Source organism: Muscardinus avellanarius (assembly GCF_963383645.1).
Source record: "Muscardinus avellanarius genome assembly, chromosome: 9".
Classification (NCBI taxonomy): Eukaryota; Metazoa; Chordata; class Mammalia; order Rodentia; family Gliridae; genus Muscardinus; species Muscardinus avellanarius.
In genome coordinates this window covers 95,069,673-95,213,851 of record NC_137795.1, presented here as the reverse complement: position 1 = coordinate 95,213,851, position 144,179 = coordinate 95,069,673, and the positions used below count along the sequence as shown (strand labels likewise).

The following is a 144,179-nucleotide window of genomic DNA, read 5'->3' as shown; positions in this document are numbered from 1 at the left end:
AATGTCCCTGGGTTTCATCCCCAGTACCACAAAAAAAAAAAAAAAAGTAGAAAAGAAAATGTTGCTAATGGTAAAGTTCTCATCTTGGCAATACACCTTCACGAATCTTATGTCTTCAAATAGCACAGACAAGCTGGGTGTGGTGGTGCACACCTGTAATCCCAGTACTTGGGAGGCTGAGATGGGAGGATCGAGGTTTGCCGACGGCCTCAGCTATTTAGTGAGGCCCTCTGCAACTCAGTGAGACCCAGTTTCAAAATAAAGAATAAAAAATAGGGCAAGGGGTGTACCTCGGAGGTCAAATGCCCCTGGGTTCCATCCCCAGACCCGCAAAAAAAAAAAAAAAAAAAAGAATATAAATAGGGCTGGGGGTGTAGCTCAGCGGTAGAATGCCCCTGGGTCCCATCCTCAGTGTCATACACACACACACACACACACACACACACACACACACACACACACAAGCATAGAGAGTAGATGTCAGTCATTGATGGGATTTGAACCTAAAACAGGTTGAGGCTGAATGAGTGCGCCATAGGCCAGTGAGGAGGCACTTTCCCTATCAAATGGAGCTTGACTTCTCGTCCTTCTCTCCTCATTACTTCTGTGAAGCTTCCAGTGTTCAGCCCTGCTCCCTCCACCCCTCCAACCACACACACACACACACACACACACACACACACACACACACACACACACACAGTTCCTATCCAAAGAGGATGGTAGTTTTTCCCATTTCTTAGGTGCTACAAGAAATGGGTTTCAGCCAGGCGTGGTGGCATGCGCTTGTAATCCCAGCATTCTGGAGGCTGAGACAGGAGGATCACCATTGGCGGACAGTCTCAGCTACTTAGCGAGGCCCTTTGCAACTCAGTGAGACCCTGTTTCAAAATAAAGAATAAAAATAGGGCTGGGGTAGCTCAGAGGTAGAATGCCCCCTGGGTTCCATCCCCAATACCACGAAAGAAAAGAAAGAAAGAAAGAAAGAAAGAAAGAAAGAAAGAAAGAAAGAAAGAAAGAAGGAAGGAAGGAAGGAAGGAAGGAAGGAAGGAAGGAAGGAAAGAAAGAAAGAAAGAGAGGCAGGGAGGCAGGCAGGCTTCAAAAGCAGCAAAAAGAATTCCAGTTGGCACACTGTGTAAAGGGCCTCCAGTCAATGCCCAGCAAGGGTGTCAGAAGCAGGAAAAGAGTGAGATTATGTCCAGGGGCTAAAGTTGAGGGGTCAGATCTCTAGCCTTTGCCCAGACTAACATCCTGAAAAGCACCAGGGCCTGGGGGGTGGATGGCTCTACATCCCCTGTGATCATCTTCTATATACTCATCTAATTATCACATCAGGACTACATCGGGCTCCATGCAGGCTGCAGACAGATCGGATGCGCCCTGGCAGTCCCTTCCGGCCAGCATCCCCGACCCCTGAGGTCCCAGACCTCCATCCGCCATGCACTCCCCTCCTTTCTTCTCACCGCCACCTCTCCTCCTGCAGAGCTCGGGCCTCTCCACCTGGATCGGGCACCAGATGCTGTGCCTGAGCAGCCTCCCGCCCTGGGCCGTCACGCTGCTGGCGTGCATCCTGGTGTCCGTCGTCACCGAGTTTGTGAGCAACCCAGCCACCATCACCATCTTCCTGCCCATCCTGTGCAGCCTGGTGCGTAGGGGCCGGTGCCTGTGGCGATGGGCCTGGCTGCAGGGAGCAGCGTCTGTGGCACCTCTGGCCACTGCCCTCTGCCTTTGCTTGATTGGTATTCAAACCATCATTTTAAAAATAGCAATAGTTGAAGTTTTAAAAATAGTAATTGATAAGTACAAAAAGAGTTCTAGGAACCCTTTTCCAGACAATGCTTGGCTTAGGGGCAGCTCCTAATAGAAACAAAAAAATAGGCACAGTGGTACATGCCTGTAATCCCAGTGCTTGGGAGGCTGAGACAGGAGGATCACAGTTCACGGACAGCCTCAGCTACTTAGGCCCTTCGCAACTCAGTGAGACCCTGTTTCAAAAATAAGTCTACAAAATAGGACAGGAGGGGTAGCTTGGAGGTACACTGCCCCTGGGTTCCATCCCCAGTACCACAAAAAAATGTAATAAATAAATAAACAATATAAAAAGGGCTGGGGTAAAATGCCTCTGGGTTCAGTCCCCAGTACCACAACGGGGTTGAGGATATATCCTGGAGGTAGAATGCCCCTAGGTTCAATCCCCAAAAATGAACAGAAAAATAGTTGGGCTCACTGGTGACTATAATCTCAGCTTCTCAGGGAGGCTGAGGCAGAGGGACTGCAATATTAGTAAAATGGTCTCCAAATAAAATTAAAAAGACTGGGGGTGTAGCTCAATGGTAGAGCGCTTACCTAGCACTCATGGGGGCTCTGGGTCTAAACCCCAACATCACACAAAACAAAAGCTGGGTACAGTAGGTAGCTCAGAGAGAGAACCCTCCTAGGTTCAATCCGCAATAACACACATGAGCACATGCACCCACACAGCAAATAGCCTGAAAATTCTAGGATTCCAGTTCCCAACGATTATCAACCTTTCTCTCCTGAAATAAAACCTAACAGTAGAGCCAAAGAGGTAACACAGAAAGGGCGGGGACAGAGCTGCAAACACAAGCCCCAGATCTAACAGCCATCCCCTCCACCCAAGTCCCCCAGAGGCTCCGGACTCTGGAGCAAGGTCCGCCTCACTCCACAGTCTCAGGCCAATTTGTTAGGCATGGAGGGGGCAGGGGCTGCCCACAGGTCTTGGGTGGCAAAGTAGCCCCAAAGGGGATGCACTTGCCCCAAGCCGCATCTGTACCATTCTGGGAGGTAAAACTTAGGAAATGAAGACCCCTCCCCACCCCCAGTAAAACAGCCCCTTTGAAACCCCAAGCTCCCGCCAGGGCAGCCCCTTCGGCCATTGCTCAGATGTCTCCAGGTTCTCCTTTCTATCTTCTTGAAAGCACAGGAGTGCACCTATGCAACAAGCCGGCTCACGCTTGTACTTGGGAGGCTGAGACAGGAGGACCGCACAGGTTCGAAGCCAGCCTCCGCTACTTAGTGAGGCTCTCGGCAACTTAGTGAGACCCTGTTTCCAAATAAAATATAAATTAGATCTGGGAGTATATCCCGGAGGTAGAAAGCCCCTGGGTTCTGTCCTCAGTTCCACAAAACATGGCATTATTGAGACCAATACCACGGATTCAAATCTCAAATAAAGCAATTCTCTTCCCTAGGAGAAAAAAAAAAAAAAAAACAGTGCTGTACCCCAAAGGTGAAGAATCTCTGTTTCAATCAAAGCAGCTTATTCACGAGATATTTTGTTTGAAAAACAAATTTCTTGGCGGAAGAATAAAGCTTAAGAACCATTTACTTAGAATAGCACCAAAAATAAATAAATAAACATCAAGCATCGTCCTAGGGAGTCCTAAAGCTCTGGGCTGACAAGGGACCTGGCCTGCGGTCCAGCTGTGGTTACACATCCGTTAAAGCACGCCCCTGCCAGGGAAATGCAGGCCTGGAGTCAACGGGAACGTTTCTGCGAATTCTCTCTTCTAGTCGGAAACGCTGCACATTAACCCGCTCTACACCCTCATCCCGGTCACCATGTGCATCTCCTTTGCGGTGATGCTGCCTGTGGGCAATCCCCCAAACGCCATTGTCTTCAGCTACGGGCACTGCCAGATCAAAGACATGGTGAGTTGCAGGCTGGTTCCTTCTGCCAGGCCAGGGGCTGCACAGACTACTCCTTCTTCTCCTTCTCCTTCTCTTTCTCCTCCTTCTCCTCCTCCTCCTTCTTCTTCCCTCCTCCTCCTCCCCTCCTCCTCCTTCTTCCTCCTCCTCCTTCTCCCTTCTTCCCTCCTCCTCCTCCTCCTTCCTTCTTCTTCCTCCTCCTCCTCCTTCTTCCTTCTTCCTTCTTCTCTCCTCCTCCTCCTCCTTCTTCCTTCTTCCTTTCCTCCTCCTCCTCCTCCTCGTCCTCCTCCTCGTCCTCCTCCTCCTTCTTTCGCGGTACTGGGGATAGAACCCAGGGGCACTCTACCTCCAAGAAACACCCCCAGGCCTACTTATTTTATTCTTTATTTTTTGAAACAGGGTCTCACTAAGTAGCTGAGGCTGGTTGCGAGCCGCGATGCTCCTGTCTCAGCCTCCCAAATACTGAGATTATGCACAGACTAGTAACATCGACTGGCCTGCCGCTGCTTGATCTAGTGTGGTAGAAAGAACAGTAGTTATGAAAAGGTTCTCTGTTGGTTCCTAAGCACCAAGAATAGCAATGATGTGCCGGAGGTGGGTGCCCGGTTAGATAAGGCTGGGACAGCCTGAGGGTGTGAGCCAGGCACGAGGTACAGTGTTTGCCTCCCCTGGATGAGTGGAACCAGTCATTCAAACAGATGCCGGCCCATTCACCGAAGATGGAGTAGGAATCGTGGTTTGAACCTAGGTTAAAAGGTACTGCATAAGAACAGGATCCTTCCGCTCAATTCTCCCCCTGGCCAAAGAAATCCCCGAGGCAACAGTGGAAAAATGAAACACCCACTGTTGATTTTGAGTTTTCAAGCGGGGCCCTTGCCGCTGACTTTAGCGCTAGTCAAAGCGCCCGGCTCTTCAGCCTGTGGTCGCTGCCAGGCTCCTGAGAGCCAGGGCCGTGGTCAACACTGAGACCTGTGGCTGCGGCCTGGACGCCCAGCAGGGCCCAGTCACCTTTGAAGGTGGAAACGTGTTTTCACCGCCCAAACTTCTTTCCCCAGCCCTGTAAAACAGCAAATGGAAGCCGGGCGTGGTGGCGCGTGCCTGTCATCACACAGGGACTTGGGAGGCTGAGACAGGAGGATCGCAGGGTTGAGATCAGCCTTGGCGATTTGGCGAGAATCTCAGAAACCTAGGGAGACCCTGTTTCAAAATTAAAAATAAAAAGGGCTGGGGAAGTAGCTTGAAAGTAGAATGGCCCTGGGTTCAGTCCCCAGTACTAAGCAGTATTAAAATAAAAATAGAGGAAAAGAAGAAAGTTTGAGGCTGGCAGTAGGTGCTCAGATTCTTTTCACCACTCCAACTGCTCAGCTGTGTAATCTGTTTCTTCAGGGAGGAGGTCATCCCTCTCCCCCTCCCTCTTCCCCTCCCCCTTCCCATCCCTCTCCCCCTCCCTTTTCCCCTCCTCCTCCCTGTCTCCTTCCCATCCCTTTCCCCCTCCCTCTTCCCCACCCCCTCCCCATCTCCTTCCCATCCCTTTCCCTCTCCCCCTCCCCTTCCCTCTCCCTCTCCCTCTCCCCATCCCGCCTCCCCTTTCCCTCCCCCTCCCTCTCCCCCTCCCCGCCCCTCCCCCATCCCTCTCCCTCTCCCCATCCCGCCTCCCCTTTCCCTCCCCCTCCCTCTCCCCCTCCCCTCTCCTCTTACTGTGTGAGCCTCCCCTGCTCACATGGAGCTCTGCCTACTCCCCTGCCTTCTGCGTCCTCTCACCACTCACCCCTAGTTCTTCACACTGGAATCCAACGATTAAGATAGCACCTGCCAAAAGCAAGCGGCCCTGGGTTCCAGTCCCAGCTCAGATGCTAACCTGAGGCTCCAATTTCCTCACCGCCTAAATGAGGAGGTTCCAGCTAGATTCTTGTCAAGAGACCTTAGGGACCTCAACTTAGCTCCTTAGAAGCTGCTAAGAGCTGGGCATGGTGGCACACACTTGTAATCCCAGCATTTGGGAGGCTGAGACAGGAGGATCGAGGTTCGAAGACAGCCTCCCTACTTAGTGAGGCCCTTTGCAACTCAGTGAGATCCTATTTCAAAATAAGGATAAAAAATAGAGCCGGGCGTGGTGGCGCACGCTTGTAATCCCAGCATTCGGGAGACTGAGACTGGAGGATCGCGGTTTGTGGCCAGCCTCAGCTACTTAGTGAGGCTCTTTGCAACTCAGTGAGACCCTGTTTCAAAATAAAGAATAAAAAATAGGTCTTGGGGTGTAGCTTGGAGGTCGAATGCCCTGCGTTCTACCCCTGGTATGGCCAAAAAAAAAAAAAAAAAAAAAAAATAGGGATAGAGTGTAGCTCAGAGGCGGAATGCCTCTGGGTTCCAACCCCAGTACCACAAAAAAGGGGGGCTAGGGGTGTAGCTCGGAGGTGGTATGCCCCTGGGTTCCATCCCCAGTACTGAAAAAAAAAGAACCTGCTAAGAAGCACGGGATGTTCTCCATGCCAAAAGGCCCAGAAGCCAGGGTCCTCCCAGAAGGCAGGAGGCAGAAGACACTAGGTCCAGTCATTTGTTTGGGACAATTCCCCAGTACCCGGTTTTCCCCTTGCAATGTCCTAACTTACTGGCAGCTAGTGCGCATGCTTTGGCTACCTGCTGTGTGCCTGGTTACACCCTGGAAGGATCAGGGCAGGGGGTATAGCTTGGAGGTCGAATACCCCTGGGTTCCATCCCCAGACCCTAAAATAAAATAAAATTAAAACAAAAAAGGGAAGCCGGGCATGGTGGTGCACGCTTGTAATCCCAGCATTCAGGAGGCTAAGATAGGAAGATCGGGGTTCACTGCTAGCCTCAGCTAATTAGTGAGGCCCTTTGCAACTCAGTGAGACCCTGTTTCAAAATAAAGGATAAAAACTAGAGCTGAGGGTGTAGCTCAGAGGTAGAATGCACTTGGGTTCCATCCCTACTACTGCAAAAAAGGGGGGGCTGGGAGTATAGTTTGGAGGTAGACTGCCCCTATGATTCAATCCCCTGTACCAAGAAAAAAAAAGAAAAAAGAGATGTTTAATTAGTTTAATACATTTACTTATCATATCACTGCAGAAATAACTCTAAACATCCCACAAACCTGTTGTCCCAAATAACAGACTTCCTGGGCTTGCACTTACTAGTGAGAGCGCTGCAGGCTGAGTGGAGATGATCCTCGGTACACCCAACCCCTCCCTGTTTGTCTGGTCCTTCCGTCCTGTATCACCTTTTGAAGCAACAGTAGAGGATCCTAGACAGTCCCTGGACCCACCAGGGCCTCGCGGGTAGAGCCAGGCTCAGGCCCAGGGCCTGCAGAGGGCTCACCTGCGACCTGTGCTGCCCGGTCCAGGTGACAGTTGTGTCTGGCTCACATCCTGCAGGTGAAAGCCGGCCTGGGAGTCAACGTCATTGGCCTGGTGATCGTGATGGTGGCCATCAACACCTGGGGAGTTAGCCTGTTCCACCTGGACACTTTTCCAGCCTGGGCTAAGGTCAGTAACATCACTGATCAGGCCTAACACAAGTGGACAAAGCTCACCCGCCAAGGAGCTGCACTCAGCGGAAGCCGAACCACTGGAGAAGAAAGCCCCCTGGAGCCACACTGAGGGCACGCCGGCCAGAGGACCCGCCACCGCCCACCTCAGGGCGTCCAGCACCGGCTGGGCTACTCCACGACTCTTCCCCACCTGCCTGCCTGGTGTAGCATCGTAGCTCGAGAAAACCCAAAACAGTTCTCTTTTCCTTGGGTCTAGTCTTTCCAAACTTTCTGAAGACAGGAACATTTTAAAAAAGCACATCTTAGTAGCCCCAGAGACACGAAGCCTCACAAACTGGACAGCCTCGCCACGTCTTATGTTATTCCTGATACCTTCTCCGGAGTTGAAGGAGATCTCCAATTCGCCCTACCTATGCAGACAGCGAGCGGAGCCAGTGGCGTCTCCCCCGGGGTGGGGGCGGGGGCCTTACCCAGAACTGGAGCCCTCCCAAGTATCTCTGCCCTAAGTTCTCTTCACTGAAAGGCAATTCTTAGTGGGTCCTCTTTGTGGAAATCAATACTCATTTGTCACTCCGTTGATTTCCATCTTAAACCTCTCCTTTCAGTGGCTCCCCTTCACTTTGGCACCGATATCCTGTAAAGAAAGAGTGTCCGCCTTCAGTAAGAGGCTGGTATTATTCTCTCTGTGAAAGGAAAAGTAAACAGAGAAAAGAGGCATGGAGATCAGCATCTCTCTTTACACTGAGGCTAGCTAGCCGGAAATACCAGTGCCTCGGCTAAGGGGGAAGAGGGAGGGAAAAGGCTCATATCTGCTTTATTGGGGAGACCCAAACCACAGTCAGGTCCACAGCGCTATCACTGGTATTATGCTGGCTGGCTGTGGATTTAATGAGTGGTTCATTCCTGAGAAGACCAAGTACTGAGAGGTACTTACAGGTCCAACTTGCCAGTTGCTCCGGACAGGTCAGTGAGCCCCTCGAGGGGAGGCAGAGGCCAAGACTCTTGCATTCCCCTGGCAACTTCTACAATGTTTTAAGCTGTAACTGATCAATAAATGTGCCTGATGAGAACCCAGTCTGCAAAGCAAGGCCTCCTTCTTCCTCCTGTAGACCAGAATATTTTCTCCATGGATGTCCTTGCTAGGTAGCTGGATAGAGCTCTGTCCCTCCAGCTGCTGCCCTGACATAGCTCTGATTTCTACCGAGTTGCTTGCTTAAATTTTATTGGGAAAGGAGAGAGAGAGAGAGAGAGAGAGAGAGAGAGAGAGAGAGAGAGAGAGAGAGAGAGAAAGAAAGAGGGAGAGAGAGAGAGAGAGAAGGTGTTTTACTGGGGATGGAACCCAGGGGCATTGTGCCTCTGAACTATACCCTCTGCCTTATTTTTTATTCTTTATTTTGAAACAGGCTCTCACTAAGTTGTGGAGGGCCTCCCTAGGAAGCAGAAGCTGGCTGCGAACCTGCGGTCCTCTTGTCTCAGCCTCCCAAATACTGGGATTACAAGTGTGAGTCACTATGCCCAGCCCCCATAGTTACTGGCTTTAGGTTATTGTCGATGGCATGTGCAGATTTCCCACACTAACTTATCTATAAAATGGCTCCTGTAGTTTATCGAGTATCTGTGAGTTGTAAAGTTTCTTTTGTGTGGGTCGACACTCACACGCTCCAGCCACAGAGGGTGACTGGCCGGGTCGAACGTCACCACCTCTGCCGTGTCTGTTAGCTTAGCCACTATGGGGCCAGCTCTCATAGTGAAGCTCTCAGGAGCCCAAATGAAATACCAGTGTTAACTACGCCACAGCCGCTTGATCCGCCCGGATCCCTGCAGCTAATTTATTAAAAAATGTTCAAGAGTCGGGGTGTCCTTCCTATTGTCAGAGCAGCCAAATCATTGCGTTTCTGAACCATTAGAGATTATAGACCCTAAGTCAGAAGATAATACAAAATTACAAAAAATCAGTAAGATTCTGGGAGTATAATAAGAAAAAATTCCCTTGGAATGAAGTAGGCAACCCAGGTGTGGTGGCACATGCCTGTAATCCCAGTACTTGGGAGGCTGAGACAGAAGGATTGCGGGTTCAAGGACAGCCTGTGGTAATTGCGCAAAATTCTGCTTCAGCACAGGACGATGGGCCTGGTGGTGCACGCTTGTAATCCCCGCCTCTGGGGGGCTGAGACGAGGATCGCAGTTCGCAGACAACCTCGGCTAATACTTAGTGAGGCCCTTTGCAACTCAGTTTCAAAATAAAGAATAAAAAATAGGGCTGAGGGTGTAGCTCAGAGGTAGAATGCCCCTGGGTTCTGTCCCCAGACAGTACCGTTAAAAATAATAATAATAAAAATCTGCTTCAAAGTAAAACAAAAAGGGGTGGGCATGTAGCTCAGAGGTAGAATGCCACTCAAATGCCAGTACAAAAAAAAGAGAGAGAGGAAGAAGAAGAAGGAGGAGGAGGAGGAGGAGAAGGAGGAGGAGGAGGAGGAGGAGGAGGAGGAGGAGGAGGAGGAGGAGGAGGAGAAGAGAGAAAGAGTGGGAGGGAGAGAAAATAAGTGGATGGAGACTTATTGGCCACTGTCCAGCGTCGGAGCCCCTCCCTCCTAGAGAAGCAGCGCCAAGTCCCCAGCGCAGCCGCCACCGCTCCCTTAGCAGCCGCATTCAACCAGCTGGTTTAGAAGGCACCTTTGTTACAAATCTGGTCTACTGGCTGCTCTCAAGAACAGCGCTGTTCTTTCCCAAATCCAGATTCGGGCCAGACCAGACCAGCCCATTCCAGTGACAGGAGATGGCAGATACAGTAACTCCTGGTCATCTAAAATTACTCCGCTGTTGGATAATTTCTAGCTCTTCTTAGTAGCTGTCTCTCTTGATGTTATGATTTTGACCTCCGTGTGTGTGTGTGTGTGTGTGTGTGTGTGTGTGTGTGTGTGTGTGTGTGCTGGAATGAACCCAGAGCATTCTACCTCCGAGCTATGCCCCCAGCCCTATTTCATTTTTATTTGGAAACAGGGTCTCACTAGGTTACTGAGAGTCTCACTACTTGCTGATATTTTCCTGAAACCTGTGATCCTCCTGTCTCAGCCTCCCAAGTACTGGGATTACAGGTGTGTGCTACCACACCTGTAATTGATTTTTAGAGACTTGATTTAATCTTCTAATCTAGTATATGGAGCTGGGTGTGGTGGCACACAGGAGGCTAAAACAGGAGTATCACAGTACTTGGGAGGCTGAAATAGGAGGCTTACAGGTTTGAGGCCAGCCTCAGCAATTTAGCAAGGCCTCTCTAGTGAGACCTTGTTTTAAAATAAACAGTCAAATAGAAGCCGGGCATGGTGGTGCATGCTTGTAACCCCAGCATTCGGAGGCTGAGATGAGAGGATCGCGGTTCGCAGACAGCCTCAGCTACTTACTGAGGTCCTTTGCAACTCAGTGAGACCCGGTTTCAAAATAAAGAATAAAAAATAGGGCAAGGGGTGTAGCTTGGAGGTCAAATGCCCCTAGGTTCCATCCCCAAGCCCTCAAAAAAAAAAAAAAAGAAAAAAAGAAAAGAAAAGAAAAAGAAATCGTAAAATAGGACTAGGGTATAGCTCAGAGATAGAATGCCCCTGGGTTCAATACCCAGTGTAATAATAATAATAATAATAATAATAACTATTATTATTATTATATCACCCTATATAAATAGAAAAACAAATAATCATCTTAAGGCAGCTCATTTTCTAGAAGTGAGAGCAAAAGCCATTAAGAGTAGTTGTATTTTATTCTCAAGCCAACTATCTATGGTTTACTTAGTCAAAGGTGACTTTGCAATTCTTTTTTTTTTTTTTTTTTTTTGTGGTACTGGGGGGTGGAACCCAGGGGCTTTCTACTTCCGGGCTATACTCCCAGACCTATTTTATATTTTATTTGGAAACAGGGTCTCACTAAGTTGCTGAGAGCCTAAGTAGCTGAGGCTGGCTTCGAACCTGCGCAACCCTCCTGTCTCAGCCTCCCAAGTGCGGGGATTACAAGCGTGCGCCACCATGCCTGGCTTGAAATTTTTTTGAGCTTCCCATGAAGTATGTGGTTCACAATCATTTATAACGAAACGTATGTGTCAAAGACTCAGATGTCACCATCTTTTAATTAAAAAAAAAAAAGCTTTCCCTCCAGTGTCAGAATAGATCTATTTCTTCAGCCGAACATCGATAGAAGGACAGCCAGCCCCCCATATCCACAGGTTCTGCATTAGAGGGTGCAACTAACCTCTGTTGAAAACATTTGGGGGGGAAATTATTGCACTAACACTGAATTCATATACTTTTTCCTTGTCCTTCTTTACATAGCTGCACTGGCTTAAGTAATCTAGAGATGATCTAAACACACAGGAGGATGTTATTTACACCGCTGCATATAATGGACTTCAGCAACTGCAGATCTTGGTACCCATGGGGGGAGACCGATCCCCTACCGATCCCAGAGATGGATGCAGCTGGCAGTTGGATGCGAGTGCACACCTTCCACGGCCCTCCGCCGAGGCAGCGACTGTGGCAGGCCCGGCCCGGGCTTGCAGTGACCCGCCCTGGCACTTCCCACGCTCCCTCTTCTCAGTGCCTTTTTTCTTTTCCGATGTCTTGCAGAACACGTCTTCTATTAGGTCTTCAGTACTGGACCGAATGGATGTGTTGCAACCAGACTGAGGAAATATATAAACTGAAACATGTGAAATTTTAAGAGTCACAGCTCCCTATGAAGACAGGGCAGGAAAGTGCTCACAATATTTTCCCTTCGACACCCTGTTCCTTTCCACTAGGCAAGGCCCTACTAGGGAAAAAAGAACCCATTCATCTGCACAAGGAATGGAAATGCTACGTGCGAGACCTGAGACTGGAAGTTTAAGAAATGCCTCATTTGCTCCAGTGCGGTATACAGTGTTCCTTTAGGGGGACTGGCTCAGGAGGAGCATGTACAGTGTGGGTGATCTCAGCAGAAAAACAAACAGTGCAGTATCTAGGGAGGGAACTGCTTATTGGAAATGAAAACATTGCCCGTGTGTACACATGCTCCGTGAACCAGTATGAACACACCACTAGGAAAGGCGGCCTTACTTTTCACTGTAGTCACATGGAAGGAGTTGGGAAAAAGAAAATAAAATCGCTCCTTTAAGTCAGAAGCAAACAACTGCTTAAGTGTGTAGACCATCAAATAAGAAAATCACCGAGAGATGTCAATGACTACGTCTAACTCATAAAACTCTGCCCCCTCTGACGATTTTAAGTAGGTGTTTTTTCCTCCCCCTTTGTGTTGTTTGGGAGGGTTCTAGTTTAAGTGTTTCAAGTTTAATGTATTTATTGGCCCCAACATCAATCCTGAAGTGTTCCATTTCACGCGTCACAGTAATTTGCAGTACTATTTTGAGTAACACTCTCTTCATGGTCAGGTGTGGCAAAAATTTTCTTAAATCACATCAATGGGAGTTTCCAAATGATTTTTGTTTTGTTTTTGATAATGGGGATTAAAACCCAGAGGCATTCTACTTCCGAGCTATACCCCCAGCCCGATTTTATTTCTTATTTGAAAAAAGGGTCTCACTAGGTTGCTGAGAGCCTCGCTAAGTTGCCAAGGTTGGCTTTGAACTTGTGATCCTCCTCTCTGTCTCCCAAGTACTGGGATTACAAGCGTGCCACCTTGCCTGGCTTCAAATGTTTTTTAAAAGAAAAGAAAAAGGGCATGTGTTGGTGGTACTTCTTCCTATCACCCTTGCTGTGTGAAGGTGCCTACGAAACCCCTAGAGAGGGTAACTGTGGAGTCACATCAGCCGCCACACGCCTCCACTTCTGATTTCCAGTGACACCTAACATCCATGATGGTCCTGATTTCCTGCAGTGTGCACCCAGGGGAGTGCATCTGAATGGTGACCATGAAGTCAGCCTGTGTCCGCTGTGTAGTTTATGTGGTAACTTGCTGGTTGGCTTGCTCCCCCACCCCAGCCCCCATAAAAACAATTCTATCAGCCAGGCTAAGTGTCACTTAGGACACGTGTCAATCCTGAAGGATGCCCTAAATTATAAGATGTAGTGTAAAAAGACAAAACCTTCTAATATCAGTGACCACCCCTGGGAGACCACATACACATAATAACCATGCTATCACATAATAACCAAAAGTGGATTCCCCCTGCAGAGCCAGCTTTTTAAATAGCCACTAGCATTTTTAATATCCTTAAGGGTGGTAAACCTTCATTCTAACAACTTTGCCACTCAGTATAAAATTTTGTGAGCCAGGTGGTCTGATTAAGGTGGATACTCTAAATTTATACCAATCTTAGGGACTAGCCACAGAATAATGCCATTTTGGATGGCTCACACTGGTTCCAGAAGTGACTCGAGGAATAAAGGACTCTGACACCAACAGCGTGTTTGGACTAGAATCTACTATTTATTGGACACTCTGCAAAGCACGATGTAACGCATCACCTCAGTTATTTCTCATGAAAACGCCGTGAGGTAGATATTACAAGCACATCTTACAGGTAGCGCAGGGTTTCCGAAAGAATAAACCACTTGTCCATTTCCTGCTGCGAGGGTGAAGCCAAACCATCATCTGATCCCACTCCATGTCACACGTGAGGCTGGTCTTCATAGGGATGAGTGATCTCCAGGGTGACACTTAGGTACCGCTCTCCATCGAAGAGAGAGAGGTTTCATCCCTGTAAACATCGTATCTTTGAAAACAATGAAGAGTTTATACAAAATCACTTTTGTATCTTGACCTATGGGAAAAGTTACCTCTTGAAATATTTTTTAACTAAAATATGAAAGCCGGGTGTGGTGATACACACATGTAATCCCAGTACTTGGGAGACTAAGAAAGAAGGATTGCAGGTTCATGGCCAGCCTCAGCTTAGCGAGGCCCTAGTGAGGCCCTCCGAAACTTAGTGAGACCCTGTTTCAAAATAAAGAATAAAAACAGGGCTGGGAGCCTGGCGTGGTGGCGCACGCTTGTCATCCCAGCATTCGGGAGGCTGAGACTGGAGGGTCGCGGTTCGCGGACAGCCTCAGCTACTTAATGAGGCCCTCTGCAACTCAGTGAGACCCGGTTTCAAAATAGAGAATAAAAAATAGGGCTGAAGGTATAGCTCAGAGGTAGAATGCTCCCGGGTTCCATCCCCAGGTACTGCAGAAAATAAAATAAAATGAAACAAAAAATTTAAAAAATTAAGCTGGTTTGGTGGTGAATACCAGCAATACTAATATAATACTTGGAAGGCTGTGACAGGAGGGTTGCAGGTTTGAAGTCAGCTTCAGCGACTCAGAAAGACACTGTTTCAAAATTTAAAATTAAAAAAAAATGTGCTGGGAGTATGGCTTAGAGGTAGAAAGCCCCTAAATTCAATCTCCAGTACTAAAATAAAAACAAAAACCCCAAATATGACTTGGCACCAGGAATGGTGACACATGCCTGTAATCCCAACCACTCACAAGGCTAAGGCAGGAGAATCCAAAGACCAGCTTGGAAAATTTAACAAGGCCCCGTCTTAAAATTAAAAATGAGGAAAACATAGAGGAATGGAGATGGAGTTCAGTGGTCAAGCACTTGCCTAGCTTATACCAAGCCCTGGGGTCAATCCCTAGTACCACAAGAAAGAAATAATACTGGATTAGCCAGGTGCGCTGGAGTGAGTCTGTTGCTCAGCACCCAGGAGGCTGAGGCAGGGAGACTTGAGGCCAAGAGTTCGGGGCCAGCCTGGGCGACACAGTGAGGGCCCATCTCTACACACAGAACTGAGTACACATTTGGCAAACTACAAGAATCACTTCTGGATTTCAGAAAAATCAAAGCACTGATTAGAGAAGAGCAGCAGAAGCTCTGCTCGATGGCTCCTGTTTTCTATGTGTGTGGAAACTTTGTAAATAAGAGAACCACTATGAAGTTACATATAAACACTTCTTTGCTTTTTAGGTCCCCCCAAGACCAAGGATGAACCCAGGGCCCCGCGCACGCTTGGCCAACGCTCTGCCCCTGGGCAAGCCCAGCTCCGTACATGTCGTTAGTAAGAAAAGTCGTAGCGTTTCCTTTATCAACAACTTCTCACTCATCATCACTCAAGGTCAATGCACCTGTGATTCTCAAGAACGATTCTTCTAAGAGAAAGGGATCAGATCAAATAATCACTAAGGAAAAATATGTATATTAGACTATGGATTCAATTGGGATAAAAATGTTACTGTGCATACTTTTAAATTCCCTACTTATTTAGAATATAGTTTACTTAACGAGATTCTTAGAATACAGTTTGTGTGTGTGTGTGTGTGTGTGTGTGTGTAGTATTGATTGAACCCAGGGCATTCGACCTCCAAGCTATACTCCCAGCCCTATTTTATTCCTTATTATAAAACATGGTCTCACCAAGTTACAGAGGACCTCATTAAGTAGCTGAGGCTGGCCTTGAACCTGCGATCCTCCAGTCTCAGCCTCCCAAGTACTAAGATTACAAGTGTGTGCCACCATGCCCAGCTAGAAGATAGTTTCTTACAAAATAGCAAACTGATTAGTTGAATTGTCAACGACAGAACTGCCTGACAACAGTATAAAATAAATGGATAATTCACCACAAACTGGCTTCTAGATATTAATTTTAATTACTTGGAAACAACAAAATTTAATAACAAAAGTTTAACAAGCACCCATTATAATTGTTAAACTGTGAAATCAGCATTATTTTGTATCTGAACAGCTACACAAAACTCATCAATTTTTTTGGACAAAAGGTAGTAGAAATCCCAAAGAATAGGGGAGAAACTACTAGTAAAGGTCATGTCTGCTCATCTAGCACCGTAATCCCAGCAGCTGGAGCAAGGCAGGGCAAGAGGTGGGGCTGCTGGGAGACGAGGGGTTCTCAGCCTGTGGCCCGTCTTGGCTCGGAGGCACCACAGGGTCTAGCAATGCAGGTGGAAACAACGCTCTGGGAGCCGGTGTGTAGGAGGCCCAGGAGGGGACCATCGGGACGGTCGGTGTGCAGGGTGCAGGTGTGCAGGGCCTCAGGAGCTCGGGGGCTTCTTCTTGGCTTCCAAGTCCTTTTTAATCTCTTCAATTTTTTTAGCCAGGTTTGGTATCTTTAAAAAGAAAAAGGATTACTACAATTTTGGTTCTATCTAGACAATATTCTTTTACTTCTCTTCCTCCATGGATAAATTACTTTAAGTTTTTATTTTCATATTACGGAGACCTGCTCAATAGTGGTACTTATCTTCATAACTACATATAAAAGATATCAAGTTTTAAGTCAATATTCCCTTTCCGAAAGCCAGACCCTGACTCTTGATCTTGAGTATCCACTTTGACCATAAGTCCAGTGTCAAGTAAAAGTTGTACATATAATATAATACAAAAGTAATGAAGCCCCTGCCTAGAAACCGGATGACTCAGGAAAGCCGACAAAGGGAAACGCTTTACTACAAAGCAAATCTGAAGCTGTTGTGTTTCCCTTGCTTGTCTGGCATCCCCATCCTCGGTGGTGGTACCACCTGGTTTTCCCATCTGTAAAGTAAGGTTTATATGATTCCCCATTTCACCAAACTGTCCTCCTTCAAACATGTTCCACTACGTGGATCTCCAAAACTCGCCAGCCACTGCTATTACTGGGTATGGGGACGGAAAGATTATCCAATTAATCTTTACTCACTCATCACATGATTTTCCACAGATTTAACTTAACCCTGTTCTAGACTACTGAACAGCTTAGGATCATCCAGAAAACGCCCAACCTGATGGGATTTTGCCCTCTTGTGGTGACATGAAGGACAGCTCTTTCCATGAGTTAGACTTTTTTGAAACAGTAGAAAAGCTTCCTACAAAAATCAGGACTCCTCAGATTTTTGGATCTCATTTATGCTGGAAGGCACACTTCACCTCAACAACAACAACAACACCATGAAGCAGGTGGAATCAAGGCAGATGTGAATATGCCACTTACGTCATAGTTCTGAGCCAGATACATTCCAACCACGTTGCCAAGAGTAAATCCAAGCTGAAAGAATAGAACAGGAAAAGTTAAGGCCAGTTGTGCTAGTCCTCTCTACATCAAATAAAAACCAATTAAAAATACTTAGCTGAAGATGGATGTGGTGGTGCAAACCTGTAATCGCAGTATTTGGGAGACTGAGACAGGAGGATCACAGGTTTGAGGCCAGTCTCGGCAATTCAATGAGACTGTTTCAAAATAAAAATGGGTTGGGGGTGTAGCTCAGGAAGAAAATACCCTATATTAAATGCACACACACACACCCCAACTCGGTGGAATCATACGATCTTAGAGAATGGAGAGTCTCTCACAATTTAATCTCTTCATATTTCAAGAGAGGAACTTGAGGCCCGGGACTGTAAAGTGACTTGTCTACAGACATTCAGAACAAGGAGCACAGGACAACCTAAATTACACACGCTCAAAAAGTAAAATATACAACAAGAGGAGGACAGGAAGCTCTGGCATGCCCCGAGCTTAGCACCCTCTGGGCGCAGGGTCTAATGGCAGGACACTTAGCATCCATGGGGAACAGGCTCCAATGAAGAGGCAGCGAAAGCACCTCTGCCTCGAACACTATGTGACTGTTTAGTCTTTGCCGCACTTTATTTATTATTTTTTTGGTGGTACTGGGGTTCCTGGAAGCCCTTCTACCTCCGGACTACACTCCCAGACCTATTTTTACATTTTCATTTGGAAACAGGGTCTCCTAAGCCAGCGCACGCGGCTGGCTTCGAACCTGCGCGATCCTCCTGTCTCTGCCTCCCAAGCGCGGGGATTACAAGCGTGCGCCACCACGCCCGGCAGTCTTTGCCGCACTTGAGCGTGAATAATCATTTTCGCTATAGAAATAGAAATCCTTAAATACAGGATCCTGCCCTCAACCCCACTGGAGAGTATGTTTAAAAGCAGAAACTTTAATGTAGTTGATTACAAAGTGCTATCCCAGGCTCTACTGGGTTGTTAAGTATCAAGTTATATGCAGCTTAGTACCCTTCTAAAAACTGAGAGAAATTCAACTTCCAAGATGTATCTGGCCCCAAATATTTTAAGAGATTGTTGACTCTCACATACTAAAATTAACTTCATATTCGGCCCTGTGAGAGAATTAAAATGGTCACTGCTCTTAGGGAACACACGTGCTATACATACAGGAAGAGAAGCTACGCAGAAGCAGGCGCGCAGCAACGGCACGGGGCCGCTGGGGACGCTCCCACCACAGCAGGGTCGGGCACTGGGTGGCAGCGTGCCGAGGGCCTCTGAAGAAACCACCCGGAGAGACGCCTGCACCAAGCTGTGCCTTTAACACAGCTCGAAAATGCTGAGAAGCAGTCAATTTAAACTGCCCCAAGAGGGAGGAGTGGAACTGACAGGAGAAGCAAGGCAGAGGAGGATGAGGGCGTGGCGGCTGGAGTAGAGACAGGCCTGGTTGGGAAGAGGACTTGAGAGCTGGGCAGGGCCGCCGGCGGGCGCCTGGGAAGCAGTCACCTCGGCAGCAGGCGGAGGCCGGCAGCTCTGCTCGGGGCCCACCTGGCGGCTGCATTCAGAAAGCGCTGCGTGCAGACGCCAGGCAGCCACAGCAGTGTGGAGGCACCGGGCAGCAAGCAAACAGGAGTGGATTTTCTTCTTGAGTATCAACAGTGATGGACGGAACAGAATGGAGAACACGGGAATACATCACAGTTGAGTGGTTAGACTGCAGCAAGTGTGTTAAGGCATCCAAGGAGGAAAGAACACTCTTCTCAAGGAATGGTTCTCGACAACAGAACAAAACTGGCTCGTTACGTCACATCATATGCAAAATCAACTCAAAATGAATCAAAGGCCTAAAGGCAAGCACTAAAGCTGGAACTTAGGGGGAAAACACAGAAAGCCGGGCGCAGTGGCCCGTGCTGGGAATCCCAGCTACTCGGGAGGCTGAGGCAAGATCTCAAATTCCTGGCCAGCCCTGGCAACTTAGCAAACCCTGTCTTAAAATAAAAGATAAAAGGGTTGGGAGTGTAACTCGGTGGTAGAGAGCTCCTAGGTTCAATCCTCAGGACCACAAAAAAGAAAAGAAAAAAAAAAAGGAAGGAAGCAGGATAAAATCTTCATGGCCTGGACAATGTTTTTCTTAATTATGACATCAAAAGCACAAATAATGATGCATAGCTGGTGCATGCCTGTAATCCCAGTACCTGGGAGGCTGAGACAGAAGGATCACAGGTTCAAGAACAGCTTCAACAACTTAGCAAGACTCAGCAACCTAGCAAGACCCTGCTTCAAAACAAAAAATAAAAAAGGCTGGGGGTGTAGCTCAGAGGTAGAATGCTCTTGGGTTCAATCCTTAGTACTACCACTAAAACAACAACAGAAAGGAAAGAAAGAAAAAGAGAAAAACAAACAAACAAACCCCAGTTTGGTGACTCACCCTTGTAATCCTAGCATTCAGGAGGCTGAGACCAGAGAATCGGGGTTGGTGGCCAGCCTCAGCTACTTAGTGAGGCCCTTTGCAACTCAGTGAGACATGGCTTCAAAATAAAGAATAAAAAATAGGGTTGGGGGTGTAGCTCAGAGGTAGAATGCCCCTGGGTTCCATCCCCAGTGCTGCAGAAGGAAGGAAGGAAGGAAGGAAGGGAGGGAGGGAGGGAGGGTAGGTCAGTAAATCATATATGATATTGCACTTGTATCCAGAATAAAAAAACTCTTTACAACTAAATGATTAAAAAGACAACCCAATTTAAGAATGGACAACATTTGAAAGGGTCTCTCCAAAGAAAATGCAAATGGTCAACAAGCAAATGAAAAGATGTTTAACATCATTTGTCCTTAGAGAAACCAGCCCCATGCCACACCCAGAAGGATGGCTTTGATTAAAAAATGAACAGCAAATGTCGGTGAGGGTGTATGAAACTGGAGGCACTACACTGCCCTAAGATGGTGCAGCCTCTGCGGGAACACATCAGCTATTCCTCAGAAAGGTGAGCACAGGGTCACTACATGACGCAGCAACCCCACTGAGAGGGGCCTGCCTACGAGGGCCGAAGCACCCACAGAACCTGACACCTACACAGGAACACTGCTAGCAAGACGCTCCCAAGAGCCAAGGGCTGAGAACGACTAACACGTGCATGGTAAAATGATTAACAAAATGTGGTATGTTTACATGAGGTAGTATTATTTAGCCATGCAAAGGAACGAAGCGCCGATTCGTGCCACCACGTAGACGAACCCTGTGAACACTGAAAAGCCGGGCGTGGTGGTGCTTGCCATCTCAGTTGTGGGAAACTGAGACAAGAGAATCGCAGGTTCAGGAACAGCCTCAGGAAGCACCAAGACTCTCATCAACCCAGCAAGACCCTGTTTCAAAAATAAGAATAAAAAATAGGGCTGGGGTATAGCTCTGAGGTAGAATATCTCTAAGTTCAATCCAGGAAGGAATTGTGAAAGGCAAGCAGAAAAGACCACAGAGTAGCCAGGTTTGGTGGCAAACATCTGTAATCTCAGTATGTGGGAGGCTGGGACAGGAGAGTCAAGGTCTGAGGCCAGCCTCAGCAATTTACCAAGGCCCTCCACAGCTTAGTGAGACCTTGTTTCAAAATAAAAAGTAAGGTAGGAGCCAGGCATGGTGTCACACGCTTGTAATCCCAGCATTTGGGAGGCTGAGACAGGAGGATCGCGGTTTGAGGACAGCCTCAGCTACTTAGTGAGGCCCTCTGCAACTCAGTGAGACCCTGTCTCAAAATAAAGAATGGAAAATAGGGCTGGGGGTGTAGCTTGGAGGTAAAATGCCCCTGGGTTCCATCTCCAGTACTGCAAAAAAAAAAAAAAAAAAAAAAAGTAAGGGTACAGCTCAGAGGTTCAATCCACAGAACCTTCCCCCCAGAGACCATCCTGTGTATAATTCCACTGAAAGGAAATATCTATAACAGACAATTCCATATAGACCCCAAATAAATTGGTGGTTGCCCAGGTTCCAGGTTTGGGGAGTGGAATTGAGAAATGAATGTGAGACAATAGATATAAAGTGAGATAGCAGGAATAGCTGTACAATTGTAAACATATAAAAAACCACTGGGTTAGCTGGGCGTGGTGGCGCACGCTTGTAATCCCAGCATTCGGGAGGCTGAGACAGGAGGATCGCGGTTCACAGACAGCCTCAGCTACTTAGTGAGGCCCTTTGCAACTCAGTGAGACCCTGTTTCAAAATAAATAATTAAAAAAAAATTGGGCTGGGAGTGTAGCTCAGAGGTAGAATGCCTGAGTTCCATCCTCAGTACTGAAAAAAATAATAATTTAAAAAAACCCCACTGAGTTAGACATTTTAAAGGGGTGAGTTATCAATCTCAAAACTGTAATAATCACTAAAATTTGGTTAAATTTAATTTGGTTAAACAGTTAAAATGCTGTTAGCTATCTGGGATGAAACTGAGGAAATCGAAGACAACGTCAAGGCTTCCCTCCTGACTGGGCAAATATTTAAGAAAGAATAAGATGTGAGAAGTGAAAAAGGAAGACGGCTGGCCCCGAGTGAGAGCCCCAGGAGAATGCTCCTGGTCAGGCCAATCTCTCTAACACACGGACAGGTCAAAACCCCTTACCTGTCAACACAGAGAAGCTCGTATCTTAAAAGGAACAAAGCCAACTCCAAAGCCAGCTGGCTCTTGTCAGCATTTGTACAAGTCGTGTCTGCAGAAGAGCAAATCAAGCCACTGTGTCTATCTGGAGAAGGCTCCTGGCCTTCGCTCAGAGTTGTGAGAAAGAGCCAAAGTATCTGACAAGTCTCAACTATGACTCATCAACCTGCACTTTCAAAAAACGACACACCCAAGCCCGAGCACCGACAAGGGCTTAAGAAATCTAAAAACTCATTCTATTTAGTAAATACAGCTGCAACTAGCATTCAAAAGGATATATAAAAATAATTTATGAGTCAGGCGTGGTGGCGCACGCTTGTAATCCCCGTGCTTGGGAAGCAGAGACAGGAGGATCGCACAGGTTCGAAGCCAGCCTCAGCAACTTAGTGAGACCCTGTTTCCAAATAAAGTATAAAAAATAGGTCTGAGAGTATAGAAAGGCCCCTGGGTTCCACCCCTAATACCACTAATAATAATAATAATAATAATAATAATAATAATAATAATAATGATACTTTATGGTCTGAGATGAGAAAATCACCCCACTGACAAGAAGACCATAAACACATTATCTAACATTTTAAAAAGTGGCCACTTTATTCCTCAATTTTAGACTCAGCTGAAGAAACAATCAGAAGACCTCTAATTCCAAGGAGGTATGAAAACAAATCACCGTATTTTGCATCTTAGTAAACTTGAGTAGAAAACATTATCAATGTGTTTAACAACGGCTTCAAATTCTCTACATTATAACGAAAATCTGCTGATATAACCCATATTCCTTCTACTACTACTAGAGAAAAACACATTTTTAAGAAGCTAGATTATATATTCAATACTCTTAGAGAATGAATGAAAAAGGAAGGGGAGGCTATTAATTCCTTAATTGCACTAGTAAATTAAATCGAAACATTCATGAAAACCCAGCAACAACCTGGAGAAGGTAACCAGCAGAACTGGTTTGCCTGTTCTCAAGGAAGTTGATACAGACATTCAAATTATCATATGGCTGAGAGTAGCAATGAGGCAAAAGAGGAAGACCTGAAATCAAACAGTCATCAAACTCACGGGGGGGGGGGTTCGGGGGCCCCCAAGTTGACCAAACTCTGCAGATGCTCAAGTCCCTTCCTATACACATCCTCCAGTAAACTTTAAATTATCTCTGGATGTTATCATACCTAACAAAATGTAAGCTGCCCTTCCATTCTATTATTTAGGAATAAGAAAAATACATATATGCTCAATACACATGTGATTCTTAAAAAATATTTTTGATCCACAGTTGGCTGAATCTGCGGGCGTGGCCTACCAACATGAATGGCTGACTCTCAATGAAATGTCTCAAAGTACTGACTAAGTGCCTTGTAGGTCCCCAAATAAGGCTCCTAATAGTGGACTTAACTCAAATTCGACACCAGCGAGCTGGTACAGCTAGCCTGAGAGTGGAGTGAGAACCACCTGCTTGGAGAAGGTGGCGACTTTCATAGAGTCAGCAGAGAACACTTACTGGTTTTCAAAGTAACATGTCTGCTTACCACAGGCAATGCAACACTCCCTGCGAATGAACCATGCTCTTCACAACCTTACACAGCAAGTATCGTTACTGCCCGGTTTGATGTTTGGGGAAACCGAGGCACGGAGCAACTGAAGAACTTGTGCGAGATCACACCGCAGGTAAGTGTACATGCCAGGCCAACAGCAGGTCAACGAGAAGGGAAGAAATCAATTTCAAATTGAGAAGATTCAGGGCAGAGGATGAAGAAAAGAGTTAGGGAAAATGATGGGTCTAGACGTGGAGTCTTCTGAGACAGAGGCAGACGAGATGCTGACATTCGATATCAGGAAACGGACAGAGAAGACGACTCCAGGCAGTTCTGGAAGCTGTCTGCAGAGGTGAAACACTCCCTACAGGTGGGTCTAGAGAGAAGCACAGGGGGCCGAGGACTGAGCTGCGGGCAACAGCGACCAGGGCCAGGGGAGCAGCCAGCACAAACAGGAGAGATTAGACAGAGCTGCTTCCCGACTGCTGCACCCAGATATGACCCCCTGAGCCCCGAGAAAGCCAACGCCCAGGGCAAATCACCCTCACTCTGGTTTTCCAATAAAATTCTGGAATGTTATAAAGAATATTGGGAGCTGGGCGTGGTGGTGCACGCTTGTAATCCCAGAGCTTGGGAGGCTGAGACAGGAGGATCGCACAGGTTCGAAACCAGCCTCAGCTACTTAGTGAGGCTCTCAGCAACTTAGTGAGACTCTGTTTCCAAATAAAGTATAAAAATAGGTCTGGGAGTATAGCCCGGAGGTAGAAAAGCCCCTGGGTTCCACCCCCAGTAACACACAAACACAAGAAAAAGAATTTTGGGAAGTACTGAGATATGGGATCTGAAAGGCCAAAGGAGGGCTAAAGATGAGGTGATTTGAGTTATCAAGTCCTGGGGACCTCAAGAGGGAAGATGAGCAACCCACGACAACCGTAACAATACCACAGGCGGGGTGCATGGAGCCACAGCACAGTCACGTGTTAGGTTTCCCTTTGAAAGCTTCCTTATAATAACCATAGGTGAGCCAGGAACAGATTGTAGAAGCAGGGATGACAGAGGATTATTTTAATTCCAGGACAAAGGGACAATGAAAGGAATATAAATGCCACAATCCAGCGTGGTGGTTTTCCAGTGGCGCTCCAGGAAACAACAGGAGGACACATCTCCAAGGGCTCCAAAGGGTGCGGTGACAGGACACATGTTTAACTTGTGACTGTTCCATCAGTTCCAAACCTCCCCTGTTACCTACTCTCCCGGGGGAAGCTAGCCCCCATAGCAAAGAAACAAAATCAGAGTTCAACTGAAAACTTACCAAAGAGAAAGTGAAAACATCTGAGCCCTCAATAAGTTCCAACGTTTTTCAATACCTAATATACTAACTCCTTTTCAATCCTCACCACAAAACCATGGCGTGAGGTCCCATTTCCCAGTGTGGAAACGAAAGCACTTACAATGTAAAGAAACGCCCGACTACCAGAGTTTGACAGAGGGAAGGGCCCACACTCAGGAGCCCATTCTGGAGTTTAACCTCTTAAGCACTAGGTTACAAAGTGCAGTGTTTTTATAAGTGACAAAACTGAAAACAAAGAGATTGGCCTAAGTTAGCAGAGTAAGTGAATAATTTGCGAAGTGGAATCACTGTGAAAAGTAATGCCATCCACTCCTCTCAACAAAAGCAAGCTAGAGAACGGGGGGGGGGGGGGGGGGGGCGATGAGAGAACACCGGTCAGGAGTCTCGCAAAGACTGAGTTTACAGAAACATTACACAATGCTCCACCATGCCCTGCTAGGAAACACATTTTCAACTCCAATAAGGAGCCATGGGAAATAACCTGCTTACTCATAGTAATTACTCATAGTAAATTTTTAAAATAATTTTGGGAAAGACTACCTGAAAACCACTGTCTGACTCACTCCTCAAAGTCTGAAAACTATAAAAGGTCTGATGAGGGTTCCCTAGGCTTCCCACTCTGACCTAATGACGTGGCTTTCCTAATGTAAGTTTTGTTGCTAACCCTCTGATATTTTCAAAAGTGCCAACCAAGCCGAACTTGGTGGTGCACGCCTATAATCCCAGTACTTGGGAGGCTGAGACAGGGGGATCGCCGATTGGAGGCCAGCCTCAACAACTGAGAGTGCCACTCTGCAACCTACCGAGCCGATGTTTCAAAATAAAAAAAAATAGGGCTGAGGGTGTAGCTCTGGGGGAGAACGCCCCTGCCCAATCCCCAGGACCACAGGGGTGGGAGTGAAGAGCTCCAACCAGCAGTGTCTAAGTCAAGGATGGGGTCTGCGCCTAGGTCCGGGGGCGGGAGCCCTGGGGGGGGGGCATGAAAAGCCCGAAGGACCTGTAATGACCACGGTTAAGGCGAACATTACACAATGGGCACAGAACAGGTGGCCGAGATGCACGCGCCTCCCGACGCCTCGAAGTTTCAGGAACTTGGATGCCTGCAGATAAACAGGGGCGACGGGACTTGGCAGGAGGAAGGAGACCGCAGGCCCCGGCCACGGCAGGAGGAGCCGGGCCAAGGCCGGCCGCGCCCCGCTCCTCGGCAGCGCCACTCACCAGGAACTGGAGCATGGCGGCGGCGGGGAGGGCGAGGAGGGCCTGAAGGGCGGCTGCAGCTCCGCGGGCCGGTGCGAGCCTGCCTGCCCCGCGCGAGGGCGGAAGCCGCCGTCGACTTCCGGGTCACGCCCCGCCCCCGGAAGCGGCTCTCGGCGCCCCTAGCGGACGCGCCACGCTCACCGCCTGCACCCGGCCAGGGAGGTGCCAGATCCCAGCCTGGCCTGGCAGGGAGGCGGGAACATCCCGATCTGGGGACCTAGGCGGTGATCCAGAAATCTGTTTGTTTGCCCAGGCCCGCCAACTACTCTGATGCACAGCTAGAATAAGGATCCCCGGCTTAAAGACCAGATGAGGCAGCGTGTCTCCCTGGGTGTGCAGCTGCACTGCCCCGAGCTACCCTAACCCCATATGGGCTCTGGGAGGGAGGGTGTGCTTTTGGAAAGGCCCACGAGTGTTGCTATACAGCCTCCTTGAGGACCAATGATAGAGGGGAGGTGCCTAAGGAGTTAGGATGGAGGCCTTTGGCGTCCGGCACAGCTGGGTCCAAGTTACCACCTGGTAGCCAGGAACAACTACCTAAGTCCTCTATGTTCGTGTCCGGTCTGTAAATGTGCACCAGCTACCTTGTTGAACTTGGGAACCAATTAAGATGATATGCGGCATCAGTGTGGACAGAGCTCTCGGAGGTCTCTTCCAGGTCCTTCTTTCCATTGAGATGAGTGTTGACTATTACCTTGACCAAGTAAGTGACCAGACAATATCATGGATCACATTGTTATATACCTCCTGATACTTAGGACACAACATCACCTGCACAATTGATTCTGACCGAAATATTTAACCTGAATAATCAAAAGAAAATAGTAATGGAAGCTTTCCAAAACAACAAAAATTGTTGCCACCTACTTCCCCCAAAAGGGTAAGGAACTGTTTAATAAAGATAACTAAATATAATTCTTTATTGGATCTTAAAGTTCTAAGGTACATTTTTGAGACCATTGAAATTTGGATATGGATAGAACATTAGAAAACTGTTAAATATCTTAAATGTGGTCTTTTTTTGTGGTTAGGAAGAAAAATATGTTCTTGCCACAATATTTAGGGGGTAGTGTCATGATGATGATAGCTTACAGAAGAAAGCCAATATACATATATATGAAAGAGATCAAATAAATTGTTTATAACTGGTGATTCTAGGTGAAAGGTATATGGTTTCATTGTATTTTTTTCTTTTGATGCTTCTGAAAATTAAGAATTTTTCAAAAGAAGTCATGAAAACACAAATATTTAGAAGAGGCTAGATTGTATAGTCACAGCTTGTACAGTTTAGAGAATAAAAAATTTTATTATCAATTTATCAAAACTATAGTAAGCCGAACATGGTGGTACACACTTTAATACCAGCATTTGGGAGTGAGACAGGAGGATCGAGGTTCTCAGACAGCCTCAGCTACTTAGTGAGGCCCTTTGCAACTTGGTGAGACCCTGTTTCAAAATAAAGAATTAAAAAAATTGGGGCTAGGGAGATAGCTCGGAGGTAGAATGCCCCTAGGTTCCACCTCCATTACGGCAAAAATTGACTAAGAAGAAGTTACATACCGCCTGATTTCTCAATTCCCAATAAGTTAATTAACTTAAAAAATTAAAATAATAAATTTATTATGTTTTGCCACGTTTTTTTTTTAAACAAAGTATCTAAACCTGGTTTCCTCCCTGCGTTCCAGCTGGTGTTGTGCAGGAGTTGGACCCAACACCCTGTCTCCGTGCCCCAGGTAACAAAGCCCATAGGCTATCCTCTCTGGAGTGTTAGCCCCTGCCGGGTATCAAACAGCAGCAGGGTGTCTGGTCAGCAGCACAGTGCAGCTGAAGTCTTTCCTGCACCTCCTCTCACACACTTCTCCGCTGCCCCAGCTTCGGCTCCGGAGGCTGCACTTCTAGAAGAAATGATGAGAAAAAGAGATTTTGGTATTTAACAGATCCAAAATTTTAACTCCAATTTTATCTCCTGTGGGAGAGCTCATACTAAAGGTTTATAAAATAGGTTCCATGCCTTGGACTTTGCTGATACTGCTGGGCGGGGCCTAAGTTCTACATAATAAAGATTATCTTCTGTGGCCTGGGGATGTAGCTTAGGGACTAAGCATTTGCCTAGCATGTGTGAGGCCCTGGGTTCATCCCAGCACCAATGGAAAAAATTCAGCAGTGGAGCAGCCGGCTCCAGGACCGCATCTTGGATCCTGTTACTCATTCACCTTCCTTTAAGACTTCTGCATACTAGGCCGGGCATGGCGGTACATGCTCATAATCCCGGTAGTTGGGAGGCTGAGGCAGGATCGCAGGTTTATAGCTAGCCTCAGCTACTTAGTGAAGCCCTCTGCAACTTAGTGAGACCCTGTTTCAAAATAAAGTATAAAAATCAGGGCTAGAGGTGTACCTTGGGCAGAATGTCACTGGGTTCAATCCCCAGTATTGCCTCCCCCCCAAAAAAGACTTCTTCGCCAGGTATGGTGGCGCACGCTTGTAATCCCAGCATTCGGGAGGCTGAGACGGGAGGATCAAGGTTCATGGATAGTCTCAGCTACTTAGTGAGGCCCTCTGCAACTCAGTGAGACCTTGTTTCAAAATAAAGAATAAAAAATAGGTCTAGGAGTATAGCTAGGAAGGAGGATGTCCCTGGGTTCCATCCCCAGTACTAAAAAAAAAAAAAAAAAAAAAAAAAAGACTTCTTCATACTAACAAGATGTTTTCCAGCCAAAGACTAAAGTTTATAACTGGTGGGCAGTAAATCAATTTCAAAATAAAATGCTAACTGAGCATGGTGGTGTAGGACTGGGAAACTAAGATACAGGACAGCAGATTCGCAGCCAGCCTCAGAAACTTAGCAAAATCCTCACCAACTTATTGAGCCCTTGTTTCAAAATAAAACATAAGGCTGAGGGTACAGTTTGAAGGTAGAACATCACTGGGTTCAATCCCCAGTATCACAAAAAACCACAAAAGCAACGAACTTTTTAATGACCCCAATTTTTTTTTTTTTTTTTTTGGTGGTACTAGGGTTCCTGGAAGCCCTTCTACCTCTGGGCTACACTCCCAGACCTATTTTATGCTTTTTTTTGGGAGGGGGGGAACAGGGTCTCTTAAGCCAGCTGCTGGCTTCGAACCTGCACAATCCTCCTGTCTCCGCCTCCTATGCACGGGGATTACAAGCGTGCGCCACCACGCCCTACTAATGACCAAACTTTTTAAAAGATCTTTAAAAGTCATGGAAATATTATTGTAAGAAGAAAAAAAAGGGGGGTGGGGCACCAATACAACACCGAGGAACTAAGTATGAATTTTCTGCTTCTACAGGACTCAAGACGTTTCCCCTCAGCCATCTCTTCTATGTGTTAGGTTAAATTAATCACTAGCTAGAAAAGGGAAAATGCACTATCAGATGACAGTCACTTGAATATAAATGTAACTGGACAAGAAATATAGTCATATTCATGAGAAATACAGACAGGTGATTATTTTGAGAAATTTCACTAACATCTGTAAGGAACAAATGCAAATTATCATATTGTCCTTTTACATGCAAAAAAGAAAAAAGGCAAAAGCTAATTTTAGGAAAGAGCCTGACTTCTGGAGACATTTCTCCAATACTTTTTCACAGTATTGAATACACTATTCAGTGACAAAACCTGGTTATAGTTTACTATCCAGTCTACCTTATAGAGTAACTGCTTATCCTAAAAGTGAAATGTATGTACAAAGGGTGAAAAAAACGAAAATTTCAGACTTACCTTTTATTTACACCTCTGTGTAAGGTTTATTTAGTAGATTTCCAATAATGTCGATCACTTCCTAGGTAAAATTTCAAGTCACTGACCATAGATTTGCTTTGTTTTTTTAAAAAGTATTTATTTCTTTTACTAAGGAGGATGAATCAGGTAAAGAAGTTTACAGAAAAGATGTCCATATATAAAGAAAAATAGCAAAATATTTTTGGTCATAATTTAGAAACAAAGTAACCTATAAAAAGGAGACAGTTCCCCACTTCATCTCTTCCCTTGAAGAGTGTGAGTAAACGCTCTCAGTTCCTTGATATCCTCAGCAGGCCACGGATACGTCTGACAAGGGCCTGGATGAAACTATAGCGAGACCGGACTTTTGAATATAAACCTTCAATATCCAGGAGCTTCTTTTGTAGTGATTCTCCGAAGGCGTTGATGGCATCAGCCTGAAGCTAGAGGTAACACAACATTGTTAAAGTTGCTGATCACAGATTTCTTTCAGTCCGTGTCTTCCCATTTAAAACATCTTTCCATTTTTGTAATCCCGTCTTTCCAGTGTAAGATATTTTTAGATTTTTGTAATGTGGCACCAAATTAACCAAGTATTCATTTTCTACCTTAGAAATTTTTGGTAGGAATACTAGTGTATTTTCTTCTTTCTGTTTTAAATAGTGACAGCTTTTGACCTGGAATGTCTCTGCGAGGTGTGGTGGCACTCACATGGCATGTTGGTATTTGTGAAGCTGAGAGAGGAGGATCACAGGTTCAAGGCCAGCCTCAGGAACTTAGCGAAACCTTGTTTTAAAATAAACAAATAAAAAGGGCTGGTGGTATAGTTCAAAGGTTGGGTTTGACCAAATATGTTGGGTTTGATCTCCAGTACTCAAACAAACAACAATAACAAAAAAAAAAAAAAACAGGGTATCATTAAGTTACTGTCCACTGGCCTTGAACCTAAGATCTTCTGTCTCAGCCTCCCAAGTACTGGGATTACAGGTGTATGCCACCAAGCCTGGCTACAGTAGATATTTTAATGGCTGCTTTCAATCTCGCCATTAAGTTATTTCCTAAAAAATTAAATGTTGAAAGATACTTTGTGCCTAAAAAGTCTACAAAGCTAATCAAAAGATAACAGCAATTTCCAGATTGCTACAATTTCCATGACCAATGTCCCCCAAAAGTCTACATGCTAAATGTTAAGGGTCTGGTCAGCACGGTGCACCTGTGGGAGGTTCACAGGTCATGAAGGTGTGCCCTTGCAGTGTGCGGGATCACTGCCTCTTCCTTTCTCTCTTGCTCCTGGCCACGAGATGAGCAGATGACTCCGTGTGCCATCTGGCATGGCTACCAGAGGCCCAAAGCAACAGGTATTCCAGTGTTGGGCTAGAACCTCCAAAACTGTGAGCCCAAGTAAACCTTTTCTCTTCTTTAGTTAGTTATTTCAGGAATTCTGTTATAGTGGCAGAAAGATGACTCACAGATCATAATGCCTACTCATTACAGAACACCTAACCACCTAAGTAAGAGGCGCTACTGGGAGCTTCACATATACAAAACCTCATTTAACTCTGACATGGCCTTTTTTCCCTGTTTGTTTTTGTTATTAGAGATTGAATCTATGGGCATTCTACCTCTAAGTTACATCCCCCAGACCTTTTGATGCTTTACTTTGAAACAGGGTCTCACTAAGTTGTTCAGTCTTGCTATATTGCTGAGGTTGAAGTTGTCCGTGTGTGTGTGTGTGTGTGTGTGTGTGTGTGTGTGTGTGTGTGTGTTACTGGGGAATGAAACCAGGGGCATTCATTCTACCTCCGAGCTACATCCCCACCTCAATTTTTATCATTTATTTATTTATTTATTTATTTATTTATTTATTTATTTTGTGTGTGCGTGTGTGTGGTACTGGGGGTGGAAACCAGAGACTTTCTACCTCCGGGCTATACTCCCAGACCTATTTTTGGAAACAGGGTCTCACTAAGTTACTGAGAGCCTGACTAAGTAGCTGAGGCTGGCTTCGAACCTGTGCGATCCTCCTGTCTCAGCCTCCCAGGCACAGGGATTACAAGCGTGTGCCACCACGCCCGGCTTATCCTTTATTTTAAAAACAGGATCTCACTAAGTTGTGGAGGGCCTCACTAAGTGACTGAGGCTGGCCACGAACCTGTGATCCTGTCTCAGCCTCCAAGTCCTGGGATTACAAGCATGTGCCACACCACACCTGGCTTCTGAGGCTGTCCTTGAACCTGTAATCCTCTTGTTTCATCCTCCAGTGTACTGGGACTACCGTGCGTAACACCATGCCCAGCTTGGCAAGACCTTCTGAAGTTCAATTATCATTCCCAGTTCTTAAATGAAGAAACAGAGGCTCAGAAGGTAAGCTGTTCCCAGCTACACAGCTAGCCAGAATTCAGGTCAGGTCTGTGTATGCAACCCTGAATACTACGATCTTTATTAACATGCCAGGCTTTCCTTTTTACTTTAATAGAGAGAAAAGTGATTATGAGAGTAAGACCTTACCTGGTCTATATCATGTTGGCTTACTACGGCTAGTGCACTTCTAAAATCCAGATTGGTGTCCGAGGAGTAGGAATCTAGAGATAAGAGACATAGTCACATCAGCTTTGCAGCTGGGTATCTACTACAAAGTGGAAGAATCTGCCAAAAATGCACAACAGCATCATGAACAACACAGGTCCAGACTGGGATACAGCTCTTAACTTCAAGCCGTGGAGGCCTCTGGGGATGACTTCACTGGTCCATGCCAGAGTCCTAAGATTCCCTTCTGTTTCCTCCTGCCCAGGGGATCCAACACATGCTCCCGGGGCACAGACGCTCACTCTCGCAGTAAGAACCACAGGCAAGTGGCTGCCCACTTCTACTCTTCTGGACCAGCGGACCCTAGGGCCGTGGCAGCCCTTAACTGTAAGGTGCTAGAGAATGGTTGATGAGCAGGCCATACAGTACTCTTACGCTCAGCATAATTTTCCATGAACCGAAAGTAAAATAAAAAATAGCTATGTCTACTGACTGTGTAGTTCTTGCTTACCTAATTCACTTAGTAACCTGAAACATAAAAAATAAAAGTAGCTGAGTGTGGTGGCCCTAAGATACAGTTTCAGCTCCTTGGGAGGCTGAGGAAAGAGAATCACCTGAGCCCAGGAGTTTGTTCAGATTAGACAACAAAAAGAGATCTTGTATCAAAAGAAAAGTAACACTTTAAGGCACTGAAATAAACCATTTTCAAAATATTACCTTGTAGTCTTCTGTTTTTAAATAAGGTTCTGGAGGCAAACAAGGAATCTTGGGAATCCGTGGGTGTGCAATGTAGCAAGTAGTACTCCAGATGGCGCCAAAGTATAAATAGGCAGGTCTCTATGATAACTGAGCGCAGGTTAAAGGACATAACCTCATCGCGTATTTTTAAGTAACCAGTTTCTGAGAAGGAGAAAAAGGAGCACTGCACTCACATAACAGAGCCCCTACAACCTTAGTGTACCAGGTAGGGCTGAGGCTCCTCTGGAGGTGCCTTCAGAGAAAGCGTCAAGGTCTGTGGAGAGGGAGGTGGGGACCCCAGGGTGCTGTGCCCAGTCTTGAGACCTTAACTCCTGCCCAGACACAAAGTGTCTGTATTAGCCATGTGTGGTGGCGCATGCTTCTAATCCCAGTACTTGAGAGGCTGAGGCAGGGGGATCACAGCCAGCCCCGGCAACTTAGTGAAGTTGTTAGTAACTTAGTGAGACCTTGTTTCCAAATAATATAATAAAAAGGGTTGGGGGTGCAGAGCTCGAAGGTAGAATGCCCCTGGGTTCAATCCCCAATACCAAACAAAAATAGTGTTTGAATTATGGTATTACTCTCTACTCTAAAAGCTGAAAGGAAACTTAAATTGTAATTTGGAAACATATCAGGCATTTATGGAAAGAAAATTCACAGTAGTCCCATCTCCTTCCCTCTGGTTTTGGTGGCCCAACAACGTGAGATTAAGTAAACAGCTCCCACACTGAGGTCTCAAACGTCACAGGATACACGAACAAAGGGAAAGCAGCTTAGCTCGATTGTTGATCAACTTGACCAAGCGCCGTCTCGCTAAAACATACTTCTGGGCAGTGGAAATTTTATCAACACCAGCAGGCATCACAGACTGACACAACTAAAAGAAGGAAAGAGAGGAAATCTTAGAGCGATATTAATCACAACAAACTTAACAAAGTTCACTCTATGCAGGTGGCTATGAGTGCTGTGGAGAACACTTAATAAAGTTAAAATTCCTCATGGACAACAGTTCATCACCTAAAGATGAGAGCCAAGGAAGCAGCTGAATTCACAAGAGGAATGTTCACCTGCTGCCTTTTGAGAACTCTGTCCCAGAAACAGACATTTCCAACCCGCTAACGGGCCCACCAACCCTGAATTTCCTGTCACATTAAAACAAAACAAGTTTTTCAAGTAGAAGATGAAACAATGAGATGGAGAATCCCTGCGATGGCTGTCAGGCATCTTCTGAAGGAAATGAACACAGACTATGGTATAACAAACGTGCAATCGTCAACCAAAGCCCCCCCGAACACACTTCAATTTGGCAAACACCTAAGCGCCCAGTAGTTTAATTGAGGGGTGGTGGTGGTACTGGGGGTGGAACCAGTGGCTTCCTACCTCCGGGCTATATTCCCAGACCTATTTTATATTTTATTTGGAAACAGGGTCTCACTAAGTAGCTGAGGCTGGCTTCCAACCTGTACATTCCTCCTGTCTCAGCCTCCCAAGCGTGGGGATTACAATCATGTGCCACCACGCCTGGCTTAATTTAGTATTTGGACACTGGGTTTGACACAGGTGTACTGAAGTGGGGCTTCACGGGATGCCCCGGCTTTAATATGATGATGCAGGTCGTCATACAACAGACATGGCCCTCCATATCCCAGGCTCTGCGTGTGCAGAATCAACCAACCACATGTCAAAATTATTTTTTTTTAAATTGTATCTAGCCGGACGTGGTGGTGCACACTTGTAATCCCAGCATTCGGGAGGCTGAGACCTGGAGGATCGCGGTTCGCAGACAGCCTCAGCTACTTAGTGAGGCCCTCTGCAACTCAGTGAGACCCGGTTTCAAAATAAAGAATAAAAAATAGAGCAGGGGGTGTAGCTCGGAGGGCAAATGCCCCTGGGTTCCATCCCCAGACCCGAAAAAAAAAATTGTATCTAGCCGGACGTGGTGGTGCACACTTATAATCCCAGCGCTTGGGAGGCTGAGACAGAAGGATCACACAGGTTCAAAACCAGCCTCAGCTACTTAGTGAGGCTCTCAGCAACTTAGTGAGACCCTGTTTCAAAATAAAATGTAAAAAAGGTTGTAGCCCGGAGGTAGAGGCCCCTGGGTTCCATCCTCAGCACCACAAACAAACAAACAAACAAAAAACCCTGTATATAGCCAGGCGTGGTGCATGCCTGTAATCCCAGTACTTGGGAGGCTGAGACAGGAGGGTCGCAGGTTCAAGGACAGCATCAGCAAGTAGTGAAACTCTCATCAACTGAGTGAGACCCTATCTCCAAATAAGAAAATCGGTCTGGGGTGTAGTTCAATGGTAGAGGCCTGTGGGTTCAATTCCCAGTACCACAAAAAGATAAAAAAAGAAAAACCTGCGTCTATGCTGAATGCATTTGGACTTTTTCCATTATCACTATTCCCTAAAAATACAGTATAACAATTTGCATGGCATTTACATTGTATTAGGTATTATACGTAATTTAGAGATGATTTAAAGTGTAAAGGATAGTGAGCATTATATACAAATGCCGCACCCTTTGTATAATGGACCCAAGCAGGCTGATTATGATATGCACCAGGGTAGGAGCAAGGGTGCCTGGAATCAATAACCTGTGTATACTGAGGAACTCAACAAACCACACACAGGGAGGAAGGGCTGCCAGACGTAAACCTTCCAAAGCTAGTCAGGAACCCTCGTCACCCTGCTCCTCCTAGTCAGGAACCCTCGTCACCCTGCTCCTCCTAGTCAGGAACCCTCGTCACCCTGCTCCTCTTAGTCAGGAACCCTCGTCACCCTGCTCCTCCTAGTCAGGAACCCTTGTCACCCTGCTCCTCCTAGTCAGGAACCCTTGTCACCCTGCTCCTCCTAGCTGTGTCCTCCTGGGCCAGTTTCCTCGCACGTCACCTGCCTCGTGTTTTCAGGCAGCTCAGGGTCTGCTTGACCAAAGTTCCCTGTGATTATCAAGAGTGATCAGAGGGCCTAGGCTGGGGCTATTCTTATTAGTAGCATGGAATTTTTTATGAAGTCTGTTGTGAATCAAAAAGATAGCGCAGTATCCAGCCTGCCACAGGACACCACAAAGCCTCAGCACTGTTAGAAACCGGCCACGCAATGCCTTACAGCTCAGCTGTGCAAGTGGAAAAGAAGGCCAGCAACTTCAAGAGAGCCTAGTGGGGTGGGGTGGCTCACACATGCAATCCCAGTGCTTTGGGAGGCCGAGACAGGCGGATCCCAGGTTCAAGGACAGCCTCAGCAACATAGAGATTCTCAGAAACCTAACAAGACCCTGTTTCAAAATAAAGATCAAAATAGGGATGGAGAGCACATCTCAGATGTGGAGTGACCCTGGGTTCAATCCTTGGTAACATACACACACACACACACACACGTCTAGTGACTTAGCTTGTTTAGCTACAGTAAAGTCAGCAGAATGATGATTCTGGGTCTCTGAGAGAAGGTGGTCAAGCCTGACATGCTAAACCATTGGTTTGAAAATTCTGCTAAGTGGATACTAAAGGTGCTGAAGGCACAGAGACACTTAAATTCTACTGAATAAACATCTGCAGTAGAACTGCTGGTTCTCGGCCCAGACTTCAGAGTATAAATTACCCAAAACTCTTCCTTCAAAAGGCCAGCTGCCTTTCTATGTTCTTGAATGGGACTACATAACCATTTTTTCATCCACAGTATCTATGCTGATGAGGCTGGTGCAAAGGTGAGAAAGAGACTCTTCTTCCAGTCACAGAAGAATCCCTCCAATTCCTTCAGTCCCGGTGAGTGTATTATCCTCACTCCCAGGCCTGAGACCAGTACCCCCACCCCTGTTAGTAAAAGCAGTGGTTTCTCAAGAAGACCCCACACCAGGGTCCTACCTCTTTGATCTCATCCGGGGGAAGCTGCTCTACGTTCTGTAGCTTGTTGACGCTGCGTCGGTGACTGTCGTAATAGCTGAAGAAATCACTGGCACTCTGTTTCAACAGGTAGACAATAATGCCCAAGCCGGGCAGGCGCCAATATGGAACCACTGGAGCTTGGGTGTCTAATAGATGATATAAACCAATGTTTTACTTACTAGCATCAGGTGAATATTAAATGATCTGTTTCAACAATAGATGCTCCAGAATCTAAGGACATGTAAACGATCATTAAAACCAATCCAAGATAATGTTTTGTTCTGAGGTACTGGGGATGGAACCCAGGGGCATTCTACCTCCAAGCTACACCCCCAGCCCTGTTTTTTATTCTTTATTTTGAAATAGGGTCTCACTAAGTTGCAGAGAGTCTCACTAAGTAACTGAGGCTGGCCACGAACCTATGGTGCTCCTAAGCCTCCTAAGTACTGGGATGACAAGTGTGTGCCACCACACCCGGCTTACGACTAGGTGCAAGCACCAACGATAGTTCAAAGAACAAAGACGAGGAGCTACTGTAATCAGGTACATACAGACAGAAGGCTGGAGACCCTAAGACAGAAAGAACCATGTCTGGTCGACCTTCACTGAGCTTTTCCATTATTGAGAATACCTCTTTAAGGTCCCCTCTGAGAACTCTTGTGAAAGTTACATACTGCTGTATCGCCCCCACACACACATATAATACGCATTAGCAATTTTGGGATTCCTGACCCCAGGTTTCTGCTTTACCCAATAGCTCTGATATTACTACATATTTACTAGACTACATATTTCTGGATACTGAACTGACAGTTCAAAGTCATTCTTCCAAAAGATACAAGAACTAAAATATTACAAAAATATAACTAGAATTAAGTGCTAAGTCTTTTACTACAACTCTATTTAAATAGCAAAATGAAATGATTTGCCTTTCACCAGGCTACCTTCCCATGAAGGTGGAAAGAAAAAGTGGGATGACTTAAAAACTGTTTGCAGAAGCTAGGCATGGCGGTGCATGACTATAATCTGACTACTCAGGAAGCTGAGACAGAAGGACTGCAGATTTAAGGGTGATACTAAGTGCATCACTCCTCTGCAACAGACTGATACACTTAGCAACCTAGCATGACCTTGCTTCGATACAAGATTAATAAAAGGGCTGGGGGTGTAGCTCAGAGGCAGAATGCCACTAGGTTCAGTCCCCAGTAAGAAGGAGAACAGTAACAATACCATCCTAGAGGTGTTTTGTGTAGTGTAATTAGAGTATCTTCTTCTAACGACTGAGGAGTTTTGTGGAAATCCCTCAGTCACTTCAAGTTAAATTTGTGGATAATCCTTGTTTAATGGCCCCAACTGCCATTGCTGAAATTCTTGCTTCCTTCACTACCAACTCCCTGAACTTGCTCTGAAGTCAGATCTCACAGATCTTCTGTGCAGGGGATATACTTTTGGAGGATGTTGTAACTAATCATGAGCTCTGATTTGCCAGGCTTTCTTTTCCATCCTTTAATAAAGATGTAACCATCTTCACAATTTAGGTCACTATACAGCGCCTTCTCCTGGTGAAGCTGGGCATCCTCGCACCCAGATGACAGCTTGTGACCTCAACCCTGGGAAAAGAAATCCACAAGCTATCCAGAGGACGGTCTACTGTAGAGGACCCCAGAGCACTCCAGGAGCTGTCCCTACAACGACTACCTTGCTCGTGTCTAGTAGTATTAGCGTTCAGAGGCCGACAGGCATCAGATAAGGATGACGTGTGGAAACTGGGTCCAGAGACAAGTCCCACAGAGGCCTTGAACTCTATGGTCTGGGAAGCAGATGTGCTGCAGGAAGGGCCTCTGGATCACAGCTAAGAATTAATGTGCTATGTGAAAATCTAACAATAGCCAATATCAGGTACTACTCAGGGCCAGGCTCCGTTCTTAAAGCACGTTAAATTTTAATATTAACACAATTATCATAATTCATTGGAAGAGAGCTTGTTTTTATTTCCATGCAGGTAAGTAAATTTAGGCACAAGGAGAACAAGTAACTTTTCCTGAAGTTGTATCAGTAGTAAAGGCATTCCCTAACAGAACTGGGACTCACATCCAGGGAGTTTGTCACAAACTCCTTTTTTTTTCGTTTTGTGGAAATGGGGATTGAATTCAGGGGCATTCTACCTCCAAGCTACAGCCAGCCCTTCTCATGCTTTTTGTTTTTATTCTGAAACAGGGCCTCCCCAGGTTGATGTGGGCCTCATTAAGCTGCGAAGGCTGGCCGCAAGCCTGTGATCCTCCCTCAGCCTTCCAACTCCTGGGATTAAAGGCGTGAGCAGCCACCCCCGGCTTCGACCTCTTCTCAGCCGCTAGATTAAACTGCCTCTCTATTCTCAGACCTGTGAGACCACATATCCCTCATCCATGTGCCTAGAACTGGCCGGGGGAAATAGGTTGTTAACCCTAAAAGCACCCAAGAAAAAATAGCAATCGATATATAAGACTTTAAGTATTAAACACAAGACAGGTGCAAGGGCACACACCTGTAACCCCAGTACTTGGAGAGCTAAGCCAGGAGGATGGCAGGCTCAAGGCCAGGCTCAGGAATTTAATAGAACCCTTAGAAAAAAATTAAATATAAAAGAATAATATGAGAGCCGGGTGTGGTGGCGCGCGCTTATAATCCCAGCATTCATGAAGCTGAGACCAGAGGATCGCGGTTCGCAGCCAGCCCCAGCTATAGTGAGGCCCTCTGCAACTCAGTGAGACCCTGTTTCAAAATAAAGAATAAAATATAGGGTAGGGGGTGTAGCTCGGAGGTCAAATGCCCCTGGGTTCCATCCCTAGACCCGCATTAAAAAAAAAAAAAAAAAAAAAAGAAGAATATGAGCCAGGAGTGGTGATGCACACCTGTAATTCCAGTTCTTGGGAAGCTGACAGGAAGATCACAGGTTTGAAGCCAGCCATAGCAACTTGGTGAGACCCTCTGCAACCTACTGACACCCTGTTTCAAAATTAAAAAAAAAAAAAAAAAAAAAAAAGAGCCAGGTACAGTGATGCACACCTGTAATCTCAGTACTTAGAAGGCTGAGACAGGTGAACTGCAGGTTCAAGGACAGCCTCAGCAAGTAGCAAGACCCAGTGACATAGCAAGATCCTACCAAAGGGAAAAAACAGAGATATGATATGTAAGACCTCAAATGGAAAAGCAACTAAATGAAGTTTTCGTTAATTATCAGTGATATATTACTAGCATATGGTAAATGTTACTGAAGACTAAATGACAAAACTACAAATTTGTTTGAACATATGATGCCCAGATTACATTTGTTTTAAAAGGTTAGTTTTGGCCAGGCATGGTGGCACATGCCTGCAATCTCAGTACTTGGGAGAATGAGACAGGAGGATCATAGGTTCGAGGCTAGCCTCAGTAAATTAGTTAGACCCTCAGCAACTTAACAAAACCCTGTTTCAAAATAAATAAATAAATAAAAAGGGTGGTGGTGTACTTTGAAAGTAGAACACCCCTAGACTGAATCCCAAGTACTCCTCCCCCAAAAAAGTTAGTTTCAAGGAGAAAAAAAAGCATTACTTTTTTTTTTTTTTTTTAAAGTACTGGGGATTAAACCTAGGGACATTCTACCTCCATGCCACATCTCCACCCCTTTTAATTTTTTATTTTGAAACAGGATCTTGGTAAACTGATCAGGCTCTTGCTAAATGGCTGAGGCTGGCCTCAAACCTGTGATCCTCCTATCTCAGCCTCACAAGAACGGGGATTATAGGTGTGCACCACCAGGCCTGGTTGCTAAGCATTGCCTTTTTAAGACAAGAGGTCTCCATCAAGAACAGACCTATAAGATTAATAAACAGACTGATGCTCATTTACCAATTGCCAGCTAGAAAGGAAACAGGTCAGGTTAAAAGTTACTGGTCAGCGACAGGGAACCTCCTCTTGCGAATGAAAAGGGGCCTCTGCATAGGATTTCCAACCATTCCACGACCCTGCAAGGTAACGATGACCTCTGTTCACACTGGTGGAGATACCTGGACTAGAAAGACACTTTCATGTGCTGGAGGGCAGGGGTTTGAATCCTCCAGTGTGGCTGTGGCCCTTTTGTATTCTAGAGTGATCCTCCTGGCAACAAACTTTTTTTTTTTAATAGTACCAGAGATGGAACCCAGGGGCACTGTTACCTCTGAGCTACACCCCCAGCACAATTTTTTTTTAGTCTTTTTATTTTTTTGAAACAGAGTCTCACTGAGTTGTGAAAGGCCTCGCTAAGAATCTGAGGCTGTCCGTGAACCCTAATCCTCCAGTCTCCCTCTGGAATGCTGGGATTACAAGCGTGCGCCACCACACCCAGCTTGGCAACAAACTTTTTGATTACAGAGGAGGAAGCTAGAACCACAGAGAATATATTAATTTACTTCACTAAGCCAAAGGAAGTGTCTTATGTTTCAAGTTTATATTACCTAGCCATTTCACCTCATAGACTATGACTATAAATCTTTACAGCTACTTCCCGAATGTCTTTAAGACATATTTTCATCTTTGAAAGTATACTCCAAATGAAATTACTACTTGAAAGGTATCTTATGAGCTACTAAGGACTTCTGCTGGGTGGGGATGTGGCTGGCCTGGAGTCCCTGGATTCAATCCCTAGCACCTCAAAAAAAAAAAAAAAAAAAAAAAAAAAAAAAAAAAAGAGTAGGATATCTGCTTCCAAGAATGATAAACAAATCATACCACATAAGAACCTGCCCCTCCCTCCCTCCTCAGCTGGAAACTAAAACTCCCCAGACATAACACAGACAGAAGCAGACAGACACAGTGGGAGAGGCAGGACTACCACCAGGAAGCAGAGCGGCAGGCCCTCCGGCCAGGGGTTGAAAGAAATGACCAAACGCAAAGGGGCAAGAAGAACATTTAAGGAAGAAGGAATCATTTCTATTTTTATTGCAATGGTGGCTATACAACTATATTTTACTACCAAAACTATTCAAACTGGGTATCTAAAATGGGTAAATAAAGGCCGGACATGGTGGCGCACGCTTGTAATCCCAGCGCTTGGGAGGCTGAGACAGGAGGATCGCGCAGGTTCGAAGCCAGCCTCAGTTGTGAGGCTCTCAACAACTTAGTGAGACCCTATTTCCAAATAAAGTATAAAATAGGGCTGGGAGTATAGCCTGGAGGTAGAACGCCCCTGGGTTCCACCCCCAGTGCCACACTAAATAAATAAATAAATTTTTAAAAAGGGTAAATATAGCTGGGTATGGTGACACATGCTTGTAATCCCAGCATTTGGGAGGCTGCGACAAGGGAATCACAGTTCGAGGCCAGCCTCAGTGACTTATTGAGGCCCTTTGCAACTCAGTGAGGCCCTGTTTCAAATAAAAAATAAAAAATAGGGCTGGGGTGTCGCTCAAAGGTAGAATGCCCCTGGATTCCATCCCTGGTACCACAAAACATAAAATAAAATAAAATGGGTAAATACTGTTGTATGTAAATACTACCTCAATTTGAAAAAAGTATAATCCTACTAGCTAGGATATTTTATAACAGTTAAGACTTCTTAGGTATGTGCGTGTGTATGTATATAAGGCTAGATATTATTAAAATAATATTCTCAGGCTGAGCGTGGTGGTGCACACTTATAATCCTAGTACTTGAGAAGCTTGAGACAGAGGACCACAGGTTTGTGGCCAGCCTCACCTACTTAGTGAGGCCCTCTGCAACTTAGTGAGACCCTGTTTCAAAATAAAGAATAAAAGAAAGGGCTAGGGGTGTAGCTTGGAGGTAGACTGCCCCTGGGGTCCATCTCCAGTGCCCCCCCCAAAAGTAATATTCTCAGAAATCTTACCCAAAGACTTCCTCAAGCCACAACCAGAGCAGGCCATCACCACTACCAAGATAGGAATGAGCTTTGCCTTTTGAGTGTCCATAGGATAGCAGCTTTAAGCAGTCCTACCCCATATTCCAAATCTTCCCTATGACTGACTGACTCATTAGGAAATCACAGGCTACGTCAGCCTACTTTGTATCTAAATTTTACTTTGCTGTGTTATACCAAATTTGGAGCTATAATACTAAACCCAATTTAGACTGAATTCTGCATAAGCTGATTTAACATATAAAAATGCCTGCTGTGTTTTTATATTTTTTACCCAGCTAGCTCACTCAACAGTCCTAGATATTTGCTTTGGGATCTCAAGTACTATTTAAAACCACCCTCCCTCACACAGCTCTTGTAGATTTAGTCTCAGAAAATCCTGAATTTCTCTATTCTCTTGAGGTTTATACGCAGGCCCAACAATAGTACCTCCTACACCTTCTCTAAAAAGTCATCTTTAAATTTCTCTATTAATGACTCATATAAGGAAAGGACTGTATCTCACTGGCTCCAGGATGGAAAGCTGTGTCATATCATAGCAACTTTGTTCTTCAGATACAGCAAAAAACAGGGCTCACCTTGTCGTGGTCCATCTCTATTAACGGTTTCTGAGAGGCTAGGGGTAAAAAGACACACACCATGCTGGAAGGTGGGGGAACTCTGTAGCATGAGTGACTGGCAATATTCCATTACATTGGCACAAATCTACAACGGAAAAACAGTAGTAACAAAAATATTAGCCTCCAAGATACGCTCATGTCATAGAAATCTAGATTTGAAGGAGAATAAGGTTCTAGATAAGCTTGCAAAATAACACGTGTTATTTTTGCCCGTCTTCCCTGACACACAAACTTGAGACACGGTCATGGAGGAGGGCTGCTCCCACCTGCTGCATGGCCAGCTCGACCTCGTCCTTCTTGTTCACTCGATCTCCCTCCACGTTGTCATCTTGAAACTTAAACTGTCGCAGTCTGTCGGAGCCTCCAAAGCGACTTAGCAGTCCTAAACACTGGCGCTGAGGAAGAGAAAAAGATAGTTCACTGATACCTAGCTGAATGTGTTCAAACTTAGTGACCTCTCCCTCTTGGAGGGAAAAAAGAGGAAAACTAAGTGGAGAATGGAAGCCTCTTGAAAGCGTCTGCTGCAATCTTCCAACTGAGCCAGCTAAAAGTAGCACTATTAAAATTTAGCTTTTTGCAAAGGTAGGAACTCATAAAAAAAAATCTCTTTTTAGCAATCCCCAATATAATCTGGCATGGAATTTTATATGTCATAAAAAGTATTTAATAATTCTTTGGGATATAGTCATTAACAGAAACACAACAAACAGATGAAGAACAAAATAAGACTGCAACTGGAAGATGGTTCACAACCAACCATAATTTCTTCTAAGGCCCACTTACAGGCTGCTAAACTGGAACAGCCTGAGGTTCCTTCCAGAGACTTCTGTAAGGGGGGAGAATATATAGGTAGTCTTGACAGAGAAAATGCAAATGTTACTATTTGAAATGTTGGTGCTTTCCATCTCAGAAGACAACTGTTCCCATGGATCTCAGAGAGAAAGAAAAGCTTTTCAAAACCATCAGAACATCCAGAGGGTGGCACATGGGTTTGGGTTCCATCCACAAGTGTAACTTTTTGCTATGTGACTGGGACAAGTGACCTAATTTCCTCAAGCCTTTATGTTCACAGTTCCCTTCTTTTTTGTTAAGGATGGCACTCAGGGACATTCTACCACCGAGACGCAACCCCCAGCCCTTTTTATTCTGAAATAGGGGCTCGCTAGGTTGCTGAGTCTCACTGAGTCGCTGAGGCTGGTCTCAAATCTGGAATTATCCAGCCTCAACCTCCCAAGCTCCCAGCTCTCAATGTTCACATTTCTAAAATGGTAGTAACGATTCCTCATATAAGATTACTGTCACAATTATCTGGGAAACTGTACTGTATTTAAAGTGTTTGACACACAGCAAAAGCATATATTTTATAGATATAATAGGCATATGTGGTTTAAATAAATTTGGATATAGTATAACTTACAGAGCAAAGTATAATATGAATTTATTTTGCCAAAATAGTCTTACCTATTTTTTCTTACACATAAAATGCTATGAACGATCTATCAGGAAGGTCCTTTTGGAGTTTTTGGATAGTGTCCCTTTCTAGAAAGCTGTATAATAAAATGTCAAATTGTACTATGTATATATGTGTATAAATAAATACCATCTACGTTATTTAATCCAGAACTTAAAATATGTACGCAAAAATGCAGGTAAGTCTTACTTCTCTTTTAGTAGAACTAGGGCTCAAACCCCTAGCCTCATGCTTGCTACCACTAAGTTACATCCCCGGACCTAGCACTTTTGTTTTGAAAACTTGAAAAACAAAAAATGTTTATGAAAAGAGGACAGGTTAAGAAAACTGTATGTAAACAATGGAATATGAATTTCATATAATTACTCTATAACTAATAAGGAGTAAAAATATTCAAATCAAAGCAGGCCAAGAGGCTCCCAGAAATGCTATGATAAAATATTTAACTGATAAAGTATGTGCTATGTTAGAATATATTGAAAGGAGATTATACATCTGAAGGAGAGTTTAAGAATAAATTAGTAGTAAGTACATAAAAACCAAGCAAATTAAAAAAAAGATTCAGTAGCAATGATTAACTCTAAGGAAAACAAAATGTTCCATGGAAGAGTAACAGTACTGCCCATGGCTTGATCAAACAATGACATTTACAATCATAATAATGTAACACTAAATATTAATCTAACCAAAGATATAAGTATAATTGAGCTTCAGGGAATATGAGAAATATACATATTCTGTGGTAGAAGAAAAGGAGTTACCAGATTTAAACTCTTTATTTTTTTGAGTGGAAAGTCAAAAGATGATTTCCAAAATGGAAAAAATTAGGTAGCAGAAATTAAATGTGTTATTTAGAGATCACAAAGAATCAATTTTAACTGTTGAAAGGGGTTGCCTAAATCTAAGGAGCAGAATGGGGAGGACGGTTGGAAGATGGTGATATTTTGTACAAATCTCAAACTACTACTAAAAGAAATGAGAATCAGTTACCTGAAATCTTCCAATATGTCCCTGTAGCTCCATTAGAGATCCTTCATTTACATCAACATCAAGTTCACTTAATATACCTACAAAATTTGCAATAGTGTTAAATACAGTTTTATACTAAAATAAACATTAAAAACTAGAATGAAGCTGGGTGTGGTGGCACACGCTTGGAATCTCAGTACTTGCAAGGCTGAGAAGGGGGATCGCAGGTTCTTGGCCAGTCTCAGCTACTTAGTGAGGTCCTTAGTGAGACCCTGTTTCAAAATAAAAAATAAAATAAAATAGGGCAGGGTGTGTAGCTCAGAGGTAGAATGCCCTTGGTTTCCATCCCAGAACCAAAAAAAAAAAAAAAAAAAAAAAAATATATATATATATATATATATATATATATATCCCTAAGACAAGATTCTGATTGTATATTCTTTGTGTATGAACAGATTCTTGCCATAAAAGCAGTTTGGGTTTTTTTTGGAATTTTTGTTTTGTTTTGTTTTTTGTTATTAGGGATTGGACACATGGGCATTCTACTTCCAAACTACACACCCAGCCTTATTTAATTTTTATTTTTTGAATCAGGCTCTCATTAGGCTGATGAGAGTGTAACTACCTGCTGAGGCCATCCTTGAATGTGGATCCTCCTGTCTCAGTCTCCCAAGTACTGGATTACTGCAGCAGCATGCCAAGCTCCCATAAGTTTCAAGAAATATAATTTTATAAAGCTGTAAATGCCTTTCATAGATTAATAATGCCAATACCAGCACATGGACATTTATATAAAGTCTGAAACCCAGACTGAAGTGGTGATTTCGAAAGACATTTTTAAAGTTTTCAAGAAAAATCTTTCACTTATAACCATCCACAAGAAAGTTAAAAGTTCCTACACTTCTAAACTCAGAGGTTAACTACTTTCTAGGGAAAGAGTTCAGACCTCTAAGATGAATGTTCAGCATAGAAGGAAAAAGTGGCCAACGCAGGCCATCAACAATGAGGACTGACAGCTGAGAGAAAATCCCTGCGGAGCGAGCAGCGTGATCCAGCTTATGGCTCTCAGCTGCCCCTCAAAGCAGCACAGAGGAGAGAAGATAAACCAACAAATTCCACAATTTGCAGGGAAGTAAACGTAAACTGTTAAGTCTTGGACAAACGAAGAGAAAAACCATCGCACTCCTGGGCCCTCAGTACAGTGGGAAGGGTGGCCTGGCCTGTGTCATCAAAGGACAGTGGACGGAGTCAGACTTTGACACCCGCAGGCTGGGTGCAGAGGACTCAGATCTCCTCAGAGGAGCGCAGGCTTCTGTACTGCAGCAAGCACTGTGCTCAGCTGCATCAAAGGGCTCAGCTGACGCATCTTCAGAAAGGAAAAATACTGGGCGGGGGATCAGGGGTGCCTCACTCTTCCTCCAGAGCAAGAGCCGGGCGTGGTGGGGACACTTGCAATCCCAGTGCTTGGGAGGCTGAGACTGGAGGATCACAGGTTCACAGCCAACCTCAGCTACTTAGTGAGGCCCTCCATAACTTAGTGAGACCCCCCTTTTCAAAAAAATTAAAGAATAAAAAACAGGGCTGGGTGTAGCTCAGGAGTAGAATGCCCCTGGGTTCAACCCCCTGTTCTGGGTGTGTGTGTGGGGGGTCCTCCAACTTTTTAAATGTTTTACTAATGAACATACATCTTTTCTGTGTATAGTGGTAGTATTGGGGATTAAAGTTAGGAGTATTCTAACACTGAGTTACATGCCCAGACCTTTTTTATTATTTTTTAATTTCAAACAGAGTCTCAAAAAGTTGCTGAGGGCTCACTAAGCTGCTGGACCTTGAACCTAGATCCTCCTGTCAGCCTTCCAAGGGGAGCAATGTGCTACTGTGCTCAGCTGAGGATATATTATTTTTATAATAAACTTAGTACTTACATAAAGGGTGGTAACTCTATTTGCAGGACCAATTTCAATAAGTCATATAAGGCTCCAGAATAACAAAACCTGATTCTATTAAGTCTATGTCAGTCTGTAGAGAACTATGAAAAGTCCATCCGACACAATCAACTCACCTGGAAGTGCTGCTTTACTTATAATTCCCGTCAGCAGAGCCAATTCCTGCAAAGAGCCAGCACTAACATCCTGACAGCGGAGAATGGCTTGTATGGTATCAGAATGGGAGATAAGGAACTGCAGCACCTGAGCCGGGGCAGGAAACGTGGGAGGAACGGGTAGAAGGGAAGAGAAGTGAAGGATGAATGTTTACTTCATCTTTTCAGTAATGGTAAAGCAAGTAATTAAATGGAATGAAGAAGAATAAAAAAGCAATCATTTCCTGCACTTACCTGGTTTATTCCTTCAGGAAGAAAGCAACTAAAATGCACAAGAAAGCTAACGATAAAAACTATTTCAAAACTTATAAATTAATATTAAAGGCTACTGCAGAAGAGTACAGTATAACTTGAAACCAATGTGTGAAAACTTTTATTTGGCCCTATTTTGTTTGTGTTTGCCTAGTGGTAAAACCTAGGGACATTCTATCTCTGAGATACAGCTGCAGCCCTGTTTTATTTTTTATTTTTAAACAGGATGTTGCTAAGTACCTCACTAAGTTGCTGACTCTGTCTTCAAACCTGTGATCCTCCTGTCTCTACTTCCCATAGACTGGGATTACTGTCATGTGCCATGCCTGGCATTTTCTTTTGTTTGGTTTATTTTATTTTGTGGCACTGGGGATGGAACCCAGGGGCATTCTACCTCCGAGCTACAGCCCCAGCCCTATTTTATTTTTATTTGAAAACAGGATCTCCCTAGGTTGATGAGAGTCTCACTATTTGCTGAGGCTGTCCTCGAACCTGAAATTCTTGTTTCAGCCTACCAAATACTGGGATGACAAGTCTGTACTATCATGTCTTTTTTTTTTATACAAATGAAATTACATAAGAATTTTAAATGAATGGGTATAAAACGGCTACTGAATTCAAGAAGTTGCTTTATGAAAAGTCTAACAGGAAAACAATCACATAAAAGCTTTTGTCTAGTTCTCCTTTGGGTGTGGTAAAAACAAAGGAGACACAGCTCTATGGAGGAGTCTCTCAGCACTCTCCCTAATGACTATCTCAACATATGCCTTGAAGGCAGAGACTAAGCCAAAACAAAACAGGACAAACAAGCCGAGCACCTGAATCTCCAGTGATTTTAGCACCTACTCCCAGCCTCAGCCTCCATTTGCTGGATGGGGAGCTCAAAAGTCCTTTAAAAAGCCCCCCCCCCCTCTGCTACACTCAACACAAGACTGGTGACACTGCGCCAGGGTCTTACGTAATGTCCCGCTACTACTCTCAATCTCAGTGAAGAAGGAAAGAACCAACCCAATGGCCCCAAGCGAGAAGAGTAAGCTGTCACACAGACCGCTGCAGTGTAAAACAGGTGTCACTTCAGAATGGCAGCCACTAGCCAGATACTAAATACCAGATACCAAACATTTCAGAATAGCTGAGGGTCTCAAATATAATAAAGCAATAGAAGACTGCAGATTTGTGATAATGAGGTTGATTAGATAATTAAAGCTAAATTATATATTACTATAGAAACAGAAATAAGTATTTTTGAAGAGTTCACTGAAAAACTATAAAAATAAAACTCATTTCTGGTGTTTAAAGAAAGACATTTTTGATAGAAAATTCACTTATTTAAATTATTTCATTCTGTAAAAATCATATATAAAAGAGGCACTGTATTTTATACCCCCCCCCCCCCGTGGTACTGGGGACTGAACCCTGGGGCATTCTGGCTCTGAGCTACAATCCCATTCATTCATTCATTCATTCACAGCACTGGGGATGGAATCCAGGAGGACTGTTTCCAAGCACCACCCTCAGCCCTATTTTTTATCCATTATTTTGAAACTAAGTTGTGGAGGCCCTCACTAAGTAGCTGAGGCTGGCCTTGAACATGCAATCCTTCTGTCTCAGCTTCCCAAGTGCTCGGATTACAAGCGTGCATCACCACACCCAACTTTTATTTATTTTTTTAAAGTTTGAAACAGGGTCCCACTAAGTTGCTGAGGCTGGCCTAGAACCTGTGATCCTCCAGTCTCAGCCTTCCAAGCATTAGGATTACAGGCATGCGTCCCCAGCCCAGCTTTTAGTTTTACTTTCTGCAAAGTCAGCATATCCTTCTTTCCATAAATACCTGGTTAAACTACACCTTTAAAACTAGCTTATTCCTATCACAGTAAACATTTTCTTCTCTAGGGGAACAAATTTTGATCTCTTACTTTCTATCTCACTATTCTATTAATGAGCTAGAGTGTTTGATTCAAACAAGATGTAATTCAGAGCAAAATACAAGGGGTCTGTTTTCTAGACCCAGCTCTGCGACAAACAGTAAGACGAAGGTAAATCCACTCGAGCTTTCTGGGCAAACGGTTTCTGCATGTGTAAAAGAGGACCTTGCCCTAGACAGCTTCTAAACAACGATCCCCTCACCTGCCCTGCTGCCTGCAAGTGCTGGGCCATGCTGGATGTGAGGATGACCTGGCACAGCTGGAGTGCTGGAAGGAGAATCTGGCGGTAGCGATCCACTGGCGCCGGGATGAATAGCGGGGGTTCTCGCAGGCCAAACAAGCTTCATTTCAACCAAGGAGAGAGCAACAGTCCAAAAATCAACATTTTCTTAGCATTTATTTACATGGCAGATAAAACACAGCTGGCGATTACGTTAAGGTACTATGAAATACTTTGTGGCACATACAGCCGGTTGTTCAAGGAAATCAGTTTTTACCCAAATGTACAGCTTTCTAAAAATGAGTTCAGTGATTTTGAAAAATCTCATTAAGGAAAACATGTACAACTTGACAAGGCAATACTCAAACTTCTCAAACATTACATATTTTTATGTAATGTTTCCTTGTGTCACAGAGACTGTGCATAATAAATAAAATCAAGTTACTTGAGCAGAGGATACAGCTCAGTGTTAAAAAAAAGTTTACCTTTTTCAAAAAAATTTACTTTCTTCAAATTTTCCTCACTTATACTCAAGCAAGAATGAATCCAAACTGCCCATTAAATAAAAATTGATTGAGAGTTAAAATGAGTTTGCAAAATCACTTAACCTTTAAAATTAAATCTCTGAGCTGTATAATAAAAACAAATTTTACTTAAATATATGAAGATACGAGGCTTTGCACAAAAAAGTGATAATATTTCAGAAACTGCAAATTATTTAACTCAACTCTATTTAAGGTGAAAATAATAACTCTCAGCCAGGCATGGAGCACGCTTGTAATCCCAATACTTGGGAGGATGAGACAGGAGAATCATAGGTTCACTGCCAGCCTCAGCTACTTAGTGAGGCCCTCCGCAACTTAGTGAGAGCCTGTTTCAAAATAAAGAATAAAAAATAGGGCTGGAGGTGTAGCTCAAAGGTAGAATGTCCCTGGGTTCAATCCCCAGTACCACAAAAATAAATAATAATAACTCTTATAATTAAAACTTTAGAAAGCAATACCAAAAGTATTTTTTCCTAGAAGCTAATATAGTTTTGAGGTTAAGCCTGAAAAATTCAAATTTTTAATTTGACAGTGGATCCTTTTGAAAACATTTACTAAACCAAACTTAAATATCATTTTCTGCTAAGAAGGTATGCTGTCTGCCTAACAATGCTGTTATGTAGACTAAAAAGAAAAAATTCAAATTTTCTATATTCAAAATAAAAAGAATCTAAAAAGCTTGAAACATGAAAATATCTTCATTTGAAGCTTTTGCATGGTAAGCAGTAGATAAAATATTAAAATGAAGAAAAAATAGAAACCTTAATTCAAATCACTAGGAACAAGAAACCTGTAGTAAATTATCATTTACTATAAACTTAAAGACCACTATAAATAAAAATAAAGGTTCCTACTGAATAAACTAAAGGCTCAGAAGGCACACAATTACTAACAAAATTCTCATTTTCCCCTTCTTTATTACGTGTGGGGTGCGTGCGTGTGCACGCTGTTTCTGAGGCTGTCCTTAAACCTGCGATTCTTCTGTCTCAGCCTTCCAAGGACTGGGATTACAGGCATGTGCCACCATGCCCAGCATATATTACTACTTTATATGGAAAGCATTAGACCCCTATCTACTTTTACACTTAGTAACAGCTTCCATTTATTAGTAAATGACAAGGGCATATGAACTCCCCCCACCTCTCCCTCTAAAAAAACAAAATGAATTAGTACTGCTCAAACAGAATTATAGACCAATGACAATATTGTTTTCCCATAATAATCCTTTAATGGAAGTTCAGCCAGTTTACCCGGCACTCACCCCTGCGGGTCCATTTCTGGGCGCATGTCATAGACCTGGCACTGTGCTAGCCTCACAATCACTCCAGACCTCAGTAGCTCTAAAGCACCCTGCTGAATCTTAGCCACTCTTGTGAGGAAGGCCTAGAAAGTTACAGAAGGAAAACCATGTGTTGAGGTTAGTCCAGGGGCTTCACATAAAAATGACAGTCTCACAGCACACTTCTCATCATCTTGAAGACATGAGCAGAACGTGCTTCAGGGGCACGTTGGATCTCCTTTCTCACAGGCTTCTTATGAGGACTCCGTGGTACAACTAAGGGCCCTGCATATGGTAACTTGCATGAGTTAAAACTGTAGTTTCTGTCGTCACCATGAGGTCTTAAGGAGGGCAGGGAAGTCTGTCCGCTGGCAGTTGTGTTTCTAGTACTTAATGCCATGTACCTGGTATATAGTAGGTATTTAACAAATATTTGTTGAATACATGAATAAGGAAGAAAGAAGTTAATGAAGAGCCTAGAACATTACTGATTCCATTTTTGTAATATTTGTGATAAGTTTAACCAGAAGGAAAACAGATTAAAACAAATTTGGAGGCTAGGAATGACAACAAATATACTGTATTAAAAAATTTTTTTTGGTGGTATTAGGGGTGGAACCCAGGGGCTTTCTACCTTTGGGCTATACTCCCAGACCTATTTTATATTTATTTGGAAACAGGTCTCATTAAGTTGCTGAGAGCCTCACTAAGTAGCTGAGGCTGGCTTCGAACCCGTGCGATCCTCCTGTCTCCGCCTCCCAAGTGCGGGGATGACAAGCGCGCGCCGCCACGCCCGGCTTGTACTAAAAATCTTGCATTTGCTGTAGATCATGACAAATGCCAGCAATCCCAGTACTTGGGAGGTCGAAGCAGAATTGCAGGTTGGAGGCCAGTCTCAGCAAATTTCAAAATAAAACGTGCTAGAGGTGTATCTAGGACACTGAAAGACCCCAGGCTCAAAATCCCCAGTAGTAAAAAAAAAAAAAAAATTTATGAACCCTGTATTTAAAGTAGAACACACACTGAGATTTTCAGCAGTCAGCTAACAAGCCGGAATGTTGATGGTCTCTCCTCACTGGACACTGGGGGCAATATCACCATCACTGGTGACCTCAGCAAGCAACAGCCCAGAATCATCTGACCCTCTCAGGATCACTCCAATCCATACTTTACAAATTCAAAAGACACAGTACTGTGCCGGGCGTGGCGGCGCACGCTTGTCATCCCCGCGCTTGGGAGGCACAGACAGGAGGATCGCACAGGTTCGAAGCCAGCCATGCTGGCTTAAGAGACCCTATTTCCAAAAAAATAAAAAAGTATAAAATAGGTCTGGGAGAGTAGTCCAGAGGTAGAAGGGCTTCCAGGAACCCCAGTACCACCAAAAAAAAAAAAAAAAAAAAGACAGTACTGAGCTAGGCATGGTGCCACATGCTTGTAATTCCAGCATTTGGAAGGCTGAGACAGGAGGATCTTGGTTCATAGACAGCCTCAGCTACTATTTAGTGAGGCCCTTTGCAACTCAGTGAGACCCTGTTGCCAAATAAAAAATAGTGCTGGGGGTGTAGCTCAGAGGTAGAATGCCCCTGGGTTCCACCCCCAGTACCACAAAAAAAAAAAAAAAAAAAAAAAAGCCATTACTAAAACAGTTCTCCAATTTACAACTCCCTAAAAATGATTGCATGTACATTTTCATTAATCTATCTCTATAGCACCCTGAGAGGAAATACCTTTCTATCTAACGTCAAGTGCCCATATGGCCTTACCATCTTAGATTCGTAGGTGTAAAGGGCCTTGAGCAGGGGAGGCTGTGGAGTGAGTAAGCTCTGCAGCGTTCGGTCGTCTTCTACCAAGCTATCCACGAGAACCTTCAAATAGCCACTGTTAGAAAGATACAAGAGCCACTGCTGCTGCTTGTCCACGGAGACAATCCGATCAAGGAGAGCCAGGGCCAGCATCTGAAGGAAGAACGAAACAAGTCCGAGCTTGCAGAGGGCCACAAAAGTCAACGGCAGAATTCCCCTAAATTTGAAAAGGGGATCTTAAAACATTTTGCATGAGGAAAACAGTGGATGTAATAATATTTCCTTATTTTGTTTTTTGAGAGGTTCTAAAACTTTATGTATACAAAATAAATTAATAAAAAACCTTTCAGAGTAAAGTAAAATTTCTGAAACAAAACGTAACACATTAATGGAGTAGCATTACATATATTTTAGCTAAACCTTGACATCATCCCTTAGAGAAAAAAAGGGTTTTTTGTTTTGTTTTTTAAGTTTCTGTTTTTCTTCTAAATCTAAAGTTTTATATGATTACTACAGAAAATCTAAAAAGTATATAAGAAATACAAACTCTGATAAACAATCCACTTTGATCTTCTTTCCAGTGGTTTGTCTGCAGAAAAATACTTAAAATTTTTTACATAATTAAACAATTACAATACGTTATATTTTGGTGGTGGTACTGAGGTCCTAGAAATCCTTCTATCTCCAGGCTACACTCTCAGACCTAATTTATTTTAATTTGGAAACAGGGTCTCTTAAGCCAGTGAGGCTGACTTCAAACCAGCACAATCCTCCTGTCTCTGCCTCCCAATCACAGGGATTATAAGCATGAGCCACCACACCCGGCTACAGTACTTTATATTTTACCTTATTTCTTAAAATTCTGTTTCCTAAGCCGGGAGTGGTGGCGCACGTTTGTAATCCCAGTGCTTGGGAGGCGGAGACAGGAGGATCGCGAAGGTTCGAAGCCAGCCTCAGTTGGTTTAAGAGACCCTGTTTCCAAATAAAATATAAAATAGGTCTGGGCGTGTAACCTGGAGGTAGAAGGCCCCTGGGTTCCATCCCCAGTACCAATACAAAAAAAAAAAAAACAAAACTGTTTCCTAGCTTGCTCTCTCTCTCTCTCTCTCTGACTGCTTCTCCTTTTGACCCCACTGCCTAAATAAATCTCTTGGCTATAAAAAAAAAAAAAAATTCTGTTTCCTGTGGTCTTTAAAAATATGACTTCCATGATACATTATTTCCACTAGGAGAAAATGATCTTTTTACTGCATTATCATCAGTATTCCACAATAGTTTAAAGAACTATAAATGCAAATTCTTCTCCACAAAGGATTTAGGCAGAGAAAAATACACTCATCATACAGAGAATGCATCATACTAGCATTCTCTAAACAAGGGTCTTTACTAAGAAGCAACTCTGCTGTCTCTACCAGTGTGTTCTACCAGCCAATCTCAAAATTAGCAAATAATTATGAGAGAAAATTGTGAATTAATTACAATATCAGACAGAATTAAACAAAACATAAGTAAATGAGATTTCCCGAATTACAGCAAAGAAGAAAATTCACAATAACATACTATAGGAAGTAATTCTCAATAAGTAATGTACATTTTATTTTTTGTGGCACTGGGGTTGAACCCAGGGGCACTCTACCTTTGAGCTACACCCAGCCCTATTTTATTTTTGTTTGGAAACAGGGTCTGGCTAAGTTGATGAGAACCTCGCTACTTCCTGAGATTTTCTTCTAGTCTGCAATCCTTCTGTCTCAGCCTCCCATGTACTGGGATAACAAGCATTCACCGCCACATACACAGCTATGTAATGTATGTTTATTTTATTTATTTATTTATTTATTTATTTATTTATTTATTTATTTATTTATTTTTGGTGGTACTAGGGGTGGAAGCCAGAAGCTTTCTACCTCCGGGCTATACTCCCAGACCTATTTTATACTTTATTTGGAAACAGGGTCTCACTAAGTTGCTGACAGCCTCACTAAGTAAGTAGCTGAGGCTGGCTTTGAGCCTGTGCGATCCTCCTGTCTCAGCCTCCCAAGAGCAGGGATTACAAGCGTGAACCACCACGCTCGGCTGTAACGTATGTTTAAAAAGTTGACTCAATAATAGCTAAATAAAAGTTCATTTACCCTTCCAATCTCATGACCATCACAAGCGTCTCGACAGACCACTTCCATGAGGGCGGCTCCATAACTCTCAATGATGGCTATGTTTTCCCGCTGTAATTTGCTAAATACATCTTCAGGGGCTGTCAATCTTTCCCACATGGTTTTCTTAGCTAAAAGGAATACAATAGAAAAAGCATTCCAATAAAAAGGAGATTAGTAACAATAATTATACCTCATATGCACCAAAACAATCCTTCCCTAAGTACACACACACAAAGGGCCACTGACCAGTGAGTCCAGGAAGGTGCACTCTAAGAACCTGATACACGTATGCCATGATGCCCACTAAAACACAGTACTATCAGGAAAAGGATAGGCTATTCTTGAATACGTACAAATGAATTAGTAAACCCCAGGAGAATCAATATGCTGCATTTATCCTGCTCATCAACGTGCTTTTAGTGATATTTTCTGTTTTGTTTTTCAGTATTGGGGACCAAACCCAGGGACTCACCGATATACAGGCAAGCACTCTACCACTAGGCTACACTCCCAGCTCCCTTTTTATCTTCTTTTGAAACAATCTTTCTGATTTGCCTAAGGTAACCTCAAACTCGAGATATCCTCCTGGCTCAGCCTCCCAAGTAACGAGGACTGCGGGCGTGCCGCTGCGCCAGGCGGTTTTTATCTATGATTGCCATCTTTGGGGATTTGATAGAAAGGATACTGTAGACATGATTCATTTCTCCTAAAGAAAAAAAGATTAAGCTTATTTCTTTTTCTTTTTTTGAAACAAAGTCTCACTATGTTGCCCAGTCTGATTTTGGCTCAAGAAATCTTCCCACCTCAACTTCTAAGGACTTAGAAGTTGTATGCTACCATGTTCAGCCAAATCAGATAGTTTTACATTTTTAGTTGCTTGAGCTGATGTACTTATTAAAATAAAAATGACCTCCGTGCTATACCCCCAGCCCTTTTTATTTTTTATTTGAAAAAAAAAAAGAGTCTCATTAGGTTGCTGAGAGCCTCACTAGGTGGCTGAGGCTGGCTGCGAACTTGTGATCCTTCTGTCTCAGTCCCCCAAGTACTGGGATTACAGCATGTACCACCACAACTGGCCATAGCAGCAATTTTTAAATTGGTATCTTGATGACTTCTTTCAGAGAGCATATTGTAGTGTTCCACCTAGTGGTTAAATAGTGAATTTGCCAATTAAAAGGAATACAAAAAAAAAAACAAAAACAAAAACATTGAAGTCAGGCGTAGTGGCACACGCTTGTAATCCCCGCACTTGGGAGGCTGAGACAGGAGGAACGCACAGGTTCAAAGCCAGCCTCAGCTACTTAGGCTCTCAGCAACTTAGTGAGACCCTATTTCCAAATAAAAGTTTAAAATTGGGCTGGGAGTATAGCCCAGAGGTAAAAAAAAAAAAAAAAAAAAAAAGCCCGTGGGTTCCACCCCCAGTACCACAAAAAAAAAAAAAAAAAAAAAAAAAAAAAAAAAAAAGAAGAGCAAAGTGTGGGAGGTGTTGGGACAGAGGAGTACCACTACTATGTATTTTTTTTTTTTTTAAAGTTCATGTTTAAAAGAGTTTCACTACCCAGGCGTGGTGGCGCACGCTTGTAATCCATGCGCTTGGGAGGCGGAGACAGGAGGATCACGCAGGTTCGAAGCCAGCCGCGCTGGCTTAAGAGACCCTGTTTCCAAATAAAAATATAAAATAGGTCTGGGAGTGTAGCCCAGAAGTAGAAGGGCTTCCAGGAACCTCAGTACCACACACACACACACACAAAATAAATAAATAAAAATAAATAAAAGAGCTTCACTGAACCATTCTATTATTTTTCCTGACCTTCAAAATATTTGAAATATTTGTACATACTAAGTAGTTATCATAAGAATCTACCACTTGGCTATTATTACCTTCTAAGGTATCATGGCAAAATAAATAACCACTATAAGGACAATATAAGATACACTGGGGCTTACACACATACGTTTTTAAAAACCTGTGTACAAAGTCAGGTGTGGGCACACGCCTATAATCCCAGTACTTGGGAGGCCAAGACAGGAGGATCACAAGTTCACAGCCAGCCTCAGCTCCTTAGTGAGGCCATCTGCAACTTGGTGAGACCCTGTTTCCAAAAACAAACAAACAAACAGGTCTGGGGATGTAGCTTGGAGGTGGAATGTCCCGGGGTTCAATTCCACAAAAAAAATAAAAGTTGTACAAAATAACACTCAAAGGAGAAGGGCACAATGAAAACCCATCATAAAATGCTGAGCCAGGAGGATCGCAGTTCACGGCCAGCCTCAGCTACTACTTAGTGAGGCCCTTTGCAACACAGTGAGACCCTGTTTCAAAATAAAGAATCAAAAATAGACTAGGGGTGTAGCTCAGAGGTAGAATGCCCCTGGGTTCCATCCCCAGTAAAAAACAACAACAACAACAAAAAAAAAAACTTCTGTGTTCTTTAAAAAACTGACCTGAAAAGAATGTTCCGTGCTGACCTGTTAAACAGTTAAAAACTGCCAGGCATGGTGCCACACACTTGTAATCCCAGTACTTGGGAGGCTGAGACAGGAGAATCACAGGTTAAAGGCCAGCTTCAGCTACTCACCAACACCCAGTTTCAAAAGAAAAAGCGGGGGTTATAGCTCAGAGGTAGAACACCCCTGGCTTCAATCCCCAGTGCCACAAGCAAACAACAGTTTAAGACTTCTCTCACATCTAGAGATCAAAGGTTCTAGATTATCATTCTCAATTTAAAACGCTAACTACATTTTAGAAAGCAGCATTTATCAATATTTTATATATTGCCTATTTTTCTCTCTCTGTGTGTGTGTGTGTGTGTGTGTGTGTGTGTGTTACTAGAGATTGAACCCAGAGACATTCTAACACTAAGCTACACTCCTAATCCTTTTTTATTCTGAAATAAGGTCATGCTAAATTACCACACACTAGCCTCAAATCTGCAATCCTTCTGTCTTAACCTCCCAAATACAGGCATGCACCACTACACCCAGCTTAAATGTTTTATCTTCTAGAAAATCCTGCTTCTTAAAATTTATCCAAAAAGCCCTCATACTAGTACAAAAGGGTACATAATATTATGATGAGCACTTACACTAGTACACAGCCCTTTTATAAAAGGCCCATTGACAGATGCTATTAAAATAAAACTGTCCATACATGAAAAATCCACCATAAAGATTCCTACTTGAGAGATTTAGGTATATGAGAATATCTGATGAAGTATTTTTGTGACAGTAAAAAACTAGTAATAGTTTAAATGCCAATAAATAAGGAAATGATTAAATATAAATGTTATATCCATAATACGGAATAACAGCCATTTTAACAGAAGCAACTAGATATGCACTGTGATACGGTACAAAGGGAACAGAGACGTGCACAACACTGGGTCGCACACTGCTCAATGGGGCTGGAGGTAAATAGGAGCTACAGAGTACACAGAGCTACAGCATTACTTAAGGGGTTTTTTTCTCTTACAGTATTCACAACTAATCTTCATAATTGGGATGGGGGAGTAATGGTGACTGAACCTAAGGACATTCTACCTCTGAACTACACCCTGAGCCCTTTTTAGGTTTTGCTTTGAAACAAAGTCTCGCTAGGTTGCTCAAAGTCTATGTAGCTGAGACTGGTCTTGAACCTGCAATCTTCCTGTCTTGGTCTGAGATTACACGCATGCACCACCGCGTCCAACTTTCTTCATAATTCTTAAAAACTCAACACGCACCTTTAACTTTAGAATCTTTAAATGATTACATCAAGATGCAGTCATTACGGTTGTTCTTAGTAGCCAAAGAGTGGAGAAATGATTTTTCTAAAAACAGAAAAGATTAGAAATCGATCTAAGTCTTACCTGCTTCTAAGGTGTCTGGTTCATCTGGTCTCTGGGCAATTTGTAAGTAATAAAGAAGAGAGCCGTACAGATGAGTCCTCACTCTTTGAAATCCACCACCTAGGGAGATCATATAGATGTAATCAGGGGAAACCTTTCTTTCAATGAAAGTTAACAAAATACAAAGGTGTAATATATAGAAAATTTAGATGAAAAACACCTGTCTTCAAAATGAAGTCTAATAATTTCTTCAATATGATGTGAAGTGAAGAGTCTCCAATAGAAGCAAAACCCACTGGCGGGCTGTCTGCGGGTGGCAGCGAGGTAAAAGAACTATCGAGCATAAACGCGTGATGGGCTTCTCTGGGTCCCAAGGCCAGAGGCTGCTTCTGTTCTGTGCGGACGGCCTGGCTTAGGTGAGCGGTCAGGGTGAACACAGCCCCCGCGACCACGGGCATTAATTCCTGCGCTGCTTCGTCATCCAGGATCTTAAAGTAGAAATGCAAATGGGAGTGAGGATCCTGCTTTCAGCCACAAGCATTAGTAAGTCTGTATACATAAGCTTTCCACTAATACAATACAAAAGGAAATAAAAGAAGTATTCAAAGGAAGAAAGCTAATACTAGGGAGAAATTTAGATATGATGCTGAGTAATAGATGTGCTTGACTGGAAGGGCTTCCTATCAGAAATTCATAGGGAGGTTTTGTTTCTTAAAAATCACATAAGTGGGCTGGGTGTGGTGGCGCACGTTTGTAATCCCCGCGTGTGGGAGGCGGAGACAGGAGGTTCGCGCAGGTTCGAAGCCAGCCGCGCTGGCTTAAGAGACCCTGTTTCCAAAAACAGAAAAGTATAAAATAGGTCTGGGAGTGTAGCCCGAGATACAAGGGCTTCCAGGAACCCCAGTACCACCAAAAAAAAAAAAAAAAAAAAATCACATAAGCGGTCTCACCCCTCAGGTTCCACTTAGTGAGTCTGGGCGTGAGCCATCCATGTGTATTTTTACAAAGCTTCCTATATAATTCTGATGCACCCTCACTCTGATGAGAGCTCCTACTGCACAGAATTAATCATGTTATGAAGGCAAGTCCTAACACTGGTATTGTCCAACCGTATTTTACATCCAATTTAAAATGGAAAGAGATTAGGGTGGCAAAACATATTTGCTTGACTGCTATATACACTTGTGCAGCAGTATAAAGTAACTCAGGAGCATCATCACCTTATCATGCACATCCTGTACGATGTCACGAATGATCAGCTGCCGATCCTCGGCCTGGATGAGGTCCTGGGGGCACGCTGTCAGGATGATCTCCACCAGCTGCCGCCAAGACTCCAGCACGTGCCGCTTCGCATGAAGACACTGCAGCAATTTGTTTCTTCCCACCACATACTGAAGAATAGTGCTGATTTCCTGGGCCATGGAAATTGAAAAGCTACGTTACCACAAAGAGGCAAAGTGATGGCTGTTATTAACAGGTTTCTATTTTTAACGCTGCCAGTTTCTCAGAAAACATGTATCTGAAAACCTCCCCCAGGGATGCCAGGCAGAAGACACCATTTCACGGCATTTTGGTGGCCAGGGCTGTGAACACTAACATGCTGGGGTGTGGGATGGGTGTGATGCAACTGAGCAGAGTCGTCTATACGGAAGTGAACTTTGTAACCCGTCTTCTTCCTCCTTGCAGGGGTCTGTTCATACTTACTCCAGAGCCACAGCACCGCCCACAGCCCAAGCCCAACAGCAGCTTCCTTCACAGGTCCTGATTCCTCTGCCCCTCACTTAGCCCGGACAGCTATCTTTCTGTGCATATGGCTCTTCCCATTTGACCTCTCCAGCTCTTACCAATAGCTCACCACTTATAATGATATGCCAGACATTAAACTGCAGTTCAGTTTATAAAAATGATAAAATCGAAGTCAAAGTTTCCATGGAAGTTTTCATTTTTAAGTAGTTCTGTTTTGGGCAGCCCTGGGGACTGACCTCAGGACCCTGCATATGCTAGACAAGCACTCTGCCTCTGAGCTACACCTGCAGTCCTTTTTATCTTATTTTAAGATAGGGTCCAAGTTGTCCAGGATGCCCTTGAGATTGTGATGCTCCTGCCTCAGCCTCTAGGGTAACTAGAACTACAGGCATGAGCCACCATACCCACCTAATGTTCAAGTCATTTACTAATTACTGAAACACATGTTGATTTACAGTTTTATCTCTTAAGCAGTAACTTAAGTAATTTAGGAGTTAAAAGGGTAAAGCTGACATATACTCCACAGAGCTTACCTCCATCAGCAGAGGTCTCTGTCCTATGGCTGCCATGCCCTGAAGAGCATTTACTTCAGCTACCAGAACCCTATGAAGAAGCTATAAATTAGGGAAAAGAGAAAAACGGAATGTTTCAGATGATGGTAGAATAACAGCACCTAGTAACTACTATTAACTTCCCTAAAGAAAAAGCTTCAAATACCACTATATGTAACCTAACAATGAAACTATCCAGTTTCCAAACCAAACTATCAAGTCTCTCCCACACTCCAGAGACATAGCAAAGAACCTCTGCGGCAGGCAGGGTTAACGCGGGGGCCCTGGACAGCTTCTTCCTCTGGTGAGGCCGTTAGCATCTGCCTGGTAGAAAGTTAAGTAATCAAAACCACTCTATACTTCTAGCTGGATGGGATAATTACTAAGGAAAGGTGATGGGAGAAGCTTTTGAAGAAGTTAATGTGCTCTATTAAATTTTATTTTCTGGCTCTTTGATAAAAACCATAGCCCAATAAGCTACTAACAAAAATCTCTAACAGAGGGGAGGGAAGAAAGAGCACCTTTTCTGATTGCTCAACAACTGCACCGCCCGGCACCGCGCAGAGCTGAAAGCAAACCTCACCTTCACATTGCAAACTGTTTGTCCACGTAAATTCTTGTGTTCACAGTTAGCAATAACTTGTTCAATCTGGGTCCGATCGAAGAAATCCAACTGCAAAGGCTCAGGGATCTCCTGACTGAAGTCAATCGAGTCAAGAATACTTAGAATTTTCCGGCGTACTAGAAATAATAAAATTAAACATACTTGGGGCATTGAAGAGAAGGAAAAATCACCATACTTAGCTCACTCTGAAACACTGCAATGTTCACAAAGGGCATTAGTCCACAAACCAAACACTGTGCTGAATCCAAATCTGACTTTATTTTTGATATATCGCTTACAAAAAAAGATTATCTTACCTCCAATCATATCCTACCTATTAAAAAATATTTTAGAGCCAGGCGTGGTGGTGCACGCTAGTAATCCCCGCGCTTGGGAGGCAGAGACAGGAGGATCGCGTAGGTTCGAAGCCAGCCTCAGCTGGCTTAAAAGACCCTGTTTCCAAATAAAATATAAAATAGGTCTGGGAGTGTAGACCAGAGGTAGAAGGCCCCTGTGTTCCATCCCCAGTACCACAAAAAAAAAAAAAAAAAAAAAAATTTTAGATGGCAAATGTTCCTTTATATAGCTTTCCTACACCAGTTCAGAGTTTGCAGGCACAACCACAATAATCTCCTGACGTCTTAGGCAATTTACTATGTTTATAAAACAAATTTATTATATAAATTCAAAGGCCATTACCTTTTGTAGTAGTATCAAAGTGAAGGAACCCAGAGACAGACCTATTTTCATCTTCTATTCCTCCTTCACCATCTGCCAAAGAATCAATAATAATAAGTAAGAAAATGAATACACTCTTAAAACTAGATTTATTTGGAAATGACAAACATATTTTATTTCTAAGCCGTTATTTCTAGGGCAAAGAGCCCTTTGCAAATGGATAATTAAAATGCAAAGATTGATGAGGACTTCCTTTCAACACTCACAAAATTCTTTCTGTCCCCATGGGATCTATTCACAATTTGAAGGATAATCTGAATTTCAGATTATCTGAACTGAGAAGATCCAATCATTCCAATGAGATGAATTAAAAAAGAAAACTTATGTTTAACTTGCACTATAATAATACTGAAATAGCTTGGGTCATGTTGGCACCACATGGCAAACTCCACTAAACATTTTGTATATAATGATTATACTGTGGATGCTTAAGACAAAAATAAATAAATAAAATAAAGTGGCAATCAAAGGATGATTTTTAAATTTTAAGAAAAAATACTGTAAAGTCGGAAGCCCTGTTTTAGTCTAAAATCACACACTACACCTAAGATTCAGAGTACTACTTGCATTAACAAAGAATAGTCACCAGCACAAGAACAAACGTCCACATCCACAGATCACCTGAGAACGGTCTCACTGGCATGTCGTCAAGTAACAAGTGGAGGAGCCTCTGGGTATGTGAGCGCTGGCGATTCAGGGAAGTTACCCTGAGCTCTATGGAGGCGGTCTTCATAAGCCAGGACATTTGGTTCAGCATAGAGATTTCATATTCTGGGATTCAAACACATACATTTCATTCCCCAGAGTAATAACACAAGAACAGAACAGATATAGATTCTATACCCCATTAGATATTTCCCCATGTAAAAAAGTCAATAATTTATGTAACCTGGCAATATCACAACTTTGTAAAACTATGAGGAAAAAATACTAAGCCAGGATATGACATTAATACATAAGTTAAGATTTTGTTTTAAAAAGTAATTTTTAAGTATATAACTCATAAAAAACTATCATACAATTTGACACTGATTTCATTCTTATTTTTTCTTTTGACATTAATTTCACAAAACACATACTTAAAAGAAATTTTATGATATTTCTTAACATAATCAAGGATATTTGATTAAACATATAGTTAAAGCTAGAAATCACTTATACAACAAAGCTTTTGGAGTTCAGTGCTATTTTTACACGTTTGGTTACAAAGCCTTACATGATGGCAGGATAAACATAATGTTCACCACACAATGAAAATGTCAGGCAAAGCCAAATCAATTTTTTAAAAACATACACCGTAGCCGGGCGTTGTAGCGCACGCTTCTAATCCCTGTGCTTGGGAGGCTGAGGCAGGAGGATCGCACAGTTTCAAAGCCAGCCTCAGCTACTTAGTGAGGCTCTCAGCAACTTAGTGAGAACCTGTTTCCAAATAAAATATAAAATAGGTCTGGGAGTATAGCCCGGAGGTAGAAAGCCCCTGGGTCCCACCCCAGTACAAAAAAAACAAACAAAATACACTGTGATAAGGAAGATATTAACTATCCTTTTTTATATCTAGGTATAAAAACAGAGTTTTGAAAAGCTTTGGTACTGGGGATTGAATCTAGAGAGTCTACCTCTGAGCTATACTTCCAACCCATCCACGGCGCCCTTTTTTTGAAAACAGGGTTTCACTAAATTGCTGAGGATGGCCTCAAACCTAGGATCCTCCCGTCTCAGCTTCGGAAACAGTGAGATTAAAGGCAAATACCAATGCTCCCAGCTTCCAAAAGCTTTTTATTTTATTTTATTTTTTTTTGCGGTACTGGGGGTGGAACCCAGGGACATTCTGCCTCCGAGCTACATCCCCAGCCCTATATTCTATTCTTTATTTTGAAAAAGGATCTCATTGAGTTGCAAAGGGCCTCACTAAGTAGCTGAGGCTGGCCGTGAACTGCGATCCTCCTGTCTCAGCCTCCCGGATGCTGAGATTACAAGTATGCACCACCACGCCCGTCTCTAGAAGCTGTTTAAATCAACAAATCTCTAGATTAAAAATAAGAAACTCATGAAAATGAAGTTAAAAAAAAAACTAGGCAAGAATATGACATTAATATATAACAAGAGCCTCACTACTTGCTGAGGCTGTCCTCAAACCTAAGATGATCCTCCTGTCTCAGCCTCTCAAATACTGCAAATACAGGTATGGGTCACTACGCCCAGCTGGCACATTAAAAAAAAAAATAGTATATAAAATTGCCTTCAGGCTATATCTATTAAGTGTACATAAACATAATTTTTGTGTTTAGGCTTTCTTTTGTATTTCTCCCCAAGATATCTCATTATATATATACAAATATTCCTAAATCAAAAGAGGATTCAAAATCTTGTACAAAGCATTTCAAATAACCTAGAATAATAAGGGAATATAATGTCCTACCTTTGTTAGAGAAAGGCAGATGTTGCAACTGAGAGAATAAGAAATCCTGGCTTGTCCTCAAGTATCTCATGGTGGGACCAGATGTATCAGAGCATGCACATAACTGATATATCACCTAATGAAATAAAGAAAGATTATTTCTAAATTAGTCTTTTTGGGAGTGCTATACATTTTAAAATAATAAAATATGAATTTAGAGATACATGAAAAACTAAGATACATCAATAACTCAAGCAAAATGAATAAACACATGTATAAAACATGAACATAAATTTATACACTCTTTGGCTACAGAGTAGTACATTCCAGCACTTTTTATTTTTTGGTTTTGATACAGGGCCTAAGTTGCTGAGGTTGGCCATGAACCAGCGATCCTCTTGTCTTAGCCTCCCAAGTACTGGAATTACAAGTGTGTAAGACCAGGCCAGCTTCAGTTGTGTTTCAGTATACTTAATCTTGAGGTAGAATGCCAAAAAGTTTACGATATTCATATATATATAATGGAGATCTTTATACAGATATTAGAACCAGTCACTCTTTCTTGTGCTTGATATAAAAGCTTTTCCTACCAAATTTGTTGTTAAATTTGTATTTAAAGTTTAAATTTGTTGTATAGTTGTATTTGCAGATCTTTAGAATTTTTCTTACACCAGGGGAAGAAAAGTTGTTTCATTAAAAATGGAGCAGTGTAGCCGGGCGTGGTGGTGCACGCTTGTAATTCCCACACTTGGGAGGCCGAGACAGGAGGATCACATAGGTTTGAAGCCAGCCTCAGTTACTTAGTGAGACTCCCAGCAACGTAGTGAGACCCTGTTTCCAAATAAAATATAAAATAGGTCTGGGAGTATAGCCCGGAGGTAGAAAGCCCCCGGGGTTCCACCCCCAGTACCACACACACACACACACACACACACACACACACACACACACACACACACACACGGAGCAGTGTGCCAGGCATGGAGGCATACACTTGTAATCCCAGCATTCAAGAGGCTGAGACCAAAGGATTGTGGTTTGCAGATAGCCTCAGCTACTTATCGAGGCCCTTTGCAACTCAGTGAGGCCGTTTCAAAATAAAGAATAAAAAAACTAGGGCCAGGGGTTTAACTCAGAGATAGAATGCCCCTGGGTTCCATCCTCAGTACCAAAATTTTTTTAAAAAAGGCGCAGTGTTTCTTGTCAAAATGCACATTCCTTGAGGCCTGAGACTCTGGACCAGGAAGCCCCCACGGGCTGATGCCGATGATGCTGGTCCTGAGACACCTTTAAGGAGCAAGGCCACAGCACGTGTCATAAACAGGTACAGTACTGGGCATAACATTTTGTTTGGCCAGTATATTCTAATAATTAGGAAAAAAACTTTCACAAAAGTCCAATTTCCAACTTAAAAATAAAAAATTCAGGCAACCTGGAAAACAGGATGCATTCCAACATGGTAAATTAGGAGGATCTGAACAGTAAGACTATGCTGTGCAGCTGCCAGGTCTGCCGCTCCTCCTTGGCCCCTCCCTCTTTTACTTAAACATGGTGTCACTCGCTTCATCTGCTTTAGCCTAGATGATTAAGCTTCTCACTCTTTCTACCTGGGTATCAAATGCTGAAAAACTGCACTTGCATGAAGCAAGTTTGTTCCCCCACTAAGAAAGAATTAAATTTGATTCACAGAAACACCTAGCTGCAGTACTTAAGGACAAATTTAAGTTGGACAGCCAAATGAGAGAAGTGAAAAGCGAAAAATTACAAAAAGGAACAGTAACAAAGTAATCTCTCCGTGCCATTAAAAGGTTAGTGATGCCTTTCTTATCATGAAAATGTCAATGAGGGTAACACTTGAGAAATTAATCTCATAGAGTCCAGTTCCTAAGACACTTATAAAATTAATAAAACAAGAATTAAACACAAGTAAAAGATCTCACCACAATTTCAGCCGTATGTTACCCTGCTATCTAACATAGCTACAGGACTTTCCTACATGGCTCTTAAAAAGTGCTTCTGCTGAGTCTCACTTGAGTGTCACAACAGCCCATTCAACAGACGGAGAAATTCAAATTCAGAGAAGCTGCATGGTACGCCCGATGTGACTTAGTCTGGGAAGCAGAGGTCTTCTGTCATTAATCCAACATTCTTACCACCAAAAAGAGATAGTTAAAATATAGCAAGCACCACTGGACAGTTTCCACCTGGTTAAAAACCTATCCTGAAAAATCTAATTTCCCTCATTTTTCAAGTGGTTGGACCCTTTAGCGCTACAGGATCTTTGAATTTATGCTTTATAGATTTTATCAATAAATGAAAGTCTGGTGGCACTACAACTGAGCTCGTTTCCACTCCTCCTAGTGGTACAGACACTTCGAACCTGGGTGTGTCTACTGAGGAACAGAGCGCAGTCTCAGTGTACCTGGTAACACAGCTCCGCCAGCTGAGGAGATTCTTGAACAGCCACTGGGCCCGTCCTCCCTTCTGTTCCCTTCTCCAAGATATTCAGGATGGCATGCAGGCACGTCCGAGGGCAACCCAGCACTCCTACATGAAACCAAAAAGAAAACTCAACTTTCCTTAGAGAATGCCTGCATTATAAACCTTAGACTGCCTTTACAAAAGTCAAATTCAGAAAACATGCTCTACTGCAAACACTTCAATGCCAGTTCTCCAAAACGCCACGTACCAGTCTTGGTCTATGTCCTGAAACCGACCTACCACATTACTTTGCATATGTTATTTATCCTTTCAATTAATTATCCCAAAACTCAATGATAAGTGGCCACTTAAGATACACAAATGTGAAGAGAAACAATGCCTGCATGTCTTCTGGCTATACCTGGATCCTGTAGGTTTGTGGTTCTGACGGGTTTTTTCAACTCGAAACCCAACAGGTAGAGTGCAAGATTGGGAGGATTGCGTTCCAGAGAGGAGATGAGCAGATTCAAGATGTGGATTCTTGTTTCGTGACGAATTACAGCTAATTTCTTTTCAACTTCTGATCCTTCGTGTGGAAATCACAAAATAAAATTACAAAAGATTAACATAAATCAAGTTTAAAATCATAAAACATGTATTTGAAACCTTCACGTTTCTATCAATTTACTCAATTAGCTACTACAATGGTTTGATTGATTTTGGGTTTTTTTTGCCAGTCTGGAGATGGAACCCAGACACATTTGACCTCCGAGCTACACCCCCAGCCCTATTATTTATTCTTTATTTTGAAACAAGGTCTCACTAAGTTGCGGAGGGCCTAAGTAGCTGAGGCTGTCGGCGAACCGCGGTCCTCCGGTTTCAGCCTCCTGAATTCTGGGATTACAAGCATTGGCCACCATGCCCGTCTGATTTATTTTTATAAATTCCTAAAAGCTTTACATATATTCTGGCAAATTTTTAATTTGTTTTATATTACCAGACAGTTAAGAGCTTCAACTGTTTTTGTTTATATTAAGTATACATATACAAAGTAAACACACGCTTATTAATCTGAGCATACCCTCTTCTTGACGTACAAATTCTTCTATATCTTCACTATCCAAACACTCCACAAATCCAGCCATCAGCTTCTGGCTGACACTCTAAAGTGATAGAAAAAGGAAAATGATAGATATCAGAGAAACTATGATAAATATGGTGTACTTGTCAACATTTATCTGAAAAAAAAAAAGGGCAAGTCTTCTCTAAGTAAAGTATTTAAGTTTCTGGGTGTGTTTGTTTGTTTGTTTGTTTCTTTTTTTGTTTTTGTGGTACTGGGGATGGAACCCAGGGGCATTTTACCTCCTTGCTACACCCCCAGCCCTCTTTTTTAATCTTTATTTTGAAACAGGGTATCACTGAGTTGCAAAGGGCCTAAGCAGCTAAGACTGAGAGGGAACTGTGATCTTCCTGTCTTAGGCTCCCAAATGCTGTGATTACAAGTGTGTGCCACTACGCCTGACTTTTGTTATATTTTTAACTAAAACTCAGTTCCTTAAATTGTCTTAAGTTAGTGCTCTATAGAAATAAGCAACCAGGCATGGTATCCCACATACCTGTAATTTCTAGTACTTGGAGGCCAAGAAAACAAGATCACAGGTTCAAAACCAGCCTCAGCAACCTAACAAGGCTCACAGCAACTTAGTAAGACCCTGTTTCCAAATAAAACATAAAAGCTAGAGGTGTAGCTCAAAGGTAGACTGCCCTGGGTTCAATACCCAGCTCCACACACACACACACAAAAAAAAATAAGCAAAAAATTTAAAAACGTATTGGTTTGAAAACTTGCCTGCCTAATTTTCCTTCCCAAAGTATCAAATTAGTATTTAAAAATAATAGACCGGGCATGGTGGCGCACGCTTGTAATCCCCGCGCTTCGGAGGCAGAGACAGGAAGATCGTGCAGGTTCGAAGCCAGCCACGAACGCTGGCTTAGGAGACCCTGTTTCCAAATAAAAATGTAAAAATAGGTCTGGGAGTGTAGCCCAGAGGTAGAAGGGCTTCCAGGAACCCCAGTACCACCCCAAAAAATAAATAATAATAATAATAATAATAGTATTATTATTATTATTATTATTAAGCGGGGGGAGAGGAGTATGCGTGTCTTGTCATCCCAGTAATTCAGAGGCAGATACAGAAGAACCATAGATTTGAAGCCAGCCTCGGCAACTAAGCAAGACCCTCCATTACTTACAGAGACACTGTTTCAAAATAAGAAATAAAATAGGGTTGATAGTGTAGCTGAGAGGTAGAATGCCCCTGGGTTCAATCCTCAGTAAAATAAATAAATAATATTAAATTGCTATTTCATGATACTCATTGTTATAAGACCTTAACTAAAATATCAAGTAAAACTCTCATCTTTCTAAAAGTGTATTACTTATCACTAGTTTAATGTTTCTGGGCTGATTTCTCTCTAGAAATCTAGCAGGATATTAAAATCAGTAACAATAATCTCCACTAATGAAAGCCAACAAACCAAAAAACTTTAGCATCTCCTGATAATCCCATGGCTTCACAAACCCCATCCAAAGCCACAGATTAGACACATAATGCCTAGAAAAAGCAGTCCTCGACGTGAGGGCACCACCACCCAGAGCACTCAAACACATGCGGGGCCACTTTGAGGCCTCTCACACCTGGAGGTTACTCCTGACAAGGAGACCTTTAGGACCTGAAGGTCTCACAGTGAGAGATAATCACTCACAAAATGAATATCTGTCTCAGCAAAAGCCAAAAGTTCCTATTTTAAAATATCACAAAGAGGAATACAATAAAATTCTTTAGCTAAAGCAGTGATTTGCAAAGTAGAAATACAATGGGATAAATATTAACAAAAGAAATAAAAAGCAGATTTCCCAAATGTAGCTATTCAATCAAACAGAAACAGAACTATTATAAACTGAGTAAAGAGAACATTTTAAAATGCTCTACAGTGTAACATCACACAAAGCGACATAGATGTGGCTCAACAGAAAACCACAGAAGCAGGAAACACATTCAGAGCTGTAGAAGTTCACTTGAGACAGAAGTCACTGCAGAGTGGGAGCAAAAGGCCAAGGAAGCTACAGCTACAAACCCAGCAGCTTTACTTATTTATTTATTATTTATTTATTTATTTTGGGTGGTATTGGGGGTGGAACTCATGGGCTTTCTACCTCCGGGCTATACTCCCAGACCTATCTTATCATTTATTTGGAAACAGGGTCTCACTAAGTTGCTGAGAGCCTCACTAAGTAGCTGAGCTGGCTTCGAACCTGCACGATCCTCCTGTCTCAGCCTCCCAAGCGCTGGGATTACAAGCGTGCACCACCATGCCCGGCAACCCAGCAGTTTTAAATGTTCTCAGAGTGGTAGCCACTGTGCAGACCATACCGCCATATCCTATACAGTATGTATAGTGTACATAGTATTGCCGTGCGTAGTAGGATCTTCAAAGACAAAGTAGAGTGAAGTACACAAGTACATTTTCACCTACCTTTAATAAATATGCTCATTCTAAGAAAACTCTGTCACAAACAAAAAATTGATTCCTTCATCAATACTGTGATTTCTGTCAGATTGCACCACCACCACCAATACCACAACACCAAAATCAGTTACCTGGTCATGTGTAAAATCTCCAACCAATTTTATCTGAATATTGGAGTTGCATGAGATACAGCAGAGGATCTTGGCACTTTCAAAAGCCAATTCTGGATTCGTATTCCCATGATATAGGTATCTTGAGAATAAGAAAACATCGAGAAAGAATGTGATCACACTTGGCTTTTCACTATTCTCCGTAAAGAATTTTTAGAAGTGGGGTTGTCCCTATCCACAGAGCGCTTTGGACTAAATTGGGAAAGAGAAGCCTCTTCTAGCTAGAAACAGCTTGTTTAGGATGAATAGCGTCCCGCTAAAATTCATAAGTTGAAGTTCCAGTTATCAGTCACCCTATTTTAAAATGTAGTCAAATCAAGGTCATCAAGAAGGGACCCAATAAAACAATACAACATGAATGATGATCTCCGGAGCTGGGCACAAACACACACACAAGAAGATCACCATGTGAAGTTAAAGCCAGGTCGGGTGACAAGCCATGAACACCAAAACACCAGAAAGCTAGGACACACACACACACACACACACACACACACACACACAGAGTGATGCTTGCTCCTCATCCAGCCCTATCTTCCAAATACTCAGTTTCCCTACAGGAGACAAATAACATTGTCACTTTAGACTTAGACATTTTAGTATAGAGAATAAGTCAGGAAGAAACTGTAAGGTTTGCAGTAATTAAAATCGAAGCAACTAGAAAAGATTAAAAGGCCAATAATATTAATAATGAATGATGCAAGGCCAGGTATGGAGGCACACTTCTATATCCGAGTACTTAGGAGGCTGAGACAGGAGGATGCCAGGTTTGAGACCAGCCTCAGCAACTTGGCAAGAACCGGTTTCAAAAGAAAAAAGGCAGGGGATGTGGCTCAGAGTTGTAGAATGCCCCTGGGTTCAATCCCCAGTACCAAAATAAAATAATAAGTAATGAAATTGATCTCTAAGAAAATTTAGAAATCAAACTACAACACATCCATCTAATTCACATCGTCATTTCTTTACCTACAAAATGTAACTTACCTGGCAATGTTTACCACGTTGTCTGCCTTCTTGGTTCTGGGATTAATGCCCTGCAACAGCTGTTCTAATGGGGAGACTATGAGGGCCAGCTGACTCTCTCTTAGCAGATCCATAAAGAGATTCTCCTTTTGCAGAGTGAGGTTGAGAAGTGCAAGACAATGCTGCACTGCTTTCTCCAGGTGTTTCTTCCCTGAAACCCAAAAAAGAAGATGGAAAGTTCTAAATCAATCTTTAAAAGGCATAGCAAATTCTTAGAAAAACAAGATAATGGACAAGTTTTAGACTCAAAAGGCCCTTATTTTTTCAAACTTTTAGAACAACCACTACAGCAGAGTGTGATGGGACACGCCTGTAACTGCAGCATTCGGGAGGCAGACGCCAGAGGATTGTGGTTCACAGACAGCCTCGGCTACTTAGTGAGGCCCTTTGCAACTCAGTGAGACCCTGTTTCAAAAAATAAAAAAACTAAAAGCTAGGGCTAGGGGTGTAGCTCAGAGGTAGAATGCCCCTGGGTTCCATCCCCAGTGCCACAAAAAAAACCCCAAAAAAGAATAAAAAACCAGCCATTGCACAAGACTGGTCACCTAAGTAAGTCATGGTTATTTTTGTGACCCAGGTTTCTTTTATGGAATGGCTTCTCCAGTATCTTCCCTCTGATTATTTAGACTGGGATGACTGCGCCACAGAGAACACTGGATAATCTAGAAACATTTTTGCTCATCATAACTGGGAAAGTGTAACTTGTACCTAATGGACAGACACCTACAAAACACAGAATGATTCTCCCAAATTACCAATAGTGCCAAGGTTGCAAAACTGATTTCAAGAAAGACATAACAATTACAGAAATTAAATCAGAAAAAAAAAAAATATATATATATATACATACATATATATGAAAAGCACTACATCTTACCAAATTTAAATTTTTGATCTAGCTGGATGTGGTAATACATGTTTATAATCCCAGTACTTGGGAGGCTGAGACGAGCGGATTGCAGGTCAGTGGCCAGCCTCAGCAACTTAGCAAGAAGTCTTCTGCAACTTAGTGAGACTCTGTTTCAAAAATAAAAAGCCAGGTGTGGTAGCGCACACCTGTAATCTTGGGAGGCTGAGACAGGAGGACTGCAGGCTCTTGGCCAACCTCAGCTACTTGGTGAGGCCCTCCTCAACTTAGCAACAGCCTGTTTCCAAGTTAAAAAAAAAAAAATAGGGCTGGGGAGTGCAGTCATAGGTAAAATGCCTCTGGGATAAATCCCCAGTACCATACACACATACAAAAATAAATAAACAAATAAACAAACAAACAAATAAATAAATAAATAAATAAATGAAATAGGGATAGGGATGAAGCTCAGATGTAGAACACCCCTAAGGTTCAATCCTCTGTACCAAATAGAAAATAGGATTTTGACTTGTTTTCATGGTTTCTTATCTGCACACTCTGATCATACAGCTATGATTCATATATTTAATTTTTTTTTCCTGTTTTAGATCATAGTCTCATTAAGTAGAGATAATACAGAAATAAAAGGCATGGGCTCTAAGGCCCTGGAGTCAATCCTCAGTAATGCAACAACAATGATAATAATACTATTAACAAATAAAAGCATGGGCTTTGGTTGGGCGTGGTGGCGCACACTTGCAATCCCAGCATTTGGAGGCCGAGATAGGAGGATGGCGGTTCGCAGACAGCCTCAGCTACTACTTAGTGAGGGCCTTTGCAACTCAGTGAGACTCTGTTTCAAAATAAAGAATAAAAAAATAGGGCCGAGGGTGTAGCTCAGAGGCAGAATGACCCTGGATTCCTCCTCAGTACTGCAAAAAAAAAAAAAAAAAGAAAAGAAAAGAAAAAGTATGGACTTTGGAGCGTAACTGCCTACATCCAAATCCCAATCTAACATTTACTGGGTGGTCAGCATAACCTTTTGGTGCATCAGTCTCCTTATTTGTTAAACAGGAGTAAGTAAGGTCCACCACGAAAGGCTTCTGTACAGATGAAATGGGTTAGTACACAAAGCATGCTGTAAAAGGAGCCAAATGCAGCCGGCGTGGTGGCGCACACTTGTAATCCCAGCATTCGGGAGGCTGACACAGGAGGATCACGGTTCGCAGACAGCCTCAGCTACTTAGTGAAGCCCTTTTGAGGCCAGGGACTCAGTGAGATGCTGTTTCAAAACAAAGATTAAAAAATAGGGCTGGGTATGTAGCTAGGAGGTAGAATGCCCCAGATTCCATCCCCAGTACCACACACACACACACACAAAAAAAAACAAAAGCCAAATGCATAGTGAACATTCTATAAATAATGTTAATAGTAATATTCAATAAAATCGAGCGCTGTACCAGGCACTGTAATAAGTGGCTTTGTAAGTCTTATGGGGAAAATAAAAGGGAATTCTGATTTAAAATTAAGCATATTAAAGATGTGAAAGATAATTTTAATTGCCTTAAAGACCCTGCAACAGGACTCCTTTACAGTGATGGTCTATATTTCAGTCTGTTTTCACTTAAAATGCACTCTCATTTAAGCCAGGGAGGGGGGGCACACACCTGTCATCCCAACTTCTCAGGGGGCTGAGACAGGAGCATTGCAAATTTGAGGCCAGCCTCAACAACTTAACTTTTGAGCACCTGTCTCAAAGAAAAAAGGGACAGGGAGTGCAGCTCCCTCAGTTCAATCCTAAGTAGTGGGGGAAAAACATTCTCATTTAACACTCAATGAAAACAACACCATAGATACAGAGAAAGAATTTCACAGTGAAAAAGAACCTCAAAGGCCATCTATTTCACACGCTTCCGTTTACAAAAGGTGAAACTGTGTTGAAAACATAAAGACGTTCAGGCACATACCAGGAAAGGGGGCATAGGTATCGAGCTGCTTAACTCCTTCTTCCAGTAAACTAAGAGCGAGCTCCAACATTGGTGACTCATTCAGAAGATGATACATCAGACTAAAGCCAGGTGGCTTGTAGGCTATAATTTCTTCTCCTACATAGAAAAACACAGCCCAAAAGACGGTGAATTAGTAATTTTGTCACACCCTTGATTTCTAGGAAATGCATGAGATTTCCGAGTTAAATGGAATCTAAACAGATGAAGGCAAGTTTCAGTTTGGAGACAGTGACACAAACTGTATATAGTAGTTCTCATCAGGGAAGTGCTGATTTGCCAACAGTCAGACACCTATGAAAAGTTAACTCACTATAACTCAACGCTCTTGACCTATTCTGCCAAATTTTACTTTGTTTTTTCTTGAACAAAACAATTAAAAGGGTTATAGTAATGACATAAAAGAACAAATTCTAATTTAACTTAAAAATTTAAACTTACAAATAATATACATAACACATCATAAATAGGTTTATAAACAGCTGACATCTTGTTTAACAGAATTAAATTACCTTGTAACTCCACAAACTGGTCTACAAAATCGTCAAGCTGAGGCTCATAATCTCTGAGAAGTTTGTAAAACACCTCCAGAACAACCTCAGCAACTTCCCACTATAGAAAAGACAAATATTTTAGTAACAATAAAGTAGACCAAGGCAGGAGCCATGCCAGGTTTACATGCTTATCATTTTTTCCTCTGGAAAACAAGTAAAGTCCCTTCTCTACTTTGTTAATGGAATGTTAAGCAATACAGAAGTCCTAATTTGCACTGCTTTATTTTGTGAAAGATAATGGGTTGGTTCATTTCCCAGGTAAAACATGTCCTAAAGCCTTACTTAAGTAGTCTTTCCATAGAAGAGGGTTCAGCTGATGAGCAAATCTAAAGCATTTAGTACCTAGTCACGTTCATTTTAAAATTAAACATCAGATTTCTCTATGGGCCAAACATTTCATTTTTTCTAAGAATCTGAAAAGGTTCTGAGAAACTGTCTCATCTACTGATTGTTATTTCATAAATGAAGCTTGGAGCAGTGACTGAACCCCCTGGACCACACAGCTTCACAGCAAACACCCTAGAAGTCAAGTCCAGGCAGGCCTAATAGTTCACAGACTAGGGTTTCATCCCACGCCTACAGTCAAAGAAGGTAAAAAAGGAGTCTTTTCCCAAATAATACATTATCACCTCCTTGTTAAAAATGAATTTAACAGCTATACCCCAATAAGGAAAAATACCTATGTCAAATGATAAATATGTATAGCTATATAATCAGTAAAATTAAGACATTTTAAAATCGATTGCATAGCTGGGCGTGGTGGCGCACACTTGTAATCCCCGCGCTTGGGAGGCCGAGATAGAAGGATCGCACAGGTTCAAAGCCAGCCTCGCTGGCTTAAGAGACCCTGTTTCCAAATTTTAAAAAATATATAAAAATAGGTCTGGGAGTGTAGCCCGGAAGTAGAAGGGTTTCCAGGAACCCCAGTACCACCCAAAAAAAAAAAAAAATCGATTGCATAGAATTTTAGTAAGACGGTTTGGTCACTGTACACAGAAATTGTTTTTAAAATTATTCTCTTAAAATCATTATTTCCACTACACAGAATTTTATCAGGGCTGATTTTTTAATGAAACTACAGGATGGTCATTATTATTATTATATTACTTATTTTTTTGTATTTCTAACATTTTCATAAATATTTTAAGCATACCATCAGATAATAATGGATTCTAGGTTTGATAAATATATATTCCCTATTATTTCTCTCAATCCAAAGCAGTTTTTGTGAGAATCTACTATCCAAAATATCATTACATAAGTTAAGCTTAAGAAGACTTCCAAGTAAAATAAATTCTAAAATTTGGGGGAGGGAAACGCGTGGGGTGGAGGTCAACGCCAGCCAGGGCCAGGGCAGCACTTGCCGTGGAGCTACACAGGTGCGGAGAACGTTTGGGGAAGAAGGAGCTGAGAGAGCACTGAACACTCAGGTCACACTGGCCATTTTGAGAAAAGGCAGGTAAAACATTTAAAACAAGTGCAAAGAAACTGCTGGAACATTTTATCAAAGAGCTCGCTATGATCAGCATCCATTCTTCCTCTGAAATTCTTTTTATTAATGAGGCATGGCTGCTGCTACTGTCTTCATTCGATCAGATTTATGTTAACAAGAGAGTTCTAGAGCTTAAATAAAATGGACTCAGTGTTTATTTTTACCACAGGGAAACTAAAGTTATAAAGCAACTGACAAAAAATAAACTTTGGTTGTGACTAAATATTAGAAACAAACTATGTCCACTTTCTAGGCCAGTGAATAAGCAAACTATGTGAGATACAATAATGCATCTTTACTGTGACTTTAAAAAGACTATTTTCAAAGAAACATTATGAGATAAAAAAATTCTTCATGATGCTAAGTGGCAAAAAACAAATATGAAGTAATAGAACTAATTACTTCAAATGCTAAGTATATATGCATAGGAAAGGATGACATATAGTTATCCTTTTGGCAGCAGAATTATGGGTGATAAGAATTTCTTCAGAAATTACCCCAAATTAGCCGAAACTAAGCTAAAGTTAAAATCATTAATACAACCACCAAAAAAAAAAAAAAAAAAAAAAAATCCCAACAAGTTCAAAAACAAGTATAGAAATAAAAAAAGTTGCTAAGAGATACAACCTCGGGAATTCTGTGAGGTCATCAACAGTATTATGGACTAAAGGGAATTACGTCAGAACCCAGAAGGATCTCTTACATAGCTTAGTGGTTATGAGCTTGGAGCTGGAATCAGAGTCCTAGGTTCAAATCTTGGTCCTGGACCTTAGGCAAGTTCCTTAACCTTGCTAAGCCTCCATCTGTAAAATGGGAATATTAATAGCACCTGCCTCAAGGTAACACCAGAATAACATGAGAGGACATTTATGATAAGGGAAGGGCTGTGGCATCTTTATGATAAGGCCTGCGGCATATTGCAAGTGGAGCCAATAGGTGCGTAAGCAAATGCCGGCGCTCCCTCGACCTTCATCGCTCAGGCATGCCGAGCGGATCACAACACTCCTTACCACCAGGCCAAGACCCTGCAACCCACAAGAGCTACTAATAGAAAAGGTGAGCAAGGGAAAACTTATTTCAATCCCTAACCTAAATCATCCCCAGAAGGGCGGTCATGTGTTTCCAACAAAGGCGTTAACATTTCTGGTTCAATTTTAGTAAAAACTTGTCCCATTAAGCATCTGACTGAATGTGAATGCTTATCACTTACATTACTGATCACCAAAATGTCACTGCTTTGATTTTAATGTGCAAATGTATTTTTAATGCGCATAAATTAATCAAACCAGAGACATTTCAGAATTAAAACCATGAATTCTATGAGCTTTTGAAAAGCTGAAGTGAATTTCTAGCCCCTTTCACCTCGAATAAAATTTAAAAAGAAGCCAAGCGTGGTGGCGCACGCTTGTAATCCCCGCGCTTGGGAGGCGGAGACAGGAGGATCGCGCAGGTTCGAAGCCAGCCGCGCGCTGGCTTAGGAGACCCTGTTTCCAAATAAAACCTATAAAATAGGTCTGGGAGTGTAGCCCGGAGGTAGAAGGGCTTCCAGGAACCCCAGTACCACCAAAAAAAAAAAAAAAAAAAAAAAAAAAATTTTAAAAGAAAAAAAGCGGCAGTAAATGACCAAGGGCGTAAAGCATTTCCTCTGAACATAACCTTTTCAGCTGCTCTCCGGTAAGCTCTTGTTCGGAATCGGAGAAACACAGAATCTCTAAGAAACTGCAAATAAGGATCAAATCCAGGTGGCCTCAGACCAGCACCCAGATTAGAAGGAAATGAGCTCTCCACCAGGGTACTAATAAGCTGGCAGAAGGCCCGAGTCAATGGGTATTCTTCACACCGCGACTCTATTTCATTTAGTTCAACCTTCAAAGAAAAAAGAAAAAAAAATTAGTTATATAAAGCTATCAGCTATGAAGTCTTGAGCATTTTGCAGACATTAGCTCATTTGTGGCAGTATACCACATGAAAACACAGCAAAAGGTATCACCATTTTTTCATTGAGAGGAAACAACACAGAAGTAGTCTATGAATCTAGAGGAGTCAAATAAAAGAATTTCAAATTCCCACATACAGGCCCAAACGTCAATTAAAAATAAAAATATTACATGTTTCTTTAAAAAGAGGGAAAATAAAAACTCAAAGAATTCTCACTTCAAGTACTCAAGTACACTAACTAAACCAAGGTCAAACAAAGAACGTTCATTTTGAGTGGCTGCCGTACGACATCCTAGTCCCGGAAAATATTAATTATTTTGGTTCACTCCATTTTTATTTCTATTTCAACACTGATCAGAAAACCCATCAAATGCAAAAACATTCAATTTGAAAACTACAGAAACTTAACAGATTAAGAATAACTTAGAGTCTTTTTATAATGACATGTATAAAGAATAAACAGCATTTAAACAAAGAGGAAAACGTAGCCGGGCCTAGTGGCGCAAGCTTGTAATCCTAGCATCTGGGAGGCTGACACAGGAGGATCACAGTTTGTGGACAGCCTCAGCTACTTAGTGAGGCCATTTGCAACTCGTGAGACCCTGTTTCAAAATACCGAATAAAAAATTGGGCTGGGGGAGTAGCTCGGAAATAGAATGCCCCTGGGTTCCCTCCCCAGTACCACAAAGGAAAAAAAATTAAGTTAAAAATAAAAGGAAAACGTTACCTCGATACCAATAGCTTGCCTCTGGCTTGGAACCCTGACAGTCTGCAGGATCTTAAAAGAGTAAGAAGTAGATGTCAGGAACACTCCCTCCTTCATCAGTAAAAAATAGTGGCTATACAATGTAACAGTCACACCCTCACCTGCCATACCCACACATCTCACAGTGTCAGGCAGAAATAACAATCAAGCAGTCCCTGATGGCCTTTCATTAGTAAATCTAACACAAATAGAACTTTCAGTTTTGTATGATAGAGGAAACTGGTAATTTCTAAAAGCACGTGAAATTTTTTCTCAGCAAATTTCCTCAGATATTCTGGAAATGAATCCTAAAAAAAAAGGGCTTATAGGATGAAATCTTACCAATGCTCAAATCAGGAAGTAAACTTACAGAGCGAATGGTCTGAACAAAGTATGTTCTCCACCCCCAAAACAGGAAGTAAACTAAGTACATTTCACAAAACGGCAGAAACAGTGAGCTAAAATATTCCGTCTTGACTTTGCCCCGAGCCTAAGTTGTTACTTCTCTGAATGAGTTAAAATCACAGATTTTTGTGTTATGTTTATGTTGTGTTGTTTATAAAACAAACACATGTTCTACCTAACCATTTCCTTAGGGATATTTCTATAAAGCGTATTTTTTCTCACTTTATAAAATACAGAATAACTATACTTCATAGAAAAATTCCAATAGAACCTTCTGATAGAGGGCAGGATGGGCACAGGAAAAAAGACACTTCCTACATTTAATGAGTAGAGAGAACTTCTTTTTTTTTTTTTTTTATTTTTGTGGTCCTGGGGATTAAACCCAGGGGCATTCTACCTCTGAGGTACATAGCTAGCCCTATTTTATTTTATTTTATTTTATTGAAACAGGGTCTCACTAAGTTGCCCAGGTCTCACTAAGTTGCCGTGAACCTGCAATCTTCCTGTCTTAGCCTCCCAAGTATGGGATTACAGGCATGTGCCACCATGCTTGGTAGGACAGATAACTTCTGAAAGCTTCTATCAGCCTGCTCTTGAATACAAAGTTGAAGAATTCCATCCACCTAGTAATATCTTATAGATATTAACAAACAAGGTCTTAAAGAAGTTATTTTTAAAGCCAGTCTCTGGTTACCCAGTGAAATTGTCAAATAAGCCAAGAAAAAACCCCAGACCTATTAGCTCCTAATGCTATGCTCGGCCTCCAAACCGTAACTTTCTCATTGTGAAGTTCATGGTAATACTTACTGTCAAAATGCACTTATATGGCATGACCAAGCTCACTTTGCAAATTATACAAATAAGAAAATTCAAAATGCTACCTGAGTGTATTCCAATGATTGCCAGAGGGAAGCAGCAATCTCAGGAGACTTTCCAAAAGCCGCAAGTGTCTTCAGTAGCTCGGCTTTGAGAACAGGGGGAATGCTGCACTGCAGGAGACCCAGAATCACCACAACAGGGGTCCACTGAGGGTGCTCACACAGCGCCAAGCGAGCGTTTTCACTCTGAGAAGGAAGCATAAGAAAGACTTCCATTTTTATTTTATTGTTGAGAATGGCTCTAACCTTATCGCCCAGGCTGATCTCCAATTCCTAGGCTCAAACGATTCTCTTGCCCCCACTTCTTTAATAAATAGTTAGAATTACAAGGGCAGCCACCAAGTTCAACTTTCCTTTTTTTTTGGGGGGGGGGTGCTGGGATTGAACCCAGGGGCATTCTACCTCTGAACTACATCCCCAGCCCGATTTTTTATTCTTTATTTTGAAACAGGGTCTCACAAAGTTGCGGAGGGCCTCGCTAAATAGCTGAGACTAGCCACGAACCTGGATCCTCCTGTCTCAGCCTCCCAAGTACTGATATTACAAGCGTGCACCACCACATAGCTAGAACTTATATTGAGGCTTAATGTATACTAAAACAAAGATAAGCCTATCCTTTATGGTAGCCTTTCATTATGTTTGGACACCATCAGTGGATCAAATCAGATTACTGGTTTGGTCCATGTAAAGAATGAAGGAGAAATGGCCTTCATAGGACTACTTTTGCCAATCCAAGTATGAAAAATAGCCCTACACACAGAGACAACTGGCCGGCCAGGATGGTGTCACGTAAACCTTACCTAGACATTTTAAATCCTTTGCAGTACAATATACTATGCTAGAATGTGATACATGAGTGACTAAGTACCTTATCTTTTTCTGAGGAAAAAATGGAAATATATGGCATCATTTCATTTAATTCAGAGATGTTAAGCATGATTTTTTTTTTTGGCGGTACTGGAGATGGAACCCAGGAGTATTCGACCTCTGAGATACACCCCCTGCCCTATTTTTTATTCTTTATTTTGAAGCAAGATCTCACTAAGTAGCCGAGGCTGTCCGTGAACTGCAATCCTACGGTCTCAGCCTCCCAAATGCTGGAATTACAAGTGTGCGCCACCACGCCCGGCTCCAAGCATGATTTTAAAAAACCAAAAATCTGTAAGACACTATTCCTGTCCTTCAGAGAAAATGTCACACTGATCAACTTAACTTTGAGAAACAAATAAATAAGAACTGTAAGTTGGGAAATTATGTAATGAAAAGAATGAGTTTCATAAAGACTAATTTGGTAGTGACAGGTAAAATGGCTTGGTGTTAAATTAAAAACTAATTCTATAAATAACTTGTTTTTCTAATTAAATCTATTACTTACATATATACACACATCCTAACAAGCAAACATTATCTCCATACCTAAGCTAGAAAACCTAGCGAGATGCACACCCAACATGTAATTCTTACTCGCCACTCTAACTACTTTTCAGCTTCAGGCTATTATTTTCATACTATGATTATGCCAATGAGCAAGGCTACCTACAGGCCAAGAAAACAAAGACCTTAAGGGCAGAATGCTCTATACGTGCAAAATTCATCATTCACAAACTTAGAGCATTACAAGAAAACGTTGCCTACCCATGTAATGATGGTAGACGTGAGTTGCAGAAACGCAATCAGCCCATCTTGCTCCTTCTGGGTGATGCCACGTGAAGGGAGGTGTCGGTACTGGATGCTATCTGCACTTGGGAGATCTTTCCGGAGGTGTTCATGGTACAGCATCAAGGAATGGAAGAAATGCTCCCAGGAAACAGGACTGCCACCGGCACCCTGAATATTTTCAACTGTAAAGACATCGCAGAATTTTCTTTCAGAAATATCTAGTCACTTCCTGGAAATGGAAAAAGGAATCTAAAACAATACACTTTGTTTGCCTTTGTCTTAGCACAAAGGCATCTCTTCTAGACAGGAGTGGGTCGTCTTGCCTAGGTAAGTAGTATGTTGAAAAGGGACTCAAATCCCTCTGTAAGTAGGATCTTGGGAAACATATGGTGTGGTACCACTGTAAATATAAACTAGTTTAGAGTTTAGTTACCTAGTTCATAACTCGGAGTCTAGCTATACTGGCCTAACTTTCCCCCCCATTAAATAATTCATAAATGTTGAGCTTGAATTGCCAAAAAAGCAGTAAATACAGTCAAGATTCCTAAATTATAATACTCCATTACACACCAAGCACCGGGGGCAAGAGCACAGCATACAAATAGGCGGCAATGGCAGAGGAGTCAAAACACCAGCTGTGCAGCCAGGCAGATCTCAGGGCCAGCCATGGCTCCCCAATGACCTTGGGTAAATTGCTTAACTTTACTAAACCTTAGTTTCTTCACATATAAAAATAAAATCTATGAAACAAAGTCGATGTTCAATTTCTTTTCCCTTTTACAGTGTTCTTGGTTTATCCAGTCCTAAGTCTGAAAATGAAGTAAGGAAACTAGAGTTAAAAGAAAATTTTAAAAATTAGTATTTATTAAGATAAAGAAACCAAGCCAGGGATGGTGGCGCACGCTTATAATTCCAGTACTTGCAAGGCTGAGACAGGAGGATCACAGGTTCAAAGATAGCCTCGACAAGTTAGCAAAGCTATCTGCAACTTAGTGTGACCGTTCCCAAATAAGGAATAAAATTGGGCTGGGAGTTTAGCTCAGAGGTAGAATGGCTCAATCCCCAGTACCACAAAAGAAATAATAATAATAATAATAATAATAATAATAATAATAATAATAAACGAAGCAAGCTCATATGGCAAGAGTATATATTTTGTGTACAAGATGTACCTTTTTGTTCTTTCTTTTTTGCAGGTCTGAGGGTGAAACCCAAGGGCATTCGACCTCCGAGCTATACCCCCTGCCCTGTTTTTTATTCTTTATTTTGAAACCGGGTCTCACTGAGTTTCAGAGGGCCTCACTAAGTAGCTGAGCCACAATACTCCTGTCTCAGCCTCCCAAATGCTGGGATTATAAGTGTGCGCCACCACACCCAGCTAAGATGTGCTCTTGAAAAATGTATACATATCAGTTCTGATTTGTTATGCTAAACTGTATCTTATAGAGAAGAATGGCAAGCTCCCCCAACCTGTGAGACCACAGTCGAGGCACCACATGCGTAGTGCGCCTCCTCTGGTAGAATATGGCAAAGCAACCACTACTCCACTAAGCAGCAGGACACGGAACTCAAGAGGCCAACAACAAACTTAAATACATCCAGATTTTCCTTACCGTGACTACTACCATTGACTTTGAGCAGGCTAAAACAGTAGTGGGCACACTGAGGCCCACTGGCCAATCCCTGCAGCATTTTCAAGTAAGGAATATAAATGGTTGGAGGCAACAGGTCCCCCATTTGCCTAACAAACTTGGACAAGACAACCTGAAACAGAGAAAAATACATAATTTAGATCAAGTCTAACTTAACAATCAGGCAACGTGGGCCAGTGAATAAAGAATACATTTAACTAAAACTGAACGCTCCAACTTAACCCTTGCAAAAGACAAAGGTAACCAGTGTTCTGTTTATTTAAAAACAATTGTACAGCTCATCATTAGCAATTTACGCAAGTATGGAATATTTTTGTGATCATTAAAGTACATTTTCCCAAACAACTCAATTTCATTCACCTCTTAAAATGACACATATAATGCCAGGTGTGGTGGCGCACGCTTGTAATCCCCGCACTTGGGAGGCTGAGACAGGAGGATCGCACAGGTTCGAGGCCAGCCTCAGCTACTTAGTGAGGCTCTCAGCAACTTAGTGAGACCCTGTTTCCAAATAAAAGAATAAAATAGGTCTGGGAGTATAGCCCGGAGGTAGAAAGCCTCTGGGTTCCACCCCAGTACCATCAAAAAAGAAAAAAAAAAAAGACACATATAAAAGCCGGCATGCTTGTAATCCCAGCATTTGGGAGGCTGAGACCCAAAGACTGTGGTTCGCAGGCAGCCTCAGCTACTTAGTGAGGCAATCCATAACTTAGTGAGACCCTGTCTCAAAATAAAGAATAAAAAACTGGGCTGAGGGTGTAGCTCAGAGGTAGAATGCCCCTGGGTTCATCCCCAGTAACACACACACACACACACACACACACACACACACACACACACACAACAGTCTTACGATGATAGACTCAGATATACTAATTACAAGAAGTAAAAATAAGGTTGGCATATTTTGTCATTTTCTTCATTCTTATTATTAATTAGCTACAGGGGTAAGACTACACACATTTTAAAAATATATAAAGCAGCTGAAGAAATTTATTCTTCCAAAATTAACCAGCAAATTCAAAAGTACACTTAAAAACTCAGTTCCTAAATCCCAGTGGAATTCATATGAAGACTTAGGTAACCTGAAATGACTGATTATAACCTAAACATACTGTTTTTAAGTTCCCACCAAAACCATGTTCCTATACTGCTGTTCTGTTTTAAACCTACTTCTTAGGGTTTTTTTCTCATTTGTATTTAAACCTATTATCAATAACTAAAAATATTATACTCATGGGTGGGAATGCAGAACTGGAAATGTTACAGCTTCCTGGAAATTACTGTTGTATGTGTTAGGTGTAACAATGGTTTTACAACTTGACATAGAAAAACAGACTGCATGTGTGCGTGTGTGTGTGTGTGCGTGTGCGTGTGTGTGTGTGTGTTTTGCTGGAAATTAAACCCAGGGACATTCCACCTCCAAGCTACATCTCCAGCCCTACTTTTTATTCTTTATTTTGAAACTAAGTTGGGGAGGGTTTCACTAAGTAGCTGAGGATAGCCACAAATCTGAGATCCTCCTGTCTCCGCCTCCCAAGTACTGAGATTACAAGCCTGTGCCACAATGCCAGGCTAAAAAATCCTGATTTTTAAGAGATATAGTTCAACTATTGAGGTGTGAAATGTCATGTTGCTTATATTTATATATTTATTTTGTGGTACCAGGAATTGAATCCAGGGCCATTCTCTCTGAACCACCAGCCCTATTTTATTTTTTATTTTGAAGGTCTCACTAAATTGCTAAGGGACTAGCTAATTGGCTAATGCAAGCCTCAAACCTGTGATCCTCCTGACTCACTATCCCAAGTACTGGCATTACATGTGTTCACTGCCATGCCCGGCTTATAATTTACTTTAAATTAACCCAGCAAAATAAAAGTAGTAAAAATAAGGTAGTAGATTAAGTAAACATAGCAATATGTTAACTTAAGATGAGAAATTAAAGTCAGGTGTAGCAGAGCATGTCTATAATCCCAGTGCTTGGCAGACTAAGACCAGAAGATGGCGGGTTTGAGGCCACCCTCACTAACTTAGCAAGAATCTGCTTCAAAATTTAAAAAGGGGAGAAAGTACAGCTTGACAGTAAAACAAACAAACAAACAACAACAAAAAAAAAAAAAAACCCTGGGCTCAAACCACAATACCAAAATAATATAAGTTTAAAACAAAAGGAATTAAAATGTTGGATATTCATTATATTTATTCTATCCTGGCTACTTTTACTTTTTTTTTTCTTTCTTTTGTGGTACTAGGGGTGGAACCAAGGGGCATTCTACCTCCAGGCTATACTCCCAGACCTATTTTGTATTTTATTTGAAAACAGGGTCTCACTAAGTTGCTGAGGGCCTCATTAAGTAACTAAGGTTGGCTTCAAACTCATGCAAACCTCCTGTCACAGCCTCCAAGTACTGGGATTACAATCGTGCACCACCATGCCCGGCTTTACATTTTTCATAATAGAAAAAATAATCCTTATTAGGTTTGAATATATCATTCTCTGTAACCTTTTTGGGGGCTGGAGGGCAGTACTGTGGATTGAACCCAGGGGCCTTCGACCTCCAAGCTAAGTCCCTAGACCTTTTTATTTTTTATTTTGAAACAGGATCTTGCTAAGTTGCTGAAACTAGCTTGAATCTGCAATCTTCTTTCTCAGCCTCCCAAGTACCAGGTTTACATACATGCATCACCACACCTGGCTGGATACATTTTTTTTTAATGGAGAAAAACTGTGCAATACATGGAAGAAACAGTAAAATAAAAAGGGGCATTTGACTCTAGACTTCAGAAAAAATAAAAAATATACAATACGAAAACAACTAATACAAAAATCCTCAAAAAATGAATACTGAAGGCATTTGCAATGGCATTATATTTTATTTCTGTATATCATACTTTAGGTAATTAAGGACAGAAAATGGACTCTTGCCTACATTTTCAATAGCCTCATAAGCATGTTGTCATCAATTAAAACTTCTAAGCCTTGTTCTTCAATATTTACACTTCCTGTTCACCAATCTGATTTTTTTTTTTTTTTTTTTTTGCAGGTCAGGGGATGAAACCCAGGGGCATTCGACTTCCAAGCTATACCCATGGCCTGTATTTTATTCTTTATTTTCTCACTAAGGGTCTCACTAAGTTGTGGAGGGCCTCACTAAGCAGCTGAAGCTGTCCACGAACCAGGATCCTCTGGTCTCAGCCTCCCAAATGCTGGGAATACAAGCGTGCGCCACCATGCCCGGTATATAATTAGAACTATTTGTCTTGGTTATTGTTACATCTATAAAGGAACAGACTAAAATACTAAAACTCAAGGAAGTGATTCATAAAGAGACTAAGAAGCCTTCTGAATCTCTACTGATCTGATACATGTCTAGTATGTAATAAAGAGATAAACACATAAAGTCCAAATGATTATAACTTAAATTTAATAGTTTTTTTTTTTTGGTACTGGGGGTGGAACCCAGAGGCTTTCTACCCCTGGGCTATACTCCCAGACCCATTTTATATTTTATTTGGAAACAGGGTCTCACTAATTGCTTAGAGCCTCACTAAGTAGCTGAGGCTGGCTTCGAACCTGCGCGATCCTCCTGTCTCAGCCTCCCAAGCGCTGGGATTACAAGCCTGCACCACCACGCCCGGCAAATTTAATAGTTTTAAATTTTAGTAAATAAAAAGGAAAAAAGTAAATTCCTAAATCACACTGATGGTCATACTGGTGGTCATATATGTCAAAAGCGTGGTGATGCATGCTTGTAATCCCCGCACTTGGGAGGCAGAGACAGGAGGATCGCGCAGGTTCGAAGCCAGCCGCGCTGGCGTAAGAGACCCTGTTTCAAAAATATAAAATAGGTCTGGGAGTGTAGCCCAGAGGTAGAAGGGCTTCTAGGAACCTCAGTACCACCAAAAAAAAAAGCAATCTGAAGGCAACATCTCTCATTTTTTTCTGTGGTAGTATGGATTAAAACCAGTTTTATTCTGCATCCTAGCTATACCTAGGTAGTGCCCTATTTTTTAATTTTTACTTGGAAAAAGGGTCTCGCTAGGTTGATGAGTCTCACTATCTCCTGACGCTGGTTCAAGCCTGTGATTGTTCTGTCTCAGCCTCCCAAGTACTGGGATTCCAGGCGTGCAACAGCAGGCCCGGCCTACCCTGCATGTTTTCAAAACTCCCTATACTGCACCGGAGTATAAAAGTAGAAAGCCTAAAGACTCACCTGGCGCTGAGGGGGTCGCTGATGAGCCACCCCCAGATAGGATCCCATCATAGTGGGAGTCTGCAGCGGCTCTGAGGGACACCAATATTCCAGGGCGAGCTCCAAATGAAAAGAGTTTGTTTTATATAGTTCACCAATCTGCAAATAGTAAGCAAAAACTGTAGGGAAATGCTTATAACTCAAAGATTACTTTAAATCAAAAGTACATTAGTACTGAATTCAGTTATTAAAGTATCAGAGCTGAATTTTCTCAACCTAGGAAAAAATAATGGAAGAGATGACAAGCTACCAAGCCCAATGGCTTACCAAGAGCATCAGGTGCTCCAGATCCCTCCTCAGTGAGATGGGGGGTTCGTTACCCATCTGCATACTCATGTGGATTATTCGAGCATCTTCATCTGCCCGATTCCTCAGTTGTTTCACCTATAAAATTTATTAGACATAGATTAATATGTATATTCCTTATTTATGGCTTATTCGTGGTCTTAAAGTGGTTACATACAAGAAAAACATTTTGTAAATACCTATTCCACTACAGCAACATGAAGAAATATGCTAGTTTTAATATCTTAAAACTTGAAAGGATTTTCCACTATATAGAAATTGAATTTAACCACAGTGTTTCTGTATGGCGACATTACTGACATTTTGGCCATGACAATTCTTCACTGATTTGTTAGATCACCCTGAACACTGCAAGAAATTTAACATCTGTAGAACTACTACTAACCACCAGTAACACCGCCACCATAATTGTAACAAGCAACACTAGACCTACTCATTTCCTGCTGTACTGTGAAGATCTTTACAGCCTTGACTGAGAATCACTATCTTATTTTGTGTGTATTACTAGTGATTGAGCTAAGAGGCATTCTATCTCTGACCTACATCCCCAGCCCTATTTTGTTTTTTATTTTGAAACAGGGTCTCACTAAGTTGAAGAGGGCTTCACGAGGTTGCTGAGGCTGGCCACAAGCCTGCAATCCTCCTGTCTCAGCATCTCAGTACTGGAATTACTTGTTTAAAAAAAGAAAAAAGAAGAGCCTCTGCACCATGCTCTTTTTTTCTTACACTTTTACTGGTACATTGTAATTACACATCATAGTTAGATCCAGGGTGATATAAACCACTTACATATATCACTTGGGAGATTTCTTCCCTCTATATCTACTCAGCTCTCTTTTCCTCCCTCCCCATACTTGTGAGGTTGGAAGTGACACCTTCATGTATTCATCACTACAGTATTCTCATTTTAACAATTTTGGAAAGATACCAAGGAGTGGTATGGCTAAGCCATATAATGATTCCATTTCTAGTCTTCTGAGGAACCTTCATACTGCTCTCCATAGTACTGTACTAATTTACAATCCCACTAACAGTGGAAAAGAATTCCTATTTTCCCATATCCTCACCAGCATTTATTTTTATTTGTATTCTTTATTTTTTTGGGGGGGAAGGGCTGCAGATTGAACTCAGGGGCATTCTACAACCCCAGCCCTATTTTTTTATTCTTCATTTTTGAAACAGGGTCTCACTAAGTTGCAGAGGGCTTCACTGAATAGCTGAGGTTGGCTACAAACCTGCAATCCACTTATTCAATCCTCTTATATAAAGACACAATTGTCCCTTTGTATCCATGGAACATTGGTTCCAATACTTAGATGCCGAGATTCATAAATACTGAATGAAGTCCCTTATGTAAAATAAAAGAACATTTGCAAATAACCTAGACATATCTTCCTTTCTTCCCTTATATTTCAAGTTGTTTCTATATTACTTATATCTAATACAATGTAAATGCTACATAAGTTGTTGTTATACTATAGTATTTAGGGATACTGACAAGGGAACAGGCCTGCACATGTTCAGTACATATGAGATTCTCCCCCAAATATCATCAATCTTTGATTGTTTGGATTTGCTGATGTAAACCTCATGGACACAGGGGCCAAAGGTATTAAATAAGGCAACTTCAGCCGGGTGTGGTGGCGCACACTTGTAATCTCAGTACCTGGGAAGCTGAAACAGGAGGATCACAGGTTTGAAGCCAGCCTCAGCTACTTAGTGAGGACCTCCGCAACTTAGTGAGACCCTTTTCTAAACTAAACTAAACTAAAATAAATAGGGCTGGGGGTGTAGTTCGGAGGTAGAATGCCTTTGGGTTCAATCCCCAGTACCACAAAAAATAAGTAAATAAAATAAAACAAATAAAGCAACCTCAGCGCTGATCTCCAGGGTAGCATGGAGTTAATAATTTTCTACCCACACAGCGTTTTCATTTATTTATTACTTCCTCATTATCATCAATTTCAATATCACATATTTCTTCCTAATGACTGATTTTTGGTTAATGGGGCTTACATTATTTCATTTTCATGAGTCACAAACTATAGTGGTAACACACTACTGCCAAATTCTGATGTATGCTAAAAGACTTTATTAGCTTCCAAAACATAAAGCAAGTTAATCAGTCAGCTCTAAATTGTTTTATAAAATTATTTCGCTACATTTTACTCAGCGTACATTGTTACACTTACTTTCATTGGCATAAGTGCCAAGAAGTCTGTAATGAGATTATGAGTTCTGCGAATGTAGAACTCTTCCTGATAGAAGTTCTCTGACGCCACTACGGACTCAGTAAGGAACAGAAAAACGCTGTCAGCAATTGCAAGCTCTGCCATCGCTTCATCTGCTTCTGTGAACTCAGCCAGGGCTAGAAGCAAAGAACATGGAAGAAAAATTAATAACTCTGGTTATAACGTATCACAATGCTCTGCTGATGGCTCAGATTTCAGGGGTTTCCTCAATCTTCCATCCTGCTATGCACAAAATGAGACTATAACTGACTCATGAACGCCAAAGAAATACTGAAAAAGTAAATTCAAAAAGCACATGCTCTTCAAAATATCATTAATGATAAGAATTAATTTAGAAATGTGTAATATGGCATTGATGTAGCATTAGCCACACATTTTATTATCCAAACATTACCATAGTAAAATGATACTATGGCTTTAATCCCAATGAAATCATGTGGGTAATTTGGAAAGTCTTTAAGCTTGTGAATGAAGACCAAAATTGGAACATGACTAGTTAAATAATTCTAATTTGGTAATTAAATAACTGAAACTAAAAACTTAACCTTAAAAAGACAATCTGGCCTACTTGTAACATTTTAACAACTTCTTATTTGAAATATTCAGATATCTATAAAGAAATAATAATGACCCTTTTCAAGCCCATCACCTCATTTCAATACCAATTAATTTCATGTATACCTTGTTCTCTCTACCCATACTACATGGAAGCAAATTCCAGAAAAGTGTGCGTGCGTGCGTGTGTGTGTGTGTGTATGAGTTACTAGGGACTAAACCCAGGGGCATTCTACCTCCTAGCTATAATCCCAGCCCTTTTTTTTTTTTTTTTTTTGCTTTTGAAACAGAATCTTGCTAGGTTCCTGAGTCTCACTACATTGCCAAGGCTGTCCTCAGATCTGCAGTCTTCCTGTTTCAATCCTCAAGTACTGGGATTACAGGCATAAACCACCAAGCCCGCTTATAAATTTAATATTTTACTTGCAAATATTTAAATATACAACTCAAAATGATGCCGAAGGGGAAAAAAACTACATACTAACATAACGCCGCTATCATATCTTAATATTCATTCCTCAATGTCAAATCTGTAGACAATGGTAAAATTTGCAGTAGTCTTATCAATGCCATGAAAGGTTTGGTTGTTTTCTGATTTTAGTCTTTTGTGTAGTTGTTTGATTCAAATAAGGCTGACATATTGCAGTTAACTGATGCAGAGTCTCCATACATTTTTTTCTTTCCTTTGCCCTTTATAAGGAACTACATCTTTTATCCCATAGTTTTGTACAATGTACACACTGCATCCCAGTGTTATAGGTCACCCTCCATTTTTTTTTTTTTTTTTTTTTTTGGTACTGGAGATTGAACCCAGAGGCATTCTACCTCCAAGTCTTAAAGTCTTAAAACAGTTACTCTAAAGACAATGAACTTTGTCAATACATCCAAGAAACAAACAATTCATATAATTTATTTTGGGAAACAAGAGAAAAAGAGGTCTGTGGTTCCTACTGCTTTATAATTTCATCCAGTTTAACTCTAGATATCATCCTGTGTTCATGCTTATATATGTCAAAGATAAGCTGGGTGTGGTGGCGCAGGCTTGTATTTCAGTACTTGAGAGGCTAAGACAGGAAGATCACAGGTTTGAGGACAGCATCAGCAAGTAATGAGACTCTGGGCAACCTAGAGAGAACTTGTTTCAAAACAAAAAATAAAAAGGGCTGGAGGTGAAGCTTGGAGGTAGAATGCCCTGGGTTCAATCCTTGTACCACAAAAAAAGGTAAAAGAAATATATGTCAAAAACGTCATTAACTGCTGGTACACTGTGTCTAATAAGGAAATTACCTACGATTTACCTGTCACATCAGGGAGCTGGGATATCCCCCTCAGGGCCAGTGCCCAGGCAAGTCTAACGGTGGCTTGCAGCCCTGGCAGTTTCCAAGGCTGTGAGTCCTGAAGACGAGAGTGAATCGTGGCAATGTACTGTCTCTCTGTTAACAGTGGAAGCTGATGAATCATATCTGAAAACACAGAAACACACTTCATCAAAGAGTACAAATAAACTCTCACCTTTAACACAAAGAAATGTTTAGACGTCAGAAAACCTGAGCATTTTCAAAACAGAATTATGACTGATTAACATTAACGTTTGGCATACCAAAGAATACACTACTGTTAAGTATTGTGTGTACAAAGAAATGAAAGAGAAAATAGGTAAAAATCCTAAATTTTATTCTCACTACTTTCAGTGCTTTTACAAGTGTCTATATAAGTTAGTAAAGTTAAGGCCACTGATTTTTCTGCACAAAAATTCTAACGTATAAATAAATGCTATCTTTTTTTTTTTTGCAGTGTTGGGGATGGAAGCCAGGGGCACCCTATCTCCGAGCTCTATTCCTAGCCCTATTTTTTATTCTTTATTTGGAAACAGGGTCTCACTAAGCTTCGAGGGCCTCACTAAGTAGCTGAGGCTGTCCTTGAACCACAATCCTCCTGTCTCAGCCTTCCACATACTGGGATTACAAGCATGCACCACCACGCCTGGCAGTATTAATAAATGTATCTTAAATGAAAAATTTCATCTACTTCACAGATATTTTAAGTCAAAGATGAAACTACTAAAATTATAGTCGACATTCTATGTTTTCATGAAGGCTTTGAAAATATAAATAGTAAAGAAATAAGCAATTAAAGTAAATTAGGCATGTATTATATAGCCTTTAACACTTCCATTCCAAATCTCAAAAGAAACTAATCCACGGGAACAACAAACGGGCACTGCATTTTCTCGTGGTGGTGGTAGTGGTGGTGGTACTGGGGATCTAACTCAGGGCCTTGTACATGCTAAACATGTACTCTACCACTGAGACCCCATCCTTAAATGTGATCTTAAAAGCCAGACATGCTGGCACATGGCTATAGTCCCAAGCACTTGAGAGGCTAAGACAGGAGGATCACAAGCTCACAGCTGACCTCAGCAACTTAGCAAGACCCTGTTTCCAAATAAAAAATAAAATAGGGCTAGGGGTGTAGCTTAGAGGTAGAATGCCCCTGGGTTCAATTCCCTGTATTGTTTAAAAAAAGTGAACATATACCTAATTATTCAAATATATCAAACTAGACATGCACAAACAAAATAGGCAATTTTGTACTTTAGTAATTAAAATATCACCCTTCTTAAATGTTATCTTTACAATTTTAAATCTGATTCTTAAAAATAAATATACTAAAAGGTATAAAAATCAGTACCATCTCGTTCCTCTGAGGTTTGCTCTATAAAGCTGATATCAAAACAGTACAGAAGCGCCATAAGAAGAGCCAGATTCACAGCATCCAGCGAGCCGTTAGCCTCCACTGTCACTCTCTCCAAATGTCCAATAAGGAGGAGGGTGTCATCTTTGCCTAAGGGTGACTGGCAAGCCCAGGCAAAAAGACTTTCTGCTAGAGCCTGCCTGCACTCTTTGATGAGATCAGAAACCTAGAAATAAAAATGTGATTATAAGAATAAATAAATTACAGGAAGGCCTGGACCACAAAATGTAAACTTTAATAAAGGCTAACAAAAAGAACCTATCTGAATCCACAAGTGATGCCAAAATTTCATTTCTAGAATTCTAAACATATCCTATTGTTTATTCCTCATCCTTAAATTCCTTAAGAAAATGTGGTAATCAATTCCCCATAGAGTCCATTGCAGAAAAGGAGCTAAAACAGCACAGGAATGACTTCACAGAAGCTGAAACACCTGCAGATCAGCTTTATGGACACAGCCCATTATACATTTTGAAAGTCATTATTATTTTTCTTTTGCCTATGACAAAGATATTCGAATTGTCATAACTTTTCTGAGCCTGGACGCAGACAGTCCAAGAACTCATCAAAGCCTTGCCTCTTTGCGATGTTTTTCGCTGCCCAAACCTCTCTCGCGCTGTAGTTTCTCAAACTCATTATTCACATCGATTTGTGACACCAGCGTAAGGACTTTATAAGTCAATCCTTGTTCCATCAGCTCATCTGTAAAGCGTGTTGTCATGGAAACCAGCTCTGGACTGTAGTAAAAGAAATAAACAAAGCTATATTGAACAATTATGTTTATACTTCTTCGTAACAACTGATATAGCAAATCCTCTTTTGACAGTAATGCACTACTGAAAAATACCAGGATGAATTATAAACTAGTTTTTTTCATCATTTTTAAATTGCCGAGTTTCAATAAACTTCTAAATATAATCATCTTTATTTAAAAACAAAACATAGCAGGTTTAAACCATTGTGTCACTTTTTTGTTGTTTTTGTGATACTGGGGATTGAATCCAGAGGCATTCTACCTCCAAGCTATCCCGCCACCCCCATTTAATTTTTTATTGGGAAACGGGCTCTCACTATGTTGCCGCGACTGGTCTCCAATCTATGATCCTCCTGCCTTAGCCTCCCAAGTACTGGGATCACAGGCAGGCGCCACCACACCTGGCCCATTGTGTCATTCTTTTTTTGTGTGTGTGGTACTGGGGGTGGAACCCAGGGTCTTTCTACCTCTGGATTATACTATCAGACCTATTTTATATTTTATTTGGAAACAGGGTCTCACTAAGTTGCTGAGAGCCTCACTCAGTAGCTAAGGCTGGCTTCGAACCTGTGTGATCCTCCTGTCTCAGCCTCCCAAGCGCTGGGATTACAAGTGTGCACCACCATGCCTGACCCATTGTGTCATTCTGACAAAATAGAAAAGTATTACTACTCAGCTTATTTTATATTTTTTACCAAGACTATATAAACTAAGTGGAAATTTCTTCTACTATTAAAATTATGCTCTTCGAGTAATTGCAAATTAACCTCTGAAATCCCAAGAACCAACCAGACCTGAGTTCTAGAGTCCATGTCTTTCCTCGCCTAGACTGTACCAAGGCTTTCAGGGAATTTGCGATACACCGCTTTCCATCCCAGTACAAAAGAACAGCTACTAATCCTCTGGTGAGGCCAGGGAAATGTGGCTGTTGGTGTTCTCCTAGAAAAAGAAGTTGAAAAATAATTTTAGTAAATACACAAATGTGTTCAGGATGAAACAAAAATCACTCTCACTGAATCTGATTCTGAATTCTCATCTCAGAATCTCAGAGTTTAATAGCACCTAAGTGTTGTTTACTTCACCTACCCATCCACTGTTTCACTCTTTACTCAACATCATCAAAGGTCCATCCAACCTATGTTCTGTGTCAATCTCAATGTTGTCCGCTGCATCTAAATTTACCCAATGGCCATTTTACTTAAGCTCACATGAAATCTCTCAAATAGAAACAGAAGTTTCTACTCTTAGAGTCTTCTTAGCTTATATTTTTTAAAAAAGGGTTTTTTTGTTTTGTTTTGGAACCAGGGATCGAACCCAGAGCGCCACACCTGCAAAGCAGGCACTTCGCCACTGAGCTACATCCCGGCCCCTCTACTCTTAGAGTCTTCTGTCAACAACTTTTTTTTTTTTTTTTGGCGGTATGCGGGGTGGAACCCAGGGGCATTCTACCTCCGAGTAATACCCCCAGCCCTATTTTTTAGTCTTATTATTCTTATTCTTTATTTTGAAACAGGGTCTCACTAAGTTGCAGAGGGCCTCACTAAGTAGTAGCTGAGGCTGCCTGCGAACCACGATCCTCCAGTCTCAGCTTCCCAAATGCTGGGATGACAAGTGTACACCACCACGCCCAGCTTTAGTCATATTATTCTTGAAACAGGGTCTCACTGAGTTTCAAAGAACCTCGCTAAGTAGCTGAGGCTGTCCGCAAAGCACGATCCTCTGGTCTCTGCCTCCCAAATTCTGGGATTACAAGCGTGCGCCACCAAGCCCGGCACCAACCTTTTTTAATTCAAGTTCACTCATTCTTTTAGCCTGCCCGCTTTCGAGTGAGTTCCACTTTGCCTGAGAGAGAGTACCTTGCATAGTATCAGCCGTCTCCTATAGCTTTCTTCTCTCCTGTCCCAGTCACCACTCCATTGTATTCCCTTCGATTCACCGCCTTGCTTTCCCCTCTGACACAGGTGAGTTCTGCTCGATGCTCTTCGTCCTCCTGAAGGCCCCTAATTCAATCTGATTCATGCCTTCTCATTACCTTAAACCTCAACATCTTTGTGAAGACTTTTCTGTATGATCCAATGTTAACTTACTCTTCTTCCCTCTGGCCTACTGCTAAGTTGTACTTAAACATGAATTAATATATTGAATTACCTCAAAACTATTTCTTTTTTTTTTTTTTTTTTTTTGCAGTACTGGAGATTGAACTCAGGGACATTCATTACCTCTGATCTACACCCCCAGTCCAATTTTTTATTCTTTATTTTGAAACAGGGTCTCAATAAATTGCAGAGAGCCTCACTAAATAGCTGAGGCTGGCCACAAATTTGCAATCCTCCTGTCTCAGCCTCCCAAATACTGGAATTACAAGCACGTGCCACCATGTCTGGCTTTCTTAAATTTAACAATATACTGCTACCCCAAGCTTAACCACAAAATATTTCATCCATTATTCACTTACTGGATAAATACTGGGTGCCTCCTATGTGTCTGCAACTAAGGGATATAAATAAGCCCTTCACGTGTTATGCCCATGAAAGACGGGCATACTAACACATGTGGGAACCAAGGGTCTATTTCAGGCGAGGCCACTCCACAAAACACACGAAAACTGAGGGATTAACTGAATAAAAGTAAAACTAGTCAGACAGCTGTTGGTAACTTGGGAAGAACCCCAGTTTTGTTCCTGCACTTCTACCCAAGTGGAGGGCTCAGGGGCCATGCCCTTTTGCACTCAGACTGCCTGTTTTCTCCTCTCAAAATTATTTCTTCATCTTTCTAAATGACTGGACTATATGTTCCTTTATACTACTTGGTTTTATTCAACTTTATATTGCTAGGGTCTTATCACAGTGCCGGGCATAAGGTAAACACAGAATAAAATATTTTTTAAATGAGAGAGCTCTGAGTTAAAACTCATGTATGTCTTATTAACGTCCACTACTCATAAGGGGAAATTACCTGCCTCATTCACAATATCTTATTTCTTTAAATGTAGTGTTAAGTCACAAAGGATTTCGGTAGGCATGTGGTATCTTTAGACATTAAACTTCCATTCAACTAAAGTGCCTGTACTTTGTTCACATCTCTTCTGTTACAATTAAAATAAACTGCCTATTTTATAAAAATTTCAATCTCTTCTCTACACACAATAATTTCTAAATTATTCTGAGTTGCATATATTTCTGTTAAAGTCTCCACCAACAACGTTCTAGTGCAATTAAAATAAAATTTAACTAACTTTCATGGCCTACGAGACCCAACACAAACTGGTTCCTAATGTCTTCAGAGTTGCCTCCACTCTCCTCCCCATTCCTGATGCTCCAATCTCAGTGGGTTTTTTGGTATTTTTTTACCCTCAAACACGACTTTCTCTCCACTGAAGTATCTGCTATTTAATCTGCCTGGACAGCCTCCCCAACAGGTCTGGGGGCCTGGCACCTTCTCACCCTCCGGGCCTCAGGTCACTGTCCTCATCTCAGACCTTGTCAAAGAACTCTACTGAGAATTAGCCCAACCTGCCCCCACCGCTGTATGTCCCACTGCCTTATTTTCTTTCCTATTGCTCCTTATTATTCAAATTATCATATTTTTGACCTAGTCCTTCATCATCTGAATCTACCCCCTAGAGAAACTCTAGAAAAGGAGTGAGCTTACCTTTATGACGATAAACGCTTTGTGCTATACACTCTGGAGATGCAACCTATTACTGTTGGCCAATAAGTTACCATATAAAAGCCTGCCTAGGCTCAGGCCTGGTGGTGCAGGCTTTTCATCCACCATTTGGGAGACTGAGACAAGAGGATCACAGTTTGCGGATAGCCTCAGCTTCTTAGTGAGGCCCTGTGCAACTTAGTGAGACCTTGTTTCAAAATAAGGAATTAAAAAATAGGGCTGGGGGTGAAGCTCAGAAGTAGAATGCCCCTAGGTTCCATCCCCAGTCCCACAAAAAACAAACAAAATTTGCCTTAAAGAAGTTCAATTATTTTGTAAACCCAGTAACTTAGAAGGCTGAAACAAGAGGATCACAGGTTCTCAGCCAGCCTGGCCCACTTAGTGATGTCTTCCGCAATTTTAGTGAGACCGTGTTTCAAAATATACAATAAAAAATAGGACTAGGGGTGTAGCTCAGAGATAAAATGCCCTTAGATTCCATCCCAGTATCAGAAAAAAAAAAAAAATTTCAATTACCTTTAACAACTAATCACTAAGCCAAAGTCTTCCCTTTAATCAAAGCTAAACAAAAGGAAATATATGAATATATGATTTTGTCAAGTCAACCACATTCTTAGGGTCTACTTTGGAATCTAAACAGTAAAGTATCTTCAACCACGAGCACATAACTTTGTAACTCTGCGCTCCCTTACCGTAACACCTTGTCAACCTACCAGCAAGGAGAAGCTCAACAGCTGCCAATTCCCCGATATCAAAAAGGTCGCTGAGAATAAAGGCTTCTTTAATGAGTTGTTCAGGAAGAAGTCGGGTCCCCTGTTGACCCTGGATGGCAACGCCCTCTGTACTGGCTTTCTGAACCTTCTCATGCTGTTGAACATTTTTTGGCTGGAATGACACAATTAAAATCAAGTAATGAACATACTACATTGGAGAAAAGATCCTAAAGTGTTATTTATAAAAGTTTATTCGTGATAATGTAGACTAGTAACATGACAAACTGATTTATCAGATAATCAAGAATGAGATCTTTCTGTGGTAATATTTTGCATTATTTAACTTTTTCTGAACTTAAAAATTTAGAGAAAGCATACAAAGTACCATTCTATTCCTCACGTTTCTAAGGAATGTTTCCAACTATATATCTAATTTTTTAAAAACCTAAGGTCTTCAAATGGAAATAAACAAATGAATATATGAATTGTTAAGTTACTTTGTAGAGTGAATCATAGCTCATTAATATAAGATGTGGCCTTATTTTCTAAAAGAATTTTTGATCCAAATATTTAACAAATGACGTACAGCAATAATTACCTCACAGACCATAAAATCTTCCAAGTTTTAGATCTTAGAAAAGGCTACATAATTACAATCCCATAAGTATTCCTTAGATGGTCATGTTAGTATATAAAAAATTATCAAAAGCTAGAAAGAGTTTCCAAATCTGAAATTTCTCCACTGAAATACTGTATTCTTACTTGCAAAAGACTTCAAGATGATAATGATACAAAAGAATTAATTCAAGCTAGGCAAGGTAGCACATGCCTGTAATCTGTACTTGAGGCTGAGATAATAGGATCACAGGTTCGAGGCCAGCCTTAGCAACTTAGCAAGGTCCTCAGCAACTTAGTGAGACCTTATTTCAAAATAAAAAATAAAACAGGGCTAGGGATGTAGCTTACAGGAAGAATGCCTCTGGGTTCAATACCCAGTACAACAACAAAACAAAACAAAAAAAGAAAAAAGAAAAACATAGCTCACACAACACTATAAGCATAGGTATAGGTTGGAAATTCTAAGGCATCTAGCATTTCTGAAATATACTGAATTTCTTAAATCATCTTCAAATATTAAGTTTCTCTTAAATTCAATAATAATGTCTATGGAGAACAAAAAAAAGGACTCTAATTGCTCCCAGGAGAAATTAGATTTTTAAAAGAGAACTGGAACCACTAGGCTAGTTCAAGTAGCACTTATGTTTATTTATATGCAATAAGTTTACTTGCTCCTTCAATCCAGAAAGACAGAGACACAGACAGGCAAATCCAAGAAGCAAAAAAGAAAATTCCCTACTGGATTTCTGAACAACGAGATGAAGTCAGGTTTGTGTTTCTTCAAAATCATGTCAAGAAGGTGGACGGCTTCTGGTTGTCTTCTCCAAAGAGCATTTCCCACTGTTTGCCAAATGTCTTTGTACGGGCCCCACAGACTAGCAGCTTGAAGAAAAAAATAAAATAAAAATAGCATTAAATAAAACATACATTTGAAAATTAATGTGAGGTTATCGTCTACACAGGTTAATCATACTCATGGCTACTTTTGGCAGGAGGGGCAATAGGGATTGAACCCAGGGGTTCATCTCTGAGTCACACACCCAATTCCTTTTTTTTTTTTTTTTTTTGGTGGTACTGGGAACCCAGAGGCTTTCTACCTCTGGGCTATACTCCCAGACCTTTTTTTTAATATATATTTTATTTGGAAACAGGGTCTCACTAAGTTGCTGAAAGCCTCACTAAGTAGCTGAGGCTGGCTTCGAACCCGTGCGATCCTCCTGTCTCAGCCTCCCAAGTGCAGGGATTACAAGCATGCGCCACCACGCCCAGCTAGTTGTTGTTTTTTTTTTTTTTTTTTTTTTTTTTTTAACAAGATCTGAGACCCTATTACTGAGAGTCTAGCTAAACTGCTGAGGCTGACCTTGAACCTGCAATTTTCCCAAGTACTGGGATTACAGGCACGTGTTGGTTTCATGGCTACTTTTTAATATAAGTTATATAAAAACCAAACATTTATAACAATAGTTTATTTGAATTCTTGTATAAACATCATCTCATGTTGTTTTCTAACACCATAAAATCAAATAAAATCTTAGTAAAGTGGAATATCAGCTGAACCTGTTTTTACTCCCTTATTAGCTGTGTGACCCAGAATGAGGAAAACATCCTCTCAACTTTGGCTTCCTTTTATATAAAAGAGGAACACCATCTGCTCCAAAGGGTTATAAGTTTTTGAATCAGATAAGTTCAGTAAAATTCGCAATACAATGCTTGCCATGTTATAGGCACTTAATAAAGGTAAGTGCCTCTCCTTGCCTCCTGAATATCCCAGTAAAAAGAAGGAATAGGAAAATACCCAGTTTTTGTAAAACAACAAATTTGCCTTAGAAAAAATGTACTCTATCTTGGTGGGTCACTGGTTAGTATAAAACAGCATCAGCCCAGGCGCCACAAGAGTAAATAAACACACAGAAAAGAAATATGTACTTTTATAAATTCATTTAAAAAAAGAACCATTTTTCCTGTGTGATACCAGGAGTTGAGTCTAAGAGCTTTTTTTTTTTTTTTTTGGTGGTACTGGGGTTCCTAGAAACCCTTCTACCTCCAGGCTACACTCCCAGACACCTATTTTTTACATTTTTATTTGGAAACAGGGTCTCTTTAGCCAGTGAGACTGGCTTCGAACCTGCATGATCCTCCTGTCTCCGCCTCCCAAACACGGGGATTACAAGCATGCACCACCACACCCGGCTTACTTATTTTTGAGGATACAATCCAGGGGCATTCTACCACCAAGCTACACCCCCAGCCCTATTTTATTTTTATTTTGAAATAGGGTCTCACTACTTGCTGAGGGTATCCTCCAGCCTGTGATCCTCCTGTCTCAGTCTCCCAAGTATTGGGATTACAAATTTGTACCACCACGCCCAATTCCTACTTTACCTTTTTATTCTGAGACAGGGTCCCACAAAGTTAAACAAGGCCTCGTTAAATTCCTGAGGCTGGCCACAAACCTGCAATCCTCTTGTCAAATCTTCCCAGGGATTGTAGGAGTGTGCCACAACATCCATCTGGACCACATTTTGATACATACGTGTAGTAACAATAATAGGTAAATCCACTGAACTACACCTTCAGCTCTTTTTCTTTTTTGATGGTCTCTTAAGTTGCTTAGGCTGGCCTGGAACTTGCAATGCTCCTTCCTCAGCCTCTCAAGTCATTAAAATTATAAGTGTGCACCACTATGCCCAGCCAATAATAGGGTGTGTGTGTGTTCCTGAGCCTTAACGTTCATTCATAGAGCTTAAATGTTTTTAGATAAATTAATTTGGCTGAGTTTAGACAAATTTGAGGAGGCTTATCTAGGTGTGATCTTAATTTCACTTGAGCTATTTGCCATTTATTTCCAACATACCTAAATTCGTCTCCTGAAACATTTTCAGTTTCCCAGAATTATATATGGAAACAGTATAGTGTTTGCAGTGCACTGATGCCAGAGTGCCTTGGTTCAAGCTCTGTTTACCAGTGTGACATCTTAGTGGAGTGTCTGATCTCTGCCCTAGTTTCTGTTGTTGAAAAATGGAGGAAGACAGCATTGACTTCATAGGGCGTTGATATAATAATACATGTAAAGAGCGTGGGACCATGCTTAGTAGCACGCAGCAGAAGCTCAGAATTACCTATTATTAGCCGATCGTGGTAGTGCATGTTTATAATCTCAGTATTTGGAAGACTGAGATAGGAGGATCTCAGGTTCACTGCCCAGATCAGCAACTTGGTGAGGTTTTCAGCAACAACAACAAAAAAAAAAACAGGGCTGGGGGAGGGGGGTAGCTCAGAAGTAGAATGTCCCTGGGTTCCATCCCCAGTTCCACAAAAGGTATATAAATGCTGAAAACATATTAAAACGAAGGAGCTGGAGGTGTAGCCCAGCAGCAGAATGAATGCTTGTCATGTGCCAAGCCCTGGCTTCAATCTCTAGCACTAGGGAGATCGGCCACGAAGTGATGTGTCAGATATTTGGTGTAGGGATATGGAAGAATGGGAATCAGCATGTCTAAACCTTCCTTAGGAAGAGAATATACGGTCCCCTACTTTACTTCTCCTACTTTAATCCCACATTTGCCTATTATCTGATTAAACATATAGCTCTCCAAGCCGGGTGGAACATGCCTGTAATCCCAGTTCTTGGGGAACTCAGACCTTTTTTTTTTTTTCTTTTTTTTTTTTTTTGGTGGTACTGGGGTTCCTGGAAGCCCTTCTACCTCCGGGCTACACTCCCAGACCTATTTTTACATTTTTATTTGGAAACAGGGTCTCCTAAGCCAGCGCGCGCGGCTGGCTTCGAACCTGCGCGATCCTCCTGTCTCTTGCCTCCCAAGCGGGGATTACAAGCGTGCGCCACCACGCCCGGCTGAACTCAGACTTTTTTTATTTTGATGCTGAGGGTCTCATTAAGTTGCAGAGACTGGCTTTGAACTTGTAATCCTTCTATCTCAGCCTCCTAAGTTCTTAGATTGCAGGTGGACCACACACTTGGCTCAGATCTATTTATATATTAGTAATGAAGTTACATATTTGATATTGTTATCCCTTCCTCTTGACAAGATGTAAACTTAAAAGGAAGGCTTACATTTCTTTAGTATATACTTATCCTCCTTGTACTAGGGGTTAATTCCAGGGACATATTAAAACGGAGGAGCTGGAGGTGTAACCCAGCAGCAGAATGAATGCTTGTCATGTGCAAAGCCCTGGCTTCAATCTCTAGCACTAGGGAAAAGTAAAAAAAATTTTTTTTTACTTTTAACTTAATGAAACAGGGTCTCATTAAGTTGCTGAGGGCCTCATTTAAGTTGCCGAGGATAGCCTCAAACCTGCAATCGTCTTGTTGGTAACTCTGAGCTACATTCCCAGCCCCCCCACCCTTTTTTTTTTTTTTTTTTTGTAGTACTGGGGATAGAACCCGGGGGGTATTCTACCCCTGAGCTACACCCCCAGCCCTATTTATTTTTTATTTTGAAACAGGGTCTCACTGAGGTGCAAAGTAACTACTCACTAAGTAGCTGAGGCTGTCCTCTTTGAACCACTATCCTGTCTCAGCCTCCCGAATGCTGGGATTACAAGTTTACAAGTGTGTGTCACCACACCCAGCTTATTTTAAAACAAGATTTTGCTAAGTTGCTAAAGGCTGGCCTTGAATCTGTGATCCTCCTGTCTCAGCCTCCCAAGTACTGGGAGGTATGGGCTACCATTCAGCTTAAAATTATGTACTTGATAGCAGCTACTACATAGAACATAAATGAGATTATATGAGACAATAAAAACACAATATTCATTCTAGTGGGGGACACAGTAGGTGCTCAATAAATACAATCCTTCACTTTTATAAGATAATTTTGGGGGATGCTGGGGATTAAACCTAGGGGCAATCTACCTCTGAGCAACACCCCAGACCTTTATTTATTTATATTTTGAACCCATTTTGCTAAGTTGTTGAGTGTCTCACTAAATTGCTAAACCTGGCCTTGAATCCTTAATCTTCCTGTCTGTCTCCCCAAGTACTGGGATTACAGGTGTGCAAGACAAGTTCGTGTGTTTGTCTGTTTTTGCAGTACTGGAGATGGAACCCAATGGCATTCTATCTCCGAGCTAACCCCAGCCCTATTTTTTATTCTTTATTTTGAAACAGGGTCTCACTGAGTTGCAAAGAGCTTCATTAAGTAATAAATAACTGAGGCTGTCCTCGAGCCACGATCCTCCTGTCTCAGCCTCCCAAATGCCAGGATTACAAGCGTAGGCCACTATGCCCGGAACATAGTTCGGTCTTTAATAAAATAATTTATGACATTTCTGAAACGGTTTTATTTATGAAACTCTGCTTTGGACAACTTTTCAAAAGTATCGGTCTTGTGTTAAGCAAAACAAATCAGTACCAAGACAACAACAAAACGCTGCACAGGCAAGAAAATATGCCCAGAAAAGAGTCCTCTTAAACGAGATTACCTACACACATCTACCACACAAATACTCATTTAACTGTACCCATGAACTTAAGAGTGTGTCTCAGTGGAGGTATTAACATTCTGAGCAGGAAATTCTACGTTTTCAGGATTGCTCCGCCCCGAACATTCTTTTGGAATCTTTCTTTGCCCAGCGTACTACGAGCCAGTACGGCATCCCAGGGATTCTGACAGCCAACATGCACCCGCTCTTAAGAGAATCCCGGGCGTTCTTAAACACCAAAAGTCGACCCACCCCACATCTCCCATAGTTCCTTTACTGCTTTCTAGGTTCTACCGCGAAAGTCTACTCCTACAAAGGCAAAGGTCCTGAGCGGGACCACACCCGCTGAACTGGGAGACATCAGCAGAGCCTGTGGAAAACCCCTTTCCCTGCCATCTTCCGTATGGCAGGCTTCACGATCTAGGGCCCTCGCAGCCTCCAGGACCACCCTAATGCACCCCAAAAGGGGCCCGGGTGCCTGCGTTCAGACGCCGGTTTCCAGCCTCTGCTCGTGGCTGAAAAATATCTCGGGTCGTCTGGCCTCATTGCTAGAGACGATGACCCGCATCCTGGAGAAAACAGACCACAGACACATAGCGGACTGGGCCAGGGAGAGGACCAGATTCAGCCCTGAGCTGCGAGATTGCAGGACCCGATCCAGCTGACCCAGCCCCTCGATCTCCACTCACCAAAGCCAAACGCAAGGGCAGCAGCCGCAGCGCCCAAGGCGCGCCATTCAAACTGGGGAGGGGCGGGACTCCAGGCCGGGAGCCAGAGCAAAACCCGAGCCGCGCATGAGGGACGGCCTGGACTCCGAGGAACCTCACGACCCCGGCCTCTCCCGCTAGGAGGCCGCCGTCGCCCTGCCCCATGACCCCTCTCCTGCCTGGCCGCACTTACCCGAATTTACCGCCAACAGCGTCGCCATCTTGGAAGCGCACTAAAGGGCCCTCCTGGCGCAAGGAGGACCCCGGGAGGGCCGGGGCTGCCCGAAGCGGCGCCTGATCAGGAAGGCGCCACGCCGACCCTCCGAGCGGCGCGCCCGGCCGACCCCGGCCCTAAGCGGACTCTGTGCTGGGTCGCAATCACCAAGTTTGCGTGGGGGCCATTCCCATTCTAATAAGGCGAGGGCAATCCGTTCAGAAACTAGGGGTCCTCAACTGGATGTTAAGTGCGCAATGCATTCTGGGACTCGTAGTTTCTTCCCAGTGATGAGTGAAGCCGCTTGGATGGCGGTGGAGAAAGTAGGGAAGTGGAATGGAGAAAGCTATTCCAAGGCTAGTTATTAAAATGACGTCCACTGCTGGGTGTGGTGGCACACGCCTGTGATCCCAGTTCTTAGAAGGATAGCACGTTCCAGGCCAGCCTCAGCAACTCAGACCCTGTTTCCTGATAAAAAATAAAGTAGGGCCAGAGAGAGGGGGATGGCTTAGAAGTAGAATGCCCCTGGGTTCAATCCCCAGTACAAAAAGAAAGAGGCCTATTTATAACAGCCTATTTATTATTATTATTATTATTATTATTACTATTATTATTATTATTATTATTATTATTATTATTATTTGGGTGGGGGAATAGGGTCTCTCAGTAGGTTGCTGAAGTTGTCCTTGAACTTGTGATCCTCCTGTCTCAGCCTTCCAAGTACTAGGATTACAGGCGTGCCACCACACCCGGCTCCACTTATGATATTATGAAAGTCATACATCCCAATCATTATATACTTTTTAAGTTAAATCTTCCTTGCATTACTGTCTTGTCTTGGGGAGTTTACTGTCACTAAGTGTCCGTGACATTTCAACTTACTAAGTGTATTAAGTTGACAGATTCATATAGAGCAAAAATAATCAAATAATTTTTATTATCAAGTTTTCAGGCATATATAAAATTATCCACCCAGGTTCAAAACCATCCCGTTTCACTCTACACTCCTAACACAGGTTATTTTGAGGCAAATTCCAGACAATTTCATAACTCCAAGTGTTCTTCTACGTAAGCACCCAAAAGTGTGTCAGCATTCTTGGGGTGGGAGGTGAATGGGGATTGAAACCAGAGGCATTCTACCTCCAAGCTACATCCCCAGCCCTTTGGGGTTTATTTGAAATATTATTTTTTGTTTTGAAACAGGGTCTTGCTAGGTTGGCAAGGCTGGTCTTTAACCTGTGATCCTATTGTCTCAGCCACCCAAGAACTGGGACTACAGACGTGCACCGCCAAACCCAGCTTCAACATTTTTTTTAACTTACAAAATTTTAGTTTGCTAATTTTCAAACTAAAATATCATCACTACTCATAGGTGGGGTCCCTCCCTTCCTCCACGGGACCCCACAGCGGGGACAGGAGGTGGAACCCTCAAAGCCAGAAGCGGAGATGTCGGGAGACTCCAGGTGCCCTAAGACTCCAGGTGCCACAGACTCCAGATGTCTCTAGAGAATAGGCATTCCCACGCTGCTAGCTCCACCCCAATACCCCGCTATCAATACCCGTACTTCCTCTCTGACCATGTGACTCTGCCGTCCAAACATGACTCTGCTGACCGACTCTGCTGCCTGCGTGACACGGCTGATCGGTCACTTGGTCCCTTCCACCACGGCTGGCAGGCCTCACCCAAAGGTGCTGGTTGATTAAAGAGGCCTTTAATAACTTGGCTGGTGTTTGCCTCCTTTGTGACCCCTAACTCAATTTCAACGTTACAACTACCATTTACTCTCATATACCAGATATTTATAGAATTTTATGTGCATAGGGTTTGGAGTGTAATCAGTAATGGAGCTGTGCTTAGTACACTCAAAGCCCTAACTTCAATCTCCAAATAAAAGAAGGAGAAAAAAACAACTTTACAAGCACTATCTTATTTAATCTCTGGATCAATTCCATTGAGAAGATGAGGAAATAGTCTGTGTACCTTATAATCTCAAATTATCAACTCCCCAACATTCTGAATTTGGAAGAAAATAGGGCTCATGTTCCCATTTCATTGTTAATAAAGCAGAACCATATAATTTAGACAAAATTATAGAGTATGATATTAATAATATCAGGCATTTAAAAAGAAGGAAGAATATTATACATAGGTTGGGGGTGTAGGTTAGTGGTAAAGTATTTGCCTAGCCTGTATGAGGCCTTGGGTTTGATCCCCCAGGTCTCCCTTAATCCCCCAAAAGAATATTAGTTATTTTTTTGTGTTTGTGGTACTGGGAGTGGAATCCAGGGGCCCTCTACTACTGAGCTACACCCCCAGCCATTTTTATTTTTTATTTAATTTTATTTATTTATTTATTTGGTACTACAAATTGAACTACAAATTTCTACCTCTGAGCTACACCTCCAGCCCTATTCTTATTTCTTTTCAAACAGGGTCTCACTAAGTTGCTGAGGCTGACCTTGAACCTGTGATCTCCCCCCCTCAACCAAGTAATGGGATTACAGGCGTGCACCACCGCACCCGGCATATTCGATCTCTTGAACAATAACATTGAGTGACACATCCTACATTAGTCACTGGTAATTTTTTGAAAGTCATCACTATCTAGAGACAAATGCCAAACTAGAGTGAAAGTGGTTCTAAGGACTGAGAGAGAAAGAATGAAAAGGCTAAGGGCATTTTTAGGAAGTTTAGCATGAAAAATGGAATAATACTGAATGGGAACCTGACAGGAAACAGTGTTCAAAGATAATTCCTTCTCTGCACTATTACAAACCTTCCCCCACACACTTTTAAGCCCACACACCCAGGAGATCACTTTGCTTTCTAGGAAGGAACTCTTGAACTCCCAGCAACTCCTCCTTGCCATCATTACACTTACGAGCATTCTCCCTCTGCTACAGATGCCTTCACACCGGGTATATCATTGTCATCATACCCCTTCTGAAATGACTCAGTAGGTCACCAGTGACTCACTGTCACGTTCCAAGGGTGCTTTTCTGGATTTCTCAGAAAGTATCTTCTCCTGTGGACTATGGGGCACCATCACTCTTGTTTTCTTCCTATCTCTCAAGTTTTGTTTTTTTTTTTTAAGCTTCCTACGTAGAGTTCTCTTCCTCTTCTCATCCATTAAATTTGGCTCTTTCCCTGCGGTCAACCCCCAGCCTCAGTCCTTCTCATTCTACTCCTGTCTCTAGGAAACCTAGTCTAGCCAGAGGACAACTGTTTGCTGATAGATTCTGTATTTGTATCTGCAGCCTGGTCCTCTCTCCTGAACTCCAGGTTTGTACATCCCACTCTATTCTCCACATCTCTCTTGACTGTCGCAGAGAGACCTCAAAATTAACATGTCCAAAAACTTCAATTATTGTTTTTCTCCTAAAACTCTGCCATCTGTAGCCACTGAACTGCCAAAGTCAGAAACCCGAGCATCATTCTCTATTCTTCTATTGCCAAACCTTCCTGCCTTAGAAATCTTTCTGGAACCTCTTGTGTTTTCTCTGTCTCGTCATTTTTCTTTGCGGGTCTCTTCCTCCTGCACTTGGTATTTTGCAGTTGTCTCCATTTCGCTCCACCTCATCCATCTCTAACAGACTCCCAACGTTATTTTCTTTTATTAATTACTTACGTATTTATATGTAAGTGGTACTGGGTACTGGGGATGGCATCCAGGGGCATTCTACCTCTGGCCTATACCTCCAGCCCTAATTTATCTTATTTATTTATTTATGGTGGTACTGGGGATTCTTACCTCTGAGCTACACCCCCAGCCCTTGTATTTTTCATTTTGGAACGGGTTCTCACTACGTTGCTGAGGGCCTCCCTAAATTCCTGAGGCTGGCCTGGAGCCTACACTTCTCCTGTGTCAGCCTCCCAGTACTGGGATTATAGGCTCATGTCACCATACCTGGTATCCAAAGTGATTGGGGGGGGGGGTTCTTGGAGCGGAACCCAGGGGCTTTTCTACCTCCAGGCTATACTCCCAGACCTATTTTATACTTTATTTAAAAACAGGATCTAAGTTGCTGAGACCCTCACTAAGTAGCTAAGGCTGGCTTTGAACCTGTGCAATCCTCCTGTCTCGGCCTCCCAAGAGCCGGGATTGCAAGCATGTGCCACCACACCTGGCTCAAAGTAATTTTTAAATACACAAAGCACGCAGTGTCCTTGTGCTCATCAAAACTTCTCAATGAGATCCGGTCATGGTGGTGCGCGCTTGTAATCCCAGCATTCAGGAGGCTGAGACAGGAGGATCGCAGGTTTGTGGCCAGCCTCAGCTACTTAGTGAGTCCCTTTGCAACTCAATGAGATCCTGTTTCAAAATAAAGAATAAAAAATAGGGCTGGGGGTGTAGCTTGGAGGTAGAATGCCCCTGGGTTCTATCCCCAGTATTAAAAAAAAAAAAATAATGAACAACTTCTCAATGATCTTCTCTTACCTATGAGCATCATTTGAAAACTTCTTAGCATGGCACTCAGGATACGTCCAGATAGGATCCAGACTCTCACTCTCTTTACCATGACCTTCCTTCTATACCCTTTACTCTAATCCTTCTGGTACCACATGCTAGGGATACCAAGTCCAGCTGGCTTTGCACCTGCTGTGCTATCCTCCTGGAATGCCCTTCCTTTCCTTCCTCACCCTGTTGTTCACAGACCACCCACCAAGTTAACCTCCAATCATGATGCTCTTCCAAGCCTCAGGGCCTGGCCGGTGCTGCCTCCATGATGCTACCCCATGATGCTACCATTGGTCCCACTCCACCACCCCAACTGAATTGGACTCCCTGATTCAGGGCTCCCTACATCTCTACTGTATGTTTACCCACCTCTATGATGATGCTATGCCTTATGACAATTGTTCCCCCCACTAAAACTGTTATATTCTTATAGCAAACTGTTCTTATAAGGCCCCGAATTAGTCAGGTATAGTGCCACACATTTATAATCCCAGTACTTAGGAAACTGAAAAGGAAGGATCACAGGTTGATGACAAGCCTCAAAAAAAAATAAAATAAAATAAGCCAGGTGTGGTGGCGCACGCTTGTAATCCCTGTGCTTGGGAGGCGGAGACAGGAGGATCACGCAGGTTTGAAACCAGCCACGCTGGCTTAAGAGACCCTGTTTCCAAATAAAAATGTAAAAAATAGGTGTCTGGGAGTATAGCCCGGAGGTAAAAGGATTTCCAGGAACCCCAGTACCACCAAAATAAATAAATAAATAAATAAATAAATAAATAAATAAATAAATAAAATAGTGCTGGAGTGTAGCTCAGAGGTAGAGTGCCCCAATAACACACACACACACACACACACACACACACACACACACACACACACTATCCCAATGAATTCCAAATGCCTTAGAACACTGGTAGTCTAGGGTGGAGTAGGAGGCAAATTTGTCATAGGTTTCCATGAGGGACCCACAACCACAGTGTAGCAAATGGTTTGATGGAGGGGCTTCTTTTCATGGGCTAGACTATTACAAGAGCCTTCTGGCTGGTCTTTCTGTCTCCAGTTTGCTTATTTCTAATTCATCTTCCACACCATAATCAAAAGGATGCAATTCCTTCTCTCCCTAAACCTCTTCAGATTTTTGTTTCTACCCTCCTGCCTCTTTGTCACCTCGTCCCTTCTCTGGATCTGTGCCGGTGAGATCTCTTTCTAGAACACCTCTGTCTCTTCTTCCTCTCCTCAGCCTTCGAGCCTCAAGTGAGATGTCCATTCCTATTCCAGGCTAGATGAAAAGCCATCCTGAGCTCTCAGAAGGATTATAAGATTGCAGCTCAGTGAGACCCTGTTTCCAAATAAAGAATAAAAAATAGGGCTGGGGGTGTAGCTCAGAGGTAGAATGCCCCTGAGTTCCATCCCCAGTACCACAAAAAAGTATTATAATTTTTAGCCAGATATAGTATTGCATATCTGTAATCCCAGTACTTGGGAGGGCAGCCTCAGTAATTTAGCAAGACTTTCAGCAATCTAGAAAGACTTTGTTTCCAAACCAAAAAAAAAAAAAAATAGAAAGGGTTGAGGGGAGCCACACATGATAGTGCATGCCTGTAATCCCAGTAGTTGGGAGGGTGAGATACTAGGATCGCAGGTTTGAGGACAGCCTCAGCAATTAGTGAGACTCTCATTAATTTAGCGAGACCTTGTCTCAAAATAAAAATAAAATAGAGCCAGGTGTGGTGGTGCATGCTTGTAATCCCAGCATTTGGGAGGCTGAGATAGGAGGATCTCGGTTCAAAGATAGTGTCAGCTAGTTAGTGAGGACCTTTGCAGCTCAGTGAGACCCTGTTTCAAAATTAAGAATAAAGAATAGGGCTGGGATGTAGCTCAGAGGTAGAATGCCCCTGGGTTCCATTCCTAGTACAGAAAAGAAAGAAGAAGGAAAGAAAGAAAGAAAGAGAAGAAAGAAAGAAAGAAAGAAAGAAAGAAAGAAAGAAGGAAAGAAAGAAAGAAAGGATGGCAGCCCAAATACGAGCCTTCTTAGAGGGTTAGTCCCCACAACATGTCATTTTGGGGGGGGTATCTGCATGCACTGAGCTACAGCCCCTGAACTGCTGTTCTTGACCTCTGACTATCTCAGCATTTTCCCACCCCTAACCTGCTCGTGGGTGAGTAACCTGATGTTGTTCTGAGAAGCATTCCTGTGTTTGCTGTGCAGGCGGAATGCTTGGATTAGTAGCAAGTGGCGTCTTTCCAGGGTGACTCCTCACTTCCAGGATGCTACTGGACTCCTGCTGGTTTGTGGGTGTTTTGATTCATGGCTGTAATTGCAGGGTCCTCTGCTAGACTTCTGTCACCTGTAGCCAAAGGCTTCAATCCACGCTGCACCTCTGCTGTAGGCGAATTGCATTCTTGTGTCTCACCTCAGCTTGCTGACCTTGACATCCGGATCTGGTAGCTCAGTTCAGGCACTAGTTTACCAGCTGTGGGGGCGGCTTCTGCTGCAGAGTAGAAAGGGCCATGTTGTTTAACAGGGACAAGGCCAGGTTGAGAAGTTAGAGGCAGTTCAAAGTAACCATTCACCACCTAAGGGCCACCTGGACACCAATTCTGCTCAGGTAAAACTGTTGCAAGGGAAGAAGGACCCAAGATGTTTTGGAGGCTAATAGAAGAAAGTCTCAGGAGATTGTCCAAGGCTCTGAAACCCAAACAGTGGGAGGCTGTTATAGTCTGCAGCCTCACTCTGAAGACAGGGATGCTACTGTGTGGGTATCATTCCAACTTAGACTGGTCAAAGTACGATGCCAACTAGATTTAACTCTGTTTTGAGGTGGGGGGTGTTACTGGGGATTGAACCTGGGGGCATTATACCTCTGAACTACACCCCCAGTCCTATTTTACTTTTTATTTGGAAATAGGGTCTCATTAAGTTGCTGAGGCTGACCTCAAATCTGGGATCCTCCCAGCCTCTCAAGTACTGGGATATTAGGCATGTGCCACCATGCCCAGCTTGATTTAACTTTTAAAATCATCATTTAAATTGGGCATGGTTTTAATTTCATTTCCTATGTAAAAAATGCATTAAGCAGTTAACACAAGAATTTAGTCTGCTTGAGAGTTTCTTTTTATGAATTAATACATTGACATTCAAGCAGGGAATGGTGACATATCTGTAACCCTACTACTTGGGAGGCCAAGATAGGAGGATCATAGGGAAGAGCTTCAGCAGCATAGTGAGACCTTGTTTCAAAATTTAATAAAGAGCCAAGCGTGGTGGCGCACGCTTGTAATCCCCGCGCTTGGGAGGCGGAGACAGGAGGATCGCGCAGGTTCGAAGCCAGCCACGCTGGCGTAAGAGACCCTGTTTCCAAATAAAAAAAGTATAAAAAATAGGTCTGGGAGTGTAGCCTGGAGGTAGAAGGGTCTCCAGGAACCCCAGTACCACACATACACACACACACACACACACACACACACACACACACACACACAAATGGCTGGAAATGTAACTCAGAATGTCCCTGGGTTCATCCCCAGTTACATAAACAAATAAGTTGACATTCAGATTTTACTACCATTAATTTCTTTTTCTTTTTCTTTTTTTTTTTTTTTTAGATACTGGGGATGGAATGCAGGGACATTCTACCTCCAAGCTACACCCCCAGCCCTACTTTTTTATTCTTCATTTTGAAACAGAGACTCACTGAGTTGCAAAGGGCCTCACTAAGTAGCTGAGGCTGTTGGCAAATCTGCAATCTTCCTGTCTCAGTCTCCCAGAATTACAAGAGTGAGCCACCACGCCCAGCTACTACCATTAATTTCTTGTGAGTTTTTTTTTTTAACATGAACCAAAGTTTTACTGTTCATATCACTCCAGGTAGTTAACAAAACAGATTTTTCCCCCAATATTGGAGAGTGAGCCCAGGGGCAGTCTATCTCCAAGCTATACCCCCAACCCTGTTCTTCATACTTTATTTTGAAACAGGATCTCACTAAGTTGCGGAGGGCCTCACTAAGTACTTGAGGCTGGCTGCAAACCCGTGATCCTCCTGTCTCAGCCTCCCAAGTGCAGGGATTACAAGCATACACCACCATGCTCAGCAACAAAACAGATTTTTAAGCCAACAAATCTAAAGACTAAAAACTAGAATAGGTCCACAAAAAAACCTATCATCCTAAACCTTATTATGATTTATAATTTCAGTGTACCAATAAAAGTATATTAAAGCAGATGTGGTGATACATGCCTATAATCTCAGTATTTGGGAGGCTGAGACAGAAGGATTGCAGGTTTGAGACCAGCCTCAGCAACATTGCAAGACTCAAAAACCTCGAGAGAACTGTTTCAGAACAAAAAATAAAATTCCTGGAAGTGTAGCTCAGAGGTAGAATGCTCCTGGGTTTAATCCCCAGTACCCTGCCTTTCACCACGCACAAAGCATATTTTTAAAACGATGCATTCTTTTTATTGTGTGTGGTTCTGGGGGTGGGACCCGGGGGCTTTTCTACCTCCAGGCTATACTCTCAGACCTATTTTATACATAATTATTTATTATTATTATTATTATTATTATTATTATGAAACAGGGTCTCACTAAGTTGCTGAGAGTCTAAGTAGCTAAGACTGGCTTTGAACCTGTGAGATCCTCCTGTCTCAGCCTCCCAAGCGCTGGGATTACAAGTGTGCACCACCACGCCTGGCTAAAATGTTGCATTCTTACACCAGGCCTGGTGGCACACACTTGTAATCCCAGTCCTTGGGAAGTTAGACAGGAGGATCGCACAGGTTCGAAGCCAGCCTCAGCTACTTAGTGAGGCCCTCTGCAACTTAATGAGACCCTGTTTCAAAATTAAAAAAAAAAAAAAGTTCTGGAGGTATAGCTTAGAGGTATAATGCCCCTGGGTTCAATCCCCAGTACCCCAAAAAAAAAAAATGCATTCTTACCAATTTTTCTTCAGTCTCTCACCTGCCTCCCGTCCATCTGTGCTCTACCCAGTAACCAAAATGGCCTTTTACAATATAAATCCAGTCGTGACATCCTCCTCTTTAGAACTTTTAATGGAGCTTCATTAGATTAGGCTGAATCAAGGAAGTTGCCAGTTAAAAATGAAAAGCAACGACTTTATACTTGATAAACCTAATACTTAAAACAGAAACTCCTTACCAACAAGGACTTGTATAATCTGGACCCAGCCTCTTCTTACCTTTTTGTTCATGTTGATTCCTTTATCATGCAGTGGTTCTCAGGGGTTTTTTATGGCAACTCATAATGAATGCATTTTATGTTCAAGATATACACGTATATACACGAGGGAAATGTGTGTCTGAACTTGATTTGAATACTACTTTCAAGAGAAGCATTTTCCAACCAACCTGAGCAAATGAACCCCACCTTGATTCTTTGTTATTGCATTCTATTCAGCCTACATAGCGCTCGAAACAATTTATAGTTCTACGTTCCCTTATTTCCTTATGAGAAGAGCAGTTCCTGATACTCAGAGGCTGGCCTGATACAATCACTTGGGGCGTGCCCGCACTCGGAGCCACTAGGTTCTGATGCTTCCTGTTGAACCTAAACAGTGTCACAGATAAGGGTACTCCATGACCATAATGAATCAACACTAAAACAAGACCACTCTGTACTCATAACTAAACCCAGAGAAAACGTTATCATTGTCCAAACCATAAAAGACTAAGTATCCTCCCTCCAGCTAATATGAGTGGCGGCCACTTCTTCCCTATAGGAGTGCCCTCTTGTCTGCAGTTTCACTTTCCACAGCTTCAGTTATCTGACAGTCAATAGGGTCTAAAAATATCAAATGGAAAATTCCAGAAATAAACCATTCATAGGTTTTCAGCTGCGTGCCATTCTGAGCCATGTGATGGAATCTCCTGTCGTCCTGCTCCATCAGCTCAGGTCATCAATCAGCCTTTTGTTCAAAGCACCCAGGTTTTACAGGCTCTGCTTTCTTTACCCTTCCATTAGTCACTTAGTAGTGGTAGATCAGCACTTACTTATGTTCAACTGACCTTTATTTTATTTAACAGTGGCCTCAAAGTGCAGGAGTAGTGATGCTGGCAATTAAAAAATGCCAAAGAGAAGCCTTAGAGTGTTTTCTTTAAACGAATGGTAAAGGTTCTTGACCTAATACAGAATGAAGAAAAAAAAAAGGAGTGCATGTTGAGATTGTTAAAGTCTATGGTAAGAACAAATCTGCCTGTGAAATTGTGAAGAAGGAACAAAAAATCCATGCTAGTTTAGCTGCCACACGCCCAGCTATAAAAGTTACAACCACCATGTGCGGTGAGTGTTTAGGTAAGACGGAAAGGACATGAAACTTGGGAGTGGAAGACATGAACAGAAAACATGTTCTGATTGTTATCATTGTTCCATTCTATTGTTATTGTTCATCGCTTATGGTGCCTAATTTATAAAATTAACCTTATCATAGGCACGTATGTAAAGAAAAAAGCATAGACTGTGTAGAGTTTGGTGCTGTCCCCGGTTTCAGGCATCTGGGGCTCTTGGAACATATGCCCCTTGGTTAGGGAGGAACCACTGTGTGTCTTTATCCTCGCTCCCGTCTGCCTTCCCTGTAGATACTGAGATTCCCCACTCCTTGATTTATTACCTATTTCCCGAAAGCGTCAAATTCAGGCTGAACCTCTGCTTCCTCGGACCCTACGCAGCATGACCCAACCAAAGCTCAAATCCTTCAAGTGCTTTATAAAACCTTCTTACAAAGACTCCCCCAGTTACCTGCTGTGTGTGTTCTCCTCCTTCACAGCAACGAGTAGCCAACCCAACTTGTCCAGCTCCAAGTGTGTTCCTGGTGTGGATGTTCACCAGTGGACCCCTCATGTAGTGCCTGGCACTCAGGAGAGGCTTTATTCATTTGGGTGAATGAATAAATGAATGAATGAATAAATGGGTGGAAATGCTTAATAAATATCTCAGCTAAACTGGGCGTGGGGGTGCACGCTTGTAATCTCAGTATTTGGAAGGCAGAAACAGGAGGATCGCGATCTGTGGGCAGCCTCGGCTACTTAAGTGAGGCACTTTGCAACTCACTGAGACCTTGTTTCAAAATAAATACTAAAAAATAAGGCTGGGGGTGTAGCTCAGAGGTAGAATGCCCCTGGGTTCCATCCCCAGTACCGCCAAAAAAAAAAAAAAAAACCTCAGCTAAATAAATGAATGGAAAAGAGAATAATAATTACTTAATTTTCATTTTTCTGGGCCAAAGTATGGGACACATATGAACATACTTTTTTTTTTTTTTTTTGGTGGTACTGGGGTTCCTGGAAGCCCTTCTACCTCCGGGCTACACTCCCAGACCTATTTTATATTTTTGAAACAGAGTCTCTTACTCCAGCGTGGCTGGCTTCAAACCTGTGCGATCCTCCTGTCTCTGCCTCCCAAGAGCGGGAATTACAAGCGTGCGCCACCACGCCCGGCTCTGAACATACTTTTAAACTCTTTTTTTTTTTTTTCTTTTTGAGGGGAATGGTGCTGGGGCTCAAACTCAGAGCCTAAATTTATGCTAGGCATGTATGTAAAGGAAAAAGCATAGGCTCTGTAGAGTTTGGTGCTGTCCCCGGTTTCAGGCATCTGGGGATCTTGGAACATATGCCCCTTGGTTAGGGAGGAACCACTGTGTGTCTTTATCCTCGCTCCCGTCTGCCCTCTCTGTAGATACTGAGCCTACATGAGCTACATGTCTAGTCCCCAACTCTTCTCTAGTTCTCTTATCTCTCCATCTAGACGGAAATTTTCAACTGTTTTAAGCAAATTCAAACCAATTTATTTTTATGATCGTGGCTTACCAAGCCTGAGCTCTGAGTACCTAAATGTTCTCTGGGGGCTGGGGTGAAGCTCAGAGGTAGAACACCCCTGGGTTCAATTCCTAGTACACAGTAACACACACACACACAATAATAGTTTCTGGGGAATGAATTCTTTTCTTTACCAACAGGTTCATAAGGGTCTAGCTAAATTGCTAGACTGTCCTCAAACTTGTGATCCTCCTATCTCAGCTTCCCAAGTACTGAAATTACAGGTGTGTGCCACCACACACCTGGCAAGCATACATTATTAATACTTTATATGCAGGTTGTTTCCATGTTTTACATGGAGTAGTGCATAATTTATCACCATCACTAATTTATTTGATGTGTGTGTGTGTGTGTGTGTGTGTGTGTGTGTGTGTGTTTTGAAACAGTGTCTCTCTAGGTTGCTGACAGTCTTGCTAAGTTGCTGAAGCTGGCCTCTTTCCTGAGATCCTCCTGTCTCAGCTTCCCAAGTTCTGGCAGTGCAGGCATGCACCATCACACCCAACCCACGTAAATCATTGTCTACAGTTTTTAGAAAGGTTTTCTAGAAGCACCATTATTGGTTTAGTTTGATTGAACTTTTTAATACTCTCCATATATACTGCAATGTTATTTTATAGACTTTTTTTTGGGGGTGGTACTGGGGGTGGAACCCAGAGGCTTTCTACCTCCAGGCTATACTCCCACACCCATTTATATTTTATTTTGGAAACAGGGTCTCCCTAAGTTGCTGAGAGCCTCACTAAGTAGCTGAGGCTGGCTTCGAACCTGTGCGGTCCTCCTGTCTCAGCCTCCCAAGCGCAGGGATTACAAGCGTGCGCCACCACGCCCGGCTGACTCTTTTAGTTTAAATTCCTGCTAGAGAATGGACTGATTCTCTAATCTTTGCCAAAAGCAAATACTAAAAATTTTAAATAGACATTATTTAGAAATGTAAAAAATAGTATCTCAGTCAAGAGCAGTAGCACTTGCTTATAATCTCAGTACTTGGGAAGGTGAGACAGGGGGAATCACAGGTTCAAGGCCCGCCTCAGCAACTTAGGCTCTGTTTCAAAATTTAAAACAGCTTGGGGTATAGCTCAGTGGTAGAATGCCCCAGGTTCAATTCCCAGTACCCCTCCAGAAGAGTATCTCATTTCAACTTGTATTTTTAATTTTTTGATTGCTGGTGAAGTTTTTGAGTTGGTTCAAATATAAATATTCTTCCTATCCATATTTTAAAACATAATTGAAAACCAGTTTCAATCTGGCCACCCTGTATTGGGGCACCAAGTGCTCTGTGCATGTACGTCACTGTCAGCATGATTTGCACTATGATGTGAGACTATAATGCACCAATAAGAGGACAAGAAAAGCAAAATAAATAAATAAAGCATAACATATTAAAAGGATTATGGCACAGTAGTTTCCTAACATAAACTCATAATTATAAGGCCTCCATAAAAATGAAGAAAAAATGAACCAAAGTCTAATACTGAGAGAATTTTGAAATTGAAACTGTGGTGGAAGCCAGGTGTGGTGGCGCACACTTGTAATCCCAGTACTTGGGAGGCTGAGGCAGAAGAATCGCAGGTTCCCGGCTAGCCTCAGCTACATAGTGAGGCCCTCCACAACTTAGTGAGACCCTGTTTCAAAATAAAGAATAAGCCCGGCGTGGTGGCACACACTTGTAATCCCCATGCTTGGGAGGCTGAGACCGGAGGATCGCACAGGTTTGAAGCCAGCCTCAGCTACTTAGTGAGGCTCTCGGCAACTTAGTGAGACTCTGTTTGCAAATAAGATGCAAAATAGGCCTGGGAGTATAGCCCAGAGGTTTAAAAATAAAGCCCTTGGGTGGTTCCACCCCCAGTATCATCAAAAAATAAATGTTAAAAATGAATTAAAAATAGGGCTGGGGATGTAGGTCAGAGGTAGAATGCCCCTGGGTTCAATCCCAATACCCCCCCCCAAAAAAAACCCAAAAAACTGTGGTGGAAAAGCCAGGACATGTGGCATTTGTTCTAAATCTAGACTATTTATTAGGTGCGGCTGTGCTAATGAAAGACAGGAGGGAAGGGAAGAAGTATCTTCCAGACAGAAGAACATCTCTGCCAAAGTTTCAAAAATGCCCAGACGTTTCCCAGTGATATTTTGCAATTGTTTATATGTTGCATTTTTCCCATAGCAAAGACCCTCTCCAGCAGCCAGAGCTATTTTTCTGAACAAAATTTCCTGGATCCAGATCTCTATTGTTAACCCTTGAAAGTCTCCTTCAATGGATGGCTTGATCTGGAGTGAACGGTACTCAGAGCTCTGAATGGCTTCAATTACATTCGAGTTTACCCAGGGAAATTCAATCTTATATTCATATTCATGTACTGGGAACCGACCAGGAAAAACAGAAGCTAAAAAAAACCCCACATCAACACATAACCACAGGACACCCTGATTCTCTGTGTGATATGGTTGTATATAAAGTACCATAGAAATCAGATAAGAGATGCGGGCGTGGTGGCACACACGCTTGTAATCCCGGCATTTGGGAGGCTGAGACAGGAGGATCGTGGTTCGTGGCCAGCCTCAGCTACTTAGTGAGGCCCTTTGCAACTCAGAGAGACTCTGTTTCAAAATAAAGAATAAAAAATAGGGTTAGGGTGTAGCTCAGAGGTAGAATGCCCCTGAGTTCTATCCCCAGTACCACAAAAGAGAGAAGGGGGGAGGGGGAGGGGGAGAGGGAGAGAGAGGGGGAGGGGGAGGGAGGGGGGAGAGAGAGAGAAATCCAGATAAGAGACAAGAAAGAAAACACTTAGCTGGGCGTGGTGGCGCACGCTTGTAATCCCCGCGCTTGGGAGGCGGAGACAGGAGGATCGCGCAGGTTTGAAGCCAGCTGCGCTGGCGTAAGAGACCCTGTTTCAAAAATATAAAATAGGTCTGGGAGTGTAGCCCAGAGGTAGAAGGGCTTCCAGGAACCCCAGTACCACCAAAAAAAAAGAAAGAAAGAAAGAAAGAAAACACTTTACATCTTTTATTGAATGGGTAGATGAAAGTGTTGCTGTTGTTTTATTTTATTTTTTTCTTTGTGCTACTGGGAAATGTTACCCAGGGGCTTTCTATCTCTGGGCTATACCCTCAGCCCTATTTTATAATTTATTTGGAAATAGGGTCTCACTGAGTTGCTAAGAGCCTCACTAAGTAGCTGAGGCTGGTCTCGAACCTGTGCAATCCTCCTGTGTCAGCCTCCCAAGTGCTGCGATTATAAGCATGCGCACCACGCCCGGCTGTTGTTGTTTTAGAAAGTAAAGGAGGAGGAAGAGAATGGGTGAAAAAGAAGAAAACAACTTCAGTTTCCCCCATAATCACAAAACTACCCCTCCAAGTAATGTAAGCCCTATTAGGCTTCCTAGATTGGTTCACAATTAAGGCAAATAGTCAAGGCTTTGGGGCAGATGGCTAAAAATGTATTGGGCAGCATGAATGACCCATAGAAATGGCCAGCTACACAACAAACTGGATCAGCTGTCACAGGCAAATGCACGTGGCTGCATTTCTAATCCAGTGGGGCTTTAAAAGTTACAAATAACCAGGTGGTGGTGGCGCACGCCTGCAATCCCAGTACTTGGGAGGCTGAGAGGAGGATCTCAGGCTCTGGGACAGTCTCAGCAAGTAATGAGACTCCCAGCAACCTAGGGAGACCCTGTTTCTAAATAAAACTGGGCTGGAGGGTGTGGCTCAGAGGTAGGATGTCCCTGGGTTCAATCCCCAGTACAAATGCCCCCCAAAGTGACAAAGTTCTCCTTCCTTCATATATTGTCTCATTTTTCTCATATCAATTCAGTAAAAAAAGAGTTATTTTTCTCCCATTTTACATATAAGGAAGCTGTAGGTCAAATAAATCAAGTGACTTGTCTACCAACACCCAGCAAGTGGCACAGCTAGACAATACAGTCTAAGTGCTCCTACTACAAGTTTACTGTTCTTTCTACAAGGAAGTTAAAATACACTATAAGGCATGCTGGTAAATTATATATATATATGACGTGGCTTCAGCCTCTAGAATTGGCTTTTGTATTTCCAAAGAGGCATCCTTTAAGCCTGTACTAAAAGCTTGGTGAAAAAGGGGTGGAGGGAGAGGAGGATATATCTGATTATGCACTGATTCAAGCAAAAAAGGTAAGAAAAGTAGAATGCGCTAAGTGTTGCATGCCTGTGATCCCAGCCACTTAGGAGGCCAACCTAAGTTCCAGTCCAGCCTGGGCAATTTGATTTTTTTTTTTTTTAGTGGTACTGAGGATGGAACCCAGGGGCCTTCTACCTCCAGGCTACACTCCCGGACCTGTTTTATATTTTATTTGGAAACAGGGTCTCTTAAGCCAGATGAGGCTGACCTTGAACCTACGCGATCCTCCTGTCTCAGCCTCCCAAGCGTGGGTATTACAAGCATGTGCCACCACGCCTGGCTGGTTTTTTTTTTTTTTTCTGTACTGGGGATGGAACCCAGGGGTATTCCACCTTCAAGCTACACCTCCTCTGTATCTTTCTTTCTTTCTTCCTTCCTTCAATTTTCTTTCTTTCTTTCTTTCTTTCTTTCTTTCTTTCTTTCTTTCTTTCTTTCTTTCTTTCTTTCTTTCTTTCTTTCTTTCTTTCTTTCTTGGTACTGAGAATGGAACCCAGGGGTGCTCTACCTCCAAGTACAGCCCCAGCCCTATTTTTTGTTCTTTATTTTGAAACAGGGTCTCACTAAGTTGCAGAGGGCCTCACTAAGTAGCTGCAGCTGGTGGTGAACCAGGCTCCTCCTGTCTCAGTCTCCCAAATGGGTTACAAGTGTGCACCACCATGCCCGGCTCTCAGTCTGGGTAATTTAGCTAGACCTTGTGTCAAAATAAAAATTAAATAAAATGGCTGTGGATGTAGTTCAGGGGTAGAGGGCCTCTAGTTCAATCTCCAGTACCACAAAACAAAACAAAACAAAACAAATGCTCTAGGGGTTAGAAGTGATATTCAGTGTTAAGTATTTTCCTAACATCTGCACATCCCTGAGTTCAGTCCCCAGCACTGCCTCCCCCCTAAAAAAATTATAATGCTCTAAATTATGTATGTTTGGGTGTTGGTAATTGAACCCAGGAATGTTCTACCTCTGACTTAGACCCCCTTTTAATTTAGAAACAGTCTTGCTAAGTTGCTGAGGCTGGTGTCAAACCCGCAACCTTCCTGTCTTAGCCTCCCAAGTATGAGAATGAGAGGCATGCACCACCACACTTGGCTAAGCTCACAAATGTTTACCTGTCTCATGAAAGGGGAGGTAGCAGAGGAGGTAGTTTCTTATAGCTAAAGAAGAAGGCTAAACAAGACTAACTGCATGAGTATAGAGAGAGAAGGAGAAGGGAGGAGGCAGCGGAGGAGGGAGGGGAGGAGGGAGAAGGAAAGGAGGGAGAAGGAGGAAAGGAAGGAGGGAGGAGGAGGAAGGGGAGGAGGGAGGAGGAGGAAGGGGAGGAGGGAGAAGGAGGAAAGGAAGGAGGGAGGAGGAGGAAGGGGAAGAGGGAGAAGGAGGAAGGGAAGAAGGGAGAAGGAGGAAGGGAAGAAGGGAGGAGGAAGTAGGAGGAGGAGGAGGCAGGGGGAGAAGGAAGGGTAGGAGGAAGGAGGAGGAGGAGAAAGAGAAGGAAGGGGAGGAGGAGGAGGAGAGAAGAAAGGAAGAAGAGGGAGGAACAAGGGAGGAGGAGGAAGGGGAGGAGGAGGAAAGGGAGGAGGGAGGAGGAAAGGGAGGAGGGAGGAGGAAAGGGAGGAGGGAGGAGGAAAGGGAGGAGGAGGAAGGGGAAGAGAAGGAAGAAGAGGAGGAGGAGGGGGAAGAGGAGGAAGAGGGAGGAGGAAAGGGAGGAGGGAGGAGGATGGGGAAAGGGGAGGAAGAAGATGAGGGGGAAGAAGGGGAGGAGGAGGAAGGGGAGGAGGAAGAAGGGGAGGAGGAAGAAGGGGAGGAGGAAGAAGAAGAAGATGAGGAGGAGGGAGGAGGAAAGGAAGAAGGAAGGAGGGAGGAGGAAGGGGAGGAGGAAGAAGGAGGAGGAGGAGGGAATGGAGCAGCTGAGATGGTGAGAGTGAGCCAGCAAGCAGGGAGGAAGAGAGGTGGGGACGGGAAAGAGAAGCAGGTCTGTGAGCGCTGTGTAACCTGTCCCACCGTTCTGGGACGCTCCTTCATCTCTTCGGCCCTTTGCTTTCCGCGTGGCCCCTCAATAGCTTCCTCTTGGGCTTGGGTTGGTTATTTTTTCCCCCCTGACCTTACCAACTGGAAAGCTCGTGAAAACTTCAAATGCAGCTGGGCTGAGTGAAGGACCACATATTTCTGTCTCGCTTGCTTTGCTTCTTATTTAGACTCTACAAACGTCTCGAGGTGGAAATAGTCGCAATCTTTGTGAAAGACCTGAAGAACTGCTCCTCAGAGCGCTGCCAGCTGTCAGTAGAGTGCTACCAGGAGAGAAAAGACTAAAAGTATTATTTCATTTCCAAACCTGCAGTATTATTTTGCTAAAGTCTTAAAGATCCCAAGTACATTGGCAAAAATATTAAAACAAAATGATATGTATTTTATTTATTTTTATTTTTATTTTTTTGGTGGTACTGGGATTCCTGGAAACCCTTCTACCTCCGGGGTATATTTCCAGACCTATTTTACATTTTTTATTTGGAAACAGGGTCTCTTAAACCAGCGAGGCTGGCTTCCAACCTGCGCGATCCTCCTGTCTCTGCCTCCCAAGCACGGGGATTACAAGCGTGCGCCACCACACCCGGCATGATATGTATTTTAAATATTTAAACAGAGACTTCTGTTATGACATTATTTGTACAGTCTATTATTTGCCTGATCTGTTCTACAAAGGTTTACACCATAACAATAAGAACTTAGGGGACTGAGTGTGTAGTTCAGTAGTAGAGATCTTGACTAGCATGTGCAAAGCCTTGGGTTCAATCTCCAGAACCATACACATACACACAAAAATATTTCTTGAAAGATTTTTGAAAAAAAGAAAAAAAAAGCTTTTTGAGCCAGGTATGGTGGAACATGCTTGTAATCCCAGCACTTGGGAGGCTGAGACAGGAGGATCACAGGTTCATAGCCAGCCTTAGCAACTTAGTGAGGTCCTCCGCAACTTAGGCCCTATTTAAAAATAAATAAGTAAGTAAGTAAGTAAATAAATAAATAAATAAATAAATAAATACATGGGGCTGGGGGTATATCTTGGAGGTAGAATTTCCCCTGGGTTACAGCATTTGGGAGTGGAGACCAGAGGATTGCAGTTCGCGGACAGCCTCAGCTACTACTTAGGAAGGCCCCTCGCAATTTAGTGAGACTCTGGATCAAAAAATATATATATAAAAAGATTAAAAAATAGGACCACGGGTATAGCTTGAAAGTAGAATGCCCCTGGATTCCATCCCCAGTACTGAAAAAAAAAAAAAAAGAATTCTCCCTGGTTTAAACCTTCAGTACCACACAAATAAAATAAAATAAAACTATCTGAACCCAGGTGTGGTGGCTAACACCTGTAATCCCAGTAAATGGAAGGTGAGACAGAAGAATTGCAGATTCGAGACCAACCTCCGCAATTTAGTAAGACTCTGAGCAATCTAGCAAGATCTTGTTTCAAAACAAAACAAAAATTTATTTATTTATTTATTTTGGTGGTTCTGGGGGTGGAACCCAGAGGCTTTCTACCTCCGGACTCTACTCCCAGACCCATTTTATATTTTATTTGGAAACAGGGTCTCACTAAGTTGCTGAGAGCCTCACTCAGTAGCTGAGGCTGGCTTCGAACCTGCGCCATCCTCCTGTCTCAGCCTCCCAAGCGCGGGGATTACAAGCGTGCGCCACCACGCCCGGCTCAAAACAAAAATTTAAAAAGGGCTGGGGGATACAGCTTGGAGGTAGAATGCCTCTGGGTTCAATCCATATATCCACAGCATCACCACAAATAAACAAACAAAATCCTCCAAAACTATTTGACACTTACTGGAATATTGCAGAACGAAAGGCTTAGTTTGGAAGTAGATATGCCAGAACATACGAAGATTTTTGTTTCTTAATCTTCAAATCGTTTTACTGGTATTTCAAGAACTTAACGTGAGAAAATCAAATAGAACTGTGCTCTCTCAAGGAAAGAGCGAGAGCGATTGCTGTCAGGTTTATATTTTCTTCCACTTTATTCTCATCAGAAAATCTGAAACCTGTTTACAGCGTATGGGCCACTTCAGTACTAACACTGGCCTTGATGCGCCACACGTGCTCAGTAAATATTCCTGAACAGGTGAACACCACAGAAGGAAGGACGGCATTTAGATAGGCGACCTCGATGTTCTAAAATGGCTCTTTAACAATGTACATCAGAGCTGCGAGTGTAGCTCAGTGATAGAGCGCTTACCTAGCATGTGTGAAGTCTTGAGTTCCAGCCCCAACAGTGCAAGAAATAAGAAAGCAAGAAAGAAGAAAAGAAAAAGTAAGCCTAGCACGATGGCGCACACCTGTAATCCCAGTACTTAGGAAGCTGAGACAGAAGGATCACAGGTTTGAAGCAAGCACACCATTCCTTAGAAAGACTCTATTTCTTTTTAATTGGTGCATTGTAGTCATACATCTTAATGGAGTACAAGATGGTGGAGGCATATATACACAGAAAAGAAAACTTAGGCAGAATTAAAAACCTTCTGTCTCTAAAGCTATCAGCCAAAGAGCTGCAGCCAGGATTGACCTTGGTCAGCTAAGAATTGGCTGTTAGCCCAGCTGAATACTGACTGTTAAAACCCCAAAACCTGTGCTTAAAAAGTTTAAGCTGATGTGGTCAGTATGGACCAATCCCCTTGTGCCAGACCAACCTTGCTCAGATGCAGCTAGTTCCTCCACCCCTACCCTAACCACCATAAAAGCTTCGTCTCTACTGCTGAAGGGACTCTCAGTACAGATCGGCTGCGTCGGTCAAGTCTGAGAGTCCGAGCTTAAGCCCGAATAAAGGCTCTTTGCTTTTGTACACGGTGTTGGTCTCCTGGTGGTCTTTGGGGACTCCTCGAACTGGGCATAACTCACACATCACCCAATTAGCCCTTCCCCAATTCCCACCCCATTCCCTCCTCCCTCCCTCCTTCTCATATTTGGCTTAGTGATTGACATTGATATGTTTGTAAATATACATCATGTACATAGACTCTATTTAAAAAAAAATAAGGGCTTGGGGTATAGCTCAGAGGTAGGACATTCCTGGGTTTTATTCCAAGTAACAAAAAAAGAAGAAATTAAGAAAAAGAAAAGAATGAATAAAACTCAGATCAGTCTCTCCAGAGCTATTCAAGTGAAACCAACTCTGTTTTCTTAAGTTTTTGTGGCAATCAGAGAGAAGTCATAAAATATTTAAACTATGAGCCAAATGGCATTTTAAAATTATTTTGTTTTATTTTATTTTGTTCTGGATTGAACCCAGGGGTATTATACCTGTGAGCTATACCCCAGCTGTATTTTATTGTTTTATTTTGAAACTGTTAAGTTACAGCATGCTGCTGGTTTGAACCTGCAATCCTCATTAGCCTTCCAAGTACTGGGAATCCAGCTGTGTGCCACCATGCTCAGCCAGCAAATGGCCTTTAAATGGGATAATTTTTTCAACATTTTTCGGGTGAATCATAAATATACTTTTTGTCTGTGCCTCTGGATTTCTCCTTAGAAAAAATAATTTCTTTTATTTTGGTACCAGCAAAAAATGTCTCCCTCCCACCACTTCCCTTTAGCCACAAATTCCTATTCCAGAGGCAATTCCTTTTTTTTTTTTTTTTTTTTTTTAATAGTACTGGGGATAAAACTCAGGGCCTCGTGCATTCTGCTAGGCAAGCACTCTACCAACTGAGCTACAGAGGTAATCACTATTACTAGTGTCCCATGTTTCCTTATGGAGGTATTCTTTGCATGTGCAAATTTTTTTCACAAATGATAATATATACACACTTTTGTCTCCCTCCTTGTTCACCCATTAGCCTACGTTGGGCATAGCTTTATACCAGTATCTAAATCTGAATCAATCTTTTGAATGACCGTATTTCCCTTAAATACATTTATCGTAATTTCTTTAGTCAGTCTACTATTACATTCAGGCCTTATTTTTTGTTTGTTTTTTGCAGTACTGGGGAGGGAACTCAGGGGCATTCTACCTCTGAGCTACACCCCCAACACTATTTTTTATCCTTTATTTTGAAACAGAGTCTCACTGAGTTGCAAAGGGCCTCACTAAGTATTAGCCAAGGCTGTCCTCGAACTGCCATCCTCCAGTCTCAGCCTCCCGAATGCTGGGATTACAAACATGCGCCACCACAGCCGGCTTTCATTTTTTTTTCTATTACATTTCTGAAGAAAAACACAGCTAATCATATAAATCATAAATATTTTAGAGGGAGCACCAGGTGTGGTGGCGCACACTTGTAATCCTCATGCTTGGGAGGCGGAGACAGGAGGATCGCGCAGGTTTGAAGCCAGCCTCGCTGGTGTAAGAGACCCTGTTTCCAAATAAAAATATAAAAAATAGGTGTCTGGGAGTGTAGCCCGGAGGTAGAAGGGTTTCCGGGAACCCTAGTACCACCAAAAATATATATATATATATATTTTAGGGAGAAAATAATGTTACATAAACACTGAAAAAGAAGTCTCTTTATAGTGTTATTTGGACGACTTGTTTCCAAATTAAGTAAAAAATGTAGTAGCAGGTGTGCTAGCGCCTGTAATACCAGTCCTTGGGAAGCTGAGACAGGAGGATCCCAGGTTTTCAGCCAGCCTCAGAAACTTAGAACTTGTTTCAAAATAAAATAGGACTGAGGTTTAGCTCAGAGGTAGAACCTTCCTGGGTTCAATGCCCAGTACCCCTATACCAAATGTAGTAACTTAGAATAATAATAATAAAGCATAGTAGAAATCAGAGGTTTATAACACTCAACAGAATACCAGATTCTGGGGAATGAATTGCTCTTTTTATGAACAGGATGGTTTAAGAGCTAAGAGAAGAATTTGATAGCAGAATGAAATGGCCGAAGAAAAATAACTTCAGCTACATGTGCACAACTTTTACCAGAGTCAAAAAATCCTAAGCCTGGAAAAAGTATACCATACAGACCTGAAAGTTTGAAATAACTGAGGCTGGGAGAAGGGCTTTAGTCGTGAAAATACAGGTTCAAATAGTGGTGCAGTAAAGCTGAGCCTGGTGGTAACACCTGTAATACCAGTACTTGGGATGCTGAGACAGGAGGATCGCAGGTTCAGGAACAGTCTCAGCAAGTAGTTAGACTCTCAGCAACTTAGCAACTTTTTCCAAATAAAACATAAAATAGGGCTGAGGGTGTAGCTCAGAGTTAGAATGCCCCTGGATTCAGCTTCCAGTACAAATAAACCAAAACAAAACCCAGAAAACAAAGCACAAAAGCAAATAGTGTTGCAGTGAGCTGCAGCCAAAAAGGTGTTTTTGTTTTGTTTTGTTTGTTTTGTTTTGCTATAGGAGTGGCAGAGGAACAAAGGAAAAGTTATGATGAACCAGAAATAATGCTCGCATTACAGTCACCCAGTGATGAGCCCAAACGGGTGGCCCTGAAGCCCGTGTAAACCTCTTTGCAAATGTAATTTTGCATCTCAGTTTTTCCTGAGCAACCTGATCCCTTCTCAGTTAGAAAACTTGGAAGAGGATCAGCCCAAGGAAGCTGGGAGCAATAGATTATCCGGTGGTCAAACAGATACAGTAGTGCACGCCTATAGTCCCTGCTACTCAGGAGGCTGAGGCAGAAGACTTGCTTGACCTTGTGAGTTCAAAACCAGCCCTGGCAACACAAGGAGACCTTGTCTTGATAAAAAAAAAAGAGGGAGTCGGGTGTGGTGGCGCACACCTGTAAACCCAGGACTTAGGAGGTTGAGACAGGGGGATTGCGTGGTCAAGGACAGCCTCAGCAAGTAGTGAGATTCTCAGCAACCTAATAAGACCCTGATTGAAAAAAAAAATAGGATTAGGGGTGTAACTCAGAGGTAGAATGCCCCTGGTTTCAGTCTCCAGTAAAATACACACACACACACACACACACACACACACACACACACACAGTAATCGAAGTCACCATATTTCTGGATAACTGTGCAGACATAACCTAGACTCTGCAATGAGATGATTTTTCTAGGGCTCAAGAGTGAGCTATGCAAGGAAAAAGAGCCAGTCAGATTTTATTTGTGGCAGCGTGCAACAGATACCACAGGGTCACTGGAGCCACGCAGAACAACACTGAAGGACATGATCCCAGCGGCGTTCCTCCCGCCATCCAGACCCTCCAGCCGCCGCCTTCTGGTTCTCCGTTTACCAACCAACTCCGTGAGTCATCCAGGATCCCCCAAATTTATTTTCTACTTCTTTCAGCCAGGCCCTATTGTTGTGATTCAAGACCCCTGACGGATACAGTGAACAGGAAGGTAAGTTAGCGACTTCAGCTGTAGTCAGCCTCTGACAGAAATAAGCACGGAGACGTCCCCCGGCCTGGGGCTTTACAGGGAATGAGCCCAGTGGCTTGTTCATCCTTTACGAAAAGTCAGAGAAGTAAAAGAGCAAGAAAGAGAAAAATAAGAGGTGTATTGGTCACTGAGGATTAGATTAACACTCTTTCCTTCCGATAGGGTTATCAGTGCTGTCGGAGGAGAAGTGAATTCTTTCCTCTCTAGCAAATAGAAGCAGGTTGCGTCCAGGAATGGGGAAGGCCAGAGTCCAGAGGAAAGAGTAAAAGTATCCAGGAAAAGTCACGGAGTTCAAATCCAGCTGTCCCTGGGGAGCCTGGTGGGGAGGTGGCAATGAATCTAGGATTTGGAAATAGTCTAACACCGCGAGCAGGTTAAGGAGCGACTCTTTGGGACATCAGCAAAGAGGGATTTGAAAGTTTACACTATACCCTTTAGCAAAAGGAGCTCATGAGCTTTGCTCACTGCTGTATCCTCAGTGGGGCCTGATGCCCTGTAAGTATGTTTTTGTTAAATGTTGGGTTTTTCCAGGTGTGGTGGTGCACACCTGTAACCTCAGTACTTGGGAGGCTGAGACAGGAGGATTGCAGGTTGGACGACGGCCTCAGCAAGTAGTGAAACTCTTATCAACCTAGTGAGACCTTGTTTCCAAATAAGAAATAAAATCGGGCTGGGGATATAACACTAAGGTAAAATGCCTCTAGGTTCATTTCCATGAACAATGTACCATGCACACACATGGGTTTTAGGGTTTTGTTTTTTATTTTTTGGTACTGGAAATTGAAACCAGGGGCATTCTACTTCTGAGCCACACGCCTAGCCCTATTTTATATTTTATTTTGAAGCAGGATTTCTTTAAGTTGTTGAGGACCTTGCTAAGTTGCTGAGCCTGGCCTTGAACCTATGATCCTCCTCTCAGCTTCCCATGTACTGGATTTATGGGAATGTGCCACCATGCCTGCCCAGCAAGTATTTGTTATATGAATGAAAGAAGCTGGGTGTATTGGCATACACTGCAATCCCAGTACTTGGGAGGTTGAGTCAGGAGGAAAGCAGCTTCTCAGCCAGCCACAGCTACTTAGTGAGGCCCTCTGCAATTTAGTGAAACCCTGTTTCAAAATAAAGAATAGAAAATAGGGCTGGGGGTGTAGCTCGGAGGTAGAATGCCCCAGGGTTCAATCCCCAGTACCACAAACACACACACAAAAAACAGGGCTCAGGGTATAGCTCGGAGGTAGAATGCCCTTGGATTCTATCTCCAGTGTCTTAAAAAAAAAGAATCATTATAGATTGGACATTCACCATTGGTCAACATATACCTTATCAATAATTCCCATGAAGAGCCAGGTGCGGTGGCGCATGCTTGTAATCCCCGCACTTGGGAGGTGGAGACAGGAGGATTGCACAGGCTCGAAGCCAGCCTTGCTGGCTTAGGAGACCCTGTTTCCAAATAAATAAATAAATAAATAAATAAATAAATAAATAATATAGGTCTGGGGTCTGGGAGTGTATCCCAGAGGTAGAAGGGTTTCCAGGAACCCCAGTACCACCAAAAAAAAAAAAAAAGGTCGGGCGTGGTGGCGCACGCTTGTCATCCCAGCATTTGGGAGGCTGAGACCTGGAGGATCGCGGTTCGCGGACAGCCTCAGCTACTTAGTGAGGCCCTCTGCAACTTAGTGAGACCCTGTTTCAAAATAAAGAATAAAAAATTGGGGAGTAGCTCGGAGGTGGAATGTCCCTGGGTTCCATCCCCAAAGCTGCAAAAAAAAAAAAAAAAAATCCCATGAAGGTAGTATGCAATGTCACTTGGGATTTGAATCCATACGAGTCTGATTCCCATGAAGGTAGTATGCAATGTCACTTGGGATTTGAATCCATACGAGTCTGATTCCCATGAAGGTAGTATGCAATGTCACTTGGGATTTGAATCCATACGAGTCTGATTCTGAAGCCCACATTCTTAATCATTGGGCTATATCGTCAATTTCCTACACCCAGCAATAAGGATTGCTCAGGAGTGTGCTGCCTGCCAAGTCACTGCAGCCACTGCTGCTTCCCGAGCTGCCACTAGCCCCGGTTGCCACCTCTCCCTCTCTGGGCATCATCACGGTGGATTTGCTATATTTTTCAAGGTGCCAAAACTCCTCTGAACTCTGGGCGTATGTATTTGGAATGTCATGCTTGATGAGTGAATAAGAGAGACAGGACACTCGTATACCAATGTCACACAGATTTCAGGGAAACTGCTCCTCAGTGTTGACTCATAGCTCACATTTCCCCTCTCTCCGCTACATACATCTGCACGGGGGTGCCCATGTTCCTCAGATGTGCGTGTCTGGAGGGAGCTGTGATTTTGAACACCAGTCTGAGCAATGAGCTGACTCAGTCATACTCTGCCCCTCCAGTGTCTCAGGCTTTGTTACGGCCTTGTATGTCAGTCCTTCCCTGGAGATTCATCGCCTCCAGGAGATTTCTTGGGATTGCCTCCTGCAGGCTGTCCTTCAGTCTCCCAGAGATGCTCAGATCTGTATGATTCCAACCGTGGGCACAAATGAGATTCTCCCTGGGGTCGTCCTTGGACAAAGTTAGCAGTTGTGGGCATATATTACAAATCTATTTTCGCTCTCAGGAAATTAAATCAGTAGGATGAAATAATTTAGTCAAGTTCCTATCTTCTAGGAAAATCTATGAAAAGCCAAATGATAGTAAGAGAGAAAGCAGGTCAGGACTTGTTGAGGCTGGTGGTGGGGAGAGAAGAACAGTGCAAAGGGCACAAGGAAACCCGGCAGGGTAAAGGAGCCTGTCTTTCTTGAGGCTCATGAGGTACCTGATGGTACCTCACAGCCTAGAGACCTTCAAAAACAGCCCCTGAAGCAAGAACTTGGGTGAAGTAGTTTTTGTGGGGGATAATCCCAAGACGTATAAGTGAGGAAGTATGGAAAGCTGAGAAAGAGGAGAAAAAAGAGCATATTAATGATCAACTTACAGAGGTGGGCCACTGGTGCTCAGTCCTGCTGAGGACCTTCTGAGACAGACTCCATGTAACATGGCTCAAATTGATCCACCAAAAATACAAGCTTGCTGGATGTTCTAGTTAGCTATAGGCTGTCCCCTGAAGAGCTCACGTACTAATGTTCAGAGCTGACATGGTTATGTCATAAGGATGGTAACAGCATCAGTAGACAAATCCGTTGTAATGGATTGTAGTGTGTGGTGGCCTCCGCGGGTGGGGTGGAGCTGGAGAAGGTGAGCCCTGGGGTGGGGCCTTAGGCCCTGTGCTTCTGCTTTAACTCCTCTTGCTTGTTCGCTGTCTTGCTTCTGGCCACCATGATGTGAGAGCAGAGCCCTTGCTCTCTCCCTCTCTCTGCTTTACATACTTGGCCTGACATGAACTGAACTCTGGAATCTCCAAGAAAACTGTGAACAAATAAAATCTTTCTTCTTGTAAATGATGTGGTCAGCCTTTTTGTATTATTGCAGTAAGAATGTCTGTGTGTGTGTGTGGTACTGGGGGATTGAATCCAGGGGCATCCTACCTCTGTGCTACACCTCCAGCCCTATTTCATTCTTTATTTAGACACAGGGTCTCACTAGGTTCTGGAGGGCCTCACTCTGTTGCTGAGGCAGGCCACAAACTTGCAGTCCTCCTATCTCAGCCTCTCAAGTACTGGGGCTACAAGCATGTGCCACTATGCCCAGCTCAGTGAGAATACTGACAGATACTACGGTATTTCTTCACCAATTCCTAAACCCTCTTGTCTGAGAGTTGTCTGTAGTGCATGAGCACCCTCATTTCCAGTTGGTTCCAGCCTGAAGGCAATCTTCCTGTGATGCAGAAGAGTTAGATATAGCGTCACTTTCCATCACTGTGACAAAATACCCGGGATAATCAACTTACAAGAAAAAAATATTCGGGCTCCTCATTTCAGAGGTTTCAGTTTATGATCACATGTCCCTGTCACTCTGCTTCAATAATGACACAGAACATCATGGTGAGGATCATGTGTTGGCGTCACCTCATAGTGGCATAGAAACAGAGGGAGAGAGAAAGGAGCTGGGCTCCCAGTCCCCTCTGGCGGCCTACACCCAATGACCTAACTTCCTTCCACTAGACCCCACCTCCTGAAGAGTCCACCACTTCCCAGTAGTGCCACAGGCTGCACTACTGGGTTGACGAGAGTCTCACTGCATTGCTGAGGCTGTACTCGAACCTGTGTTCCTTCTGTCTCAGCCTCTTAAGTACTGGAGTGACAGATGTGTATCGCCATGCCCGGCAAAAGCAAGCTTTCTTGAAGGGACTTTTGTGCAATGGAACGTCCCATCTCAGTCCACCCCTTGCACTGCACAGATCTACTTTCTCATAGGTGTTCATGGAATAACTCCTCATTTCCCGTGGGCCTCTTCCTGAAGAGGGGCTTAGTGGGAAGAAGTACACCCCCCCCTCGTGCACTTGTTTTTGAGGTTGCAACACTTTTCCATTCTCTCCTTCCCCCACTGTCCAGGCTGAACGCCACTCGGTCATCATCTTGGGTGGCCTTGAAGTCTTTCCTAAAGGTATAACTAAGACCTTCATTTCTGAGAAGTCTTAGCTTTTTGTAACTGGCCTTCTCGGGCCAAGGCTGCTGTATGTGTCCCCTCACAATGAAAACTGGACAAGGAGCCGGGTGTGGTGCCGCAAACCTATAATCCCAGTACTTGGGGGACCGAGACAGGAGGATTGCAGTTCGAGGCTAGCCTCTGCAATTTAGCAAGACCCTGTTTTTTAAAAAAAAATTAGTCCCAGTATTTGGGAAGCTGAGACCGGAGGATCACAGGTTCAAAGTCAGCCTCAACAGCTTTGTGAGGCCCTCCACAACTTAGTGAGACCCTGTTTCGAAATAGAAAATAAAATAGGGGATATAGCCTATAGGACGAAGGCCCCTGCGTTCCATACCCTGTACCACACACCAAAAGGAAAAAGAAAAATTAGCCCAGTGTAGTGGTGCACACCTATAATTCCAGTGTTTGGAAGGCTGCGACAGAGGGATCAAAGGTTCAAGTACAGACTCAGTAACTTAGTGAGATTATAAGCAACCTAGTGAGACCCTATCTCAAAACAAAAAATAAAAAAGGGCTAAGGGTGTAAAGGTAGACCACCCCTGAGTTCAATTCCCAGTACCAAAATAAATAAAATAAATAGGGCCGGGGATATAGCTCAAAGGTAGAATGCTTCCATACTGGGTTCAGTCCCCAGTATGGAAGGAAGGGAAGAGAAGGGAAGGAAATTTGGCAAAGGAGTATCAAGATTCACCTGAGTGGGGTGCACCAAGCCTCAAGAGACAAGGTCCTCTCCTTTCTGACTCTGTCTGTAGTAATAACACCTCATGTCTGCATGGCACTTGCCACAATGCAAAAGTCTCCCATGTATATGGGAGTCCTTCTAAATGTCTTAGGAGATGGAGCTGAAAGAAAGGAACATAGACTGTGGACTCCACCAATATTATCTAAGATTGAAGGACTTCTGGGTCTCACTGGGCTGCCAAGGACCTCGCTGAGGCTGAGGCTGGCCTCAAGCCTGTGATCTTCCTGTCTCAGCCTCTCAGATACTGGGACTGCAGGTGTCCACCACTGCACTGAGCTTCAAGAGTCAAATTTTAATAGAAATATTGATTATGAATGATAAGAGGCCAAACCTCCATCAGCAGCAGGCACAGAGGGATGAGCTAATTGCAAATGTTTGCATATTGCAGGAAGAGCTGCAGCTCCTGCAGAACAGGGCTCCTGTGTGGAGGAAGTAGCCTGGCCCATAGATAAGAAGAAAGTGTTTGTCAAGGTGCATCCTGAAGCCATGTTTGTCAGAGATGTCGACAGGAACACTGATGTCAATGATGTAACACTCAATTACGGGGTAGCTCTAGGAAATGACAGCTACACTCTGCACAAGCTCCTATCCAACAAGGTGGACTCTCTGGTGTCACTGATGATGGTGGAGAAGGCCGATTTAGAAGATGATTGGTGGGCTGGGCAAGCATATCAAGGTGATCAAAGCAGCGACTGAGCTGCTGGTGAAACACCCTACGCTCTCTCAAGCACAGGCCTTGCAAAACCCAAGGGAGTACACTGTATGAAGCCCCGGGCACCAGGAAGACACTGCTGGCCTGGGCTGTGGTTCATCACATAGACTGTGCCTTTATGCATGTCTCTGACTCTGAATTGGTATGAAAATTCACCGGAAAAGGGGCAAGAAAGGTAAGGGAGCTGTTGTAATGGCACAAGAACATGCTCCATTTATTTTTTTGGGGGGTAGGAACCAGAGATTAAATCCAGGGGCATGCTGTCTCCCAGCTACACCCATATCCCTTTTTATTTTGAAACCGGGTCTCACTAGGTTGCCGAGGGTCTCACTAAGTTGCTAAGGCTGGCCTGGAACCTATGTTCTTCCTGTCTCAGCCTCCCAACTACTGGAATTACAGGCATGCACCATCATGTCCGCCTCATGCTCTGTCTATGACTTCATAGATGAAATTGGCTCCATCGGCTCATCACAGCTGGAGGGAGCACATTATGCATTGCACAATGCCCGAGTTGCTCAACCAGCTGGACCATCTTGAGGCCACCAAGAATTTCAAAGTTATCATGGCTACTAACAGGATTCATATCCTGGATTCTGTGATGCAGCGCCTAGAAACATTGAATTCCCATCCCTCAACGAGGGGGCTCAGCTGGACATTCTGAGGATACACTCTCAGAAAGTGAACCTGACCCAAGGCATCCACCTGAGAAACATTGCTGGGCTAATGCCAGAAGCACCGTGGGCTAAAGTGAAGGGTGGATGCACAGAGCCGGCAGCGGAGCAGCAAGTTCAGGTCACCCAGGAGGACTCTGAGATGGCAGCAGCCAAGGTCATACAGAGAGTGAGAAAAATACGTCCATCAAGAGACTATGGCCAGCTGGACGTGGGAGTGCATGCTTGTAAGCCCAGTACTTGGGAGGCAGGGACTGGAGGTTCATGGCCAGCCTCAGCAACTTAGTGAGGCCTCCTCAACTTAGTGAGACAAAGTTTTAAATAAAGAATAAAAATTAGGGCTGGGGGGCTCACTTGGGAGTAGAATGCCCTTGGGTTCCATCCCCAGTACCACAAAAGAAAGAAAGAAGGAAAGAAAGAAAGAAGAAAAAAAGAAGAAAGAAAGAAAGAAAGAAAGAAAGAAAGAAAGAAAGAAAGAGGCAAACAAACTATGGGCACACACCTATAATTCTAGTACTTGGGGAGGCTGAGACAGGAGGATTGCAGGTTTGCAGCCAGCCTCAGCTACTTAGTGAGGCCTCCGCAATTTAGTGAGACCCTATTTCAAAATAAAGAATAAAAAATAGGGCTGTGGGTGTAGCTCTGATGTAGAATGCCCCTGGGCACCACCACCCCTAGTACTGCAAAAAGAAGAAAGAAAGAAAGAAAGAAAGAAAGAAAGAAAGAAAGAAAGAAAGAAAGAAAGAAAGAGAGAGAGAAAGAAAGAAAATGAACACACATCTGTAATTCTAGTACTTGGGGAGGCTGAGAATGGAGAATCACAGGTTCGCAGCCAGCCTCTGCAACATAGTGAGACCCTCGGCAACTTAGTGAGAACTTGTTTCAAAATTAAGAAATAAAATAGGGCTGGGGGTGTAGCTCAGAGGCAGAATTCCCCTGGGTTCCACCCCCAGTGCCACGCACATACACACACACACACACACACACACACACACACACCCTACCTCGGTTGTATAAAAGCAGCCCACTTCCTTCTGTGGATCAGATCAATTACTCCCCATGCTGGGGACCCTTTCACTTTTGACCCCTGGTCACAAGGAGTTCAAAGTGCACTAGCATTTGCAGTAACTTAAAGTTGAATGTAGGACGCTTGCTCCATCCTTGGCAAGCAAGTGGCCTTCTTGGGTCCCAGAATCTTTAACCCTCCATACCAAGATGGGAGCACAAAACCTCCAGGGAGTCGCCGGGAAGCAGGGTAAACGGGCCGCTTTGGCTTTCACCCTAATCTCCTGGACCATATGTTTTTCCAATCGGAGACACTGTGTCCCGTGGACGCTGATTTAATGTAAATACTGCAGTTGAAAGGATGGCGCTTCCCCTGACTGTATTTCTCTGAGCTGGCGTACTCTGTCTTCAGTGCTCCCCGGAGCTGGCTGGTCCTGACCCGGTGGTCCACTAAGAGGCACATCGTGGGCTTGCCAGGCAGCCCCGCTCTCTGCAGCAGGTGCTCCTCAGAGGACACGTGAGCCGGGCAGCTCCTCCGCGGAAACAATATTCAAACTGCTCAAAACCAAAGCTAGCTTCTGACTCGGAATTCACATCCAGGGAACTCATCTTTCAACAGAGATGTCAATGTAAATAAAGCCTTTCTCAAACTAACGAAAGCTGAGGGGATTAATGACAGCAGATGCGCATTACAGGAAATGTTAAAAGAAATTGAATACCTGGCACACATTTATAGCTGTGTGAAGAAACAAAAGCGCCACAAATGATAACATGAAGGTAACTAAAAAATACCTTTTCCTTTCTTTTCTTTTCTTTTCCTTCCTTCCTTCTTCCTTTCTTTCTTTCCTTCTTTCTTTCTTTCTTTCTTTTTTTCTTTCTTCTTTTTTTTTCAGTACTGGGGATGGAACCCAGGGGCATTCTACCTCCAAGCTACACCCCCAGCCCTATTTTTAGTCTTTATTTATTTATTTATTTATTTTGGTGCTACTGGGGGTGGAACCCAGGGGCTTTTCTGCCTCCAGGCTATACCCCCAGACCTATTTTATACTCTATTTGGAAACAGGGTCTCACTAAGTAGCCGAGGCTGGCTTTGAAATTGTGCGATCCTCCTGTCTCAGCCTCCCAAGCGCTGGGATTACAAGCGTGCGCCACCACTCCCAGCTCTCTTTTTATTTCTGAAACAGGGTCTCACTGGGTTGTGAAGAGCCTCCCTAAGTAGCTGAGGCTGTCTGCAAACCGCGATCCTCCAGTCTCTGCCTCCCAAATGCTGAAGAGATTACAAGCGTGCGCCACCACGCCCGGCTGCCTTTTTCTTTTTCTTCTTCTTTTTTTTTTTAAAGAGATAATTGATGCCAAAAAACCAGCTATACATGATAACTTTCAAATTTTATCTCTAGAGTTGACCTCTTCACTATAAAACATATTTAGATAACCAGTTACCTCCTTATCATTTACCCTGTGATGTCCAAGAAGTATCTTGAGCTGTGTGTCATGACATAAGCTTGTAATCCCAGTACTTGGGAAGCTGAGACAGGAATATTGCAGGTTTGAGGCCTGTGTGAAGTAACTTTGTGGAAAAAAAAATTGATGCCCAAAGCAAAAATAGCAACTGATATTATTATTATTATTATTGGTACTTGGTATTATTGGTATTATTTTTTGGTACTTGGGGTGGAACCCAGGGGCATTCTACCTCCAATACACCCCCCCAGCTCTATGTTTTATTCTTTATTTTGAAACTGGGTCTCACTGAGTTGCAAAGGGCCTCACTACATAGCTGAAGCTATCTGCGAAATCGGATCTTCCTGTCTCAGCCTCCCAAATGCAGGCATTACAAGTGTGCACCACTGTGCCTGGTTTAGTAACTGATATTGTGAAATATATTTTTGATTTTTGCCCAGCTTCCTGGCATACAACTCTTAAAATTCTTGGTATCTTCAAAGTTAGGATTTCTTTTTGTATATAAATTAGTCAGTCCATGGCTGGTGGCCCCTAGGAAGCTTTAAGATGGGAATTGGTCACCAGAAAAAACCAAGGCAGTTTCAGAAGGTTGAGGCTTTAAATCCTAATCCCCAGTGTCTGGACAGGGAAGAAGGCTGAAGGTTAAGCTGATTACCAAAGGCTGATGATCTAATCAATTATGCCTATGTAATGCAACCTCCATATAAGACAAAAATGACAGGGTTCAGAGGCCTTCCAGAGAGGGCAGCACATTGATGCTCTTGAAGAGTGGTGCCCTGGGAGAGGGACTGGGAGCTCTGCACCCCTTCCCCATCCCTTATTCTCTGCATCTCTTCACCTGTATCCTTTGTAACAACCTATATCATTATCTGGTAAATGTAAGTAATGTTTCCGTGAGTTCTGTGAGGCACTGTAGAAAATGAATTGAACACAAGGAGAGGATCATGAGAACCCTGATTCATAATGGTTCAGTCAAAAGCACAGCTTGAAGCCAGGCATGTGGTACAGGCCGGTAATCCCAGTACCTGGGAGGCTAAGACAGGAGGATTGAAGGTTGGGAGACCCTTGGCAACTTTTTAAGACCCTGTTTCAAAAAACAAAAATTATAAGATCTGGGGGTGTAGCTTAGAGGTAGAATGTTCCTCAGTTCAATTCCCAGTACAAGCAAAGCAAAGCAATCTAACTAAAAAGCCGGGCGTGGTGGCACACACTTGTAATAATCCCAGTACTTGGAGGTTGGGACAGGAGGATCACGGGTTTGAAGCCAGCCTCGACAACTTAGCGAGGCCCTCCACAACTTAGTGAGACCCTGTTTCCAAATAAGAAATTAAATTGGGTTTAGCTCAGAAGTAGAATGCCTCTGGGTTCAATCTCCAGTGCTAAAAAAAAAAAAGAGGTATAACTAATAAGCTGGCAGTCGAAACAAAATAGAATAATAAAATATACCCAATACAAAAGGAAGCAGGAAAGCCAGGCATGCATGGTGGTGCACGCTTCTAATCCGAGCATTTGGAAAGCTGAGACAGAAGGATCGCAGTTTGTGGACAGCCTCAGCTACTTAGTGAGGCCCTTTGCAACTCAGTAAGAATCTATTTCAAAAATAAAGAAAAAATAGGGCTGGGGGTATAGCTTAGAGATAGAATGCCTCAGGGTTCCATCCCCAGTAACACACACACACACACACACACACACACACACACACACACACAGGAACCAGGAAACCAGGCATGGTGGAATGTGCCTGTAATCCTAGTTCTTGGGAGGCTGAGAAAGGAGGATTGCAGATTCAAAGCCAGCCTCAGCAACTTAGCGAGACCCTGTTTCCAAATAAAAAAATAAAATAGGGCCGGAGTTATAGCTCAGAGGTAGAATCCCCCTGGGTTCAATCTCTAGCACACACACACACACACACACACACACACACACACACACACACGAAAAGAAAAAGAAAGCTGGAAAAGATCAAAATGTAGATTGGGAAAATAGAAAAATACCAATGTAATAGATTAAAAAAGACTATATTTTTTGTGTTTTTTTGTTTGTTTTTAAAATTTTTTATTGTTGCATTATATTCATACATCATATTGGGGTAAAAAACTTGTGTGTACATCCATGTACACATCACCGATTTAACCCCTATCCAATTCCCACCCCATTCCCTCCCCATCCCTTCTTCCCTTGCTTGGCTTAGTGGTTGACTTCAATACGTTTAAGTACATTGTGTGTTTTAGAGATTTTCCTCCTCCCCCCTCCTTTTTCCTCCTTTAGGATGTCTTGTTTGCTTCTCTATAGGATTTCCTTTTTCATCTAGAGTTCCTTCTATGACCCATTTCTCCTTAGCTTTCACATAAAACAGCCCAATTAAAAGATGGCAATCATCAGACTGGATTAAAAAGAAAGACCCAGTAGTATCCAGTAATATATACAGCTGGCCCTGCAGCCTGGACCCCAGAATGAACACATATGTCTTTTTTTTTTCCCCCTGCGGTACTGGGGATGGAACCCAGGAGCATTCAAACTTTGAGATACCCTCAGCCCTATTTTTATTCTTTATTTTTGAAACGGGGTCTCACTGAGTTGCAAAGGGCCTCACTAAGTAGCTGAGACTAGCCACGAACTGCGATCCTCCTGTCTCAGCCTCCCAAGTGCTGGGATTACAAGCGTGCTCCACCACGCCCGGCTCACTGGACATCTTGAATCAAGGCTTTTCATTAGTTCTGGAAAGCACCTGGCCATTCGCTCTAAATATCGCCTCTACTC

The 144,179-nt window shown here is 42.8% G+C and overlaps 2 protein-coding genes across 2 annotated transcripts in view; one reads left to right on the top strand and one right to left on the bottom strand.

The window, feature by feature from the left end:
* The window catches only part of SLC13A4 (solute carrier family 13 member 4), a gene marked incomplete at its 3' end in the record, with an annotated part of 51,632 nt that extends 44,433 nt beyond the window's left edge, over positions 1 to 7,199 (top strand). The window contains exons 14-16 of the mRNA XM_080702022.1: positions 1,484 to 1,645; positions 3,535 to 3,672; positions 7,062 to 7,199. Coding sequence (XP_080558148.1) covers positions 1,484 to 1,645; positions 3,535 to 3,672; positions 7,062 to 7,199 — 438 coding nt within the window. The remainder of the gene's footprint in view (positions 1 to 1,483; positions 1,646 to 3,534; positions 3,673 to 7,061) is intronic.
* Positions 7,200 to 29,972: 22,773 nt separating this feature from the next.
* Positions 29,973 to 107,473, bottom strand: NUP205 (nucleoporin 205; the record flags this gene model as incomplete). The annotated part of the gene is made up of 43 exons (XM_080701798.1): positions 29,973 to 30,125; positions 32,191 to 32,264; positions 32,926 to 33,054; positions 33,700 to 33,823; positions 36,812 to 36,978; positions 43,286 to 43,412; positions 43,594 to 43,722; positions 45,789 to 45,865; positions 47,830 to 47,956; positions 50,248 to 50,386; positions 52,072 to 52,193; positions 53,853 to 54,044; positions 56,021 to 56,169; positions 59,890 to 59,988; positions 60,089 to 60,356; positions 61,089 to 61,280; positions 62,148 to 62,228; positions 62,749 to 62,906; positions 63,469 to 63,540; positions 64,129 to 64,278; positions 65,927 to 66,041; positions 68,328 to 68,452; positions 68,748 to 68,912; positions 69,408 to 69,489; positions 71,989 to 72,109; positions 73,012 to 73,201; positions 75,865 to 76,002; positions 76,416 to 76,515; positions 79,606 to 79,815; positions 80,615 to 80,665; positions 81,919 to 82,101; positions 83,551 to 83,756; positions 85,188 to 85,338; positions 89,444 to 89,581; positions 89,750 to 89,866; positions 91,981 to 92,156; positions 93,894 to 94,058; positions 95,287 to 95,515; positions 95,927 to 96,086; positions 96,898 to 97,042; positions 100,486 to 100,657; positions 101,843 to 101,985; positions 107,446 to 107,473. The coding sequence occupies 43 exons, from the start codon at positions 107,471 to 107,473 to the stop codon at positions 29,973 to 29,975; spliced, it is 6,039 nt and encodes a 2,012-aa protein (XP_080557924.1).
* Between the last annotated feature and the right edge of the window lie 36,706 nt (positions 107,474 to 144,179).